The following is a 121,184-nucleotide window of genomic DNA, read 5'->3' as shown; positions in this document are numbered from 1 at the left end:
AACCCCGTCTCTATTAAAAACACACAAAAAATTAGCCGGGCAAGGTGGCGGGCGCCTGTAGTCCCAGCTACGCGGGAGGCTGAGGCAGGAGAATGGCGTGAACCCCGGGGGGCGGAGCCTGCAGTGAGCCTAGATCGCGCCACTGCACTCCAGCCTGGGTGACAGAGCGAGACTCCTCAAAAAAAAAAAAAAAAAAATAGAGAAAAGGCACACACATTTAGGAACATGCACGGCGTATGGGTGGGGCGAATCACATGGTAATTACCTAATATCCCAGTGGGGCCCAGATAGTTGTATAGCCTTATTTCAGAGAGGAGGGAAAGATCAGAAACACAGTGGTTCTGTTAAGGGGCAATAAGTGATTAAGAGGCAGAAGGAATGGAAAAGGGAACAGAGACTAACTTGTAAATGGTTCTCTTTGGAAACTGAATGAGCCTGAAAGACACACATTGTCTTGTAAAAGAATCTGTCCTGATGTGATTACATTCTTGGTCTTCCTTCCTGCAAAAGATCATAAGATAATAGACAGGGGGAGGAAAAACAATTGTTCTTGGGGGGTCCTTGGGTCTTTCTGTAGATTGAGGAAGTCTCTTCTAACCCTGTTGATCTCTAGGACATTTAATTCAAAACACTCATTATACCAAGGAGTCACATTTTGGGGTGAAGTTTCCTGTGTTCCTTCATTGGCCTTAACCCCCAGTCAGTGGAGATGGATGAGGCAAAGATCTTCTGCTCCTACTGGAGTCCTTCCCAGCATACAGGCACCCCCCTCTGGACTCTGGCATCTGAGAAGGCATTAGTAATCGGAGAAAGTTCTGGGTACCCTCACATCACACCAAGCCTTTACTCTGCCTACAATTAAGAACGTGGGCCAGGCATGGTGGCTCAAGGCTATAATCCCAGCACTTTGGGAGGCCAAGGCCTGGGGAGGGAAGGGGAGATAAGACCAGCCTGGTTTCTATTAAAAAAGCAAACAAACAACAACACGGGCGAGGCCCATGCCTGTAATCCCAGCACTTTGGGAGGCTGAGGTGGACCAATCACTTGAGGTCAGGAGTTCGAGACCATCTTTGCCAACGTGGTGAAACCCCATCTCTATTAAAAATACAAAAATTAGGCCGGGCGCGGTGGCTCACGCTTGTAATCCCAGCACTTTGGGAGGCCGAGGCGGGTGGATCAGGAGGTCAGGAGATCGAGACCACGGTGAAACCCCGTCTCTACTAAAAATACAAAAAATTAGCCGGGCGTGGTGGCGGGCGCCTGTAGTCCCAGCTACTCGGAGAGGCTGAGGCAGGAGAATGGCGTGAACCCGGGAGGCGGAGCTTGCAGTGAGCCGAGATTGCGCCACTGCACTCCAGCCTGGGTGACAGAGCGAGACTCCGTCTCAAAAAAAAAAAAAAAAAAAAATACAAAAATTAGCTGGGCACGGTGGTGGGCGCCTGTAGTCCCAGCTACTCGGGAGGCTGAGGCAGGAGAACCACTTGAACCCAGGAGGCAAAGATTGCAGTGAGCCGAGATCGCACCACTGCACCCCAGTCTGGGCGACAGAGCGAGATTCCATCCCACAAACACATACACATACACAACAACAACAGCAACAAAAAACACCTGGCTATGTAGTGCTGGCACAATAAACGAATTGCCCTTTTCGTGCATGTTTACCCCAGCACACTAAAGGAGAGATGGCTTTTGTTTCCTTTTAATAGGACATGTTGTTATTTTTGTTTGGTATGGATGGTGAGCCAAGGCATAGTATTGCTGGGTAATTTTGATAACATCAGAGATTGAGCACCTACTATATGCCAGACACTGTCCTAGGCACTTGGGATACATCTCTGCAAAGATCCCAGTCCTCCAAGAGCCTGTAATCCTAGCACTTTGGGAGGCCAAGGCAAGAGGATTGCTTGAGCCCAGGAGTTCGAGACCAGCTAGGACATCAGGCGAAACCCTGTCTCTCCCAAAATACAAAAATTGGCTGTACGTAAGGGTGTGTGCCTGTGGTCTCAGCTACACGGAAGACTGAGGAAGGAGGATCGCTTGAGCCCGAGAGGTGGGGATTGCAGTGAGCTGAGATTGCACCACTGCACTTAATCCTGCACAACAGAGCACGACGCTGTCTCAAAACAAACAAAACAAACAAAGAAACAAACAAAAACCCTGGCAGATTATTGATGAAAAGGCATACACATTTATTAATGTGCACAGGGAGAACAAGAGAGTGATGATCCCAACCCCTCAATGGGGAGGGGAAGCTTATATTCCATCTAGAGGTTACTGAAAGAATGGGGAACACACCCCATAACAGGAAATAAGAGTAAATCATATGGTTGCCAGCAGTTATGGGATGGACAGAAGCAGAAGCCTGGCTAGCCACAGTGGTCTTGTTAGGTCCTTGAAACCATGCAGATAGCAGCCTTCAGAGACACAATAGGTAGTAAATGTTTCTTTCAGGCTTCAAACATTGTCAGACTCTCAGCTAATGTTTACTAGATCTGGGGAAGGGAGGGCTCCAAAGAAAGCCTGGCTGCCTCAGTGTAGATTTTCTCTACAGATGCAAATCTTTCCCATGAAAGACAGCTTTCCTTCTATTCTTGTATTTCCAACCCTTCTGAAGAGGTATCTTATTTGTTTTTTCTTTTTTATTATGAAGAGGTATCTTAAAATGTCAAAGAAGTTTAATTAATTAATTTATTTTTGAGAGGGAGTCTCACTCTGTTGTCCAGGTTGGAGTGCAGTGGCTTGATCTCGGCTCACTGCAACCTCCACCTCCCAGGTTCAAGAGATTTTCCTACCTCAGCTAATTTTTGTATTTTTAGTAGAGACAGGCTTTCACCATGTGGCCAGGCTGGTCTAGATCTCTTGACTTCGTGATCCGCCAGCCTAGGCCTCTCAAAGTGCTGGAGTTACAGGCGTGAGCCACCGCGCCTGGCCTGGATTACTTCTAAAACTATGAAAAGTAAAGTGTAGTTAATTTTTAATTTTGTTTAGAGATAAGGTCTCACTATATTGGCCAGGCTGGGATTACAGATGCACGCCACCAAGCCCAGCTAATTTTTGTATTTTTAGTAGACACGGGGGTTTTTCTATGTTGCCCAGGCTGGTCTTGAACTCCTGACCTCACGCGATCTGCCCAACTCTGCCTCCCAAAGTGCTGGGATTACAGGCGTGAGCCACCGCGCCCGGCCATCTATTACTATCATTATTAGTTTGAGACGTAGTTTCACTCTGTCGTCCAAGCTGGAGGGCAGTGGCCCGATCTCGGCTCACTGCAACCTCCGTCTCCCGGGTTCAAGGAATTCTCCTGCCTCAGGCTCCTGAGTAACTGGGACTAGCCACTACACCCGGCTAATTTTTGTATTTTTAGTAAAGACGGGGTTTCGGGATCCAGCGGGTGCCTCAGTGTCCTTCCCCTCCCCTCGCCTGGCCTCGCCGTCCTCTCCCCGCAGCCGGACCGGAACTATGTGATCCCGGAAGTTCCGGGGCCTTTGCTGTGTGGGATAAACAGTAATGGCGGAGGCTGCGGCTCCCGGAACAACCGCCACAACCTCAGGAGCAGGAGCCGCAGCGGCGGCGGCGGCGGCGGCGGCAGGAGCCTCCCCCACCCCGATCCCCACAGTCACCGCCCCGTCCCTGGGGGCGGGCGGAGGGGGCGGCGGCAGCTACGGCAGCGGCGGCGGCTGGACTAAACAGGTCACTTGCAGGTAGGACGTTGCGCGGCGGAGCGCCGGGCGCGGGGAGGGGGCCGCGGGCCAAGCCTGCGGCGCGGGAAGGAGGAGGGCGGCCGGCTTGCGGCTAGAGGCGCGGGAGGGCGGTGACCGGCGTTGTCTCGATCTCTGCAGCCCTCGCGGCCCCCGCTGCCGCCGTCGCCGCCGCCGCGTTCCCCCAGTCACTGCGTCAACCCTCGCTGGGCTGCGGAGCCCTCAGCGCTGTCCGCGGAGGCCTGGCGGTGCGCGATTGCTGCGGAGCCGCGGGGCTGCACCGTCGCTTACCCTTCCCTAAGCGCTGCCTGAGCTGGCTGCGAGCGCATCCGGGAGAGGTGGGCTGGCTCCTCCTCTGCCGCTGGAAGGATGCCCCCGCCGCTGCCTCTGGCTCCCGGGGCTCGGGAGGTGGTCACTTCAGGCCGGTCTCGCAGAGATCCTCTCCGGGCCTCGACACCCCGCCGAGGGCCCGGGCGAGCTTTCCTGGCTCCCGGCCCTCTCCTCTCTCCGAGCCATCCGTTTGTAATGTCTTTTCATGTCCCTCCGTCCCTCCGCCCCCCATCCTCCGCCCAACTGTGAGAAGAAGCTTTTGTATTTCTTCTTTGTATGTTTGTCGAGGTTGGCGGTGCTGAGCTTTGTCTTAGAAGCAGGCGTTCGGGGGCCGGGGTCGTCTTCTCCACCCGCGGTTTTTTTGAGCTGCAGATTATTACCCTCCCGCAGCGCTGTGTTCCTCTTTTGAAATTTACGCATCTTCTGAAGGGAGGGAAAGGGCTGTTCGCTCCCGCAAGAGAGAGAGGTTTGGTTTTGGTTTGATGTGCGAGACGAAAATATTAGAAAAATTAAGGGATGGCGGTTGTATGGATGTGTATGCTTGTAAGAAACTACCTAGCTCTACGCAGAAGAGGGCGTTTAGTTGTACGTTTTTTATATTCCGGTTTTTAAATAGTGATCAGTAGCGACTGTAAGCTTTTTTCTGTCAGTTGAATAAATCAACTAAAATGCCGGTTTTCACCTGGGTGGCATAATTTATATGCAAGTATGTAAAAATGATTCCTAATTAGAACTTGTAGTATTAAGGGTGACATTTGAAACCTTCCCAGTCTTTGATGTGATACATTTATCCTGGCGACCTTCGAAGGTCTCTCAGCCTTTGATATGATACATTTAAGGTGTGAAGGATAAGCTTAGTTATTTTACATAATGGGATGTAGAAAGCATAAACGCAATTTCAGGTCACTTGTCTTATTCATCGGTGAATTGTAAAAGTGGAATATTGCCAGGAATGATGATTTTAAAGTTTCTACTCATGGAGCAAAGTATTGGAATATCTATTTCCCTTTTACAGTGCTACAGTTGATCTACATGTGCTAGTTACATCTTTTAAAAATTGAAACCGGCCTGTCAGGGTGGCTAGGCCGGCGTGGTGGCTCACGCCTGTAATCCCAGCATTTTGGGAGGCTGAGGCGGGCGGATCGCCTGAGGTCAGGAGTTCGAGACCAGCCTGGCCAACATGGTGAAACCCTGTCTCTACTAAGAATACAAAAATTAGGGCGGGCACGGTGGCTCACACCTGTAATCCCAGCACTTTGGGAGGCCAAGGCAGGTGAATCACGGTCAGGAGCTCAAGACCAGCCTGGCCAAGATGGTGAAACCCTGTCTGTACTAAAAATAGAGAAAACATTAGCCTGGCGTGGTGGCAGGCGCCTGTAATCTCAGCGACTCCGGAGGCTGAGGCAGGGAGTTGCTTGAACCCAGGAGGCAGAGGTTGCGGTGAGCCGATATCATCACACCACTTCACTACAGCCTGGGCGAAAGTGAAACTCTGTCAGAAGAAAAAAGAAAAGAAAAGAAAGAGCTTAGATTTACTAGTTTTTGGGGGCTTTTGTATAGCTTTTGCTTGAGACAGTTTTTTTTTGTTGTTGTGCAGATTCCTTGATAGGTCTGGGGTTTTAGTATTTGACATTGTTTTCGGTTCTAGGTACCAGCATGATCTCTTAAGACGATTTTCTCCTTTAGATAGAGGAATGTCAACTATTTTTTTTTTGTTTGTTTTGAGACAGAGTTTCCCTCTTGGTTCCCAGGTTGGAGTGCAATGGTGTGATCTCTACTCACCACAACCCTCGCCTCCCAGGTTTAATTGATTCTCCTGCCTCAGTCTCTGGCATTACAGATGCCTTAGTAGCTAGGATTACAGGCATGCACCACCATGCCCACCCGGCTAATTTTGTATTTTTAGTAGAGACGGGCTTTCTCCATGTTAGTCAGGCTGGTTTGAACTCCCGACCTCAGGTGATCTGCCGGCCTCGGCCTCCCAAAGTGCTGGCATTAGAGGCGTGAGCCACCACACCCGGTCTATGATCTTTATCGTACACTTTGAGCTCTCTGAGAAGAGTAGGGGCTCTATTTTATCTACAGGGCTTTCTTTCCTCAGTTCCTGGCATAGAGCAGATACTCAGTAAATGCTTGAGTGATGTTGATAAAGTCATATATCTAGAATTACCCATTTTAACAGGAACTGTGTGAGATTCCTCTGCTTTCATTAAAAAAAAAAAAACTTGTAAATTACCAAAGACAAAGTACTTAACAGAACACATGTGTATCTTCCGTTTTTTTGAGACGGAGTGTTCCTCTGTCGCCCAGGCTGGAGTGCAGTGGCGAGATCTCAGCCCACTGCAAGCTCCGCCTCCCGGGTTCAAGTGATTCTCCTGCCTCAGCCTCCTGAGTAGCTGGGATTACGCCCAGCCACATGTATATTTTTCTGAAACTACCTTATTGAATCATTCAGTAAGTAAACATTGCACGCCAGCAAGGGGAGACACAATATTAGGTGTTCAAGAGAGTGCAGATGTATGTATATACTGTATTATAAATAAACATTTTCAATATGTTTGCTAGGTAAACATCCCCTAAAGAATCAGGTAGAGGTGTGTTTTAGTGTTTGTGCTGATTTCTCCCTATGGCACATCACTCCTGTATCTAGGAATTTGACTAAAGCTATTTTCTTCACTTAGGGTGTAATTCTCTTAAGTTTTGATTAGAATGTTTTTAATTGCTTGGGATCACCTGTATTTTCTTACTGGTTACATTTTTTCTAATGTTTCTCCTGGGGTTTTCATTGTGTTTTATTTCTGCTGCTTAAGTAAAACCTAAGAATACTTTTCCTCAGAAACTGTGTTATGCTGCCACCACCAGGCTGTTTTTCATATCTTTTATTAGAGGAATACTAAGAAACAGAAATGCTCATCGCATCTGCTACCTTGAGTTACCTTGAGTGTGTGAGGTTAGAACAGTTAATACTTAAAGAGAAGTTGTAATTTGAATTTAGACCCCTCTTTATTAGAGTGCTTCTATAATGGTCGATGAGTGTTCTGGTAGTTGAAATAATACACAAAAACAAGCGTTTAATTTTTGATTTTTCAAAAAACTCTTTTCTTGATTTTTATTTTTATTTACTTTTATTTTTTGAGATAGGGTCTCGCTCTGTCTCCTAGGCTGGAGTGCAGTGGCAGTGTCTTGGCTCATTGCAGCCTCCACCTCCCAGGCTCAAGCAATCCTCCTGCTTGAACCTCCCCAGTAGCTGGAATTACAGGCACGTGTGCCACCATCCCAGGCTAATGTTTTTTGCATTTTTGGTAGAGACAGGGTTTCACCCTGTTGCGTAGGCTGGTCTTGAACTCCTAAGCTCAAGTGTTTCACCGGCCTCGGCTTCCCAAAGTGCTGGGATTACAGGTGTGAGCCACCATGCTTGGCCTTGAAAGTTGTGGTTTTGTTTGGTTTTGTTTTTTGAGACGGAGTCTCTCTATGTCGCCCAGGCTGGAGTGCAGTGGCACGATCTCGGCTCACTACAACCTCTGCCTCCTGGGTTCAAGCAGTTCTGGTGCCTCAGCCTCCCGAGGAGCTGGGATTACAGGCGTGTGCCATCACGCCCGGCTAATTATTTGTATGTTTAGTAGAGATTGGGTTTCACCATATTGCCCAGGCTGGTCTTGAACTCCTGACCTCAGGTGATCCACCCACCTCGGCCTTCCGAAGTCCTGGGATTACAGGCATGAGCCCCCGTTCCTGGCCTCAAAAGTTTTTAAAAATGTGGTGAATGTAACTTAAAAATCAGCTGGGCGTGGTGTCTCACGCATATAATTCCAGCACTTTGGGAGGCCAAGGCAGGTGGATCACTTGAGGTCAGGAGTTCGAGACCATCCTGGCCAACATGATGAAACCCCGTCTCTACTAAAAATACAAAAATTAGCTGGGCGCAGTGGCGGGCACCTGTAATCCCAGCCACTCTGGAGGCTGAGGTGGGAGAATCGCTTGATCCCAGGAGGCAGAGTTGCAGTGAGCCAAGATTGCACCACTGCACTCCAGCCTGGGTGACAGAGTGAGACTTCATCTCAAAAAAAAAAAGAAGGAAATTCTTCTAGAAATTCTTTATCTGAGTGCTGTGATGTCCATAGTGAAATTTATTACTTGGAAACTACATAGTGGTTGTGAGAGGAAATAAGTAATAAATATTTAGATGGTATTAAAAAGGTTATGCAGCTGGGAAAGAAAAAGTAATTTGCTATCGGTACCATGATTCACCATCACATCTAGCTGTCTTCTATAGCCTTTTATTTTATTTTTTTTGAGATGGAGTCTCAGTGGCGCAATCCTGGTTCACTGCAACCTCTGGGCCCCCCACCCACTGCAAGTTCAAGTAATTCTGCCTCAGCCTCCCGAGTAGCTGGGACTACAGGTGCGTGCCACCATGCCTGGCTAATTTTTTAGGTTTTTTTTTGTTTTTTTTTTTTGTATTTTTAGTAGAGACAGGGTTTCACCGTGTTAGCCAGGATGGTCTCGATCTCCTGACCTCGTGATCCACCTGCCTCAGCCTCCCAAAGTGCTGGGATTACAGGCGTGAGCCACCGCGCCCGGCCTAATTTTTGTATTTGTAGTAGATAGGAGGTTTCACCATGTTGGCCAGGCTGGTTTTGAACACCTGACCTCAGGTGATCCACCTGCCTCCGCCTCCCAAAGTGCTGGGATTGTAGGTGTGAGCCACTGGGCCCACCCTGCAGCCTTTTATTGTTTCTTTCTTTTTTTTTGAGATGGAGTTTTGCTGTTGTTGCCCAGGCTAGAGTACAGTGATGCAGTCTTGGCTCGGTGCAATCGCCACCTCCTGGGTTCCAGCGATTTTCCTCTCTCAGCCTCCGGAGTAGTTGGGATTACAGGCTTGTACCACCACACTCGGCTAATTTTGCATTTTTAGTACGTACGGCTTTCACCATGTTGGTCAGGCTGGTCTCGAACTCCCAACCTCAGCTGATCCACCGGCCTTGGCCTCCCAAAGTGCTGGGATTACTGGCGTGAGCCACCGCACCCGGCCTTCTACCTTTTTCTAACAAGTATATATTATGTGCACAGATAGTTGGAAATAAAAAGGGGAATAAACCAGTCTTTACCCATCAGGAATTTATAATCTAGTTTGATAAACGGTATATACTCACTCATTAAAAGTTAAATATCAAAGTAAGAAATGTCACTGCAGATGAATTGATTAAATGCCGTATCTATTCTATAATGTATAGAAATTCCTAAAGAGGTTAAGATGCCTAGAGATACTCTGAGGGTGCTGTTTGGTTCTCTTGTACCCCTTACAGGGTAACTTGGCAGTTTCTTGTTCTCTATGTTGGGGGCCACTATTAGGTTTCTAAGAGGCGCAGCAGTAGGGGGATTCTAGTAAATTTTGTCTTTATTACTGCACAGTGTCTGATGGAGACAGAGTCTGCACAGTGGAAGGAACTTTAGGAATAATATATGGCCCAGGTTTTCACCAAAGGCAAACTCAACTTGGGTAGTGACATTAAGGTGAATCTGGATGATTTTTTTTTTTTTTGGTAGTATCATTTAAAAACAAGACATATACTTATATTCATTGGTTCTTGTTTGGAGGATAAATTCTTTGACGTAGACTATCTCTATTTTTCTTTTTCTTTTTTTTTTTTTTTTTTTTGAGATGGAGTCTCTCTGTCGTCCATGCTGGAGTGCAGTGTCTCAGTGGCGCGATCTCGGCTCACTGCAGTCCCTGCCTCCCAGGTTCAAGCGATTCCCCTGCCTCAGCCTCCCGAGTAGTTGGGATTACAGGTGCCTGCCACCATGCCCGGCTAATTTTTTGTACTTTTAGTAGAGATGGGGTTTCACCATATTAGCCAGGATGGTCTTAATTTCCTGACCTCGTGAGCCACCACGCCCGGCCCTTTTTTTTCTTTTTGGTATGTAAGTTACACTGTTTTCATAATCTAAGGCTTATTATTATTATATATTTTTTGAGACAGAGTCGTAGTCGTACTCCATCACCCAGGCTGGAGTGTAAAAATAGTTCGTTGTAACAATGCAAAAACAAAGGCCAGGCGCGGTGGCTCACACTCGTAATCTCAGCACTTTTGAGGCCGAGGTGGGCGGATCACAAGGTCAGGAGATCGAGACCATCCTGGCTAACACGGTGAAGCCCCGTCTCTACTAAAAATACAAAAAATTAGCCAGGCATGGTGGCGGCGCCTGTAGTCCCAGCTACAATGCAAAAACACAATGCAAAAACGGACTAATACGCTTGCTTTACTCCTGTTTTCTTATCACCTTCTTTTTTTTTTGAAACGGAGTCTTGCACTGTCTCCTAGGCTGGAGTGCAATGGTGTGGTCTCGGCTTACTGAAACCTCAGCCTCCCAGGTGTAAGCAATTCTCCTGCCTCAGCCTCCTGAGTAGCTGGGATTAACACGTGTGCCACCACACCGGCCAATTTTTGTATTTTTAGTAGAGACGGGGTTTCACCATGTTGTCCAAGGTGGTCTCGAACCGCTGGTCTCGAACCCCTGACCTCAGATGAGCCACTCACCTCAACTTCCCAAAGGTACTGGGATTACAGGCATGAGCCACTGTGCCCGGCTCTTTCTTTGTGTTTATTTAATATGTTTATGTATTTGCTGGTTGAATATATTAGTCATGAATACTAATTGGTTTTAATATTTTCAAGGATTGGTTTTAATCTAGTTTTGTGGTCCTTTGTCTCACAGGTATTTTATGCGTGGGGTTTGTAAGGAAGGAGACAACTGTCGCTACTCGCATGACCTCTCTGACAGTCCGTATAGTGTAGTGTACAAGTGTTTTCAGCGAGGGTACTGTATTTATGGAGACCGCTGCAGGTAAGAATTTGTTTATAAATTTGTTCAGGGGTGGGTTGGAGGAAAAATGTAAAAGACATACTTCTGATAGCTTTATATGTCATTGATTAAAAATAATGCTTTGAAAATGACTCTTGGCTGGGCAGTGACTCATGCCTATAATCTCAGCACTTTGGGAGGCTGAGGTAGGAGGATTGCTTGAGCTTGGAAGTTTGAGACCAGCCTGGGTAACCTAGTGAGACCTCATGTCTACAAAATATAGAAAAATTAGCTGGGCATGGTGGTGTGCGTCTGTAATCCCAGTACTTCGGAGGCCGAAGCAGGAGAATTGCATGAACCCGGGAGGTGGAGGTTGCACTGAGCCAAGACCCTGCCACTGCACTCCATTCTGGGCAACAGAGCAAGACTCCACCTTAAAAAAAATTGGGTAGGACTTTTCTATCTTCCTAGTTCGGAAATGACTAGGTGTATTATCTACGGATGTTAAACAAGTAGCCCTCAAATTTATTTTTTATTAATTTTTCAGACAAGGTGTTACTGTGTTGCCCAGGCTGGAGTGCAGTGGTGTGGTCACTTCTCACTGCAGCCTCAACTTACCAGGCTGAAATGATCCCCTCGCCTCAGCCTCCCAAGTAGCTGGGACCACAGGGATGCACCACCTCATTTATTTAGTTTTTTGTAGAGATGGGGGTCTTAATGTGTTGCGTAGGCTGGTCTCAGATTCCTGGGCTCAAGCAATCTTCCTGCCTTGGCCTCCAAAAAATGTCGGGATTACAGGCATGAGCCACAGAACCTGGCCCATCCCCAAATTCAGTAGGTTAAAACAGTGAACATTTACTATCTCAGTTTCTGGGGTTCCGGATTCTATGAGTGCCTTAGCTGGATCTAGCTCAGAGACTCTTTTTTTTTTTTTTTTTTTTTTTTTTGAGACGGAGTCTTGCTCTGTCGCCCAGGCTGGAGTGCAGTGGCGCGATCTCGGCTCACTGCAAGCTCCGCCTCCCAGGTCCACGCCATTCTCCTGCCTCAGCCTCCCGAGTAGCTGGGACAACAGGCGCCCACCACGACGCCCGGCTGATTTTTTTGTATTTTTAGTAGAGATGGGGTTTCACCGTGTTAGCCAGGATGGTCTCAATCTCCTGACCTCTTGATCCGCCCGCCTCGGCCTCCTAAAGTGCTGGGATTACAGGCGGGAACCACCGCGCCCGGCGCTCAGAGACTCGTATGAGATGGCAGTCAAAATTTTAGCAAGTCATCTGAAGACTTGATGGGGACTCCAGGATATTTTTTGTGTGTGTGAGACGCAGTCTCGTCCCTCTGTCGCCCAGGCTGAAGTGCAGTGGCAAAATCTCGGCTCGCTGCAACCTCTGCCTCCCGGATTCAAGCAGTTCTCCTGCCTCAGTTTCCCAAGTAGATGGGATTACATCTGCGTGCCACTATGCCTGGCTAATTTTTTATATTTTTGGTAGAGACAGGGTTTCATCATGTTGGCCAGGCTGGTCTCGAACTCCTGACCTCAGGTGATCCACACGGTTCGGCTTCCCAAAGTGCTGGGATTACAGCCGTGAGCCATGGTGCCTGGCCCAGTATTGTTTCTAAGAGGTCTTACTCTCCTGACTGTTGGCAGGAGACTTTAGTCTCTTACTTTTTTTGAGACGGAGTCTCGCTCTGTCGCCCAGGCTGGAGTGCAGTGGCGCAATCTCGGCTCGCTGCAAGCTCCGCCTTCCGGGTTCACGCCATTCTCCTGCCTCAGCCTCTCCGAGTAGCTGGGACTACAGGCGCCCGCCACCACGCCCGGCTAATTTTTTTGTATTTTTAGTAGAGACGGGGTTTCACCGTGGTCTCGATCTCCTGACCTCGTGATCCGCCCGCCTCGGCTTCCCAAAGTGCTGGGATTACAAGCGTGAGCCACCGCGCCCGGCCAGGAGACGTTAGTTTCTCACCACGTGGCCTTTTCTTTTTTTTTTTTTTTTTTCGAGACGGAGTTTTGCTCGTCACCCAGGCTGGAGTGCAATAGTGTGATCTCAGCTCACTGCAACCTCTGCCTCCCGCATTCAAGAGATTGTCCTGCCTCGGCCTCCAGAGTAGCTAGGATTACAAGCATGCACCACCACACCCAGCTAATCTTTTTTTTTTTTTTTTTTGAGACAGAGCCTAGCTCTGTCACCAGGCTGGAGTGCAGTGGCACGGCATCAGCTCACTGCAACCTCCACCTCCCAGGTTCAAGCGATTCTCCTGCGTCAGCCTCCTGAGTAGCTGGGATTACAGGCATGCACCGCCACGCCCAGCTAATTTTTTAAATTTTTAGTAGAGTCGGGGTTTCACCTTGTTGAAAGGATGGTCTCCATCTCCTGACCAGCCCACACCAGCCTCCCAAAGTGCTGGGATTATAGGCATGAGCCACCACGCCCGGCCCACACCCCACTAACTTTTGTATTTTTAGTAGAGACAGGGTTTCACCATGTTGGTCAGGCTGGTCTTGAACTCCCAACCTCAGGTGATCCACCCGCCTCGGCCTCCCAAAGTGCTGGGATTACAGGCATGAGCCACCACTCCCAGCTAATTTTGTATTTTTTGGTAGAGACGGGTTTCTCCGTGTTGGTCAGGCTGATCTGGAAATCCCCACCTCAGGAGATCTGCCAGCCTTGGCCTCCCAAAGTGCTGGGATTACAGGCATGAGCCACCACGCCTTTTTTGTTGTTTTTGAAACAGGCTCTCACTCTGTCGCCCAGGCTGGAGTGCAGTGGAGCAATCTCCCCTCACCGCAGCCTCCTCCTCCTGGGTTCAAGGGATTCTCCCATCTCCTCCCAAGTAGCTGGGATTACAGGCTTGTGCCACCATGCCCAGCTAATTTTTTGTGGGCTCGCCCAGCCTAGATACACAATTTGAGTGAACTCCAAGGTCTAAGTCAAATTACCTATGATAACCCATTAGGTATCAGTGCTATGCACGTAAGCCTGTGATCCCAGCTACTCGGGAGGCTGAGGCTGGAGAATTGCTTGAACCTGGGAGGCAGAGGTTGCTTTGAGCAAGATTATACCACTGTGCTCCAGCCTGGGCAACAAGAATGAGACTCTGTCTCAAAAAAAGAAAAAAGGGATGATCAAACACAATGCATCAACCTCCGGGAGCCGTATAAACCCTAACCCTAACCCAGGAAGCAGGCAAGCCTGTGTGTGAGTTTCCACTCTATTGCTGGTACCACTCGGCTCTGGCAACCCCGAAGGCCACCTTCCCCTGCGTACTCCTTACGCAGTAAGGAGGAAGGAGCACTGGTTTGCAAGTCAGAATCCTGGGCTGAAGCCTCTGCTTGAGTTCCTGCTGGCTGTGGGAATGTGGGGTTACCTCTCCCGGCTGGCCTCCTTTCCTACATGTCCAATGCAGGGGTTCCAGTCACATGCATTGGGCACCATTACATGTCCAAGCTGTGGCAGGATCTAGAAAAATGGCTGGGCTCAGGCCAAAGGGGCCTTCCTGTCTGGCAGTGAAAATAAGAGGAGATACCAAGGGCCCTGAGCCTGAGTCTGGAGGAAAAGTCATGAGCACAGGGCAGTGCCAGGGCCCGGGAGCTGCCACAGAGGAGCCCACCTTGGTGACAGACACCTGTAGGCTCATCCGTGATGCCCAGTGCCCAACACAGGGAACTGGACAAACGTTTCTTGAATGACTCTTTTCTCTTCTTGGCTACCTTGAGGACCCTGATTATAATAGTTAGCCGTTTTTTTTTCTTTTTTCTTTTTTTGAGTCTTGCTCTGTCGCCCAGATTGGAATGCAGTGGCAAAATCTTGGCTCACTGCGGCCGGGCGCGGTGGCTCACGCTTGTAATCCCAGCACTTTGGGAGGCCGAGGCGGGCGAATCACGAGGTCAGGAGATCGAGACCACGGTGAAACTCCGTCTCTACTAAAAAAATACAAAAAATTAGCCGGGCGTGGTGGCGGGCGCCTGTAGTCCCAGCTACTCGGAGAGGCTGAGGCAGGAGAATGGCGTGAAACCGGGAGGCGGAGCTTACAGTGAGCCGAGATCGCGCCACTGCACTCCAGCCTTGGCGGCAGAGCCAGACTCCGTCTCAAAAAAAAAAAAAAATCTTGGCTCACTGCAATCTTCGCCTCTCAGGTTCAAGTGACTCTCCTTCCTCAGCCTCCCTAGTAGCTGGGGTTACAGGCGTGCACTACTATGGTCGGCTAATTTTTGTATTTTTACTACAGACGGTGTTTCACCATGTTGGCCAGGCTGATCTTGAACTGACCTAAGGTGACCTGCCCCCTGGGCCTCCCAAAATGTTGGGATTACAGCTGTGAGCCACTGAGCCCAGCCGGATTATAATAGCCTTTTCATGCACCAGGGGCTTTATACTCATTATCTCACTTCATTCATATGAGTTGAAGTCAGCTTATCCCCCATTTCACAGATGAGGAAACCAAGGCCCAGAGAGGTTAGGAATTTGTCCAAGGTCACACAGCTAGGAAGTAGGATTCAAACCCAGACAGCTAGGCTGTAACACCTAGGCTCTTCTCAGGCTAATGCCCTTCCCAGGGGTCTGGGAAGCCCTGACCTGTCAACTTTGTTTACCCCCCAGCATCCAGGACATTACATGTGCACCAGCGTGGAATCCTGGAACTGGCAGGAAGTGTGGGTTGTGTTGGTCCCCGAACCCCCATCGCCTATATGAAATATGGTTGCTTTTGTGGCTTGGGAGGCCATGGCCAGCCCCGCGATGCCATTGACTGGTGAGTGCATGCCTGGGACCAGGCTACAAAATCCCTCACACTCTGGGGTAGTCAAGGCTTATGAGGAAGTACCCAAAACCGAAGCTGGGGTTTGGTCCCAGGAGATCCCAGTGTGCAGTAGTACTTTGCAGGCAGGCAGAGGCCTCTTGGATAACATGGCCAATGAGGCCAGATCTTGGTACCAGCTGCCCCTTACTCTGGCCGTGGGCTGATTACGTTGCCTTAATAAATTGGCCAGGAGCGGTGGCTCACTTCTGTAATCCCAGCACTTTGGGAGGCCGAGGCGGGCAGATCACTTGAGGTCAGGAGTTCAACACCAGCCTGGCCAATATGTTGAAACCCCATCTTTACTAAAAATGCGAAAATTAGCTGTGTTGTGGCAGGCATCTGTAATCCCAGCTACTCAGGAGACCGAGGCAGGAGAATTGCTTGAACCCGTGAGGCAGGGTTTGCAGTGAGTTGAGATTGCACCACTGCATTCCAACCTGGGCGACAGTGCGAGACCCTGTCTCAAAAGAAAAAAATAATAATATAAAGTGACCAGGTGTGGTGACTCACACCTGTACTCTCACCACTTTGGGTCGAAGCAGGAGGATCACTGGAGCCCAGGAGTTTGAAACCAGCCTGGGCAACATAGTGAGACCCTGTGTCTATATTAAACACGCACGCACGCACACACGCACGCAGCCAGACTATGCACTAGGAGCTGCCCTGGGAATCCCTTTGCGTTCTCACAACAATCCCATTTCACAGATGAAGAAACCAAGGCACAGAAATATTAAGTAACGTGTCCCGGTGCGGTGGCTCACGCCTGTAATCCCAGTACTTTGGGAGGCTGAGGCAGGCAGATCATGAGGTCAGGAGTTCGAGACCATCCTGGCCAACATGGTGAAACCCTGTCTATACTAAAAATACAAAAATTAGCTGGGTGTGGTGGCAGGCGCCTGTAGTCCCAGCTACTCAGGAAGCTGAGGCAGGAGAATTGCTTGAACTTGGGAGGCGGAGGTTGCAGTGACCCGAAACCATGCCATTGCACTCTAGCCTGGGGTCTCGCTTTTGCCCAGGTTAGAGTGCAGTGGCACAATCATAGTGGCTCACTGCAGCCTCAAATTCATGGGCTGAAGGCAATCCTCCCACCTCAGCTTCCCAATTAGCTAGGACTATAGGCATGTGCCATCATGGCGAGATAATTTTTTGTGTGTTTTTATTTTCTGGAGACAGAGTCTTGCTCTGTTGCTCAGGCTGGAGTGCAATAGCGTGATCTTGGCTCACTGCAACCTCCACCTCCTGGGTTCAAGTGATTCTCCTGCCTCAGCCTCCCGAGTAGCTGGGATTACAGGCATGCACCACCACGCCTGGCTAATTTTGTATTTTTAGTAGAGACAGGGTTTTGCCGTGTTGGCCAGGCTGGTCTCGAACTCCTGACCTCGTGATCCACCTGCCTTGGCCTCTCAAAGTGTTGGGATTACAGGCATGAGCCACTGAGCCTGGCCTGGTGAGCTAGTTTTTAAATTTGTTATAGGGACAAGAGAGACAAGAGTCTCCTTATGTTGCCCAGGCTGGTCTCGACCCCCTGGCCTCAAGTGATCCTCCCACCTCAGCCTCCCAAAGTGCTGGGATTACAGATGGGTGCCACCGCACCTGCCCTCTAAGGAGGGTTTCATTATAAACCTACCCTGAAGGGAGGGAATCCGATTTTACGAGAGGGTGTAGCCTGGTGAGGCCTGGATGACCTCTGGAGGCAGGGGCTTGTGCCTGGTCTGAGACCTAAGGTACAAAGGGCAGACGTGAAGTTGCCCCACCCAGGCAGAGGGTACAGTGTGGGCAAAGTCAGGAAGTGGCAGGGCTTGGATCACTCCAGGAAGAGAGAGGAGTCGTGTCACAGGAGCTCGAGACCCAGAGAGTGAGGCAGGCAGGCAGGGACCAAGCTTGAGCACAGCCAGGGAGGCAGGACAGGGCATGGTGGGGCCAATGGAATCATTACCCAAGACGGGGATTTTCAGGGAAACAGCTTAGATACGGTCAGGCGTACAGTAGCTCCCACCTGTGATCCTAGCATTTGGGGAGGCTGAGGTGGGAGGACTGCTTGAGCCTGGGAGTTCGAGACCCAGCCTAGGCAACATAGACCCCATATCCACAAAAAATTTAAAAAAGGAGTTTGTATTCCTGTAGTAGCATACTTGGGAGGTTGAGGTGGCAGTATCATTTGAGCCCGGGAGTTCAAGACTAAAGTGAGCTGATTGAGCCATTGCACTCCAGCTGAGCAACAGAGAGATAAGCTGTCTCAAAGGAAATACAAATTAAAAATCCAGCCGGGCAGGCTGGCATGTGCCTGTAGTCTCAGCTATTTGGGACACTGAGGTGGGAGGATCGCTTGAGCCCAGGAGTTCAAGGCTGCCGTGAGCTATGATTGTGCCACTGCACTCCAGCCTGGGTGGCAGAGAAAGACTCTGTCTCTTAAAAAAAAAAAAAACAAAAAAAAAAACAAAAAACTTAGATAAGAGGATGTTGTGCCTCCCTGGGGGTCTTCAGTCACCCATGGTCCTGGCAAGAGAAGAGGGCCAGGAGAGAGCTTCACCCACCTGATGTCTTGCCCATGTGACATCTGCAGGTGCTAGCATCGCCACGACTGTTGTTACACTCGAGCTGAGGAGGCCGGCTGCAGCCCCAAGACAGAGCGCTACTCCTGGCAGTGCGTCAATCAGAGCGTCCTGTGCGGTGAGTCCCCAGCACCACCATGCCACCCACCCCGAGTATCCCCTGGGCATCCTGGCACAGCCAGATGACTTCCGTGCCCCTGTTGCAATAACCACTGCTTCCAACTCTCTGTAGACCACCCCTTGGTTATATCTAATGTAGTTGGTATTTATTTTATTTATTTTTTGAATCAGAGTCTCGCTCTGTCACCCAGGTTAGAGTGTGGTGGTGTGATCTTGGCTCACTACAACCTCTGCCTCCTGGGTTCAAGGGATTCTCATGCCTCAGCCTCCCAAGTGGCTGGGACTACAGGCGCGCACCACGACACCCAGCTAATTTTTGTATTATTTTCAGTTGAGGTGGGGTTTCACCAGGTTGGCCAGGCTGGTCTCAAACTCCCCACCTCAAGTGATCTGCCCGTCTCGGCCTCCCAAAGTGCTGGGATTATAGGCGTGAGGCATGGTGTCCAGCCCTAATGTGAGTGATCTTTTTTTTTTTTTTTGAGACAGAGTCTTTCTCTGTCCCTCAGGCTGGAGTGCAGTGGTGTGATCTCGGCTCACTGCAAGCTCCGCCTCCCGGGTTCATGCCATTCTCCTGCCTCAGCCTTCCAAGTAGCTGGGACTGCAGGCGCCCGCCAACACGCCCAGCTAATTTTTTGTATTTTTAGTAGAGACGGGGTTTCACTGTGTTAGCCAGGATGGTCTCGATCTCCTGACCTCGTGATCCGCCCGCCTCGGCCTCCCAAAGTGCTGGGATTACAGGTGTGAGCCACCACGACCGGCCATTTTTAAATTTTTTGTAGAGATAAGATCTCCCTATTTTGCCCACGCTGATCTCAAAATCTTGGCTTCAAGCAATCCTTCTGCCTCTCTGCCTCCGAAAGTGCTGGGATTACAGGCATGAATCACCATGCCCAGTTAAGAATTCTTTATATATTGTGGATACTGACTCTTAACCAGATATGTGATTTGCAAATATTTTCTCCCATTATGTAGGTTGTCTTTTCACTTCCTTGATAGTGTCTTTGCACAAAAGTGTTTAAGTTTGATGAAGTTGAATTAATCTGTTGTCTTTTGTTGCTCGTGTTTTTGGTGTCCTTAGAATCCACTGCCAAATTCAAAGTTATAAACATTTACCCTTAAGTTTTCTTCTAATAGGTTTATCATATTTAACTCTAATATTTAGGTCATTGATCCATTTTGAGTTAATTTTTGTCTACGGAGTGAGGTGGGGGGCTGAACTTTATTCTTTTGCATGTTGTTATCCACTTATCTCAGTCCTCTTGGTTGAAGAGACTCTTCCCCATGGAATCATCCTGCTACCTTTGCTGAAAATCACGGCTGGGAGTGGTGGCTCACACCTGTAATTCTAGCACTTTGGGAGGCCGAGGCAGATGGATTGCCTGAACTCAGGAGTTCGAGACCAGCTGGGGCAGCACGGTGAAACCCCCGTCACTACTTAAATACAAAAAAAAAAAATTAGCCGGGTGTGTCAGCGTGCACCTGTAGTCCCAGCTGCTCTGGAGGCTGAGGCAGGAGAATTGCTTGAACCTGGGAGGTAGAGATTGCAGTGAGAAGAGATTGCACCACTGCACTCCAGCCTGGGCAACAGAGGAAGACTCTACCTCAAAAAAAAAAAAAGAAAGAAAGAAAAAGAAAATCACTTGGCTCTAGATGGAGGAGGGTTTCATCACTTTGAGCTAATAACTTGACTTCTCTTAGCCTCAGCTTCCTTACCTGTAAGATACGTGTTGTGAAGATGAGAAAAGGTTTGTAAGATGAGAAACAGATTTTTTGTTTTTGTTTTTGTTTTGAGAGGGAGTCTTGCTCTGTCGCCCAGGCTGAAGTGCAGTGGTGCGATCTCTGCCCACTGCAAACTCTGCCTCCTGGGTTCAAGTGATTCTCTTGCCTCAGCCTCCCGAATAGGTGGGATTACAGGCCGCTGCCACCATACCCAGTTGATTTTTGTATTTTTAGTAGAGGTGGGGTTTCACCACGTTGGCCTGGCTGGTCTCAAACTCCTAACCTCAGGTGATCCGCCCACCTTGGCCTCCCAAAGTGCTGGGATTACAGGCATGAGCCACCATGCCCAGCTGAGAAACAGATTGGATGGGGATTTTTCTTCTATCTCCTCGTCCCATCCTTATCTGAACTTCTCTCTGACCCCTGCTAACTCCTAGAGAGAATCAAAGATCTGTTCTAACTCTTGATTAAAACTCCAGGTTCTGCTGACTTGGTCTGCTCTGGTGGCAAAGAGGCTATTGTAAGCATTATTAGAAGTATGTTTTTCTTTTTATTTATTTTTTGAGACAGAGTCTTACTCTGTAGCCCAGGCAGGAGTACAGTGGAGTGATCTCAACTCACTGCAACCTCTGCCTCCTGGGTTCAAGCGATTCTCATGCCTCAGTCTCCTGAGTAGCTGGGACTAGAGGTGCGCGCCACCATGCCTGGCTAATTTTTTTTGTATTTTTAGTAGAGACAGGGTTTCACCATGTCGGCCAGGCTGGTCTCGAACTCCTGATCCATCCGCCTCGGCCTCCCAAAGTTTTGGGATTACAGGCACGAGCCACCGCGCCCGGCCTACTTGAAGTATGTTTTTAGATCTTCAGCTATATCTTCTTACTATGGATTAGAACTTGGCATAAGAGGAAAGCGGAATGAATATGATGATGTAATCAATTTTTAGGCCTGAACATGCTCCAGGTATCATCTCATCCAATCCCCTCATTTAGAGTTGGGGAAACTGGCTGGGCATGGTAGCTTAGACCTATAATCCCAGCAGTTTCAGAGGCCAAGGCAGGAGGATAGCTTGAGCCCAGGAATTCGAGACCACCCTGGCAGCATAGAGAGACCCCCATCTCTACCAAAGACATAAATAAAGGGGAAACTGAGGCTCAGGGAGAGTAAGTGACTTATTCCCAAAACTGCCCCCTTCTGGTGTGGGTGATGAGGACGTGAAATGAGGCTTCCGTGGGAAATCTGTTGAAAATCTTTCCTTTATCCCTTCAACTTGCATATTCTGCTTGCTCCTACCCAGGTGGAAATGATATTTATAAAATATTGGTGTGTCTGTTGGTAGAGTCTGTGCCTGTTTACAGAACTGTCTGCTCTGAACCAAATGAAAGGAACTAAAATATCTATTATGCATTTTGGACTAAAAATATTATCTTATTCTGTTTGGAGATATTCTGAACACAGTTGTTTATTTAATTACAGGTTTGGCCCATTTTCCATTTATGGGCCTGACTTAAATATATTTAAAAGAATTTAAACCTGTAATAATATTTACTAGCAGGTCTTAATTTTAAACTTAACCCTCAGGAGCTATTTTTCCTTTCAAATTTTTATTCTTCTTTTTTTTTTTTTTTTTTTTTGAGACGGAGTCTCGCTCTGTCGCCCAGGCTGGAGTGCAGTGGCGCAATCTCGGCTCACTGCAAGCTCCGCCTCCCGGGTTCACGCCATTCTCCTGCCTCAGCCTCTCCGAGTAGCTGGGACTACAGGCGCCCGCCACCACGCCCGGCTAATTTTTTGTATTTTTAGTAGAGACGGGGTTTCACCGTGGTCTCGATCTCCTGACCTCGTGATCCGCCCGCCTCGGCCTCCCAAAGTGCTGGGATTACAAGCGTGAGCCACCGCGCCCGGCCCAAATTTTTATTCTTCTTCAAAACGTGATGCCATAGGGTTCCGGAGGTCATGGAGCAGTGGGGCCAGGTCTTGCTGTTGGAGGAATCTTTGTTGCTCAGGGAGAAGAGTAAGAGGACAACCAGAGGCGTTGGGTCAGGAGATCCTGGGCTGGAATCCTGGTCCATCCCTTCCTAGTTCTGTGACCTTGGATGAGTTACCGAATTCCTGTAAGCCTCACTTTCTTCATCTATAAAATGGAAATAACACACCAGAGTTGCTGGGGTTGTGTGAGCATTGGAGATTGTGTATGGCTTTGCTTTTCTTTTCCTTCCCCTTCCCTCCTCTCTCCCTCCCCACCTGCCTCTCCCCCTTCCCCTTTTCTTTTCTTTTCTTTTCTTTTCTCTTTCCTTTTCTTTGAGATAGAGTCTCACTCTGTTGCCCAGGCTGGAGTGCAGTGGCGCTATCTCAGCTCACTGCAACCTCCACCTCCCTGGTTCAAGCCATTCTCCTGCCTCAGCCTCCCAAGTAGCTGGGACTACAGGCGCACCACCACACCCAGCTAAATTTTTTTGTATTTTTAGTAGAGACGGGGTTTCATCATGTTGGCCAGGCTGGTCTTGAACTCCTGACCTCAAGGGATCTGCCCACCTCAGCCTCCCAAAGTGCTGAGATTACAGGCATGAGGATGAATGGCTTTTCTAAGGCTTTTCTATGGTCTGTCAACAAATATTACTGGGAGTCTACTCTGCCGGGCTCCATGCTAGGTTTTGGGCAAGGCAGAGCCATGAGGTATTGTATCCTAAAAGGAGGAGACAGGGACGTAGTGTGTGCGCCAAGTGCTTTGTAACTATTGTGTTGAGAGATAAAGCAGGTGAATTACTATACCTGCTACAACATGGATGAACCTTGAAAATATGATGGGCTGGGTACGATGGCTCCCACCTGTAATCCCAACTCTTTGGGAGGCCAAGGCAGACATGCCACTAGAGCCCAGAAATTCGAGACCAGCCTGGGCAACATAGCGGCACCCTGGCATAGTAGCGCATGCCTGTAGTTCCAGCTACTTGGGAGGCTGAGGTGGGAGGATCACTTGAGCTCAGGAGGTCCAGGCTGCAGTGAGCCGTGATCATGCCACTGCATTCCAGCCTGGGTGACAGAGTGAGACCCTGCCTCAACAAAAAGGGCCGGGCACAGTGGCTCACGCCTGTAATCCCAGCACTTTGGGAGGCTTAGGCTGGTGGATCACTTGAGGTCAGGAGTTCGAGATCAGCCTCACCAACATGGTGAAACCCCGTCTCTACTAGAAATACAAAATTAGCCGGTCATGGTGGCAGGTGCCTGTAATCCCAGCTATTTGGGAGGTTGAGGCAGGAGAATTGCTTGAACCTGGAAGACACAGAGGTTGCAATGAGTGGAGATCATGCCACTGCCCTCCAGCCTGGGTGACAAGAGCGAAACTCCGTGTCAAAAAAACCCAAAATGAACAAACCGAAAAAAAGTGCAAACAAAACAAAAAATTAGCCTGGCATGTGTCCCTGTAGTCCCAGCTACACGGGAGGCTGTGGCAGGAGGATCTCTTGAGCCTAGGAGGCCGAGGCTACAGTGAGCCACGACCTTGCCGCTGTATTCCAGCCTGGTGACAAGGGGAGACGCCTCTTCTGTCTCTTCCTTCCTGCCTTCCTTCCTTCCTTCCTTCCTTCCCTCCTCTCTCTCTCCTTCCTTCCTTCCGCCCTCCCTCCCTCTCTCTCTCTTTCCCTTTATCTCCTTCTTCCTTCCTTCATTCCCTCATTCCTTCTTTCTTTCTTTCTTTCTTTCTTTCTTTCTTTCTTTCTTTCTTTCTGTCTGTCTTTCTCTCTCTCTCTCTCTTTCTTTCTTTCCTCTTTCTCTCTTTTTATTGAGACTTAAAAAAAAGGCGGAGGCGGGCAGAGTATCTTGACCTAGATTCTAGGATAATGCTCTTTAAACTGGTGGTTAACCAAATAGTAGGTTTTGAAATCTATTTATTAGTAGATACCCATGAGTACGTTTTCAGTGAAATAGAATGTAACAAATAGAAAACATAGAAGTATGGTTTTCTAAAACTTTCCTTTGAGGTATACATCTGTGTTCCGGTACCTGTTGTATTTCTTTTTTTTTTTTGAGACGGAGTCTCGCTCTGTCGCCCAGGCTGGAGTGCAGTGGCACGATCTCGGCTCACTGCAAGCTCCGCCTCCTGGGTTCACGCCATTCTCCTGCCTCAGCCTCTCCGAGTAGCTGGGACTACAGGCGCCTGCCACCACGCCCGGCTAATTTTTTTTGTATTTTATTTTAGTAGGGACGGGGTTTCACCGTGGTCTCGATCTCCTGATCTCGTGATCCGCCCGCCTCGGCCTCCCAAAGTGCTGGGATTACAAGCGTGAGCCACCGCGCCCGGCCTGTTGTATTTTTTAAAGTGATCAGCCATCAAAAAAGTTTGAAGGTGATTGTAACCTAGAGGAATCTCTTCCTATTCCAAACTAGATTAATTTTTGACTGGATTAATTTTTGATTATGGGACACATATCTGTTCTGTAACCTTGAAAAGGTCCTATTTTGTTTCTCTACTCTGTGAAACCACAGTGACTGAATACCTGGCTAGCACTTCAAGAGATTTTTGGGGATTAACTAAATTCCATAGGTGGTATTTTTAAGTCCCTCAGAGAAAGCACTCCTGTGGTGTTATGATATAGCTTTGATTTTTGTCTCCACGATTCCTGGCATCTAACTCCCACTGTCCTCATTATAATGTTGAAGAACTTTAGGCCTCAGGAAACAGAATCTCCCTCTCTGATCTTGTCCTATCCACCTCTGACCTGCCCCAAGCAGGACTCTAATCTGACTGTGGGTCAAAAGACCCTCATTCCAGAGAGGGTTCTGCCCGCTACCCTCAAGGAAGAAATGCTGCACAGAGAGGCCAAGAAAAGTCTGAGCAGACAGGCTTTGCTGGGTTTAGATCATGCACTTTCTGTCCAATCAGATTTCTTTTTTTTTTCTGAGACAGAGTCTTGCTCTGTCGCCCAGGCTGGAGTGCAGTGGTACAATCTCTGTTCACTGCAACCTGTCCCTCCTGAGTTCAAGCGATTCTCCTGTCTCAACCACCCAAGTAGCTGGGATTACAGGTGTGCACCACCATGCCTGGCTAATATTTTTTTTCAGACAGAGTTTCGCTCTTATTGCCCAGGCTGGAGTGCAATGGCATGATCTCGGCTCACTGCAACCTCTGCTTCCTGGGCTCAAGCAATTCTCCTGCCTCAGCCTCCCGAGTAGCTGGGATTATAGTCATGTACAACCACACCCGGCTAATTTTGTATTTTTAGTAGAGATGGGGTTTCTCCATGTTGGTCAGCCTGGTCTCGAACTCCTGACCTCAGGTGATCCGCCCACCTCAGCCTCCGAAAGTGCTGGGAATAACAGGTGTGCGCCACTGTGCCTGGCCTGTCCAATCACATTTCTATACGGTGTTCAGTCACACCTGTGTAATAAAGTGTCCCATAAAACCCCAAGAGAACTGGGTTGGGAGAACTTCTGGATAACAGAACACGTGGAGGTTCTTGAAGGGTGTTGCATTCAGGGAAAGCATGGAAGCTCCACGCCCCTTCCCCTATACTTTGCCCTATGTGTCACTTCATCTGTATAAACAAAATTAAGTGTTTCCCTGAATTCTTCGAGCCACTCCCGCAAATTAATGGAACCCAAAACGGGGGTCATGGAAGCCCCAACTTGAAGGCAGTCCATCAGAAGTGTCAGAGGCCCAGACTTGTGACTGGTGTCTGAAGGAGGGCAGTTTTGGGGACTGAGCCCTCACCCTGTGGGAAATGACACTATTTTCAGGTCGAACATGTCAGACTTAAATTGAAGGACACCCAGCTGGTGTCAGCTGCAGAACTGATTGTTTGCTGGCCAGGCGCAATGGCTCAAGTCTGTAATCCCAGCATTTTGGGAGGCAGAGGTGGGTGGATCACTTGAGGTCAGGAGTTGCAGAGCAGCCTGGCGACATGGTGAAACCTTGCCTCCACTAAAAATACAAAAAATAGCTGGGTGTGGTGGCATGTACCTGTAATCCCAGCTACTCAGGAGGCTGAGCCAGGAGAATCGCTTGAATCTGGGAGGCAGAGGTTGCAGTGAGCAGAGATCATGCTATGGGCGACAGAGTTAGGCTTAACCTAAAAAATGTATGCTTGCTGGTGGGGGGATTTCTCCACACATTTTTGGGGTCCACAGAAGTATTCTGTGTTGATTATTGGTGTGTTGATGTGTGAGCAGAGAAAAAACACGGTTTGAGAAAGTTTATATCCAAACAACTCCTGAATGTGTTGATGAGAAACTCGGAGAGAGAGGCAAATCATAATGTGATTGACTGGCAGTGGTAATCATACAGTAACTAACATTCATTGTACTTTCTGTATGGCAAGGACTGCTCTAAAAGCTTTACATTAAGTGTTCACCAACAACCCTATGAGGTGGATACTTCCATGCAATTGTCTCAAGTAAAATTGTATTTAAAAACGTACTGGCCAAGTGTGGTGGCTCATGGCTGTCATCCCAGCACTTTGGGAGGCCGAGACAGGCGGATTGCTTGAGGCCAGGAGTTCAAGACCAGCTTGGTCAACATAGCGAAACCCTGTCTCTACTAAAAATACAAAAATTAGTTGGGTGTGGTGGCACACACCTGTAATCCCAGCTACTTGGGAGGCTGTGGCATGAGAATCACTTGAACCCCGGAGGCAGAGGTTTCAGTGAGCTGAGAATGCGCCACTGCACTCCATCCTGGGCGACAAAGACTCTGTCTCACCAACAAACAAAAAACATGTACTAATGGCCAGGCACAGCAGTTCATGCCTGTATTCCCAGCACTTTGAGAGGTTGAAGCAAGAGGATCAGTTGAAGCCAGGAGTTTGAGACTAGCCTAGCCAACAAATCAAGAACCCATGTCTTTGCAAAAAAAAAAAAAAAAAGTAGCTGGGCATGGGAGCACATGCCTGTAGCCCTAGCTGCTTAGGAGGCTGAGGCAGGCAGATTGCTTGAGCCCAGGAGTTCAAGGCTGTAGTGAGCTATGACTGCACCAGTGGACTCCAGCCTGGGCAGCAGAGCAAGACCCCATCTCTAAAAAAATAAATACCTATATACAGACATTAAAAACACGCACTGACATTGAGTAACACACTGAATTGCTGGGACTGTGTCGAAACAGGCACTGCCATACATAATTGGTAGGTAGGCAATTAACACCACCATCCAGAAGGCAGTTTGTCAATATCTAATCAGATTTTCACACCCCAACAGTATTATCAGTAGTCTTGTAAGTATAAGAATATTCATTCACTGTTGATAGTAGAAAAAACTACGCACACTTTTCAGAAAGGCTAAAATAAAGACTACTGATAATACTGTTGGCAAACACACCTATACTGCTGGTGGGAAGACACAGTGGTATAGTCACTTTGGAAAGCAGTTTGGCAATTGCTTAAGTCATAGGTACACTTGGCCCAGTGATCCCAAAACTAGGTGTTTGCCCAAGTGAAGTAAAAACTTGTAGGCCGGGCACGGTGGCTCACATCTGTGATCCCAGTACTTTGGGAGGCCGAGGCAGGTGGATCACTTGAGGTCAGGAGTTTGAGATCAGCCTGAGCAACATGGTGAAACCCCGTCTCTACTAAAAATACAAAAATTAGCCAAGCATGATGGCGCATGCCTATAATCCCAGCTACCTAGGAAAATTAGCCAGGTGTGGTGGCACATGCCTGTAATCCCAGCTACCCAGGAGGCTGAGGCAGGAGAATCGCTTGAACCTGGGCAGCGGAGGTTGCATTGAGCCGAGATTGTGTCATTGTACTCCAGCCTGGACAACAAGAGCTAAACTCCATCTCAAAAACAAAAACAAAATAAAAACAACAAAAAAAACTTGTAGCCAGGCACAGTGGCTTACGCCTATAATCCCCACAGTTTATGAGGCCAAAGCAGGATGATTGCTTGAACACAGAAGTTTGAGACTGGCCTGGGCAACATGGTAAAACCCCATCTCTACAAAAAAAAAATTTACAAAATTTAGAAAGGCGAAGTGGAGTGGACATGTAGTCCCAGCTACTCCAGAGGCTAAGTAAGGTGAGAGACCTCCAGAGCCTGGGAGGTCAAGGTTGCAGTGAGTCGTGATCACACCACTGCACTCCAGTCTGGGCAACATAGTAAAACTATGTTTCAAAAAAATAGAAAATGTCCTCTGGGGAGGACTCGGTGATTGAGGGTCAGTGTTCAATGGAGACTTACTTTTTTTTTTTCTTTTTGAGACAGAGTCTCTGTTGCCCAGGCTGGAATGCAATGGCACAGTCACAGCTCACTACAACCTCCACCTCCAGGCTCAAGTGATCCTTCAGCCTCCCAAGTAGGTGGGACCACAGGCACGTGCCACCACACCCAGCTATTTTTATTTTTTGTAGAGTTGGGGTCTCACCATGTTGCTCAAGCTGATCTTAAACTCTTGGGCTCAAGCAATCCTCCTGCCTCGAACTCCCAAAGGGCTGGGGTTGCAGGCATAAAACACCACAACCAGCCTTACTTTTGTCCATAGACTTATTTTAATTAATTTATTTATTTATTGATTTGAGACCGAGTCTTGCTCTGTTGCCCAGGCTGGAGTGTAGTGGCACGATCTCGGCTCACTGCAACCTCCACCTCCCAGGTTCAAGCAGTTCTCCTGCCTCAGCCTCCTGAGTAGCTGGGATTACAGGTGCCCACCACTACGCCTGGCTAATTTTTGTATTTTTAGTAGAGACAGGTTTCACCATGTTGGTCAGGCTGGTCTCGAACTCCTGGCCTCAAGTGATCCAGCACCTGGCCTCCTAAAGTGCTGGGGTTACAGGCGTTAGCCACCATGCCTGGTCAGTTTGGCAGGTTTAAGGGTTGACATATACCTGTGACTGTGGCTATCTTTCTTTCTATTCTCATGGCTTACCCCAGGCTGGCCACTAGTAATATATGGTCATCTTAACCAAATTAGAAAAAGGTATTCCAGCTGATGTGGTGGCTCACGCCTGTAGTCCCAGCACTTTGGGAGACCAAGGTGGGTAGGTCTCTTGAGCCCAGGAGTTTGAGATCAGCCTGGGCAACATAACAAGACCTCGTCTCTATGAAAAATACAAAAATTAACTGGGCATGATTGTGCATGGCTATAGTCACAGCTACTTGAGAGGCTGAGGTGGAGCCCAGAAGGCGGAGGTTGTAGTGAGCCAAGATGGGACCACTGCACCCCAGCCTGGGCAACAGAGCCAGCCTGTCTTAAAAAACAAAAAACAAAAAACCTGACATGGGACTTTGAATATTCTAGTATTGAAAGAATGAGGAATAAAGAGATGGATGGGTGGATGGATGGACAGATGAATGAACTGATAGATGGATGAGTGAACGGGTGATGGAAGGATGGATGGATGGACAGGTGGATGAATGGATGGATGGGTGGTGGATGAATGGATGGACAGCTGAATGAATGAATGAATGAAGAGTAGATTGACAAATGGATGGGTGATGGGTGGAAGGACAGATGGTCAGATGGATGGGCCATGGATGGATGAACGGACAGATGGATGAGAGAGAGAGATTCCTCTGGGCAGCAGACAATTTCCTTAAAAACAAAAAAAAATCTCCTTTTTCGGGAAGATACAACCACACACATAGGCTGAATGTCAGTCCCCAGTCATCTACTCAGCACTTCTATAGCACAGGGCACAATTTTGGGCAAGTGCCCATTTTGTGAGGAACACAGACAGGCACCATTTTTTAAGGGTTGGTAGGATGATCACCACTGTTTGAGGCATTGTATTCAAGCATTACAATGTTCAGAGGAGAAAATAGAACGACTTCCAGGATCTCTGCCAGAGCGCCAGGAACAACTTCCTCGGAAACATTTAACAAAACTCTCCTCCTATCTCATTAGCCTGATTTGAGTTACATTTCCTTTCTCTCCCTTTCTTTCTCTTTCTCTCTTTCTTTCTTTCTCTGTTTTTCTTTCTTTCTTTCTTTTTCTTTTTTTCTTTCTGTTCTTTCTTTCTCTTTCTCTTTCTTTCTTTCCCTTCCTTCTTACCTTTCTTTTTTTTTTTTCTTTTTTTTGAGACAGGGTCTAGCTTTGTCACCCAGGCTGGAGTGCAGTGGCACGATCTTGGCTCACTGCAACCTCCACCTCTGGGTTCAAGCAATTCTCTCTGCCTCAGCCTCCTAAGTAGCTGGGATTACAGGCACCCGCCACCACGCCTGGCTAATTTTTGTATTTTTTAGTAGAGACGGGGTTTTACCATGTTGGCCAGGCTGGCCTTGAACCCCTAACGTTAGGTGGTCCGCCTACCTCGGCCTCTGAAAGTATTGGGATTACAGGCGTGAGCCTCCACGCCCGTCCTTCCTTCTTTTTTTGAGGTGAGATTCACAAGACATTTTTAAAAATCACCCTTTGGGGCAGGCCTGGTGGTGTGTGCCTGTAGTTCCAGCCACTAGGGAGGCTGAGGCAGGGGGATCACTTGGGCCCAGGAGACTGAAGTGTGCTATGATCACTCCACTCCACTTCAGCGTGGGTGACAGAGTGAGACCCTGTCTCAAAAAAAAAAAAAAAAAAAAATCACCATTTCAAGTGAATAGTTCACTGTCTTTTGTCACATTCACAATGTTCCACAGCTATCATCACTATCTAGAACATTTTTACCACAGCAAAGCAAAAGACAAAAAACCATAACCATTAAGCAAACGTTCTCCATCACCCCCTCCTCCTAGGCCCTGAGAACCACAATCTACTTTCTGTCTCTCTGGCTTTGCTTATTCTGTGTGTTTCATCCTATATAAATACATTCTTACAATATGTGGTCTTTTGTGTCTGTTTCCTTCCTCTCCCTTTCTTTCTCTCTTTCTCTTTTCTTTTCTTTCTTCCTTTTTCTTTCTTCTTTTCTTTCATATCATGGCTCACTACAGCCTTGACCTCCCAGGTTGAAGCGATCCTTCCACCTCAGGCTCCCAAGTAGCTGGGACTATACGTGTGCACCAGCACCCCTGGCTAATTTTTGTATTTTTTTGTAGAGACATGCTGTTGCCATGGTGCCTGGGCTGGTCTGGAACTCCTGAGCTCAAGCAATCTGCCCAACTCGGCCTCCCAAAGCGCTAGGATTACAGGTATGAGCCACTGCGCCTGACCAGGGTTCTTTTTTGTAGCATGATGTTTTCAAGGTTCATCCCAGTTGTAGCATGCGTCAGTATTTTCTTCCTTTTCATGTCTGAATGACATTCCATTGCATAGATAGACTAAATATTATTTATCTAGTCGTTACTTGATGGGCATTTGATTTGTTTCCACTTTATGGACTGTTACCAATAGTGCTGCTATGAGCATTTGTGTGCCAGTTAATGTTTGAACACCTGTATACTAGTATACACCCAGGCATTAAATTGCTGGGTCATATTGTAATTCTATGTTCAACTTTTTGAGGAACTGCCAAACTGTTTTCCATAGAGGCTGTACCATTTTACATTCCTAGCAGCAATGTACAAGGTTTCCAGTTTCTCCACATCCCCATCGTGCTTGTAATTTTCCTTTTTTTTTTTTTTTTTTTTTGATACGGAGTCTCACTCTGTTGCCCAGGCTGGAGTGCAGTGGCGTGATCTCGGCTCATTGCAACCTCTGCCCCCCGGGTTCAAGCGATTGTCCTGCCTCAGCCTCCTGAGTAGTTGGGATTACAGGTGCCTGCCACTGTGCCCAGCTAATTTTTTTGTATTTGTAGTAGAGATGGGGTTTCACCATCTTGGCGAGGCTGGTCTTGAACTCCTGACCTCGTGAGCCATTGCGCCTGGCTATAATTTTCCATTTTTAAAAATTATAACCATTCTATTGAGTGTGAAGTGGCATCTCTTTGTGGTTTTATTTGCATTTCCCTAATGACGAATGATGTTGAGCATCTGTTCATGTGCTTGTTGGCCATTTGTATATCTTGTTTGGAGAAATGTCTATTCAAATCCAGGGCCCATTTTAAAAAGCTGGGTACCTTGTTTTTTTTGTTGTTAAGTTGTAAAGTTCTTTACATATTCTGGATAGTAGAGCCTTATCAAATATGTGATTTGCAAATATTTTCTCTCATTCTGTGGACTGCCTTTTCACTCCTTCGATACTGTTCTTTGATGCATAAAAGGTTTTAATTTTGATGAAGTCTAGTTTCTCAACCTTTGCTGTTGTTACTTGTGTTTTTGGTGTCATATTTAAGAAACCATTGCCAAGCTAAAGATAATGAAGATTTCCCTCTAGGCTCTCTTTTAAGTATTTTATAGTTTTAACTTTTATAATTTAGATGTTAACATTATGGCGTGAGTTCAAAGTCCAATTTCATTCTTTTGCATGTGGATATCTCATTGTCCCAAGGTCATTTATTGAAGAGACTGTTCTATGAAATCATGTCTTTTAGGCTGGGCACGGTGGCTCATGCCTGTAATCCTAGCACTTTGGGAGGCCGAGGCGGGTGGATCACTAGAAGTCAGGAGTTCAAGACCAGCCTGGCCAACATGGTGAAACCCCGTCTCTAATAAAAATACAAAAATTAGCTGGGCATGGTGGTGGATGCCTACTGTAGTCCCAGCTACTCGGGAGGCTGAGGCGAGAGAATCGCTTGAACCCAGGAGGCAATGGTTGCAGTGAGCCGAGATTGTGCCACTGCACTCCAGCCTGGCAACAGAGCAAGACTCCGTCTCAAAGAAAAAAAAAAAGCTAGACATGAAGTTAGGGAGAGGAAGACAAACCAGAACCCACATTCCTTTTTGACGTTGTTGTTTATTTTTCCATTATAGCCATTCTAGCACAATTAGAGTAATATCTTATTGTGGTCGCTTGAAAAACTTTAAAGGAAGTTACAGAGATCATGATAGATTACTTTAAATGCCATGCTATACATCTCTAAAAATACACGTTTATGTATTAGAAGACTCAATATTGTTAAGAGGGCAACACTACTCCAAAGTGATCCATAGACTTGATGTAATCCTTATGAAAATCCCAATGTCCTTGTTTGCAGACCTGGAAAATTCAAACCTAAAATTCACATGGTATTGCACCCAATAGCCAATCTTGAAAAATGAGCAGAGTTGGAAGACTCACACTTGGTGACTTCAGAATTTACTACAAAGCAACAATAATCAAAAGGTTTGGTATTGGTAGGTGGATAGGCATATAGATGAGTGGAATAGAATTGAGAGTCTGGAAATAACCCATACATCTGTGGTCAACTGTTTTTTGTTTGTTTGTTTGTTTGTTTGTTTGTTTTGACAGAGTCTCACTGTCACCCAAGCTGGAGTGCAAAATTACCATGCCTGTTACGTTCTGAAATTTTTTCTCTTATTATTTCATCTACAGTTTTCTTTTCCTGTGTTTTGTCAGTTTTATTTTTCTGAAATGCTTATTATTTAGATGTGGGACCTTTCTGTGTGACCTTCTAATGTTCTCCGTTTTCTCTGATCTCGGCAAGATTTCATCAATTTTTTCTTCTTCCCTTTTCTTTTTTTACTTCTTGCTTTCTTAATTTCTGAGGGCTCCTTTTTGTTGCCTGAATGTTTCTTTTAAAAGAGATACTGGTCGGGTGCAGTGGCTCACACCCGTAATACCAGCACTTTGGGAAGCCAACAGGAGGATCGTTTGAAGCCAGGAATGTCAGAGAAGAATTCTGCAATCTCCTCGTTGAAGGTTGTGGTAGTCCTACCTGACCCTGTGAATAATTCTAACCAAGGCTGGGCATGGTAGCTTACGCCTGTAACCTCAGCACTTTGGGATACTGAGGCGGGTGAATCACCTGAAGTCAGGAGTTTGAGACCAGCCTGGCCAACATGGCGAAACCCTGTCTCTACTAAAAATATAAAAATTATCTGGGCGTGGCAGTGCATGCCTGTAATCCCAGCTACTTGGGAGGCTGAGGGAGGAGAATCGCTTGAACCCAGAGCCTAGATCATGCCATTGCACTCCAGTCTGGGCAACAAGAGCGAAATTCCATCTCAAAAATAAAATAAAATAAAATAAAAATAAAAATAAAAATAAAAAAATTCTAACCAATGAGGTATGATTGAAAATGACACACATCTTTGTCAATCATACTTCATTGGTTAGAATTATTATTATTATTATCTGAGACAGAGTCTCGCTCTGTTGCCTATGCTAGAGTGCAGTGTTATGATCTCAGTTCACTGCAGCCTTTGCTTCCCTGGATCAAGTGATTCTTCTGTCTTGGCCTCCCAAGTAGCTGGGATTACAGGCCTGTACCACCATGCCCAGCTAATTTTTTGTACTTTTAGTAGAAATGGGGTTTCACTATGTTGGCCAGTCTTGTCTTGGACTCCTGACCTCAGGTTATCCACCTGCCTTGGCCTCCCAAGGTGCTGGGATTACAGGCGTGAGAGCCACCATGCCTGGCTGGTTAGAATTATTCAGAGAATAATTGAACAATTATTCTGTGAACAACCTGTAAAGAACAACCTGAAAATTAAACTAAGAAAAGAAAATTAAGACAATTCCACTTGCAATAGCACCAAAAAGAATAAAAATACTTAGTAATAAGTTTAACAAAAGATGTTTAAAATTTGTACACTGAAAGCCATGAAACATTGCTGAAAGACATTAAGGAAGACATAAACAAATAGAAAGACATCCCATGTTCATGGATTAGAAGACTCAATATTGTTAAGATGTCAGTACTACCCAAAGCAATCTACAGATTTAATGCTATTCTAATGGCCTTTTCTGCAGAAATGGAAAAGCTGATTCTCAAATTCATATAGAGTCGTAAAAGACTCCAAACAGCCAAAACATTCTTGAAAAAGAAGAACAAAGTTGGAGGACTCACATTTCTTGATTTTAAAGCTTACTACAAAGCTACAGTAATCAAAACAGTGTGGTATTAGCTTAAGAACAGACATATAAACCAATGAAATAGAATTGAGAATCCACAAATAAACCTATACAATTATGGCCAATTGATTTTTGAGAGGTGTGCGAAGACAATTCAATGGGAGAAAGCCTTTTAAAAAAATTGTCCTGGCCAGGCGCGGTGGCTCACGCTTGTAATCCCAGCACTTTAGGAGGCCGAGGCAGGCGGATCACGAGGTCAGGAGATGGAGACCACGGTGAAACCCTGTCTCTACTAAAAATACAAAAAAAATTAGCCGGGCGTGGTGGCGGGCGCCTGTAGTCCCAGCTACTCGGAGAGGCTGAGGCAGGAGAATGGCGTGAACCCAGGAGGCGGAGCTTGCAGTGAGCCGAGATTGCGCCACCGCACTCCAGCCTCGGCGACACACAAGACTCCGTCTCAAAAAAAAAAAAATTGTCCTAGGACCACTGGATAAACATGTACAAAAGGATGAAGTTGGATCTTAACCTTGCAATTACCTTAAAAATTATTATAAATATAAGAACTAAAACTATAAAACTCTTAGAAGAAAACATAAGGATGAATTTTCATGATCTTGGACTTGGCAACGAATTCTTAGATATGACACCAAAAGTACAAGCCAAAAAAGGAAAATAGACAAATTAGACTTTATCAAATTAAAAACTTTTGTGCATTGAAGGATATTATTAAGAAAATAAGACAATATACAGAATGGGAGGAAATATTTGCACACCATGTATCTGATAAAAGTCCATGTTTTAATGTAATTAAACAAAGTTAATTTGTGCAGCAACAATATAAAAGGGAAACAAATATGAACAAAGGACTTGAATGGACATTCCTAGAAGATACATAAATCACCAACAGGCACATAAAAAGATGTTCAACTTCATTAGTCTTTAGAGAAACACAGATAAAAACCACAATGACGTTTCAATTCACACACACTAGGATAGCTACAATTTTTTTAAAAAGTGTGTGTGTTGAGGGGTGCAGCTGGGAACACTGACTCATGCCAGCACTCTGGGATGCCAAGGCAGGAGGATCACTTAAGTCCAGGAGTTTGAGACCAGCCTGGGTGACATAGCAAGACTGCTATCTCTCCAGAAAATTAAAAAATTAGCTGGGAGTGGTGGCACACACCTGTGGTTCTAGCTACTTGGGAAACTGAGTTGGGAGGATTGAACCTAGGAGTTTGAGGCTGTAGTGAGCTATGATCATGCCACTGTATTCTAGCCAGAGCAATAGGGTGAGATCCTATCTCTAAATTACATAAATAAATAAGTAAATATGCAGAAAATAACAAGTGCAGGCAGGAATGTGGAGATATTGGAACCCTCGTTCATTGCTGGTGGAAATGCAAAATGGTTCAGCTGCTGAGAAAAACTGTTTAATGATTCATCGAAAAGTTAAACACAGAATTACCATATATCTCAGCAATTCTACTCCTAGAATATTCGCAAAATAAATGAAAACATGTACTCACATAGATACACATACACACATGTTGACAGAGGCACTATTCCCTACGCCAGGCCCGAAACATGTATTTTCTTAGGAACACCAGATAGCACTTCAGTGCTATGCTTGGGGGCCATTTCAAACAGCAAAATCAATAAATAGCACAGAAATGTGAAAACTATGGCACACAAATGCTGCAAAAAGGACATTTGTAGCCTGGCACAGTGGCTCACGCCTATAATCCCTGCACATTGGGAGGCCGAGGTGGGTGGATCACCTGAGGTCAAGAGTTTGAGACCAGCCTGACCAATATGGTGAAACTCTGTCGCTACAAAAATTACAAAAATTAGCCGGGTGTGATGGTGGACGTGTGTAATCCCAGCCACTCGGGAGGCTGAGACGGGAGGATTGCTTGAACGCAGGAGGCAGAGGTTGTGGTGAGCTGAGATCAAGCCACTGCACTCCAGCCTGGAAGACAGAGTGAGACTCCATCTAAAAAAAAAAAAAAAAAAAAGGACATTTACAATAGGACAGCTGAAACAAATCAGGATGTGGCTTCATTCAACCTCGGATAGGAACATGTGTGTTGAGCAACTCAAATCTTATTTATTTATTTTTTTTGAGATGGAGCCTCGCTTTGTCGCCCAGGCCCAGGCTGGAACCAGGCCCAGGCAGTGATGCGATCTTGGCTCACTGCAACCTCTGCCTCCTAGGTTCAAGTGATTCTCCTGCTTCAGCCTCCTGAGTAGCTGGGATTACAGGCACCCACCATTATGCCCGGCTAATTTTTGTATTTTTAGTAGAGATGGGGTTTCGCCATGTTGGCCAGGCTGGTCTCGAACTCCTATCTCAAGTGATCCGTCAGCCGCAGCCTCCCAAAGTGTTGGGGTTACAGGCGTGAGCCACCACGCCCAGCCCTTTTTGATTTTCATTTTCATTTTTTTGAGACAGGGTTTTGCTCTCAGACAGTCCAGACTGGAGTGCAGTGGCGCCATCGTGGCTCACTGCAGCATCAACTTCCCAGGCTCAAGTGATCCTCCCAGCCTCCAAAGTAGCTGGGACCAAAGGTGCACACCACCACAGCCAGCTAATTTTTTTGTATATTTTTGGTAGAGATGGAGTTTTGCTGTGTTGTTCAGGCTGGTCTCCAACTGCTGAGCTCAAGCAATCCACCCACTTCAGCCTCTCAAAGTGCTGGGATTCCAGGTGTGAGCCATCACGACCAGCCAGGGATCTCACCATTCTTAAGTGCCCTCTCACGGAATTCTGTTGATAGTTGCATTGATTACTCACTCCATCCTCTACTCTGTCTCTTGCTACATCTGGACTGTCTCTGATTTATTTTCTCAAAGACATTCATCTAGAATGTCTAATTTTTGTGGTTGGGATCAATACAGTTTACTTGCTTTATGGGGTAGGGGGAGTGTAACTTTTCTTTAAACTGAATTCCAAACAGTTTTCAGTTCTAACTCACTACAGTATCCGTGCTATATTCTGAATGTTTGTACCCCCGCAAAATTCATACCCTAAGGTGATGGTATTAGGAGGTGAGCCTTTGAGAGATGATTAGGTCTTGACAGTGGAGTTCTCATGACTGGGATTAGTGCCCTTATAAAAGGGACCCCAGGCTGGGTGTGGTGGCTCACGCCTGTAATGGTTCAGCTACCAAGGCCCCCAAAGTGTTGACATCGCTTGAGTCCAGTGGTTCGAGACCAGCCTGGGCAACACAGACGCCATCTCCATTTAAAATTAAAATAATAATAAATAAATAAAAAGGGACCCCAGAGAGATCCCCTGCCACTTACCATAGGAAGGCACAGTGAAAAGACAGCTATCTAGAAAAGCAGGTCCTCTCCAGACACTTGAATCTACCAGCACTTTGATCTTGGACTTCGGTACTGTATTACAACAGTCATACGTTGTGCTACTGATATTCTATATGTAATTGACATTTTCAGGGTGTATTTTTTTGAGACAAAGTTTCGCTCTATCACCCAGGCTGGAGTGCAGTGGCACGATCTTGGCTCACTGCAACCTCCGCCTCCCGGGTTCAAGTGATTATCCTGCCTCAGCCTGCTGAGTAGCTGGGACTACAGGCATACACCACCACGTGCAGCTAATTTTTGTATTTTTAGTAGAGATGAGGTTTTGACATTTTGGCCAGGCTGGTCTCGAACGCCTGACCTCAAGTGATCCGCCCACCTCGGCCTCCCAAAGTGTTGGGATTATAGGAGTGAGCCACCACTGCACCTGGTCTCCTTTCTATTCATTTTTTTTTTTTTTTTTTAAATAAAGACAGGGGTCTCCTTATGTTACCCAGGCTGGTCTGGAACTCCTGACCTCAAGTGATCTGCCTCCCTCACCCTCCCAAAGTGCTGGGATTACAGGCATGAGGCACTGAAACTGGCAGTATTTGAAGGTGAGGATTTGGGCTGGGCAGGGAAAGTCCGGGCAGAGCAAAGCTGTGAGGAAGACTGAAGCCCAAGCCCAAGGTCTCTCATGACAGTTAGGCCTTTTTTGGTAAAAGATCTGCAAGTCTGAATTTGGGGATCCTGTGAATAAAACGTTCATAGGTAGGGCTGAAACCAGGATGCAAATGAAGCCATCACGCGTCTGCTTCTCTCCCTTTCTTAGCTTCTGCTTGCCCTGTGTTGGCCCCAGCCTCAGGCTTCATGTAGCAGGGACACGATGGATGTCATTCAGATACCTGGGTCCCCTGAGACTTCCAGTGAGAGGAGTCAGAAGCAAGACTCTCTTTCCCCAAATTCTTTTTTTTTTTTTAGACGAAGTCTCACTCTGTTGCCCCAGGCTGGAGTGCATTGTGCATTAACACCATCTCGGCTCACTGCAACCTCTGCCTCCTGGGTTCAAGCGATTCTCATGCCTCAGCCTCCCGAGTAGCTGGGATTACAGGCAGGCATAGCATGTTCGGCTAATTTTTGTATTTTCAATAGAGACGGGGTTTCCTCATGTTGGCCAGGCTGGTCTGGAACTCCTGACCTCAGGTGATCTGCTCGCCTTGGCCTCCCAAAGCGCTTGGATTACAGGTGTGAGCCACCACACCTGGCTTCTTTCCCCAGATTCTTAGCCCAAATTGCATTGTGACACTTCAAAGAGTCACATGCTCTCTTTGAACCAATCACTGTGTCCAGATGAATGCAATGTACTTGTTGTCTAAGGCTAGGGACACATTCTGGGCACGGAGTGGCCTTTCAAAACTGTACATCAAATCATGTCCCTTTCCAGTCTGAGGTCCTCTCCAGCAGATTCTCAACCAGGTCGAGTCTGCCCTCCCAGGTTACATTTGGCAATGTAGAGAGACCTTTTTGGTTGTCACAATGCCAAGGTGTGTGTGCAGGTACATTCCTGGCATTTGGTGGGTAGGGGCCAGGAATGAGGCTAAAACATCCTGCAATGGGTCAGGTATGGTGACTCAAACCTGTAATTCCAGAGCTTTGGGAAGCCGAGGCAGGAGGATTGCTTGAGCCCAGGAATTTGACACCAGCCTGGGCCAAATGACAAAACACCATATCTACAAAAAAAAAAAAAAAAAAAAAAAATTAGCTAGGCATGGTGGTACGTGCCTGTGGTCCCAGCTACTAGGAAGGTTGAGGCAAGAGGATCCCTTGATCCCAGGAGTATGAGGCTGTCATGAGCTCTGATCATGCCATGCCACTCCAGCCTGGGTGACAGAGGGAGACCCTGTCACAAACAAACAAACAAATGAACAAAAAGGCCAAGCATGGTGGCTCACACCTGTAATCGCAGCACTTTGGGAGCCTGAGGCGGGCAGATCGCTTGAGCCAGGAGGACTGCTGGAGCCCAGGTATTCGAGGCTGCAGTGAGCTATGATCACACCACTGCACTCTGCAGTACAGCATGAGCAACAGAGCAAGACCTTCTCCAGAAAAAAATAAAACCCCTCAAAACCAGGTAAAGATACCTACAAAGATAACAGGAAATAATATTTCTCCCAAGGACACTGCAGCTGTAAAGTGCCATGGTGACTTCCTACTGTGAACCACTGCTTTCTGACTTGCTGAGAAACTTTGTTCCATGAAATCATGGACAGATAATCTGCAGTTTGAAAATACATCAGTACAGGCCGGGTGCGGTGGCTCATGCCTGTAATCCCAGAACTTTGGGAGGCCAAGGCAGGTGGATCACCTGATGTCAGGAGTTTGAGACCAGCCTGACCAACATCGTGAAACCCTGTCTCTACTAAAAACACAAAATTAGCCAGGCATGGTGGCGGGTGCCTGTAATTGCAGCTACTTGGGAGGCTGAGGCAGGAGAATCGCTATAACCTGGGCGGTAGAGGTTGCAGTGAGCTGAGATGGTGCCACTGTACTCCAGTCTGGGTGACAAGACTGAAACTCTTGTCTCAAAAAAAAAAGAAAAAGAAAAAATAAAATAAAATATGTCAGTACAAATGAAATTTTTTCCTCTTGCTTGGAGGATCTGGACAGTTGGATACCCAGGCACAGAAATTCAGATAAGGGTTCCCTGAACAAAACGGTCCACATTGACTAAACTTTAGAAGTTAATTTTTGCCTTTGTTTGGTGAAGCAACCCATAGTTGCTCAGTTCCTCTGGTGTCCCTCTCCCTCTTTTTTTTTTTTTTTTTTGAGACAGGGTCTCACTCTGTTGCCCAGGCTGCAGTGCAGTGGTGGAATCACAGCTCAGTAGAACCTCTACCTCTTGGGCTCAAGCAATCCTCCCACCTCAGCCTCCCGAGTAGCTGGGAACACAGGCATGTAGCACCATGCTTGGCTAATTTTTGTATTGTTTGTAGAGATGGGGTTTTGCCATGTTGCCCCGGCTGGTCTCAAACTCTTGGCTTCAAGTGATCCCCCTGCCTCGGCCTCCCAAAGTGCTGGGATTATAGGCCTGAGCTACCATCCAGCCTTTCCTTGTTTTCAATAAATGAATAAAGCTGACTTTCTCACTAAAGGTTAGTCCGTGGTGGCCAGGCTGGTCTTGAACTCCTGGGCTCAAGCAATCCTCCCACCTCGGCCTCTCAAAGCGCTGGGATTATATGTGTGAGCCATCACGCTCAGCCTCATTTATGTATTTGTTATGGCTGCCTTTGCACTCCCGTGATAGATGTGAGAAATGGTGGCAGAGACTGCAGGGCCTGCAAAGCCTAAAAAATTTACAATCTCACTCTTTACAGAAAAACTTTGCTGACCCCTGGTCTAAGTGTTCTGAGTACATAAGCGAGCAAAACATAGCTAAATCCCTCCATCGTGGAGCTGAAATTCTAGTGGGAAAAAGAAAAAGATTTGCATACTTACAAGACACCATAAATACATCTGGTATATGACTTGTATATAACTTAGGATAATTAAATGGTAAGAAAAGAAGAAGTGGCCGGGCATGGTGGCTCACACCTGTAATCCCAGTACTTTGGGTGGCCAAGGTGGGCGGATCACCTGAGGCCAGGAGTTCAAGACCAGCCTGGCCAACATGGCAAAACCCTATCTCTACTAAAAATACAAAAATTAGCTGGGCGTGGTGGTGCCAACCTGTAATCCCAGCTCCTTGAGAAGCTAAGGTGGGAGGAAGCACCATACCCAGCCTGTTTCCACTTTTTGGCTACTGTGAATAATGCTGCTGTGAACATGGGTGCACAAATACCTGTTCGAACCCCTGCTTTCATTACTTTTTTTTTTTTTTTGAGACGGAGTTCACTCTTGATGCCCAGGCTGGGGTGCAATGGCACAATCTCGGCTCACCACACCCTCTGCTTCCCGGGTTCAAGCTATTCTCCTGCCTCAGCCTCCCAAGTATCTGGGATTACAGGCATGCGCCACTGTGCCTGGCTAATTTTATATTTTTAGTAGAGACAGGGTTTCTCCTTGTTGGTCAGGCTGGTATTGAACTCATGTCTTCAGGTAATCCACCTGCTTCGGCCTCCCATAGTGCTGGGATTACAGACATGAACCACCGCGCCCGGCCTCACTTATTTTGGTTATATACCTAGAAGTAGAATTGTTGTATTTTTTTCCAGCAGGATTTTATACCAAGGACAAAGGGAGGCCATGGGAGGCTGCATGCAGGGTGCTTTACTAGGTCCCCTGGGGCTGCTGTGAGGGGTTCTGATTGTAGTGGGGAAAGAAAGGAAGTGGGGAAACCAAGGAGGAGGTAGGTACAGAAGTTCAGGTCAGAGGTAGCAGCAGCTTCAAGGTCCCAGTCTGGGACGGGCACTCACGCCTGTAATCCTAGCACTTTGGGAGGCCAAGGAGGGCAGATCACTTGAGGTCAGGAGTTCCAGACCAGCCTGGCCAACATGGTGAAACCCCGTCTCTGCTAAAAATACAAAAATTAGCTGGGCATGGTGGTGTGCGCCTGTAGTCCCAGCTATTTAAGAGGCTGAGGCAGGAGAATCGCTTGAACCTGGGAGACGGAGGTTGCAATGAGCCAGGATCCTGCCACTGCACTCCAGCCTGGGCGACAGAGCAAGACTCTGTCTTAAAAAATAATAATAATAATAAAAATGCTCCCAGTCTGGCTGGGGAGGCCATATGGAGCAAAGAAATAAACGAATGATTACAAATAGTGAAAAGTACTCCTAAATAAATGAACAAGAACAGAGTGCTGTGATTACAGGAAATAAAAAGAGGAACTCTGGCATTCTCTATGCCACCTACCAGTTTAGTGATGCTTGAAATCCAAAATCCAAATCTTGCATTTTAATCATGAATCACTTTGCTGCCAGTTGAGTGGGTTTGATGCAGGGCCCAGAGTCTCCTGGTCTAAGGGTTTGTTACATTGTGACAGCCCCTAATGGGGAGGAAGGGGCTTAGAAAGAAGGCAAAGGGGGTGGTTTGAGCCTGCGGCTAAAAGAGTTGCACAGAGAGGCTTGGTGGTTAGGAACAGAGCTGAGCCTTATCTCTGCCACATCCCAGCTGCTGGATCTGGAACAAATTACTTCGTCCCTCTAAACCCAGTTTCCGCTTTTGGAAAATGGTAGACTAATTTGTTTGGTCTATAATTACTTCCTTCTTTGTTTTGGTCACTCCTGTGTCTACAGCACTTAATACAGTATCCGGCACACAGGAGACTCGCAATAAATTTCTTTCTTGCTTTTCTTTCTTTCCTTTTCTTTCCCTCCTTCCCTCCCTCCCTCCCTTCTTTCTTTCTCTGTCCTTCTCTCTCGCTCTTTCTCTCTCTCTTTCTTTTTCTTTCCTTCTTTCTTTCTCTCTGTCCTTCTCTCTTGCTCCTTCCTTCCCTCCCTCCCTCCCTCCCTCCCTCCCTCCCTCCCTCCCTCCTTCCTTCCTTCCTCCCTCCCTCCCTCCCTCCCTTCCTTCCTTGATGGAGTCTCACTGTCTGTCAGACTGGAGTGCAGTGGTGGCATCTCGGCTCACCACAACCTCCGCCTCCTGGGTTCAAGTGATTCTCCTGCCTCCACCTCTTGAGTAGCTTGGATTACAGGCATGCGCCACCATGCCTGGCTAATTTTGGTATTTTTAGTTGAGACGGTGTTTCACCGTATTGGTCAGGCTGGTCTTGAACTCCTGACCTCAGGTAATCCACCTGCTTCAGCCTCCCAAAGTGTTGGGATTACAGGCGTGAGCCACCGTGCCCGGCTCACATTTATTTATTTTCTACTTTACAATTTTTAATTGAGGCTGCGCACAGTGGCTCATGCCTGTAATCCCAGTGCTTTGGGAGGCAAAGGCAGGAGGGTCGCCTGAGGCCAGGAGTTCGAGACCAACTCGGGTAACGTAGTGAGATCCCTTTTTACAAAAATATTACAAAAAATATTAGCCAGGCGTGGTGGTGTGTCCCATAGTTACAGCTACTTGGGAGGCTGAGGCAGGAGGATTGCTTGAGTCCAAGAGTTTGAGGCTGCAGTGAGCATATTGCTCTCTAGCCTGAGCAACAGAGCAAGAGCAAGATCATAGCTCAAAAAAAATTTTTTAATTGAGTTTAACTTTCATAGAGCAAAGTACAGCAGCTTTAAATGTCCTTTTGATGATTTTTTTTTTTTTTTTTTTTTTTGAGATGGAGTCTGGCTCTGTTGCCCAGGCTGGAGTGCAGTGGCTCGATCTTGGCTCACTGCAACCTCTGCCTCCTGGGTTCAAGTGATTCTCCTGCTGCAGCCTCCAGAGTAGCTGGCATTACAGGCGTGCACCAGGACACCCGACTAATTTATGTATTTTTAGTAGAGATGCAGTTCCACCATGTTGGCCAGGCTGGTCTTGAACTCCTGACCTCAAGTGATCCACCCACCTTGGCTTCCCAAAGTGATGGATGGGATTACAGGCATGGGCCACTGCACCCAGCCAAGCTCAATGAATTTTAAAATATAAATGTGTGTGTGTGTGTGTGTGTGTGTGTGTGTGTACTTTTGTGTGTATGTTTAAAACCACATAACTACCACCGAATCAAGTTACAGAACATTTCCATCTCCCTAGGACATTTCTTCCTATTTTGACTTTGATCAACATGTTATTATTATTATTATTCAGAGACAGGGTCTACCTCTGTTGCCCAGGGTGGAGTGCAGTGTTGCAATCGTACACAATTCACTGCAGTCTGGAACTCCAGGGCTCAAGCAATTCTCCTATCTCAGTTTCCTGAGTAGCTAGGACCAAAGGTATGTGCCAACATGCCCAGCTAATCTTTAAAATTGTTTTGTTGAGGCAGGCATGGTGGCTCACACCTGTAATCCCAGCACTTTGGGAGGCCGAGGCGGGCGGATCACAAGGTCAGGAGTTTGAGACCAGCCTGGCCAACATGGTGAAACCCCGTCTCTACTAAAGATACAAAAAATTAGCCAGGCATGGTGGCATGCACCTGTAATCCCAGCTACTCGGGAAACTGGGGCAGGAGAATCACTTGAACCCGGAAGGCAGAGGTTGCAGTGAGCCGAGATCATGCCTCCACACTCCAACCTGGGCAAAAGGGCGAGAGTCTGTCTCGAAAAATAAAAAAAAAAAAGAAATTTGTTTTGTAGAAATGAGGTCTCACTATGTTGCCCAGGCTGGTCTCAAACTTCTGGCCTGAAGCAATCCTCCTGCCTGGGCCTCCCAGATTGCTGGTATTATAGACATGAGCCACAGTGCCTGGCTCTTGAATAATGTATATTAGTTTTACCTATGATGAACATCGTGTAAATGAGATCATGGCAAATATGCTCTTTTGTGTCTGGCTTGTTTTGCTGTTTGTTATGTTTTGTGGGATTCGTACATATTGTTGCTAATTATGAACATTTTTTGTAGATGTGTTTTGGTGGATGTAAGCTCACCTTTCTTTTGGAGGTGAGTGGAATTTCTGTGTCACTATGTACTTGTATGTTTCACTTTAGCACAAATTGTTAGTTTTCTTTTTTTTTTGGAGATGGAGTCTCGCTCTGTCACCCAGGCTGGAGTGAAGTGGTTTGATCTTGGCTCAGAGCAAACTGTGCCTCCTGGGTTCAAGTGACTCCTGTGCCTCAGCTCCCCAAGTAGCTGGGACTACAGGCGTGTGCCACAATGCCCAGGTTATTTTATTTTATATTGTATTGTATTGTATTATTTTATTTTATTTTATTTATTTTTGAGACAGAGTCTCACTCTGTTGCCCAGGCTGGAGCACAGTGGTGCGATCTCAGCTCACTGCAACCTCCGCCTGCCGGGTTCAAGCAATTCTCCTGCCTTAGCCTCACGAGTAGCTTGGATTACAGGCATGTGCCACCATGCCTGCCTAATTTTCTGTATTTTTAATAGAGATGGGGTTTCCTCATGTCAGCCAGGCTGGTCTTGAACTCCTGAGCTCAGGCAATCCGCCCACCTTGGTGCCCACCTTTTTGTATTTTTTGTAGAGGTGGGGTTTCACCATGTTGCTCAGGCTGGTCTCAATCGCCTGAGCTCAAGAGATCCACCTGCCTTGGCCACCCAAAGTGCTGGGATTACAGGCATGAGCCACTGCACCCGGTCAAATTGTGAGTTTTGCAAAGCAGTTAAGCCACTTTATACACCTCCCAACAGAGCGTGCCTTTTCCAGTTAATCCACGTCTTCGCACTTGGAATTTTCAGTCTTTGTTTCCAGTCACTCTGGTGGGTGTATGATGGTATTTCACTGGGGTTTTATTTGCATTTCCCTGATGACTAATGATGTTGAGCATGTTTTCATGTGCTTGCTTAATAAATATTTGTTGAAAGGATGAATAAAGAGTGAATGAATAAAACATGGAAAGAAATCCAACTCTGTCTTGTGTCCTGCCTAAAACCCACCAGTGGTTCCCGCTGCCCCTCCCTTGGCCGACGGGTACCTGCCTGCCCTGGCTCCTTCTGACCCCTCCTGCTCCAGATGGATTTCTTTTGCTTCCTTCTCTGGGTTCCTGCCACCCAGGCTGTCTTCAGTTTCCTCCAAGGACCCTCCCTGCTTCATAACTTTGCTATAAACTGTTTTCTTCTGCCCAAAACACAACCCAGGCCCAAGGAACCCAGACGCGTTCCTTGTATCCCAGTTTGAAAGCCTGTTCCTCCAGGAAGCCTTCTCTGACTTCCACCCCCAGCAGGGGTGGTATAAATTGCTAACTTAGACCCACTTTTGCCCACTTATTTTTGTTTATGAGATGGAGTCACACTTTGTCGTCCAGGCTGGAGTGCAGTGGGGCCATCTCAGCTCACTGCAACCTCCGTCTCCTGGGTTCAAGTGATTCTCCTGCCTCAGCTTCCTAAATAGCTGGGATTACAAGCACCCACCACCACGTCCAGCTAATTTTTGTATTTTATTTATTTATTTATTTATTTATTTATTTATTTATTTATTTATTCGAGATAGAGTCTTGCTTTGTCGCCCAGGCTGGAGTGCAGTGGCATGATCTTGGCTTACTGGAACCTCTGCCTCCCAGGTTCAAGTGATTCTCCTGCCTCAGCCTCCCGAGTAGCTGAGCTTGCAGGTGCCTGCCACCAGAGCCAGCTAATTTTTGTATTTTTAGTAGAGATGGGGTTTTACCATTGGTCAGACTGGTCTCGAACTCCTGACCTTAAGTGATCTGCCTGCCTTGGACTCCCAAAGTGCAGGGATTACAGGTGTGAGCCACCATGTCCGGCTACCACTTTTTCTTTCTAGCTGTCACCATAGTTGTACATATCTTCCTTTCTCTGCCTTTTTTTTTTTTTCCTGAGACAGGATCTCTGTGTTACCCACGCTGCAGTGCAGTGGTGCGATCATAGCTCACTGCAGCCTTGAATTCCCACCTCGGGCCTCCCAAAGCACTGAGCCAAATGAACCTCCCACCTCGGCCTCCCAAAGCACTGAGATTACATGCGTGAGTCACTGCTTCAGGCCTGTAAATACCCTTTCAAAAATATAATATTTGATTAACATCTGCCATCTTACCATAGGAAACACTTAAAAAATCCCAATCCAAAAAAATCCCAATCCTTTAAGCTGTATAAGAGTAGCAATTTTATCTTGTTCCTAGCAAGACATCTGGCATATAGTAAATGCTCAATAAATCTTTGTTGACAGTATAAAGGTCAAGCAACAGCATAACTGGCATTATTACATGAAAGTATCCCTTAGAAACTCATTCACCCTTGGGGGACCTGGGCCAATAAAAAAATCACAGAAAACAATCCTATCTACCTTCCTCCTTCCCTGGCTAGGTCCTTTGCGGCGGGGGGGAGGGGGGTGTCTCAAATGGACACACTGTTTCTTTTTTTTTTTGTGCAGCTGTTGTGTGCACGTGTTGCGGAAACCCACATTAGGCAGGAGATTAAGGAGAGGGGAAAACGAAGGCATCGCTGGTATCACAGTGAAATTTACACTCTGCGGCCTCGCCCTAGCTCCTCTGTCTGTGCCTGTCTGCCTATGAAACAGTTCAAAAGCAATATGGCGCAATGGATGGTATTATAGACTTCCCACCTCCCTGGCCAGACTTCTTGGGTTCAAAGTTTGGCTTAATCACTCACCATCTAAATAATCCCTGACGATTTACTCTGTCTTTCTGGGCCTTAGTCTCCTGATCTGCAAAATGGGGATAATACTACTACTTACCTCATGGGGTTGTGAGGATTGCACAAGTTAATTTGTGTAAATTGCTAAGAACACAGCCTTAGGAAGCCTTGTCACTGTGAATGCATATTAATTATTATTTGAGACGGAGTCTTGCTCTGTTTCCCAGGCTGGAGTGCAGTGGTGTGATCTAAGCTCATTTCAACCTCTGCCTCCCAGGTTCAAGTGATTCTCCTGTTTCAGCTTCTCAAGTAGATGGGACTACAGGTGCCCGCCACCACGCCCAGCTAATTTTTGTGTTTTTAGTAGAGACAGGGTTTTGCTATGTTGGCTAGGCTGGTCTTGAACTCCTGACCTCAAGTGATGGGCCCGCCTTGGCTTCCCAAAGTGCTGGGATTACAAGCATGAGCCACCATGCCTGGCCTATGATTATCATGCCTCCAGGCTTCAGTTTCCTTACCTCTGAGGTGAGGATCAATAACCTGGTTATTTCTAAGTGATGCTTAAAGAGGTTGAGAAGAAGCAAAGGCGCTCTGCACACAGGTGAGGTCAACAGCTGTTAGTGATGGAGACTGGCGCCCTCTGGGTCATCAGTGCTCTGGAATCTGGCTGCTCATGGGTTTGAATCTCACTTCCACTTTCACTCCTTGCTAACTGTGTGACCTCGGGCAAGTCACTTCGCCTCTCCGAACCTGTTTCCCCATGTGTAAAAGGTAGGTGAGTAACAGTATCCACCTCCTTTGTGTGAGTCAGCTTTGGAGTCAGCGGACCAGGTTCAAATCTCAGCCCTGCAAGTGACTAGCCAGGTGACCCTGGGCAGAGGGAATCGCTCAACCTCTCTGCACCTGGGTTTCTTCCTTCATGAAAGTGGAGACTTTACAGGATGAAATAAGGGCGCGGTTAAGGTGACCGGCACACTCCAGGCAGGCAGGGGACTCCGTTCACGTTATTTTCCCCTGGTGACGGATACTGTCCTTAAACAGGATTTGAAAAGTGGTCGCAGGGTGTGTGGCTCCAAAGATCCCAGGCGCTTCCGGAAGGCGAGCCAACGCTCCCCAGGCCCGTCCGCGAGTGGGTGGGCCTAGGCCTTGGAGGATCTGGGGTGGGGGTGGTGCGGGGTCCAGGCCCGCGGCGCCGAGAGGTGGCGGGTCAGGCTGTCCACGCCGAGAAGCGCGAGGTGAGCGGGCGCCGGGGCGGGGCGGGGCCGCCGCTTCCCCGTGACGCGCGGGCCAACCAGGCGGCGTTGCGGCCCGGGCCCCGGCTCCCTGTGGGGCGGCCGCCGCAGCCAGCAGCCGGGCCGGATCACCCGCCGCCGCCCGCGCCACCCGCATGGCGCTCCGGGGCTTCTGCAGCGCCAATGGCTCCGACCCGCTCTGGGTACGTGCGGGAGGCTGCGTGAGGCCGGCGGGACGGAGGAAAGGAGGGAGGCCGGCGGGGAGGGAAAGCACCGGGCCCGCAGCCGCCCGGGGCACCCCGCTCCCCGCTGTGCTGCCGGCCTGGGGGGCCCGGGACCCACACGTCGCCGGCGGCCCAGCCCCTTTCGGGGGTGCAAGGCATGGGGGAAAACTTGGGTGACTCAGTTCCTGCGGAGCAGAGCGTGGGGGTGCCGTGTGCCCAGCCCTGGGGTTTTGGAGGGGAGGGTCGGGTCAGAGCCTCCATGAGGAGGCCTGCCTGTTTTGGGGTTCCCGTCTCTAAAAACCTTTCAGGGAAGGAGACGTTAGAGATGGGGGGGCGGGAAGAGGGGTGTCTCTCTTTCTGTTTTCCCATCTTTTTTGTGGTTAGGGTCACCCCTTTCACGAAAAATACTCCATGACCAACGGGGTGAGCTGGGGAGGGGCTTAGATTGTAGAAAGGGACTTTCGTTGTCTCCCCAAAGTTGTTGTATAAGCCGCATTACTCTTTTGTGGTTACCTAGCTTTGTCTTTTTTGTTCTTTCTGCTTAAATACTGCGGGGGAAGTTTGGGGGAACCAGGGAAGAAGTGGGATGTTCACCCTTGACGTGCCCCACCTGACCCTTGGCTCGGGTCAGACTTGGGGTGCAGCTGAGGACGCCCAGGACCCTGGTAGCTGTGGTCCTGCCCTCCCTTCCCTGAAACACGTGGAGCTCCTCTCTGGGGATGCCCCTTAGATTTAACCGTGGCAAGTTTTCTTCTGTAACGGGGCCTGCGGAGCCTGACTGGGTGTCCGGAGTCCACTTTCTGTGGTTTAAACCCCAGTCTTTTGGGCTTCACCTTCTCCGTGATGTGATTTGCCTCTTTGTTCTAGGAAGGCACTTGTGTGTGGTGCTGTCTTGATTGTTGGTGAAAGCAGTAGGCAAATCTGGACAAGACTGTTTGTCTTCTCTTTTGTTTAGGAATCAGGAGAAACAGCCTTGGTTCTTAGGAGCTGGTGATTAGCATCCAAAAATACTTTCTTGTCCTGTTTTGCCGGCCTTTCCTTGAGGGCTGCATTTGGAGTGTTGAAAAGTCATCCTCCAGGGCCCCATTGGAGGGTTTGGTTTTGTTTGTTTTCTTAGTAGGGTATCATTGTGTTTAATAACCTACCACACTTTGATATGTTTCCCATTTTAAGCCAGTGGGGTTGGAGAGTGACCCCAGGGGTGGAAATAGAACACGGACTTTGCCTTGAGGGTCCGGGAGCCTCCTTGCAGTTGGACTTTGCTTAGAAGAGAGAGGAAAATCTGTGGATCCCTTGGCACCAGGTGTAGTAACAGCAAGATTTTTTTTTTTTTTTTGCAAAGATTCACATGGTGATCTGGGTTCATGTTGCTGTGAATTCCAGAATATTTTCTTATTTTCTTCTCCTGAATTGAGGAGGGGGCAAAACAGGGTGAACATCCATGAGGTTTTGTATCAGGACGTATTTTATTGATGGCAACTGGTAGTTGATGGCTAATGAGTATGTTTGGGGTGCGCTTTGTTTATGTTAAGAAACTCATTCACGACGTCCAGTTGTAATTTTTTTTTAATTTTTGTTTTGTTTTTTATTTTTATTTTTTCCTTCGTTAAGGACTTTTTGCCACAGAAATTGCCAGGTGGTTGGGTTTTGCTTGGGGGTAATTGTAGCTGATTCTGCCTCTGGTAGGTACCCCATCCCCGTGTTTGACCTTGCATATTTCCTGCTGTCTGGATTCCAAGACTTGCTGGAGGTGCCCTGGAACCAGAAGTCGAGAGGAGGCAACTGGGGCCTGAGTGGGAAAATTGAAATATAATTAACTGAAAGCTAGAAAGTAGGTAGTTGTTGCGTTTTTCTTTCTTATTTTTTTTTTCTTTTTTGAGTCAGAGTCTCATTCTGTCATCCAGGCTGGAGTGCAGTGGAGCGATCTCAGCTTACTGCAATCTCTGCCTCCCCAGCTCAAGTGATCCTCCTAACTCAGCCTCCCGAGTACCTGGGACTATAGGCGTATGCCACCACGCCCAGCTAATTTTTGTATTTTTCGTAGAGACACGGTCGCACTATATTGCCCAGGCTGGTCTCATACTCCTGAGCTCAAGCAGTCCTCCTGCCTCGGCCTCTGAAAGTGTTGAGATTACAGGGATGAGCCACTGTGCCTGGCTGTTTTTGTGTTTTTCAGGGTAGTGTGTGCCAGGCCAGGAGCGACTGGCCTCCCAGGCAGTCAGATAACTGTGTGACCTTGAGTAAGCCACTTTCTCTCTGTGTGCCTCACTTTCCTCATCTATAAAATGGGACAGGAGCCAAAAATGTGGCAGCCTTCTTGGGTTGTTGTGAAGAGTCAGTGAGTTAATCTTGTAAATGGCTCAGCTTGTGCCCTGCACGGAGATAAACAATGGTTAGTATTAAATATTATTTTTTCCAAAGATGAAGTTGTGTGTTTCAAGCTCCTTGTTCTTCCTTTGGATTCCCCTTTTCTTCAGCTGGTGGGGATGGGATTGGGCTGTGGAAAGGCAGTGAGGCACTGGTGCCTGGCTCCTGTTGTGACCAAGGTCATGTGCTTAGAAGTCAAGGTTAGTGGGCCTCGCGTGACCCTGTCAGAGCTTTGTTCCTGGGCCACTGTCTGCCTCTGAGCCACAGGAAACGTCCAGGAAACCCAGAAGGTGAAAATGGCCCATGATAAGGGTTCTGTTGACCTTTACTCAGACAGATGCTCTGCGAAGAGAAAAGGAGAACTTTGCTATCAAAATGGAAAATAGGGCCTGAGGACAGGGCACAGCAGCCCTTGGCTTTCTTTTCTCATGGGGGCGGGTCTCTGGAGATGGGGGTGGGACTGGTAGGAGGTGCCGCTTTGTGGTTGATGTTGGAATGATGGTTGGAAAAATGGGCCTGGGCCGTTTTGTGAGTTCATTTAAAAAAAAAAAAAAACAGGCCGGGTGCAGTGGCTCACGCCTGTAATCCCAGCACTTTGGGAGACTGAGGCAGGCGGATCGCTTGAGGTCAGGGGTTCGAGACCAGCCTGGGCAACATGGATTGACCCCGTTTCTACTAATAATACAAAAAAAAAAAAAGCCAGGCATGGTGGTGCAGCACCTGTGGTCCCATCTACTAGGGAGGCTGAGGCACGAGAATCACTTGAAGGCTGTGAGGGGGTGGAGGTTGCAATGAGCTGAGATCACGGTCACTGCACTCCAGTCTGGGCCACAGACTGAGACCCTGTCTCAAAAAAAAAAAAGAGGGCCAGGTGTAGTAGCTCATGCCTGTAATCCCAGCACTTTGGGAGGCCAAGGCAGGCGGATCACCTGAGGTCAGGGGTTGGAGACCAGCCTGACCAACATGGTGAAACCCCATCTCTACTAAAAATACAAAAATTAATTGGGCCTGGTGATTCATGCCTGTAATTCCAACTACTTGGGAGGCTGAGGCAGGAGAATTGCTTGAACCTGGGAAGAGATTGCAGTGAGCTGAGATTGCACCACTGCACTCCAACCTGGGCGACAGAGAGACTGTCTCAAAAGAAAAAAAAAAAATTGTGTTTCAGGCCCTGTGTAGAAAAATTGGAAATTATGGAAAAGCAGAGAAAACAACTTGGTATTAAGCAGTATAGTGTGGTGGCTCAGAGCAAATTCGCCTCTGCTGTTGAGGCAGGTTACTTCTCTCCGTGCCTCAGTTTCCCTATGTGGGATAACACAGTACCTAGTGAATAGCGGTGACTTGAGGAATAAGAGTGAATCCTTAGCAAGGACTTAAAATGTTGCTGGTTGGCACACAGCGCTCAGTAAAGATCAGCGGTTGTTACCACCTGGAATTCTCCAGTTAATTTTTGCTGTTGCACCAACTGCCACTGGAGAAGACCAGAAGGAAGCTGCAGGTGTGTATCACCGTCGATGGAGTGAGCTGGTCCCAGGGTTGATGTGCACCTCCGAGATGCTCTGTGGCATCCACCAACTCAGTAACCCCCTGAATATCTGACTTAGCCGCCAAGGAAGAATATCTTAGAAGCTATTAGAAATTCCTCTCGGGGCTAGGTCTGGGCCTTGGAGTCAGTCTGATCCCTGGTTTAATTCTTCCCCTTGGCTCAACCACAGTCTACAAAGAGCCAATTTTTTCCCCTCCTCCAAGTGTGGCTTTGGTTTTCAAATCCATCCCTTAGCCTTCTCCTACTTCCTCTGTTTTCCCCTCCCCACCCTTTTTTTTTTTTAATTTTGAGATGGTGTCTGGTGTCTTGCTGTGTCACCCAGGCTAGGGTGCAGTGGTGTGATCTCGGTTCACTACAACCTCTGCCTGGCGTTCACGTGATTCCCTTGCCTCAGGCTCCTGAGTAGCTGGGATTACAGGTGCCCACCACCACGCCTGGCTAATTTTTGTATTTTTAGTAGAGACGGGGTTTCCTCATGTTGGCCAGGCTGGTCTTGAACTCCTGACCTCAAGTGGTCAACCTGCTTCAGCCTCCCAAAGCGTTGGGATTACAGGCGTGAGCCACCATGCTCAGCCTGTTTTCCCCCTTTTTGGCTGCCCCTCCTTCCAGACCGTTCCTCTCTCCCTTCCTTATGGAGTGTCAGAGTGGAAAGAGATGTCAGATCTTGGGGGGCCATCCCCTCCACCCACCCCATTTCATGGATGTGGACACTGAGGTCCAGGATGGTGACATGACAGGGTGCAAGGCAGCAAGGTGAATGGCTTTGGGAGGAGATGAGGGTGACCCGGGAGAGGCCTGGGTAGGAGTGGACTCAGGGTTCCTGGTCCAAATGGGTTTGTGATTCAGGCCAATCAGGAGCAGATTCAGGGTTCCTTGGCCAAATGGAGCCACTGCAGCCACCGGGTGCCTTGCAGAAGACAGCTGCAGCCAGTCCCTTTGGCCAAGACTCTCCTGAAGGGTCGTGTTCTCTTTCTTTGAGGACAAGCTCTATTTGTGATAGCCTGGAGGGGGTGCGTTGCCTTTGGGACCTGGTGGTAGATGGGGGAAAAAAAAAAAACGTTTTCTGTTTGTGGACACAACTTTTAGGAACTGATCTCTCTATGTAGGTGTCTCCCACTGACCATGTTCCTAAAGAATGTGAGCTTCCTCTTCCCATCTCAGTCTCCAGCTTTGACTTCTCGTTTTCTTCTCCCATTCCTATCACATCTGTCAGCAAATCGTGTTGCCCGTTGCCTCAAACGGCCTGCTTCTCATGGCTTCCCCGACTTCCACTCTGGCTCAAGCCATTGTTGGCCAATTTCTGGATTTGAACAGTCACCTCAGTCCAGGTGCCGTGGCTCATGACTGTAATCCTGGCACTTTGGGAGGCCAAGGCAGACGGATCATTTGAGGCCAGGAGTTTGAGACCAGTCTGGGCAAAATGGCGAAAACCTGTCTCAACTAAAAATACAAAAATTAGCCGAGCCTGGTGGTGGGCGCCTGTAATTCCAGCTACTTGGGAGGCTGCGGCAGGAGAATCGCTTGAGCCCAGTGGGGTTGGAGATTGCAGTGAGCCGAGAGTTCGCCACCACGCTCCAGCCTGGGTGACAGTGAGACTCTGTCTCAAAAAAAAAAAAGAAAAAAAGAAAACAGTCACCTCTTCGCTGCTGTGCCTACTCTGCCCTTGACCCCTACAGTCTAGTCTTAGCCCAGCTGTCCCTCTTCTACTAAAACCCTGCAGTAGTTTCCCATGTCCTTGAGGGTAGAAGCCAAAGGGCTTACAGTGGCCTCGAAGGCTGGGCAGCATCTGTCCCCTTGGCCTCTCTGACCTGTTCTCTGGCTGCTTTCTGTCTCACTCTCCTCCAGCCACACTTGTGGCCAGGCCTGCCTCTGCCTCAGGGCCTTTGCACTTGCTGGTTCTCCTACCTGCTGTGTCCCTCACCTTCAAACTTTGTTCAGGTGTCACCTCAGGCATCCTGTTCTTTCCCTCCACTAGCAAATCTCTGTCCCCCATCTACACCCCCAGTAGCACTTACTGCCTTCTAATACATGTAATATTTTGCTTAAGTATTGTGCCTACTCTGTAAACTCTCACCAAAAGATCAGCTCCATAGGGGCAGGGATTTTGGCCTGTGTTTGTTTATGGCTGTAATCCCAGCACCTAGAACTGTGCCTGGGGCTTAGTAAATAACAGTTCACCTTGGAACAATTCAGGGGTTAGGAGTGCTGATGCCCCATGTAGTTGAAAATTGAGGATGCAGCGCAGTGGCTTACACCTGTAATCTCAGCACTTTGGGAGGTCGAGGCAGATGGATCACCTGAGGTCAGGAGTTGGAGACTAGTCTGGCCAAGATGGTGAAAGCCCATCTCTACAAAAATTAGCCAGGTGTGGTGGCTCATGCCTGTAATCTCAGCACTTTGGGAGGCCAAGGCAGGCAGATCACTTGAGGTCAGGAGTTTGAGACCAGCCTGGCCAACATGGTAAAACCCTGTCTCTACAGAAATTAGCTGGGTGTGGTGGCGGGTGCCTGTAATCCCAGCTACTTGAGAAGCTGAGGCATGAGAATTGCTTGAACCTGGTAGGCGGACACTGCAGTGAGCCGAGATCGCGCCATTGCACTCCAGCTTGTGTGACAGAGCAAGACTCAAAAAAAAAAAAAAAAAAAAAAAAGAAAAGAAAATTCAGGTCTAACTTTCAACTCCTTAAAAATTTAACTACTATCAGCTTACTGTTGACTGGAAGCCTTACCAAGAACATAAGCAGGTGATAACACTAATTCTGTTGTTATTTTTTTGATAGAAATGGGGATCTTGCTGTGTTTTCCAGGCTGGTCTCAAACTCCTGGCCTCAAGCTATTCACCTGCCTCAGCCTCCTAAAGTGCTGGGATTATAGGTGTGAGCCACTGCACTTGGCCTAACTCATATCTTGTGTATATATTTTATACTGCATTCTTACAGTGAAGCAAGGTGGAGAAAAGAAAATGTTAAGTTAATTCATAAGAGAGATTTTTTACTATTTATTAAGTGAAAGTGGATCATCATAAAGGTCTTCATCTTCATTGTCTTCACGTTGAGGAGGCTAAGGAGGAGGAGGAAGGGGAGGGGTTGGTCTTGCTGTCTCAGGAATGGCAGAGGCAGAAGCATAATCTGAGTATAAGTGGAACCGTGCAGTTTAAATGTGTCTTGTTCAAGGGTCAGCTGTTTGTTGAATGAATGAATGACATGAAGCATTACAGTGGCTTTTGGACGTTGTCGAAACTTCTTCGTAAGGATTTTAAGGATGAAATAATCACTTAACTGTCTGGAATGGATACTCAGATAAACTGAGTCCTCCAGCTTTCTCATCAGATGGCTTTTTTAAATTTTTATTTTATTTTTTTGAGACAGGGTCTTGCTCTGTCACCCAGGCTGGAGTGCAGTGGCACGATCTCAGCTCCCTGCAGCCTCAACCTCCTGGGCTCAAGCAATTCTCCCACTTCAGCTCCCCAGGTAGCTGGGACTACAGGCACACACCACCACACTCAGCTAATTTTTGTGTTTTTTGTAGAGATAGGGTTTCGCCATGTTGCCCAGGTTGGTTGTGAACTCCTGAACTCAGGTGATCCGCCTGCCTTGGCCTCCCAAATTGCTGGGATTATAGGTGTGAGCCACCGGGCCTGGCAAAACAGCTTCTGTTTCATCTTGGAAAGGTCGGAACAGGGTTTTGTCCACCCCTCTTTTCCCAGGACTCAGTGTCTCACACACAGTGGGGGCTCAGTCTACATTAGAATTTGAGTGAGGTATGAGTTCCAAGCTAGGGGTGAGATATTGTTCACCACTGTGCTGGTTTGGCTTGATTTTAATTATAGGAATGACCGTGATTTCCAATTTTATTTGTTTGTTTATTTATTTGAGATGGAGTCTTGCTCTGTTGCCAGGCTGGAGTGCAGTGGCACGACCTTGGCTCACTGCAACCTCTGCCTCCTAAGTTCAAGCGATTCTCCTGCCTCAGCCTCCCCAGTAGCTGGGACTACAGGGGCACGCCACCACACCCAGCTAATTTTTGTGTTTTGGGTAGAAACGGGGTTTCCACCATGTTGGCCAGCATGGTCTCGATCTCTTGACCTCCTGATCTGCCTGCCTCAGCCTCCTGAAGTCCTGGGATTACAGGCATGAGCCACTGTGGCCCACCCTCCAATATTTATTGATTGGCAGATTTCACAGAAACATCTGGATTTCTGGCTTCCCTTGAAAAATCAGAAGTTCTGCTAGCCCCAGGCCCACATTTATACATGGTAGTAGTCTGCTGAGGCTGTCCACTTCTGAGTTGCTCCAGTTTGCTGCAGTCCCCACCCCTCCCTATTGTTGCTTTAAGGCCAAATATTTGTTGCCTTTATTTTATTTTATTTTTTTGAAACGAAGTCTCGCTCGTCACCCAGGCTGGAGTGCAATAGTGGAATCTCAGCTCACTGCAACCTCTGCCTCCCAGGTTCCAGTGATTCTCCTGCCTCAGCTTCCCGAGTAGCTGGGATTACAGGCCCGCACCACCACACTCGGCTTATTTTTGTATTTTTAGTAGAGATGGGGTTTCACCATATTGGCCAGGCTGGTCTGGAATTCCTGACCTCAAGTGATCCACCCACCTCAGCCTCCCAAAGTGCTGGGATTACAGGCATGAGCCACCGTTCCTGGCCTGTTGCCTTTTTAAAATTGTGCTTCCTCACACCTGGCATGCTTCTCTCATGGATGGAACCCACTTGGCACCTATTGGTATCTTAATTGGCATCTCCTGCTTTGCAGGCCAACCTTGAAGTAAGCATCTAATTGGTACGTTGGCTTCAGATTTTCACGGCAAAGTAAGGCCTAGCTTTGATGATCAGATCTTAGTGTGGTCAGTACAACTCCAGCTTGTGAAAACTTGCCCAAACATTTTGCCAAAATTAATGGCCAGACATCCTGAGGCAGGCTTCCCCCAGCTTAGCAAGAAAACTGGGATAGGGTAGCATCCCTGCGGGTAGAGTGGTGCTGTGGACCTGCCCTTACCTCTTAGAGGCTGAATGGTTGAACGGGGCCTTTGAGGAAGCTGTATTTTGTGGGTGGGGACATGGAGCACAGTTGCTCAGTGTGGGCCCTATTGACACCTAGGCCACATCATTCTTTGTGGCCTGGTTGCCGTTCTGTGCAGCGTAGTCTTAACCCCAAACCTGGCCTCTACCCCCTAGTAGATGCTGGTAGCACCTCACCTTGTTGTGACAACCGAAAATGTCTTTAGATGTTTCCATATGTCCCCTGGGGTGTGAACTCACATAGCCACTGGTGTGGAGGAATATGGGGGAGAAACGTGGAGCAAGACCTTCCTCCTTATCCTGCATTTCCCTAAGAGGTTGTGGGCTGTTGAGATTCTAGTGTAATTGGCTTACTGGGGTTGCCTTGGAGAAGCTTAATGAGACGTTAAGGAGGTTAAACTCCAATTAGCTAGAGAAGAAACTTGCCGCAGTTTCTTTTTTACTGAGGGCTGTGTCTTTTTACCTTTTTCCATTTTCCCAGTTGGAGTTGTGACAGTTCATTCTCTGCTGGGAAAACGAAAATGGCTTTCTTTTTCTTTTTTCTTTTGAGACAGGGTCTCCCTCTGTCACCCAGGCTGGAGTGCAGTGGCACAATCATAGCTCACTGCAGCCTCGACCTCCTGGGCTGAAGCTATCTTCTTCCCACCTTAGCCTCCCAGGTAGCTGGGACCAGAGGTGCACACCACCATACCCGGCTAATTTTTGTATTTTTTGTAGAGGCAGGGTCTCGCGATGTTGCCCAGGCTTGTCTCAAACTTCCAGGCTCAAGCGATGCTCCCGCCTCGGCCTCCCAAAGTGCTGGGATTACAGGCGTGAGCCACCATGCCCAGCTGAAAATGGCTTTCTTGAGAGATCAGCTTTGAAGTTCTACTCTTTCATTTTAAAGTGCACCAGGAGAAGTGGACAATTACAAAGTTGAGATTCCACTTAAGTGTCCCCTTGGTTTAACTGTGGGATTCATCTCCTGGGGAGGTTGCCAGGTTCTGGAAAGTAGGTGTTAATGACCGGGGAGGGTGGCCCTAGGCTAGCATCCTGTAACCCTCAGGTAGGAATTGAGATTTTTATGGAGGTTTTCTCTTACTCTGAGTTTTCTCTCTGAGAAACCTCGTTTTAGGGAGGGAGGATCTAGGCTAGCATCCTGTAACCCTCAAGTAGTAATTGAGATTTTTATGGAGCTTTTATCTTCCTCTCTGTGAGTTTATTCTCTGAGGAACCTCAGTCTACCTTTTACTGGCCTCCTAGGTAATACTTGCTTGGAGAATATGTATGATGCCTAAGTCTTCCCAGTACGAGAAATTTGTGCAGTATTTGATTGATTGATTGGTGGCTGGGGTCTTGTTCTGTCACCCTAGCTGATTGCACCACTGCACTGCAGTCTCGACCTCCCAGGCCAAGTGACTCTCCCAACTCACCCCCCCAAGTAGCTGGGACTACAGGCATGTACCAGCACACCCAGCTAATTTTTGTATTTTTTTTGTAGAGATGGAGTTTCACTGTGTTGCCCAGTTTGGTCTTGAACTCCTGAGCTCAAGCGGCCTCCCAGAGTGCTGGGATTACAGGTGTGAGCCACCACGCCCAGCCTTGTGTGGTCTTTGATACCCCTGGGTTCATTGTATTGTTCTTCCCACACTGGTTTTCATTTATTCATTTATTCAGTCATTATTAATTGGGCAGCTACTATGTGCTGCTGCTGCTCTAGACACTGAGGATACAACAGTGAACAGGACAGACCAGGCCCACGTTGTCATGGGGTTTACACTGAGGGTGATGGAAATGATTTCAGATGCTGGGAAGTGCTGCAAAGACTTGAACCGGGAAGAACTGGGTGAGGTGCAAACTACTACGGAGGGATGTCCACAGAAGGCCTTTCGGAGGTGGTGAGGTTTGACCCCAGAGCTCAGTGGCAAAGGTGGCCATGCAAGGATGTGGGGGAAGGGAGTCCCAGAGTAGGAAGAGAATGTGCATAGGCCTTGAGGAGGATCATGGTGTGGTTAAAGTATTGAGGAGTTTAACTCAAAGGAACTGCAGAGCCCATCTCATAAAAATCTCGCTTGGAGCATTCAGCAAAATGCATAAAGCACTAACATAATGGCTTGTGGTCCTGGAATTTCCAGGGAAGGCACTTACCAGCTCAGCAAGGAAGTAGAGCAATGCATGGACCCTGGCAGAAGCAAGAACCTTCTGATCTGTTTATGTTTGAATGAATCTCAGGTTTTTTTTTTTTTTTTTTTTTTTTTAAATACACAGGGTCTTGCTATGCTGCTCAGGCTGGTCTCGAACTCCTGGGCTCAAGCGGTCCACCCACCTTGGCCCTTCCAAGTGAAGGGATTACAGGCATGAGGTGCTACGCCCTGCTGAATCTCAGGACTTAAAAATTCAGTTTATATTGTTTTATGGGTCTTTTCTCTTTCTCAGAACCTTAATGGAAATGTTTGCGATCAAGACCAACTTGGGTTTCCCCACTCCCCAGTTGCCTCTGATTCTCCGCCAAAGGCTTGTTAGTAAGATGATGAGGTACTCTTTTCCTGTGGTTAAGAGGACTTTCTATAGGTTGCTAGAAAACTCTTCTTTTAAAACAAGATGTTGTTGAATTGATCTGGCCGATTGCAGGAGGAAGATCTTGTACTGCAACTTTGTTGATGATGCTAATACTTTAAGGTGAATATTCTAGAAGAATATAAAGGGAAAAGGAAAAGTTTTAGTATGTTCCCACCCTGCCCTTTGTTCCCAGAAGTAGCCGTTGTTGATGATGGTTTCGTTGATGATAGTTTCTTGGGTGTTTTTCGAGAAAAGTTTCAAGTATATGCAAATGTATATGCAAGAGTGTGTTCCTTTGCGTGTATGTGTTTACATATTCATTTTTTCCCTCCCTAGTTGGATATTTTAAATACTGTTTTGTCACTTGTTCTCTTCACTTAACCAGTGTTGATTTTCTTACCATTTTAAGCCCATGCAAATTGAAAGTAAAAGCCAATCCAATCAACTTTTTTTTTTTTTTTTCCAGAAGCCACCCATTTGCCTGTTAAATGGCTGAGCCATGTATTCACCCAGTCCCCTGTTGGTGGCTATCAAGGTCATTTCCAGTTCCTGGTTTCTTGCTGTGATAAGCAGTGCTGCATTGAAGGCACATGTATGCAAATATATGTAAATGATTCAGCAGAATATATTTTCCCACAGGAAATTGCTAGGTTGAGAGTATGTGCATTTTGAAATTTGATAGTTAATTGTCAAGTTACTGCAGCAGTTTATACTCCGGCTAATGGGCCCACCAGCACTTATTAAGCACCTGTTGTTTTCCTGCCATATCAGAAAAATTGAGCAAGCTGGGAAGTGACCAGGCCCATGTTGCTTGGCTGTGTGTGAGAGGGCTTTGCCCAGTTAAGTTAAACCTTACATTCCAGAGGTCAGGAGATCAAAGCAGAAGTGTGCTTTGGTTTTGTTCAGTTTTTTTAAAAGATGTGTTTAAATTTTAAACATTTTTGGACTTATTTTAAAAATTGCTTTTAAATCAACAATTTAACAATGTGTAAAAACATTACTGATAACGTCACCATGCTAATGTCACTCTGATTTTTACACCTAAACTAATTTAATTGCAGAGTTTTCTGATCAGAAGTGACGTGTTCGTATGACAGAACAAACAGTACAAAGATATTTAAAAAAAGCCTGAACATGGTACTGGTATTAGTTTGTTCATGCTGCTATGAAAAAATACCGGAGACTGGGTATTTTATAAAGGAAAGAGGTTTAATTGACTCACAGTTCTGCATGGCTGGGGAGGCCTCAGGAAACTTACAATGATGGTGGAAAGGAAAGCAAACATGTCCTCCCTCACATGGTGGCAGGAGACAGAAGTGCAGAGTAAAGAGGAGAAAAGCCCATATAAAACCATCAGATCTTCTGAGGACTCACTATCAGGAGAACAGCATGGGGTAATCCCTCCCATGATCTAATCACCTCCCATGACGTCCCTCCCCCAATACGTGGGGATTACAATTAAGATTACAATTCAAGATGAGATTTGTGTGGGGACACAGAGCTGTACCATATCATTCTGCCCCTGGCCCCTCCCAAATCTCATCTTTCCCGTATTTCAAAACACAATTATGCCTTCCCAACAGTTCCCCAAAGTCTTAACTCATTTCAGCATTAACTCAAAAGTCTATGTCCAAAATCTCATCTGAGACAAAATCTAGTCTCTTCCACCTATGAGCCTGTAAAATCAAAAGAAGTTAGTTACTTCCCAGATACAATGGGGGTACAGGCATTGGGTAAATACACCCGTTTGAAATGGGAGAAATTGGCCAAAACCAAGGGGCTGCAGGCCCCATGCAAGTCTGAAATCCAATAGGCCAGTCATAAAACTTTCAAGTTCCATAATTATCTCCTTTGACTCCGTGTCTCACATCCAGGTCACACTGATGTAAGAGGTGGGCTTCCACGGCCTTGGGCAGCTCTGCCCCTGTGGCTTTGCAGGGTATATCCCCCCTCCTGGCTGCTTTCACAGGTTGGCGTTGAGTGTCTGCATCTTTTCCAGGCACACGATGTAGCTGCAGGAGGATCTGCCATTCTGGATTCTGGATGGTGGCCCTCTTCTCACAGCTCCATTAGGCAGTACCACAGTGGGGACTCTGTGTGGGGCTCCGACCCCATATTTCCCTTCTTAATGCATTAGTAGAGGTTCTCCATAAAGGCTCCACCCCTGCAGCAAACTTCTGGCTGGCCATCCAGGCATTTGCATACCTCCTCTGAAATCTAGGTGGAGGTTTCCAAACCTCAATTCTTTACTTCTATGCACCCACAGGCTCAATACCACATGGAAGCTGCCAAGGCTTGGGGCTTGCACCCTCTGAAGGCACAGCCTGAGCTGTGTACCTTGGCCTCTCTTAGCCATGGCTGGAGTGGCTGGGCACCAAGTCCTAAGGCTGCACACATCGGGGGCCCTGGATCCAGCCCAGGACCATTTTTCCCTCTTAGGCCTGTGATGGGAGGGCCTGCTGTGAAGGTTTCTGATATGCCCTGGAGACATTTTCCCCATTGTCTTGGAATTGGGCTCCTTGTTACTTTTGCAAATTTCTGCAGCCAGCTTGAATTTCTCTTCAGAAAATGGGTTTTTCTTTTCACATTGTCAGACTGCAAATTTCCACACTTTTTTTTTTTTTTGAGATGGAATCTCGCTCTGTTGCCCAGGCTAGAGTGCAGTGGCATGATTTCAGCTCATTGCAACCTCTGCCTCCTGGGTTCAAGCAATTCTCCTGCCTCAGCCTCCCGAGTAGCTGGGATTACAGGCACCCGGCATCATGCCTGGCTAATGTTTGTATTTTTGTAGAGACAGGATTTCACCATGTTGGCTAGACTGGTCTCGACTTACCTCAAGTGATCTGCCCACCTCGGCCTCCCAAAGTGCTGAGATTACAGGCGTGAGCCACTGCGCCCGGCCATTTTCCACACTTTTATGCTCTGCTTCCTCTTGAATGCTTTGCTGCTTAGTAATTTCTTCCCCTAGATGCCCTAAATCATCTCTCTCAAGTTCAAAGTTCCACAGATCTCTAGGGCAGGGTCAAAACGCTGCCAGTCTCTTTGCTAAAGCATAGCAAGGATCAGGAGAACAGCATGGGGGACCCGTCCCCATGATCTAATCACCTCCCTTCCCTAATATGTGGGGATTCCAATTTGGATTACAATTCAAGATGGGATTTAGGTGGGGACACAGAGCCAGACCATATCAGTAATCTCTTGGGCTAACCAATAACCAATGTATTCTTGTATTCTTTCTTTGAAATTATATAAATATTTATAAATTTAACATTTAAATCAAAGTGGATTACGCTGTAATCATTACTCTGCCAGTTTTTTTTTTTTTAATTTTTAAATTTATTTTTTGTAGAGACATGATCTCCCTATGTTACCCAGGCCGGTTTTGAACCCCTGGCCTGAATCGATCCTCTGGCTTTGGCCTCCCAAAGTGCTGGGATCAAAGTTTGTTAATTTGATAGCTAAAAAATATTTTCACCTCCATTTCAATTACAATTAGAAGCTATGCATCCTGCAACATATTTTCCAGCAATTTGTGGATTTTCAGTGTGTCTTTCTGTGTCCTTTTTGGGTATGCCTGGACTAGTTTGTTTTTTTCCTGTTAGTTTGTAGGGGCTCTTGTTATCGTGGGACCTTTCCTCTTTGTCCATCATGTGTATTGTATAAATATTTTGTTACAGGCTATTGTTTTCCTATTGGCATGTTAACATTTGAGTCTTGTTCTTACTAGTATGTGGTTTTGCAAGGTTGCATTTGTAGCTTGCATACTATTTTGTCTCCTATGTTTTTATTTACTGCAATAGGAGTTTCCCATGTACCCACATCACCTTTTTAATTAAACCTATAAATGTTCAATCAATAGTTCCCTGTGTTGGTGGGCTATAATCACATAATTATTATCTGTGGTTTGACATTTGAGTTGCTGTGTTTTCTTTCTCCCTTTTTATTATTATTATTATTTTTGAGACGGAGTCTCGTTCTGTCGCCCAGGCTGGAGTGCAGTGGTGCGAACTCAGCTCACTGCAAGCTCTGCCTCCCGGGTTCACACCGCTCTCCTGCCTCAGCCTCCCAAGTAGCTGGGACTACAGGTGTCTGCCACCACGCCTGGCTAATTTTTTTGTGTTTTTAGTAGAGACAGGGTTTCACCGTGTTAGCCAGGATGGTCTCGATCTCCTGACCTTGTGATCTGCCCACTTTGGCCTCCCAGAGTGCTGGGATTACAGGCATGAGCCACCGCGCCCAGCCTCTTGCTCCCTTTTTTATTTTTTTGAGATAGCGTCTTGTACCATCACCCAGGCTGGAGTACATTGTGCAATCTTGGCTCCCTGCGACCTCTGCCTCCTGGGTTCAGGTGATTCTCCTGCCTCAGCCACTGGAGTAGCTGGGATTACACACGTGTACCATGATGCCTGATTAATTTTTGTATTTTCGGTAGAGATGGGGTTTCACCATGTTGGCCAGGCTGGTCTCGAACTCCTGACCTCAGGTGATCTGCCCGTCTCCTTGGCCTCCCAAAGTGCTGGGATTACAGGCGAGAGCCACCATACCCGGTCTTTTTTATTTTTCTTTTAAAGAAAACACTGTCCTGAATACCACATGGGTAGAGTGCGTATTGGCTTATTTCCTTAGATGATGTTCTCAGGAGTGGAATGAATAACATGGGAAAAGGCTTCACTCTAGCCATTGTCTTCTTTTCTGAAAGTGGGCTGGCCCAGCTCACCATTCTAGCAGGGTCTAAGGTTACTCACTGCTGTGGTTATTATTCAGAGTGGACGATGGTGCATGTTAATGTCAGGCACAGCAGGGCACGGTGGTTCACAACTGTCATCCTAGCACTTTGGGAGGCCGAGGTGGGCAGATCTCGAGGTCAGGAGTTGGAGACCAGCATGACCAACATGGTGAAACGCCGTCTCTACTACAAATACAAAAATTAGCTGGGTATGGTGGCAGGCGCCTGTAATCCCAGCTATTCGGGAGGCTGAGGCAGGAGAATGGCTTGAACCCAGGAGGCGGAGGTTGCAGTGAACCGAGATTGCGCAACTGCACTCCAGCCTGGGTGACAGAGAGAGACTTTATCTCAAAAAAAAAAAAAAAAAAAAAAAAAGTTAGGCTTTTCTAGGGTTCCTCCATCAGCCTAGTAGGGCTGGAGACCCATGGCCAGGAGGAAAGTTGGAGCTGTCTGGCATTGGGAAGGGTAACCCAGTAGTTATAATTAGGTTGGCTTATCTGCGAGCCCTTTGATAAGGCTTCACTAATTTACTAACCCAGGATCGCATGTTAGATCAGGATCTCTCTGAGTGCTGCAATTGTAGTTTGCTTTTTTCTCTCTCTCTTTTTTTTTTTAAAGAGACAGATACACTCTGTTGCCCAGGCTGGAGTGCAGTGGTATGATCATGGCTCACTGCAGCCTTGAACTCCTGGCCTCAAGCGATCTTCCTGCCTTAGCCTCCTGAGTGTCTTGGATTATAGATGCTTGTCAACATGCTCAGCTAATTTTTTTTTTTTTTTTTTTTTTTTGAGATGGAGTCTCACTTTCGCCCATGCTGGAGTGCAGTGGCGCGATCTCGGCTCACTGCAAGCTCCGCCTCCCGGGTTTATGCCATTCTCCTGCCTCAGCCTCCCGAGTAGCTGGGACTACAGGCGCCCGCCATCATGCCCGGCTAATTTTTTGTATTTTTAGTAGAGACGGGGTTTCACCGTGTTAGCCAGGATGGTCTCGATCTCCTGACCTCTTGATCCGCCCGCCTCGGCCTCCCAAAGTGCTGGGATTACAGGCGTGAGCCACCGTGCCCGGCCATCTCAGCTAATTTTTAATTTTTAAATTTTATTTTTTATTTATTTATTTATTTTTTTTGAGACGGAGTCTCGCTCTGTCACCCCAGGCTGGAGTGCAGTGGCGCAATCTCGGCTCACTGCAAGCTCTGCCTCCCGGGTTCACGCCATTCTCCTGCCTCAGCCTTTCCGAGTAGCTGGGACTACAGGCGCCCGCCACCACGCCCGGCTAATTTTTTGTATTTTTAGTAGAGACGGGGTTTCACCATGGTCTCGATCTCCTGACCTCGTGATCCGCCCGCCTCGGCCTCCCAAAGTGCTGGGATTACAAGCGTGAGCCACCGCGCCCAGCCAATTTTTAATTTTTTTAGAGATGAGGTCTTGCCGTGTCACCCAGGCTGGAGTGCAGTGGCATGAACATAACTCACTGCAGCCTTAAACTTCTGGCCTCAAGCAATTCTCCTGCCTCAGCCTTCCAAAGTGCTGGGATTACAGGTGGGCACAACTGTGCCTGGCCTGCAGTGGTTTAATAGGGCTCTTTCATCTTTCACTTTGGTCCCCCGCCCCCTGAGATCTGTGGAGTGAGCCACTTGACGCTTGGTACTTGGGACAAAGCTGGCCTGTGTCCAGTTCCCTGCATACTTGGTAGGGGAGTGTTTGGAGAAAAGGCTCACCTCTGAGTCACATCCTCTGTATTCTCCAAAGGGCCATGGGGATGGGTGGAGGAGGCTGGGGTGAAGAGATGGTGTAGCTCCAAAGAAAGCCAGGGAGGTGTATGCCGGGTGAAGAGGCCAAGTTCAGGAGCCTAGGTTTGAAAATCAGTATAGACGATTCAGGTTAATTCACCCTGTTGTTATAGAGCATCTGTCTGTAGGGTGCCCAGGTCTGGGTGAGTCTCTTGGACAAGCTGGATATCAGGTTTCAGCTCTGAAATTGGACTGATGTGTGGGGAGATTCATTCTGCAGTTTTATTTGTAGTTTAGGATTAAGAAAATTTGGACTGGGCACTGTTGCTGTCATCTGATCCCAGCACTTTGTGATGCTGAAGTGGGAGGATCACTTGAGCCCAGGAGTTTGAGACCAGCCTGGGCAACAGAAAGACCCCATCTCTACAAAATAATAATAATAATTATTATTATTAGCTGGGCATGATGGCACATGCCTGTAGTCTCAGCTACTCAGGAGGCTGAGGCGGGAGGATTGCTTGATCCTAGGAGGTTGAGCTGCAGTGAGCTATGATTGCACCACTGCACTCCAGCCTGGACAACAGCATGACACTGTCTCCAAAAAAAAAAAAAAGAAAACTTGTGTAACTACCTAAATCATAGCATTTGTGTGAAGCCAGACTATCACAACTCTGAGAACTGCTGACATACACATATTTTGGAAGTTTTAGGTTTTCTGTTACTATAAACATGGTAGAGATTGAATTACTTAAAGGGACTTCTTTTCTCCTAGTCTTCTCTTTTTCTGATGTTATAAGGGGTACAGTATAGAATGAAAACAGTGCAGAAATGAGTGAAACATGAAAATCCCTTCTAGAGATAATTTTTTTTTTGAGACGGAGTCTTGCTCTGTCACCCAGTCTGGAGTGCAGTGGCACGATCTTGGCTCACTGCAACCTCCACCTCCCAAGTTCAAGTGATTCTCCTGCCTCAGCTTCCCGAGTAGCTGGGATTACAGTTGTGTACCGTGCACCACCATGCCCGGCTAATTTCTGTATTTTTAGTAGAGACAGGGTTTGCCGTGTTAACCAGGTTGGACTTGAATTCCTGACCTTAGGTGATCTGCCCACCTCGGCCTCCCAAAGTGCTGGGATTACCGGGGTGAGCCACCATGCCCGGCCTCTTCTAGAGACAATCTTATTGGCAGGTTGATGTTTTTAATTTTCAGCCTCTCTTCTCCACAGGTCCTAAAGATATAGTAATTTTTTTTTTTTTTTTTTTTTGTGACAGAGACTTGCTCTGTTACCCAGGCTGGAGTGCAGTGGCATGATCTCTGCTCACTGCAGCCTCCACCTGCTGAGTGGCTAGGACTACAGGCATGCACCACTATGTCCAGCTAATTTTTGTATTTTCAGTAGAGATGGGGTTTTACCATTTTGGCCAGGCTGGTCTCAAACTCATGACCTCAAGTGATCCACCTGCCTCAGCCTCCCAAAGTGCTGGGATTACAGGTCTGAGCCCTTGTGCCCAGCCGTAAATATAGGGTATTTTTTTAAAAACAAGAACGGGATTCTACAAAAACATATATATATATATATATATTTTTTTTTTTTTTTTTTTTTTTTTTTTTTTGAGACAGTATCTCCTCTGTTGCTCAGGCTGGACTGCAGGGGCACGATCGTGGCCCACTGCAGCCATGACATCTCGGGCTCAAGCAATCCTTCCACCTTAGCCTCTGGAGTAGCTGGGACCGTAGGTGCTCACCACCATGCTCAGCTAATATTTTTTCTTTTTTTTTTTTTTTTGCATTGAAAACAGTCATCCAGGTGTGGTGGCTCACACCTGTAATCTCAGTACTTTCAGAGGTCGAGGTGGGCAGATCACTTGAGGTCAGTAGTTCAAGGCCAGGCTGCCCAACATGGTGAAACTCCGTCTCTACTAAAAATACAAAAATTAACTGTGGTGGTGCTTCCCTATAATCCCAGCTACTGGGAAGGGAGGCATGAGGATCACTTGAACCTGGGAGGAGGAGGTTGTAGTGAGCCAAGATGATGCCACTGCACTCCAGCGTGGGCAACAGAGCAAGACTCTGTCTCAGAAAAACGAAACAAAACATATAGTCTTATTTTTTTGTTTGCATGGACTGGTGCATCTTGATTATGATGCATTTTTGTTAATTGATACTTAATTGCAGATGAAATGTAACATGGATTTGAGTATTTGCTGATAATTGTTTCCTCTTTAGGCAGCTGGTCATACCCTTTTTTTTTTTTTTTTTAAAGAGAGTTTTTCTCTCCTGCTGTCCAGACTGGATTGCAGTGGCGTGATCTTGGCTTACTGCAACCTCCTTCACCCAGGTTCAAGCGATTCTTCTGCCTCAGTCTCCCGAGTAGCTGGGATTACAGGCATGTGCCACCATGCCTGGCTACTTTTTGTATTTTTAGTAGAGACTGGTTTTGCCATGTTGGGCAGGCTGGTCTCAAACTCCTGACCTCAGGTGATCTACCTGCCTCGGCCTCCCAAAGTGCTGGGATTACAGGCGTGAGCCACTGTTCCCAGCCCATAGTCTTTTTTTTTTTTTAACCTCTGTGTACAGGTGGGTCCTGGGGAAATTTGAGGCAAGACTTGGGTGAGTGGGTGTCTTAGACTCTCTTAGGAGCTCTTTGCAAGAGGTAGAATCTCCAAGGGTTAATGCCTGTGAATGGGTCCCATGGCCTGGCTGGTCCCATTCAGGTGACAGTCTCTGAGGGTCCTGCATAGCCCTTACCTGGGCTCCATGCTGGGAATCCAGCGGTGTACAGAGCATGGTTCCCTGCCTTCCTTGAGCCCCAGTCTTGTTGGGGAAATGGCCAAATAAGTGAACAATCATCAGGAAGTGCTATGAAGAGGAGCTGCGTGGTGCCCGGTGAGTGCAATAGTGGGGTTTCATCTGGTTGGAGAGAAAAAAGGAGACTCCTTAAGTGGGGAACCCATTTGATGATACAGGTTTGGCTATATGTGTTGAAGACCCCAAATATAGTGGCTTAAGATAAAAGCCCATTTCTCTGTCATGTAAAAATCCCAGCTGGTGTGGCAGCTCTGTCCCCAAAATAATCAGGGCCGCAGGCCCCTCCCATCTTGTTGCTCTGCTGTCCTCATCTGCATGGATCAAGATGGTGCATCTTCATGTCCACATGGCAGCCAGTAGGAAAGCAGAGTAAGGGCACAACCTGGAGGTTGCCCAAGTCTCTTCTTGTCACATCCCATTGGCTTGTACCTAGTCATGTGGTGCTTCTAGCTGCAAAGGAGGCTGGGAAATGTAGTTTCCTTTCTAAGCAGGATGTACCCAGCTAGATGTTACTCAGGGATGAGGGAGAGTTGATACTGGAGCACAGCTAGCAGTTTCTGCTATATAGGCAAAAGCAGAAGGTAAGAATGTTCTGGGCAGTGGGAAATGCATGTGCAGAAGCACTGGCTTAATGAGGAAGGCCACTGTGGCTGGAGCTCAAAGAGTAGGGAGGAGAAAAAGAACCAGAAGTTAGCTGAGAACTGGGGCTGTAGGACTTGGATCCTGCAGGAAGCCTTGGTGGCTTCCTTTCCCCCCTCCTTGCTTAGGCATTAGCTCTAAGACAGGGATATTTACAACACAACTATTTCTTTAAAATTATATATATATTTTAATTTGTACCGATGAGATCTACCTGTGTTGTCCAGGTTGGTTTCAAACCCCTGGGCTCAAGCCATCCTCTTGCCTCAGCCTCCCACAGTGTTGGGATTACAGGTGTGAGCCATTATACCTGGCCTTCAACTCAATCCCTAAAGACAACTTCCTTCTCAAGCATTGGAAAGAACCAATGACTAAATCACTTGTAGTCTGCCTTATCCCCATCTTGCTTGTGTGACTTTGGTAAGACTTTATTTATTTATTTAAAGGAGCAGAGAGTTTAATAGGCAGGAAGGGGCAAGAAAGAAGGGAGAAGAAGCTCCCCTCTATAGAGATAGAGGGAGGGGAGTTCCAAAGCTGACAGAGGGCACCCCAGCTGCCACAGATAGCAGCTAGGTATACAGAGGCTGGAAGAGGCAGTGTCTGATTTGCATAGGCCTTAGGGGATTGGTTTGACTAGGCATGTCTTTCATGTAGCGCATGAAAAAGCTGGCCCTCCCACCCTAGCCTTTTAATATGCAAATGCAGGGTACCATGATGTTCTGCACACTTGGGGATGCGTGGTGGTGGCCATGCTGCCAGGAACATGTGGGGAAAGGGCAAGAAGGCTGTGGGAATCGCCATGTTTGGGTGGACCCAGTTTCTGAAGGCTTGTATTTGCATATCAAAGGTTGCTGGCCTGGCTCTAAGAGCCGGGACTTTACAAGAAACTTTTCCGGAGTTGCTTTAAAAACCAAACATTTCCCAAGGACCCCTTTTCCGCTCTGTTTGCCTAAAATAATTTCTTAACTCCTACAACATTACCCCCTGTGGAGATGCCACACTAACTGTAGGGGGTTTTGGGCAACACCTTCTTCTGGCTACCTCCTGTTGAAAAGGGGCATCGAATGGGGAACTGCAGCTAGGGCTCCTCCTGGGGTGGATCTAAGGGTCCTCAGAAGAATGGTGTGTCCATGTGTGGTTCAGTTTACAGCACCATTTAGAGTTTGATTGCTTCAGTCTGATGAAATAATTTCCGTTCCTGGCCAGCTCTCCAAAATGACACGGCTCCGATGAGTGGAGGAACACCAGGGTTCTTGGTCCTCATGCTGGTTTAGATAAAATGATACAGACACACGTGGAGTGGTTTTAAGGAGTGGAGAGTTTAATAGGCAAGAAGGAAAGGAGAAGGAAGAAGATCCTCTGTACAGAGACAGAGGGTGGGGGGGCTCCAAAGCTGAGAGAGGGAACCTCCAAGAGTTGATTTTATAAATAAAATAACGTGCATCGAGGTTACTCTGTGTTGTGTGGTATGCCCAGCCCTCTCCGCACATACCTTGTTTCAGGCCCACAGTCATGCTAGGTGGTTGCTGTAATGACTTTTTATTTTACTTTATTTTATTTTTTATTTTTATTTTATTTTATTTTATTTTTGAGATGGAGTCTCGCTCTGTCGCCCAGGCTAGAGTGCAGTGGCGCAATCTTGGCTCACTGCAAGCTCCGCCTCCGAGGCTCACGCCATTCTCCTGCCTCAGCCTCTCCGAGTAGCTGGGACTACAGGCGCCCGCCACCACGCCCGGCTAATTTTTTGTATTTTTAGTAGAGACGGGGTTTCACCGTGGTCTCTATCTCCTGACCTCGTGATCCGCCTGCCTCGGCCTCCCAAAGTGCTGGGATTACAAGTGTGAGCCAACGCGCCCGGCCGACTTTTTATTTAAAATGGGGAATCTGCGACACAGTTAAACATGCCCAGGATCATATCACTAGCAAGGGGTGGACACAGTATTCAAACCCAGCAGGTTGACTCAAAGCCTGCCCTTTCCCCAGCTGTTTTGCCCCTTAGTCATTTGAGTCTAGTCTTCAGGATTTTGACATCTATCTCTTACCTTGTATCTGTTAGGATTGCATTTGGCTTCAAGAAACAGCCCTACTGCAGCAGCCTAAGCAGAAAGGTATTTATTTGTTTATTTTTTACATGTCAGGAATTCCAGTACCTCTTGGAGTTGCTGGATTAGTGATGCAGGGTTGTTAGGACTGACATCTCTGCTGTTTTCATTGTCTTTTCCTCAAGGCCCCTAAATGGCTGCTACAGCCCTAGCCAATATATCTGGGTTCAAGGTAGGAAGAGGGAAGGGTCGCACCAGCCTCATGGGTTCCTTTCTATTCCGGAAAGTCCAAGCCTTCTTCAGAGGCTCTTCTGTCCACATTGCAGACTTCTGGTCATGTCTCCTTGGCTGGAACTGGATTACATGACCACCTCTGGCTGCAAGGGAGGCAGGAAAAATGAGCATTTGGTTTTATGCTTCTCTAGGAGGAAACGGCAAGGGAGAAACTTTTGAGTAAGCCAGCCAATATTGTCCAACGTGTACTTATTTTTTAACTTTTTTCTTTTTTTTTTTTTTTTTCGAGACAAGGTCTGGCTGGCTCTGTTGCCCAGGCTAGAGTGTGGTGGCATGATATCAGCTCACTACAACCTCTACTCCTAGGCTGAAGCCATCCTCCCACCTTAGCCTCCAGAGTAGCTGGAACTACCACATGCACCACTATACCCAGCTAATTTTTGTATTTGTAGAGATGGGGTCTCACCATGTTGCCTAGGCTGCTCTTGAACGCGTGAGCTGAAGCCATCTGCCCACCTCAGCCTCCCAAAGTGCTGGGATGACAGGCATGAGCCACCGCAGTCAGCTAATGTTTTTCTTTCAATCAATTCACATTTTAAGCCTCGACAAAGTTATCGCAAAAGGAAGTTTCATATCACTGTAGAATGTCTTTGAAGTCACAGGTTGGTTATATTTATGTGCTTACTTAATAGCTATTAAATATAGCACTACTAAGAAAAAAAGATATTCTTTAAATTGCCTATTATCAGTGGTTCTTAACTCTGGATGATTTTGTCTCCAGGGGACTTTTGGCAATGTTTGGAAACATTTTTGGCTGCCACGATGGAGCAGGGAGTGCATGCCTAGAGTCAAATGGGTAGAGGCCAGGGGATGTGCTAAATATCCTACAATACAGGATGGGCTCCATGATGAAAAATCCTCTGGTCCCAGATGTCAGTAGTACTGCAGTTGAGAAACCCTGGCGTGGACGCAATCCACCTGCTGCCAGGAGTTATATACAAGCCATGTTAGGGTAATGCTGCAATATGTCCATTGTGATTGTGTTTTCTCCTGGGTGACTGTCAGCAACACTGTAGCCTGCTTGTTGGTTTTCAAGGTCCATTGTCAAGATACTGTCAGATCTCCAGCAATCCTGTGATGCAGTTTAAAATGTTCATGTGAGCCGGGTGTGGTGACTCATGCCTGTAATCCCAGCACTTTGGGAGGCCAAGGCTGGAGAATGGCTTGAGCCCAGGAGTTTGAAACCAGCCTGGGCAACATAGTGAGACCCAGTCTCTCCACAAAATTAAAAAAAAAAAAAATTAGCCAGGTATGATGGTGCATGGCTGTGGTCACAGCTACTCTGGAGGCAGAGGTGGGATGATCACCTGGGCCTGGGAGGTTGAGGCTGCAGCGAGCCATGATTGCACCACTGTATTCCAGCTTGGGCGACAGAGCGAGACCCCGTCTCAAAAAAAAAAAAAAAAAAAAAAAGAATGTGCCTGTGAATTCACGATATGTCCCTTATAGAGACTGGTGAGGACACAGCTCATTGACCCTGAAGCTGAAGTGGTTGAAATGATAGCCCTCTTGCCAGGCAAATCCTATGTGAGTGCTTCTAAAAGAACACCGTGCCTTGCAGAGAGTATTCCTGGGACCTGGCAGAAATCAGGGCCTCTTGGTGACCACGTGCTTTGGAAAGGGCTGTGCTTTGGCAAGTGGGAGATTTTATTATTTATTTTCTCCTGTCTGCCTCGGTTTGGCAAAAACAAACCTGGCCTGGGCATGGGCCTTCTGGAGACAAGAAGGCAGCTGGTAGGTAGAGATTATCAGAGATCGGGCTGCTGGCGGGTTTGGCTGAGCTGGCCTGGTCAGGTAGCTTGACAGTGATGCTCACCTCCCATTAAAGTTAATTGAGCTGTTACAGAGTGGGAGTGGGGAGCGGGGGATGTGATGGCTGCCTGTCTCCTTGAGTTGGTATGGCTAAGAAGTAAGGGAATTTTAAAATTTTTCCTTCTTAATTCTGGAAACTTAGAAAAAAGTCTCTCACCATCCCTTAATCATTCAGTTAGAGAGACCAGGCTGTTGATATGGACGTGCTGCGTTTCATGGAATCCTAGAGGCCAGCATTTGTGACATGCATCCCAATTTCAGAGATGTTAGGATGTAAACACGTAGCCAGCAGTGTTTATAGGATGGGCTAATCGAGAGACACAGACAAATACCAAAGATAGCAAAATAGGAAGAAACAGAATCTTAGAATCAATGCAGTATAATAATAGCTTCTAGTTTTTCTTTTTTTCCTTTTTTTTTTTTTTGATACAGAGTCTTACTCTGTCGCCCAGGCTGGAGTGCAGTGGCATGATCTCGGCTCAGTGCAGCCTCTGTCTCCCGGGTTCAAGTGATCCTCCCACCCCAGCCTCCAAGTCACTGGGATTACAAGTTGTTTACCGCCATGCCCAGCTAATTTTTGTATTTTTAATAGAGACAGGGTTTCACCATGTTGGCCAGGTTGGTCTCGAACTCCTGACCTCAAGTGATCCCCTCCCCCGCCTTGGTTTCCCAAAGTCCTGGGATGACAGGTGTGAGCCACCATGCCCAGCCTCCCCCTCACTCTCAAGCACAGCTCTTAGGCAGTCAGAGATGTTGCCTGCTGTATTTCTTGTTCTGCTTTTACGCATGGTTTTAAAATCCTCACCCAAGAATGTAAGCCCCATGGCCAGTGCTACCTACCACCTTTAGGGGTGGCCTCTCCTGGGGTGCAGGAGGTTGCACAGTTCGTTTTGTGACAGCTGGGTCATTTTTTAATCGGATCACCTGCCCCACTTTGCTTGGCTCTCAGGTGCTTGGGAGTTCTCCTGGTTTTTTTGCTGTTGTGAAATGGCCCAACTTGTACACGTTGTTCCTTTTCTTGCTGGAGTTATTTCCTTTGGACTCCTGTCTGTAAAATAGGATTGTTGGGTGAAAGTGGGGTATGCGTGGTTAGGCTTTTCTCTGCCTGCTTTCTGGGTTGCTCCTCAGATAGATTTAATCACCTTTTATTTGTGTTTTGTGGTGTTTTTGTTTTTCGTTTTTTTTGTGTGTTTTTTTTTGTTTTTTGGAGACTGAGTTTTGGTCTTGTTGCCCAGGCTGGAGTGCAATGGTGGAATCTCGGCTCACAGCAACCTCTGCCTCCCGGGTTCAAGCAATTCTCCTTCCTCAGCCTCCCAAGTAGCTGGGATTACAGGCATGTGCCACCACCCCTGGCTAATTTTGTATTTTTATTACAGACGGGGTTTCTCCATGTTGGTCAAGCTGGTCTGGAACTCCCAACCTCAGGTGATCCGCCCGCCTCAGCCTCCCAAGATGCTGGGATTACAGGCGTGACCCACTACACCTGGCCACCTTTTATTTGTTGAATGCATATTTAATAAGCATGTCCTATATGCATCAGGAGAATTAAATGGACATGGTCTTGCTTTGGGGAAAATGACAGGTAGGAGAGAGACACTTGGGATTCAACAGAGGCCAGGCGCGGTGGCTTACGTCTGTTATCCCAGCACTTTGGGAGGCCGAGGTGGGCAGATCACCTGAGATCAGGAGTTCGAGACCAGCCTGGCCAACATGCTGAAATCCCGTCTCTACTAAAATATAAAATCAATCGGGCATGGTGGTGGCACATGCCTGTGATCCCAGCTACTCGGGAGACTGAGACAAAAGAATTGCTTGAACCCAGGAGGCGGAGGTTGCAGTGAGCTGAGATTGCACTACTGTGCTCCAGCCTGGGCAACAAGAGCAAAACTCTGTCTCCAAAAAAAAAAAAAGAACTCAACAGAGAAAAGGTGGATCATTAAGGCTTCCTTGGCACTTCCTAAGTGGTGCCAGGGACTGTTGTTAATGCCTTTTAAGTGCTAATAATGATTTAATCGTGACAAGTTCCCTGTGAAGCAGGGACTGTGATTGTTTCCACCTTATGGGTGGGGAAAGGAGGCAGAGAGAGGTGAAGTCACCCAGCTAGTAAATGACAGGACTAGACAAACCCAGGCCATCTGGCTCCAGGGCCTGGCCGGTACCCCATGCTCCATCTTGCCCCATAAACACCCTGGGGTGGGCCAGAGAGGAGTCTTTTCCAACAGGCCGTGCCAGATGACTTTGGCTAATCTTGGAGGCTGGAGGATTAGTCAGTCTACTAAGGGGGCTTCAGCATTTTGGCACGCGGCTTTATGAGCTGTTTACTCCAACGGTGATAATGACAATAGTTATAGTAGTGATAATGCTATGGTAGAAGTAACTGCAGCAAAGTCAACCCCTGATGAGTGCTCTGTCTTCCCAACATTGTGTGCAATAGCCATGAGAGATGGGTGTTATTCTTTTAATTTGACACACGGGAACTGAAAGCCAGAGAGGTTGGGTGGCTTCCCCCAGGCAACACAGCCTGGAAGTAGTAGGACCAGGACTCGAGCCCAGATCTGCTGCCCCAGAGCCCGTGCCCTTGACCACCAAGTCGTGGTCACTCCCTTCGACCCTGCCTGCCCCTGGGCCATCTGTGTTGTGATGCTGGCTGGCCAGGATGGGGAGTGAGGATTTCAGTTTGGCATAGGGCAGGGAGATGGGTGAGGCAGGACACTCCTTGAGATGGAAGTCTCTGGGGTGGGGGAAGAGGGAGTGGTGGAGACTGGGGTGTCTCTGGGGGAGTGTTTGAAGATGACAGTGGTTTTTCCAGTTTCCTGTTCTTAGCTATATTCAAGAGAAGGGTAAGCCAGAAAATTTCTCCCTTGAGTTTCACAACTTCTGGGAGCTTTTGCAACATCTGGGTGATGCAGCATTTTCCTGGTTGGAATCCTAAGTGAAGTTTCATTTTCCTTCACTTAACTCATTCTGGCTCTGGCCTGTCTTCCCAGCTGTATTGGCCATCTGGTCCTCTTCTGGCTCTTTGTCCCATTTATTGATTGATTGATTGGAGATGGAGTTTCACTCTTGTTGTCCATGCTGGAGTGCAGTGGCACAGTCTCAGCTCACTGCAACCTCCACTTCCTGGGTTCAAGGGATTCTCCTGCCTAGCCTCCTGAGTAGCTGGGATTACAGCCGTGTGCCACCACACCTGGCTAATTTTTGTGTTTTTAGTAGAGTCGGGGTTTCACCATGTTGGCCAAGCTCATCTCGAACTCCTCACCTCATGATCCGCCCACCTCGGCCTCCCAAAGTGCTGGGATTACAGACGTGATCCCACCGCGCCCAGCTCTTTTTCCCATTTATTATTATTTATTTTTATTTTTAATAGATAATGTTGTCTCACTATGTTGCCCAGTCTGTTCTGGAACTCCTGGACCCAAGTGATCCTCCTGCCTCGGTCTACCAAAATACTGGGATTATAGGCATGAGCCACCATGGCCAGCTTATACCCCCTAAGCTTGTCACTGTCTTCTGTGTGTGTCCCTCTTGGAGTGAGGTTCCCTCCTGTTGGCAAATCTTAGCATCTTGGCCCTTTGAGATGGAGGTCTGTGTTGCCTAGGCTGGCCCTCAACTGCTGGTCTCAAGTGATCCTCCCATCTTGGCCTTCCAAAGTACTGGGATTACAGGTGTAAGCCACTGTGCCCCGCCAACCCTTCTTAGATTTTACTCACTTCAAGAAGCCTGCTTTGACCTCTTAAGTGGAAATAACAACTTCCAGGAATAGAGTGGTCACTGGGCACCCATCTGTTGTCACGTGAATGATTTTATCCATATTAAGGAGGCAGCACCTGCAGCAGCGAGCTAGCCTACCTGTGTTGAAGTTTTCTTCTTTTACCAGGTTGTACAACCTTGGACAAGTTGCTTTACTTCTCTGTGCCTTAGTCTCTTCCTCAGCAAATTGGAAAAAATACTACCCATTTCAAATGGGGTGAAAATGAAATAATATATAAGTCTCGTCTTAACAATGTCTATGATGAAAAGCAGGTATTGGTTGCACATGGTGCACATGCCTGTAATCCCAGCACTTTGGGAGGCTGAGCGGGGAGGATTGCTTGAGGCCAAGAGCTTGAGACCAGCCTGGGGAACAGGGCCAGACCACATCTCTTAAAAAAAAATTTAGCTGGGTTTGGTGGCCTGCACTTGTGGTTCTAACTGCTTTGGAGGGCGAGGTGGGAGGATCTCTGGAGCTCAGGAGATCGAGGCTGCAGTGAGCTATGATTGCACAGCACTGCTGTCCAGCCTGGGCAACAGAGTGAAACCCCATCTCAAAACAAACAAACAAACAAACAAAAAACAGGTATTGTCCTTGCTGTATGAATGAGGAAACTGAGTTTTCCTTTTTGCTTTTTGAAACTCTTTTCTGGATATTTCTTGCCTTTTATGTGTATCTGTCTGATGGTACTCTGTGCTTTTAAAGTCTTTTGTAATGGCCATTTATGGACACGTCCTACCTTATATTCAAGATTCTAAGCTTTTTGAGGGCAGGATATAAATGTGGTTGTTTCTGGTTCAAGTACTGATACGAGCAAAGCTCAGTAATTTTTTTAAATGAATGGGTGGGCTGGTGGTTGGGTCTTCAGAGTCACTAAATATTGGTGGCAGGAGTGGGACCACATAGAAAAAAAAATTAAGGCAGTGGATCTCAATGAGGAGCGATTTTTCTCTCAGAGGACATTCAGTGATGTCTAGAGACATTTTTGTTGTCACAGTTTGGGATGGGGGTGCAGTTGGTGTCTGTTGGGTTGGGATCAGGAATGCTATAAACATCCTATGATACATGGGACAGACTTACCCAGCCTAAAATGTCAGTAGTGTTGAGGGTGAGAAACCCTGGGTTTATTAAGGCAACAAGCAACATATTAATAGCAACAGGAAAAGACACGCATTTAAATTTTTTTTGGCCAGGCGTGATGGCTCACACCCGTAGTCCCAGAACTTTGGGAGGCCAAGGCAGGCGGATCATGAGGTCAAGACATCGAGACCATCCTGGTGAACATGGTGAAACCCCATCTCAACTAAAAATACAAAAGTTAGTCGGGCGTGGTGGTGCGTGCCTGTAGTCCCAGCTACTTGGGAGGCTGAGGCAGAAGAATCACTTGAACCTGGGAAATGAAGGTTGCAGTGAGCTGGGATTGCACCACTGCACTCCAGCCTGGAGACAGAGCAAGACTCTGTCTCAAAAAAAAAAAAAAAAAAAATTTTTTTTTTCCACAAATGCAAAGTAGTCTAGATGAGGTTCGCTCTTCCTCAGATGATAAAGTGAGGTCTAAGTGTATTTATTAATTCTTTTGAGGAGGGTGGTAGGTGCTAAAGGCAGCATGTGCAAGGTGAAAATTGCATATAGCCAAAATGACCCCGGGGATTATTCTCTCTCTTTCTTAATAAACAGCTTTATTGAGATATAATTCACATACCATATGATGCACCTATAAAGTGTGCAACTCAGTACATTCAGAATTGTGCATGCCTCCTGTCTCCAGGTAGGCAAATCTTAGCACCTTGGCCCTTCTTAGATTTTATTTTTTAGAGATGGGGGGTCTCACTATGTTGCCCAGGGTGGTCTTGAACTTCTTGGCCTTCCTCCCATCTTGGCCTTCCAGAGTGACTATGTTCAATATTCAAAGTGACTATAGTCAACATTAGATATTTTTATCACCCTACTTATTTGTTTTTATTTAAGACCTGGTGTGGTGTGTGCCTGGACTCGTGATCACAAATGCTAGCTACACTGAATTGACATTTTGCTGAGACTTTTTCTGATGTCCATTCATAGATGCCCTGGGTACTTCCTGAGTGCTTGCCACACCCCAGGAATTCTGCACAGTGAGTGGGGAGTGACATTTTGAGGGACAGCACCAGTACATTCACTGCGCTAAAGAAACAGTCTGGGGAGAGTGAGACATCGAAAAAATAACATACAAAATAAACATCTGATGGAGACATAGGAAGATGCCAACCTTCAACAATGTTTGACTTGCAGCAGAGGTTGGCATGCTTTTTCTGTGAAGGGTTAGGTTAGTACGTATTTTAGGTCTCGCAGGCCCAGGGGCAAATAGTCTTTCTTATAATATGTATTTAAAAATTGGCCAGGCATGGCGGCTTCTGTCTGTAATCTCAGCACTTTGAGAGGCCAAGGTGGGAAGATTGCTTGAGCCCAGGAGTTTGAGACCAGCCTCAGCAACAAAGTGAAACTCTGTTTGTATTAGTCTGTTCTCACACTGCTATAAAGAACTGCAGGACACTAGGTAGTTTATAAAGGAAAGAGGTTTAATTGACTCACAATTCCAAAGGGCTGGGGAGACCTCAGGAAACTTACACTCACAGCAGAAAGGGAAGCAAACATGTCCTACTTCACATGGTGGCAGGAAGGAGAAGTGCTGAGCAAAAGGGGAAAAGCCCTTTATCAAACCATTCAGATCTCGTGAGAACTCACTATCATCAGAACAGCATGGAGGTAACTGCCCCCATGATTGAATTCTCTCTCACGAGTTTCCTCCCACAACACGTGGGGATTCTGAGAACTACAATTCAAGATGAGATTTGGGTGGGGATACAACTGAACCATATAATTCCACAGCCAAACCATATCATTCTGCCCCTCCCAAATCTCATGTCCTCACATTTCAAAATACAGTCATGCCTTTCCAACTGTCCCCCAGAGTCTTAGCTCATTCCAACATTAACCCCAAAGTCCAATTCCAAAGTCTCATCTGAGACAAAGCAAGTCCCTTCTGCCTATTAGCCCGTAAAATTGAAAGCAAGTTAGTTACTTCCTAGATACAATAGGAGTACAAGCATTGGGTAACTACACCCATTCCAAATGGGAAAATTTGGCCAAAATGAAGGGGCTACAGGCCCCATGCAAGTCTGAAATCCAGTGGGGCAGTCAAGTCTTTTTTTTTTTTCTTTTTTTTTTTTAGACGGAGTCTCGCTCTGTCGCCCAGGCTGGAGTGCAGTGGTGCGATCTCGGCTCACTGCAAGCTCCGCCTCCCGGGTTCATGCCATCCTCCTGCCTCAGCCTCCCGAGTAGCTGGGACTACAGGTGCACGCCGCCACGCCCGGCTAATTTTTTGTATTTTTAGTCGAGATGGGGATTCACCATGTTGGACAGGCTGGTCTTGAACTCCTGACCCCAGGTGATCTACCTGCCTCAGCCTCCCAAAGTGGTGGGATTATAGGCATGAGCCACCATGCCCTGCCTCAGATCTGCTTTTCTGACTCATATTCCCACTGTCCTCTTGTCCCTTATAATTCCCTGTGATTACATTGGGCCCACCTGGATCATCTAGGACAGGGGTCCCCAAGTCCTGGGCCATGAACTAGTAGTGAGCAGTCCGTGGCCTGTTAGTAACTGAGCCATGCAACAGGAGCTGAGTGGCGGGCAAGCCAGCATTACCACCTGAATTGCACCTCCTGTCAGATCAGTGGCTGCATTGGATTCTCATAGGAGCGTGAACCCTGACATGAACTGTGCATGCAAGAGACCTAGGCTGTGTGCTCCTTATGAGAATCTAATGCCTGATGATCTGAGGTGGAACAGTTTCATCCTGAAAGCCACACCCCTCCATCCCTGGCAAAACTGTCTTCTGTGAAATCCATCCCTGGTGCCAAACAGCGTGGGGACCTCTGATCTGGGACATTCTCCCCATTCCAAAGTCCTAATGATAGCTGCAGAGTCCCTTTTGCCATGAAAGGTAAGGGACTCACAGGTTCTGGGGACGGGGATGTAGGCATCTTTACGGGCTGTTCTGTGTACTGCACTTGTTCAGCTTAGTTCCAGGCACATAGTAGGGGCTCAATACATTTTTGTTGAATGACACAATCAATCATTTGGTTAGGCTAGAGAATGTGGAAGGAGGCCGGGTGCAGTGGCTTACGCCTGTAATCCTAAGGCTGAGGCAGGTGGATCACTTGAGCTCAGGAGTTTGAGACCAGCCTGGACAACATGGTGAAACCACGTCTCTCCTAAAAACACAAAAATTAGCTGCGTGTGATAGTGTGTGTCTGTAGTCCCAGCTACTCTGGAGGCTGAGGCGGGAGGATCACTTGAGCCCAGAAGGTGGAGGTTGCAGTGAGCTGAGATCATGGCACTGCAGTCCAGTCTGGGCAACAAAACGAGACCCTGTCTCAGAAAAAGAGAGAATGTGGAGGGATATAGCAAGAAGTGGATCTGGAATTTTTAATAGTAGTGGTATTTATTGAGCACCTACTGTGTGCTCTGGCTCATGTTTAACAAAGTGCGTATTTGCATAATGTTAGTATTCCCATTTTACAGATACGGAAACTGAGGTTTAGTTGCTGGCCTAGTATTACAGGGTGAGGAGCTGAAGCCCCATCTGCCTGACGAGGGGTGTGTTGGGGATGTGGACTAGAAGCTTGGTCAGGGAGGGATTCTGTTCAAACAGGGCTGCTTAGCTTTGGCACTGTTGACATTTGGGGCCAGATATTTCCCGTCGTGGTGGCTGTCCTGTGCATTGTGGCTGTTAAGCAGTATCCCTGGCCTCTGTCCACAAAGTGCCAACAGCACTACCCTCTTCCCAAGTTGTGACAACCCAGGATGTTTCCAAATGTTGTCACATGTCCCCTGAGTGACAAACTTGCCCCCACATGAGCACCATGGTGTTAAAACATAGATCATGGCACATCAACTCCATGCTCCTCGGGTCACCCTGTGTGAAAGTCAAAATCCCTGCGGTGGCCTGTGCGTCCCGCACTGACTGTCTCTTCCCTGCCTTCTGCCTTCCTCCCTGTCTTCACTGCTTGTTACTCTTGAGACCTGTTGGCCTTTCTGTGGTTTCTCAGAAATGCCAGTCCTGGTCCGACCTCAGGACCTTTGCACTGGCTGTTGTCTCTGCTTGGTGTGCCCTTCTTCCGGATGGCCATTTGGTTTACTCCTTCTTTCCTTCCATCCTGTATTTGTTTGTTTATTTTTAATTGAAACGGAGTCTCTCTCTGTCACCCAGGCTGGAGTGCAGTGGTGTGATCTCAGCTCACTGCAACCTCCACCACCCGGGTTCAAGGGATTCTTGTGCCTCAGCCTCCTGAGTAGCTGGGATTACAGGCATGCACTACCATGCCTGGCTAATTTTTTGTATTTTTGGTAGAGACGGGGTTTCGCTATGTTGGCAGGCTGGTCTTGAACTCCTGGCCTCAAGTGATCCACTTGTCTTGGCCTCCCAAAGTGCTGGGATTACAGGTGTGAGCCACTGTGCTCAGCTCAATCCTGTATTTAAATATCTGTCCTCAGCAAGGTCTGCCCTCTTCTCTGAGTCCTTTTCATCACACGTCTTCATATCCTCCCCCTTCTAAACCATGTGTGTCTTCTCTTTAGGCTGTCAGCTCCAGGAGGGCCGGCCCTTGGTCCCCATTGTTCACTGCTGGGCCCTCAGCCCTAGGAACCGTGCTCCGTAAATGAATGGATGCTGTCTGTCCTGTTACTGCAATGTCCCCAGACATATCCCTATGCCCAGCACATGCCTGACCCCTCACAAGACCCTGGAACATGACTAAGGGATTTATTTGGTGAAGCATGACAGTCTGATAAGAGGAGAGGAAGTGGCTGGGACGCAACCTTGCAAAGATAGCCAGGGTTGGATGGAAAAAACAAGGATGAGTGTCAGCTTCATAGGACGGGCCTTCCACGAGAGGCCTCGTGGTGCTTGGGAGAGTTGGGGTGAAAGCAGGTTGGAACAAGATGCTTGCTGCTGACATTTGGGCACTGTGATGTGCAGCCTGACCTCTGCTTTCTTTTCAGTGCTTAACAGCCCTGAAGCCCTGTTAAGACAGGATTCTTAGGACTGGGCACAGTGGCTCATCCAGCACTTTGGGAGCCCTAGGTGAGAGAATCATTTGAGCCCCAGACGTTCGAGGCCAGACTGGGCAACATAGCAAGACCCCATCTCTGGAAAGAAATACAAAAATTAACCAGGCTTGGTGGTGTGCACCTCTAGTCCCAGCTACTTGAGAGGCTGAGGTGGGAGGATCACTTGAGCCTGGGAGTTCAAAGCTGTGTAATGAGCTATAATCACGCCATTGCACTCCAGCCGAGGAGACAGAGCGAGACTCTGTCTCAAAAAGAAAAAAAAACAAAAACAGAAGACTTAGTTTTTTGCATGTAACTGTGTTCAGTTCTGTGTCTTGGATGTGAGGATTTGTGGTACCCGGCTGGATACAGCAAGGATGGCCATGCCCTTGCCTTCCTGAATGTTGGGGATAAGTATGGAAATTGCCCCCGTGATGTTACTGGGCTTTATTCTTAGCTCTGCTGAGTTAAGGGGCAGGGTGGGGTGCAGCCCAGCCAGCAGCATGCCAGGGCGCGTCACCGCCCATGCGATGCTGGCTCTGGCCGCCTTGCTCTCACCCCATGCCCTTGCCAGCTATGCTTGCCTCCTGCTGCGTTGGGGCTGGGAGACTTTAGCCTTTCTCCAGATCTTTTCAGGACCGCGGTGGGGAAATGAACGCCACATGCTGTCTCTCTAAACAGGATTAATGTTCAGAGGCCCAGCGGGTGCCCTGACCTAACCACGGGCCTCTTGCACTCCTTTTCTCAGCTTCCCTTGGCTTGTGAGCTACCCCTTTGCAGCATTGTTTCTGAGTGTGGTGTTTAGGAGCAACCTGTCGCCTTGCCTTTCGCCCCTCCAAGCCCCGTCTGTTCCTTGGTGGGTTGTGCAGAAGAGTTGCTGGGGTTTGAATCCAGGACCCTCAGGGTCCTGCCCCTGTGACTCGTGGGCCATCTTCTCATCTGTTTGTCTCTGCGTTCCTCTCTGTAAAGTGGGAATCATTATAGTACCTTCCTCATAGACTGCTAGGGTGATAAAATGGAGCGATGTACATGAAACCTGAACGCAGTGCCTGGTATGCAGTCTGTGCTTAGAAAGGGCTCTGGTTTGGGCCGGGCGCGGTGGCTCACGTTTGTAATCCCAGCACTTTGGGAGGCCGAGGCGGGCGGATCACGAGGTCAGGAGATCGAGACCACGGTGAAACCCCGTCTCTACTAAAAATACAAAAAATTAGCCGGGCGTGGTGGCAGGCGCCTGTAGTCCCAGCTACTCGGAGAGGCTGAGGCAGGAGAATGGCGTGAACCCGGGAGGCGGAGCTTGCAGTGAGCCGAGATTGCGCCACTGCACTCCAGCCTGGGCGACAGAGCGAGACTCCGTCTCAAAAAAAAAAAAAAACAAAAAAAAAAAAAAAAAAGAAAGGGCTCTGGTTTTATTTTTATTTCTCTTTCTTTGAGACTTGGTCTCACTCTCTCACCCAGGCTGGAGTGCATTAGCATAATCGCGTCTCACTGCAGCTTCCCACTCCTGGGCTCAAGCGATCCTCCCACCTTCGCCTCCCAAGTAGGTGGGTTTACAGGTGTGAGCCACTGAGCCTGGCACCATTCAGCAATTTTTGTTTGTTTGTTTTGTTTTTGAGACAGAGCCTGGCTCTGTCACCCAGGCTGGAGTACAGTGGTGAGATCTCAGCTTACTGCAACCTCTGTCTTCCAGGTTCAAGTGATTCTCCTGCGTCAGCCTCCCAAGCAGCTGGGATTACAGGCACCTGCCACCACACCCAGCTAATTTTTAGTAGAGACAGGGTTTCACCATAGTGGCCAGGCTGGTCTTGAACTCCTGACTTCAAGTGATCCACCCTCCTCGGCCTCCCAAAGTGCTGAGATTGCAGGCGTGAGCCATCACACCCGGCCATCAGCAAATTTTTAAGTATACAATATAGTATTGTGAGCTATAGACACTATTCTGTACAGTAGACCCTAGGACTGACCGACTCATCTTGCATGACCAAAACTTTGTATGCTTTGACCATCACCTCCCTGTTTCCCCCACCACCAGCTCCTTGCAACTACCATTCTGTTCTCTGCTTCTATGAGTTTGTCTTTTTTAAATGTCACATGTGAGTGAGATCTTGCCATGTTCGTCTTCCTGTGCCTGGCTTATTTCATTTAGCATAATGTTCTCCAGGCGCATCCATGTTGTTGCAAATGGCAGGATTTCTTTTTTTTTTTTAATCTTATCATACTTTAAGTTTTAGGGTACATGTGTACAATGTGCAGATTTATTACATATGTATACATGTGCCATGTTGGTGTGCTGCACCCATTAACTCGTCATTTAGCATTAGGTATATCCCCTAATGCTATCCCTCCCCCCTTACCCCATCCCACAACAGTCCCTGGAGTGTGATGTTCCCCTTCCTGTGTCCACGTGTTCTCATTGTTCAATTCCCACCTGTGAGTGAGAACATGTGGTATTTGGTTTTTTGTCCTTGCGATAGTTTGCTGAGAATGGTGGTTTCCAGTTTCATCCATGGTCCCTACAAAGGACATGAACTCATCATTTTTTATGGCTGTATAGTATTCCATGGTGTATATGTGCCACATTTTCTTAATCTGGTCTATCATTGTTGGACACTTGGGTTGGTTCCAAATGGCAGGATTTCTTTCCTCTTTTTTTTTAGACAGAGTCTTGCTCTGTCTCCTAGGCTGGAGTGCAGTGGCACGATCTCGGCTCACTGCAAGCTCCGCCTCCTGGGTTCATGCCATCCTCCTGCCTCAGCCTCTCAAGTAGCTGGGACCACAGGTGCCCGCCACCACGCCTGGCTAATTTTTTTTTTTTTTTTTTTGTATTTTTAGTAGAGACAGGGTTTCACCATGTTAGCCAGGATGGTCTCGATCTCCTGACCTTGTGATCCGCCTGCCTTGACCTCCCAAAGCGCTGGGATTACAGGCGTGAGCCACCGCGCCCAGCCAGGATTTCTTTCCTTTTTAAGGCTGAGTGATATTCCGTGGCATGTATAGATCACGTTTCCTTTGTCCACTTGACCACGGATAGACATTTAGTTGTCTCCATCTTGGTTGTTGTGAATGACGCTCCAGTGAACACGGGAGTGCACATACCTCTTCACAGCCCATGTGTGGCTGAGATTAGGAGATCACTGCTGTCTTCTCTAGTTCAGCAGTGCTAGTGCCTCCTGGCATTTAGCGTCCAGCTCAAGGGAGTGGAATTTGGGTGTCTCAGGGTCAGGGCCACCTGTGCCTCGAAATCACAGGGAAACTTTGTGTGTGGGGGGAGGGTGCAGGGGACTATGGGTATGTGTTGGGGTGAATCTTATTTCTCTTCTTTCCCTTTTCTTAATTTTCTATTGGCAAAACAGAGCGCCACTCCAGACCCCTTTCAGTCTTGCAATATACATGAAAAGTACAGGGCTTGTTTTGCAAAAGAAGAGTAGCCCCAGCGAGCTCAGGGTTGAGTGAAGTTTCATGAGGAAGGCACCTCTCGGCTCTTCTGGGGGCTTCAGGGCAGAGCTCGGTGTCGCCAAGCAGGACCCCCACTGCGGGCGGAGCTGCAGGGCCATCAACATTCATTAGGTGGATCAGCGAATGTAGACTCTCCGGTGCCACGAAGCAGCATCTGGTACTCACTGTGCTCGTCTCGGGATGGAATCTAAGTCAGGCATCCTTGCATCCCCACTTACGGGCTGTTCCTTCACCTTGCTGGTCCTCACCTTTCTCCTAGGGTTACAGGAAGAAGTAAATGTGCTAACGCCATACACGCAACTCAGCAGTCGCCTTGAACCACGCTTCTCTGTCACCCCTTTTGTTGCCTTGACAATGGTTGCAGCCTCCTTGCCCATCTCCCCTAGGATGTTCTCCTAGGGTCTCTTAATACAGGGCTCCCCAATCCCCAGAGCACAGACTGCCACCAGTTCATGCATGCCCTGTTAGGAACTGGGCCACAGGCCACACAGCAAGAGGTGGGCGGCAGGCGAGCATGCGAGACTTCATCTGTATTTACAGCTGCTCCCCATCTTTTGCATCACCGCCTGAACTCTGCCTCCTGTCAGATCACTGTGGCATTAGGTTCTCATAGGAGCACGAACCCTAATGTGAACTGTGCGTGCGAGGGATTGAGGCTGTGTGCTTCTTATGAGAATCCAATGCCTGATGATCTGTCACTGTCTCCCATCGCCCCCTAGATGGGACCATCTAGTTGCAGGAAAACAAACTCAGGGCTCCCACTGATTCTACGTGATGGTGAGTTGTATAATTATTTCATTATATATTACAATGTAATCATAGAAATAAAGCGCACAATAAATGTAATGCACTGGAATCATCCCCTACTCTGTCTGTGAAAAATCGTCTTCCACAAAACCCATCCTTGCTGCCAAAAAGGGGACAGCTGTCTTTTTTTCTTTTGAGATGGAGTCTTGCTCTGTTGCCCAGGCTGGAGTGCAGTGGCACAATCTCGGGTCACTGCAGCCTCCGCCTCCCGGGTTCCAGCAATTCTCCTGCCTCAGCCTCCTGGGTAGCTGGGATTATAAGCACATGGCACCATGCCTGGCTAATTTTTGTATTTTTAGTAGAGATGGGGTTTTACCATGTTGGCCAGGCTGCTCTCAAACTCCTAACCTCAGGTGATCCACCCGCCTCGGCCTCCCAAAGTGCTGGGATTACAGGCATGAGCCACTGCACCTGGCTGGGGAGCACAGTCTTAATATGTGAATTAGGCGATGCTATGCCCCTGCTTAATGCCCTCCCAGGGCCTCCTGTGAGAAGTAGAACAAAAAATCCATGCTCTGTACCATGGCTCCAAGTTTGGCTATGTGGTGGCCTTTGGTGACTTCTCCCGCTCCATCTTGGGTCCTGGCTCGTTGCCGCAGCCATATCCTCCCCCCCCGCCCCCACTGTGGCCTTTGCCTATGCCATCTTTCTGCCTGGTATGTGCTTCCCAAGATCTTTGCACAGCCAGCTCTTCCTGACCCTTCCAGTCTGCTGGCATGTCATCTGCCCAGACCGCCACTCTGGTGCTTCCTGTCCTGACACCCCGGCTCTTTCCTTCACAGCAGGTACTGCTCTTTGTCATTATGTTCTTATCTGTGAGCTTTCATCTTTGATGGACTATGAGTCTTAAGATGACAGAGATATCGTTTCTAATTTCCCCCCATGCCTGTGACTAGCCCAGGTCTAGGCACATAGTAGGTGCTCAATAAACAGTCATCAAATGATAGATTGAATGAATGAATGCATGATAGGAACCCTGCACTTGTATGTGTTAATCCGTCTCTTGGCTGCTGGGAACACCAGCTCCTGCAACCTGGCACTTGGGTCACCTGATTGAACCCTCCTGATAACTCTGTAATAGGTGGGTTCTAGAATTAGTCCCATTTCACAGATGAAGAAATCAAGGCCTGGTGAGGTGAACTGACTTGTTTTAGGGCAGCAGGGATGATTTTTGCCTCTCTGGAGATATTTGGCAATGTCTAGAGACAGTTTTGATTGTCACAACTTGAGGAGGTGGGGAGTGCTACTATCATCTAGTGGCAGAGGCCAGCGACGCCACTCAGTATCTTACAATGCACAGGATGGCCCCCCACAACCAAGAATTATTTGGGCTCAAATATCAGCGGTTCTGAGGTTGAAGAAGCCCTGCTTGAGGGCACACATATGTAAGTGGCAGAGACGGGAACCTAGACCCTGAATCTTGTGTTGTTAACCACTACCCTGCACTGCTCACATGCCGGGGTGGGTGGGTGGGAGTAGTTGTAGAATGTTTCCATGTCTGAGTCAAAATCTTGCTTCTCTGCTCTGGAGAGATGAATTTGGAATCTGTGAGGCCTGAGGCTATTCACTTGGTCTCCGGCCCTGGAGATCTTGCCTCCCAGTGACCTCAGGCTCCATCTGTCTGCCATGTACCTTGCAAACGCCTTAGAATTCTGGCCGGGCATGGTGGCTCACACCTCTAATCCCAGCACTCTGGGAGGCCGAGGCGGGCAGACTGAGTTCAAGACCAGCCTGGGCAACATAGTAAAACCCTGAATCTACAAAAGATACAAAAATTAGCCAGGCATGGTGGTGCGTGCCAGGTAGTCCCAGCTACTTGGGAGGCTGAGGCAGGAGGATTGCTGGAGCCCAGGAGATCGAGGCTGCGGTGAGCTGTGATGGTGCCACTGTACTCAAGCCTGGGCAACAGAGTGAGACCCTGTCTCAAAAAACAAAACCAGCCAACCAAACAAACCAAAAGGCCTTAGAGTTCAAGCACGTGGTTTAGAGGTGGTGGATCTCAGTGTCAGATTCTCCGTGGGTTCAAGTCCTGGCCCTGTTTCTTCTAGGTTGACGAGCCCAAGCAATTTACATAAACTCTGTGGACCTCAGAGCCCTTGCCAGGAAAGGAGAGAGTTTTAATAGTCCTGACTTTGTAGGGCTGTTGGAAAGCTTAAATGGACTGTGCTTGGGAAGCACTTAATCACTGTGCCTGGCGCAGTCACTCTGGCTGTTATTATTGGCACCCAAGAAATACATGCTTTCTCTTTGTTTCCAACTCAGCATTTAGAAATGTGCTACCGTTCAATTCCTGCTGCTATTTATTGATTTGAAGTGCGAACTAGCTTTCTTATTATTATTTTAGAAATCATGCAGAGGAGAAAATTCAAACAGTACAAAAGATAATAAAACAAAAAATAATAGTTGCCTTCCTCTCTCGGGTTTCAGGTCTACCCCCTGCAGATTAATTAGCTTTTTTTCTTTCTTTTTTTCTTTTCTTTTTTTTTGCAATATGAAGTCTTGCTCTGTTGCCCAGGCTGGAGTGCAATGGTGTGATTTTGGCTCGCTGCAACCTCCGCCTCCTGGGTTCAAGCAATTCTCCTGCCTCAGCCTCCCAAGTAGCTGGGATTAGGGCAGATCATGAGGTCAGGAATGTGACAGCAGCCTGGCCAACATGGTGAAACCCCGTCTCCACTAAAAATGCAAAAATTAGCCAGGCGTGGTAGCAGACGCCTGTAATCCCAGCTACTTGCGAGGCTGAGTCAGGAGAATGGCTTGAACTCGGGAGGTGGAGGTTGCAGTGAGCCGAGACCACACCATTGCACTCCAGCCTGGGCAACAAGAGCGAAACTCCGTCTCAAAAAACAAACAAAACATCAAATTCCTGACTGTGTATGCTGCTTGCAGGTTTTATATATGACCAGGCCTGGTTCTGTATCTGTAAAATGGGTTACGTTATAGTACCTGAGTCCTAGAGTTGTGTGTGAGGATGAAATGTAATGTGAAACACTTAGAGTGGTGCTTGGCTGATGCAACTAATGAGTCTTCCCTCTTACTCTTTCCATAGACAGAAGAAGGTGGCACAGGTTTCTTCATTGCTTTTCGCCCTTTGCTGAAATGTCATCTTGGCCCAGAGGCCCTTTCTGTCTCCCTGATAAAGAACTAGCACCTGCCCACCCACCATTATGCTTCACCCACTTTGTTCAAGCCATTTGCTCCCGTTGGGCATACATAAGAGTTGTTTTTTTAGCTGTTGGTAGTTTTGGCCTCTTTCCATACAGTGAAACTGTGTGAGAGTGGAGACTTTATTTTACTTCCACATGACCTTGGCCCATGGTAGTAGTCCCTGGTAAATGTCCACTGAGCAACAGGAACCCGACTGTTGCAAGTTACTTATTTATTTATTTTTGAGACAGGGTCTCCATCTTTCACCTAGGCTGGAGTTGGGTGGTGCAGTCATAGCTCACTGCAGCCTCGAACTCCAGGGCTCAAGGGATCCTCCTTCGTCAGCCTCTTGAGCAGCTGGGACTAAAGGCAAACGTCATCACATCTGGCTACTTTTAAATTTTTTTTATTTGTAGAAGGTGGGGAGTCTCACTCCATTGCCACCTCTGGTCTCGAACTCCTGGGCTCAAGCGATCCTCCTGCCTGGGTCCCCCAAAGTGTTGGTATTACAGGTGTGCACCACCACATCTAGCTAAGTTTTTTTTTTTTTTTTTGAGATGCAGTCTCACTGTGTTGTCCAGGCTGGAGTGCAGTGGCGTGATATCTCGGCTTACCACAACCTCCACCTCCTGGGTTCAAGCGATTCTCCTGCCTCAGCCTCCCAAATAGCTGGGTTTACAGGTGTGCGTCACCGCGCCTGGCTAATTTTTGTATTTTTAGTAGCGACTGATGGGGTTTCGCCATGTTGGCCAGGCTGGTCTCAAACCCCTGACCTCAGGTGATCTGCCCACCTCAGCCTGCCATGATTCATACTTGTTAAAAATAATTTGTTTCCTGTTATCTCAGTGGAAAAAAAAAAAAAGAAAAAGGAAAGTAAAGTATGCCTGCTCGCTCTAGAAATGTCACGTGACTCTTCCACTCACAGGTCACCACGTATTTGAACTGGCTGGTTCGGATGTCATCTGAGATGGAAACCAACATCATGGCCGTGGAGAGACTCAAGGCGTATTCAGAGACTGAGAAGCAGGTAGGCAAGGGCCCCTGTCTGGACCTCTTGGTCTTTGGTGTAGCTTTACCCCAAGGAGATCTGTGGACCCTATCCTGTGCACCTCTGTCTCTGAGCAGGAGAGTGAGCTGGATACCTCACCAGGTAGAAGTGCATCTTATGCTTGTCCAGTCTTTTTGCAGCACTTATTTAGAGCCCGGTTTTAGGGTGAAAATAGTTTACCGGCTTTCCCCAAGATCTGGGGTATCCATATACGAGACTGTGGGATGCTGTCAGGGCATTCAGAAGGTATTCACATTGTGAAGAAGTTTCCCCCTCTAATTCTCTTTCATAATTTTTGACGGTATCACAGAGAAAGTCTTTAACTAGCAGGTCTTTAACACCTTATCAATTGAGATGATCTCCCTTCAACAGACATAAACAGCAGCCCTTACACTTGGAGTCTTCAACAGGACGGCTTCTATTCAGAAATAACCTTCTGTTATTTATTATGAATTTGGTTTTTTTGTGTGTGAGATGGAGTCTCACTGTCACCCAGGCTGGAGTGCAGTGGCACAATCTCGGCTCACTGCAACCTCCTCCTCCCAGGTTCAAGTAATTCTCCTGCCTCAGTCTCCCAAATAGTTGGGATTACAGGTCCCTGTCTTCATGCCTGGCTAATTTTTGTATTTTTAGTAGAGATGAAGGTTTCACTAAGTTGGCCAGTCTGGTCTCGAACTCTTGACCTCAGGTGATCCGCCTGCCTCAGCCTCCCAAAGTGCTGGGATTACAGGCATGAGCCACTGCGCCTGGCCTGTTACGTATTTGTATAGGGGACTCCTGTTACGGAAAATAATACTACTTTTCCATTAGTGATTGTAATAAATTTTCCTCTTAAGTTGAGAAATTAAGTCTAAGTGACTTGATTAAGCATATTAAAACAACAAGAGAATGAGTACATGCATACTACACGAATGATGTAGCTGGGAAGTGACCAAAGTTTGGGAAACCCTGCAGTTATTGAACCCCAGTCCCCTTTTTATAGATGGAGAAAAAGGGAACCTGGGGAGGGATGACGGCTGATCCAAGGTCCCACGTGGCTTGGTAGAACAGCTGGGACTAGGACCCATGCCTCCAGTCTTTGATGTTGCGTTGCCCTTAATAACTGCCTTCTTAGGCCCTGAACACCAGCACGAGTAGGAACGCAGTGATAATAGATAATCACAATAATGCCTGGCGGCACCTCCACCCCACCATTAATGATAACAGGGACACACGTAGTGCCTTTTAGAATGTCAGGCCCATAGTTAAACGTTTAACACAGAGTAATGCACTCAGCCTTTACCCCGCCCTATGAGTGATTTTTGAGACACGGTCTTACTCTTGCCCGGGCTGGAGTGTAGTGCAATCTCACTCACTGCCTCCCAGGCTCAAGTGATTCTCCTGCCTCAGCCTCCTGAGTGTCTGGGACCACGGGCGTACGCCATCACGCCCGACTGATTTTTGTATTTTTAGTAGAGATGGGATTTTGCCATGTTGCCCAGACTCGTCTCGATCTCCTGAGCTCAAGTCATCTGCCTGCCTTGGCATCCCAAAGTGCTGGGATTATAAGCGGGAGCCACCGTGCCCAGCCCAGCCCTATGATTTAGATGCTACTATTACCCCCATTTTACAGGTGAGGAAACTGAGACAAAAAGATGAAGTTACTTGCCCAAGATCACATGGCTGGTAAATGGCAGACCTAGGCATTGAGCCTGGGCCTCCTCAGAGACCCTATCCAGTGCCATGGGAGTCATGCTGCCTGGCCTCCTGAGGAGAGATGCCCCTTGGGAGTGAGACCAAGGCCTCCATAAGGTCTGTCCTCCTGAGGAATTCACAGAGGTGACCTCTGCCCACTCCTTTAACATTCTGACTGGGTGAACCAGGTCCCATGTCACGGGTGAGCATTATAAGAATGGCGTGAGTGCCCCCGTGAGGAACCAAGGGTGTATTACACCGGCAGCTTCCAACTTGACACTGAATTTATTTAATTCATTCACAGGGTATTTCGTTAGTTTTTTGTTTTTTTTAGATGGAATTTGGCTTTTTTTTTTTTTTTTTTGCCCAGGCTGGAATGCAGTGCCATGATCTCAGCTCACTGCAACCTCCACCTCCTGGGTTCAAGTGATTCTCCTGCCTCAGCCTCCCAATTAGCTGGGATTACAAGCACCTGCCACCCTGCCCAGCTAACTTATTTCATTAGTTTTTATAATAGCCTCATTGACATGTGAATTTCACATGCCATGCAATTCACCCAGTTAAAGCATTCAGTTTGATTGAATTCAGTTTTGTTTTTTTGTTTGTTTGAGACTTAAGTCTCGCTCCAGGCTGGAGTGCAGTGGCATGATCTCAGCTCACTGCAACCTCCACCTCCTGGGTTCAAGTGATTCTCAGCCTCCTGAGTAGCTGGGATTACAGGCGATTTTTGTATTTTCAAGAGACGGGATTTCACCATGTTGGCCTGGCTGGTCTCGAACTCCTGACCTTGTGATCCACCCACCTCAGCCTCCCAAAGTGCTGGGATCACAGGTAGGAGCCACCACCCCCGCCGGCCTGAGTTCAGTTTTTAAAAGCATTTTACTTTTGACTGAGTTTTATATTTTTAGAAGAATTGTGTTTAGCAAACCCAAGAGAAAGTAATTGTCCTCATTAGTCTTACCACTATTCTGTATTTGCATGTATTTTTATATATAAAGTTCCACATACTTCTCTCCATTCTGCTCACTGTTGTTATAGCATCTCCCCTTCAATTATGTACATAAATTATAAAACAGAGATATGCTTGTTGTTTTAAAAAAGAAAAAATCAGTACAGGGCTGGACACAGTGGCCCACGCCTGCAATCCCATCACTTTGAGAGGCCAAGGTGGGTGGATCACTTGAAGCCAGGAGTTCGAGACCAGCCTGGCCAACATGGTGAATCCCATCTCTACTAAAAAAAAAACAAAAATTAGCCGGGCATGGTGGCAGGTGCCTGTAATCCCAGCTACTTGGCAGGCTGAGGTGGGAGGATCGCTGGAACCCGGGAGGTGGACATTGCAGTGAGCTGAGGTCACATCACTGCACTCCAGCCTGGGCGAGAGTGAGACTCTCAAAAAACAAACAAAAAAAGAAGTCTATGGTGGAGAAAGACAGTTTGTTCCTGTTCGCCCCATTCCTCTCCTCTCCAGGGAGAGGCTCCATTGGTATTCAGGTGCATTTCCCCCAGAACTTTCCTGTGCGGATTCCCACGTACCCCCACACGTTTGTTTGCTTGTTTCTTTTTCTTTTAACGTAAGTGGGATCTACCTGTTATCCTGTGACACCTTTTCTTTAACCATGAGACACCTTTGCATCCGTGTATAGTAACAGTCACTGCCTCTAAGGGCTGCTGTGAGGCTCAGATGAAATCATGGGTCTCAAGTGCTGAGCAGAGCAACTTGCATTAGTTGCATTGTAAGCGCTCAATAGTAACACATTTTTTGGCCGGTGCGGTGGCTCACGCCTGTAATCCCAGCACTTTGGGAGGCCAAGGCAGATGGATCACTTGAGCCCAGGAGCTCGAGACGATCCTGGGCAACATGGTGAGACATCGTCTCTACAAAATAAAAAATAACACTTTTTGTTGTTGGCGGTGGTGGTGTGTGTGTGTGTGTGTGTGTGTGTGTGTGTCAGAGGAGTCTTGCTGTGTGTCACCCAGGCTGGAGTGTAGTGGTTTTATGTTGGCTCAGTGCAACCTCTGCCTCCCAGATTCTAGTGATTCTCCTGTCTCAGCCTCCCAAGTAGCTGAGATTACAGGCTCCCACCATCAGGCCCAGCTAATTTTTGTATTTTTAGTAGAGCCAGGGTTTCAGCATGTTGGTCAGGCTGGTCTCAAACCCCTGACCTCAAGTGATCTGCCCGCCTCGGCCTCCCTAAGTGCTGAGATTACACGTGTGAGCCACCGTGCCTGGCAACACTGTTATTTTATAGCACATCCACAAAAGGGCTGCATGTCTTTCCTAAAAGGTGCCCAGCGTTTTCTTATGTGCCCTCTGCAGTGCCCCTGAGCTTGGTCATGTGCTCTGCAGCCTGGTTTAGCACCTGTGTGTGCCCTGGAGGGGGATGTGCACTCCCCAAGGCTAAAACCAGTGAACCTGGCCCAGGCCACATCCAGCTGTGGGCCTCAGGAAATGCTGAACTGAACTACTTTTCAAAAGGAGGGTTGTGGGTCCCTGGGCAAGTTACCGCCCCTCTCTGTGTGTCTCAGTCTCCTTGTGTGTAAACTGGGGATAATGAAAGGACCCCCCACATGGGATTGCTGTGAGGATGAGATACTGCGATACAGCTGCTGCTTTTATCCTTGCCTTCCTGCCGGGGTGGGCAGCCAGGGTAACTCACTTTTATTCTTGTGTCTGTCCAGAGAAGACCACTCATTTCATTGACTCCATTTATAAATATTTATTTAAAAAGATTTTATCAAAAAGTAAGTTTTATTGGCATCTAAAAACAAAACTCACCCAACATTGAAACATACTTCAGTATTTATGATATTGTTTTTTTTTTTTTTTTTTTTTTTTGAGACGGAGTCTCGCTCTGTCGCCCAGCTGGAGTGCAGTGGCGCAATCTCGGCTCACTGCAAGCTCCGCCTCCCGGGCTCACGCCATTCTCCTGCCTCAGCCTCTCCTAGTAGTTTTCTTGTTTCTTTTCTACTCACTGCAGTGAGTAGAAAGTAAATCACATTTACTTTAGAGAAACAGAGGCCATAGTGTAGATTTTGCAAAATCACTTTTTAAACTCTCTGTATTGTGCTTCTCAAATACCCAGAGCTAGTCTGTGCATAAAATGTCACACTGTTGTCTAAACCTTAAAATTCTGCATCAGCCTAAAGATACGGATAAGATATACCTCCACTTGCTCTTTTGAAATATATCTATTACCTTATCCAGCCTAATGATAGTTACCTAAAAAATTCTTTGTTCCATAGGAAGTCTCTGACAAGCTGTTATTCATTTCCTTGACGTTAAAAGAATCTGGAGGCAACATTTACATATTATCAGAAAAACTTTTTAAAAGTTTACCTATCATGTTCATATTAAGAACAATGTCTGTGGCCGGGCATGGTGGCTCATGCCTGTAATCCCAGCACTTTGGGAGGTAGAGGTGGGCGGATCATGAGGTCAGGAGTTAGAGATCAGCCTGGCCAACATGGTGAAACCACATCTCTACTAAAAATACAAAAATTAGCTGGGTGTGGTGGCGGGTGTCTGTAATCCCAGCTACCCAGGAGGCTGAGGCAGGAGAATCGCTTGAACCTGGGAGGCAGAGGTTGCAGTGAGCTGAGATCACGCCATTGCACTCCAGCCTGGGTGACAGAGCGAGACTCCATCTCAAAAAAAAAGAAAAAAAAAAAAGAACAATGTCTATACAAATCAGTTGTACAAGTATTTTAAAAAAAAGGTGAACATGAACATCACGTTAATTCTGGCAGACAAAAATGAACAACTGTGGTCCAGTCAGCCATTATCTATTACACTGAGATGACAGCTTTACAGGAGGTATCTCTAACCTACTGAGTGATGATTATGTCCCTTCAGTTCCTGTGCCTTCTACCACTGGTTCACTTTCTGTATCAGCAGCTGTGTCACTCTTCTTGTTCATGTTCATAAATATGTATTGAACACCTGCTATGTGCTCTGAGCCCTGGGATACAGCAGTGAACAATTAGAGCCTGTCCTCATTGAGTGGATGGTGCAGTGGGCGTGAGAGACAGAATACACTCAAGCATATGAGCCCCGAGAGGGCTGGGGACAGGCAGTGCCCTGAAGAAGGCAGCACGGGAGGGGACAGAGGGACAGAGGGCTGGGAGGGCGCTCTGCATCGGCCAGAGATCTACAGGATGCGAGGGGGTCATTTGGGGAAGAGCTTTCCAGGAAGGACAACCCCCTAGTGCTGAGGCCTGGGAGGCCACCTTGGGCAGGAGAGTGAGAGGGGAGGTCGGGGGAGTCACAGCTTTACTGGATGGACTGGGAATTCCTTACTCTCTCCCTTTGCTGCGATGGAAGGCGCCCTGGCAAATCCAGGAGACAGCTCCGCCCAGCAGCTGGCCCCAGGTGGGCCGAGTGGAATTCCGGAACTACTGCCTGCGCTACCCAGAGGACCTGGACTTCGTTCTCAGGCACATCAATGTCACCATCAATGGGGGAGAAAAGGTGGGTACACATCGCCCCATTCCCCCACCCATCCTCAGTCGGGCACAGGGTGCCATCGGGCAGGTGAACCTAGCTGTGGCATCTCCCCAGTCACTCACGGCTCCACCCTCTACTTGAATGGCTTTTCCGGGGGCTGGGAGTGGACTGTGGCAGTAAAAGCTGTTCAGAGCACATCCAACTTGCAGAAGTGAAGGCTTTTAGGTGAACTGACAGCCCGAAGACCAAATGAGCCCACAGATATGTTTTGGAAGATTTTTTTTTTTTTTTTTTTTCTTTTTTGAGACAGGGTCTTGCTCTGTCACCCAGGCTAGAGTGCAGTGGTGTGATCTCAGCCCACTGCAACGGCAGCCTCCCAAGTGGGGTGACTACACATGGTTGGGACTACAGGTCTGTGCCACTGCACCTGGCTAATTTTTGTATTTTTTGTAGAGATAGGGGTCCTACTATGTTGCCCAAGCTGATCTGGAACTCTTGAGCTCAACCGATCTGCCTGCCTCAGCTTCCCAAAGTGCTGGGATTACAGGAATCAGCCACCATTCCTGGCCCCTGGAAGTTTTTTTTTGTTTTGTTTTGTTTTTTGAAATGGAGTCTTACTCTGTTGCCCAGGCCAGAGTGCAGGGGCCCAATCTCAGCTCACTGCAACTTCTGCCTCCCAGGTTCAAGTGATTCTCCTGCCTTAGCCTCCCGAGTAGCTGGGACTACAGGCATGCGCCACCACGCCTAGCTGATTTTTATATTACTAGTAGAGATGGGGTTTTGCCATGTTGGCCAGGCTGGTCGTGAACTCCTGACCTCAACTGATCCACCCGCCTCAGCCTCCCCAAGTGCTGGGATTACAGGTGTGAGCTACTGCACCTGGCCTGGAAGAAATTTGAATAAGTTGCAAATACTGAAAAATCTGGAAGACTTAATATAAAAATTTATTTTCTGCTTTTTTTGGAAGATCAGAACATCTGGCAACATCAGGTCAATCCTCCCCCGCCTGGCTCTTTCTAGTCAACCTGTGAGCCTCCTGGTTCACCCCAGTCCCTCCCTGTCCCATTCAGTGCCTAGTTGGCCCCTCCAAGACATTAGAATTTGTGATCTCTAGAATAAGGTGTCACCATCCCTTCTAGGGGATGGCTCACGGGAAGTGAGAAATTGTCAGAATTGTGGAACCTTCTCTTGGTTCCGAGCTGTTCTTGGGAAGAGGTTCCTTGACCTGAGTGATGCCCTTAGACTGTCCTCTGGAATCGGTCTGAGAGCCTTCCTGGCTATTTGCTGGGGGACAAGGCTGCTTTCACCTCTGAACATACGGACTTAGTGAACTGTTCCTACGTCCCTCTCACAAAGCTCAGAACATTCTGTTTCCAGCAGATAATTTCTCTCTGAGTTACAGAGAAGAGCAGAGTGGGTGATGTTCTTGCTATCTTTGTTTTTTTGTTTTTGCTTTTGTTTTGTTTTGAGACAGGGTCTTTCTCTGCCGCCCAGGCTGGAGTGCAGTGGCACAATCATAGCTCACGGCAGCCTTGAACTCCTGGGCTCAAGCGATCCTCCCACCTCAGTGTCCCAAGTAGCTGAGACTAGAGGCACACGCCAGCATGCCCGGCTGGAGTTTTAATTTGTATTTCCTTTGAGACAGCGTATCTCTCTGTCGCTCAGGCTGGAGTGCAATGGCTCAGTCAGCTCACTCTAGTCTTGAACTCCCGGGCTCAAATGATACTGCCACCTCAACCTCCCAAGTATGCTACTACAGGAACACAAACTCCTTTTTTAAATTTTTTGTGGATATGGGGGCTCACTATGTTACCTAGGCTGGGTCTCGAACTCCCAGGCTCAAGCAGTCCTCCCTCCTACACCTCAGTCTCCCCAAATGCTGGGATTACAGGTGGGAGCTACTGTATGCCTGGCCTTATCTAAGCTGTTTCCCTGAAAATCCCCGTCTTGGGTAATGATTCCATTGGCCCCACCATGCCCTGTCCTGCCTCCCTGGCTGTGCCCAAGCTTGGTCCCTGCCTGCCTGCCTCACTGTCTGGGTCTCAAGCTCCTGTGACACGACTCCTCTCTCTTCCTGGAGTGATCCAAGCCCTGCCACTTCCTGACTTTGCCCACACTGTACCCTCTGCCTGGGTGGGGCAACTTCATGTCTGCCCTTTGTCCCTTAGGTCTCAGCCCAGGCACAAGTCCCTGCCTCCGGAAGTCATCCAGGCCGCACCAGGCTACATCCTCTCGTAAAACCGGATTCCCTCCCTTCAGGGCAGGTTTATAATGAAACCCTCCTTAGAGGCCAGGTGCGGTGACACCCATCTGTAATCCCAGCACTTTGGGAGGCTGAGGTGGGAGGATCACTTGAGGCCAGGGGGTCAAGACCAGCCTGGGCAACATAAGGAGGCTCGTCTCTGTCTCTATAACAAATTTAAAAATTAGCTCACCAGGCCAGGCTCAGTGGCTCATGCCTGTAATCCCAACACTTTGAGAGGCCGAGGCAGGTGGATCACGAGGTCAGGAGTTCGAGACCAGCCTGACCAACATGGCAAAACTCTGTCTCTACTAAAATTACAAAATTAGCCAGGCGTGGTGGCACGTACCTGTAATCCCAGCTACTCGGGAGGCTGAGGCAGGAGAATTCGCTTGAACCCAGGAGGTGGAGGTTGCAGTGAGCCAAGATCATGCCATTGCACTCTAGCCTGAGCAACAGAGCAAGACTCTGTCTCGAGAAAATAAAAACACAGAAAAAACTAACTCACCATGATGGCACATGCCTATAGTCCTAGCTACTTGGGAGGCTGAGGTGGGAGGATTCCCTTCAGCCCAGGAGTTTGAGGCTGCAGGGAGCTACTATGATTTTGCCACTGCACTCTAACCTGGGCAAAAGCGAGACCCCAGGCTAGAGTGCACGATTTTGGGTCACTGCAACCTCTGCCTCCCAGGTTCAAGCGATTCTCCTGCCTCAGCCTCCTGAGTAGCTGGACTACAGGCATGTGCCACCACGCCTGGGCAATTTTTGTATTTTCAGTAGAGACAGGGTTTAGTAGAGACCATGGTGAAACCCCAACTCTATTAAACAAATCTCTACTAACCCCATCTCTGCAAAAAACAGCTGGGCATGATAGTGCACACCTGTAATTCCAGCTACTTGGGAGGCTGAGGCACGAGAATCATTTGCATCTTGGAGGCAGAGTTTGCAGTGAACTGAGATCGCACCACTGCACTCCAGCCGGGATGACAGAGCAAGACCCTGTCTCAAAAGAAAGAAAAAGAAACAAACAACAGCAACAACAAGAAAAAAACCTCTGTGTCAATCACAGCCTTCGAGCTAGGGGAGAGGCGGCCGAATTCTGCCCTCTGCTAACTAGCTATAGCTTTGTGGAAATGGGTGAGTGGCGTGCCCTTGTGAGCCTCAGGGCCCCATGTGTAAAATGGGCATAACTGTCATGCCCGTCTTTAAGAACAGCCCTGGGGGTAAATGAGTGGAAGATGGAAAGATCTCAGCCCACAACCTTCCACAGAACAGGCGCTTCTCACACAGTAAGTAGCAGGAGTGCAGAGGCTGCAGGCATGAATCCAGCCAGACTGCCTGGGTTCAAGTCCCAGCTCCCACATCTTGGTAACTATGTGGCCTCAGACAAGTTACTTAATATTTCTTTCTTTCTTTTTTTTTTTTTTTCAGACGGAGTTTTGCTCTGTCACCCAGGTTGGAGTACAGTGGTGTGATCTAGGCTCACTGCAACCTCCTCCTCCTGGGTTCAAGCAATTCTCCTGCCTCAGCTTGCTGAGTACCTGGAATTACAGGCGCCTGCCACCACACCCAGCTAATTTTTGTATTTTTAGTAGAGACAGGGTTTCACCATGTTGGCCAGGATGGTCTCGAACTCCTGACCTCGTGATCTGCCTGCCTCAGCCTCCCAAAGTACTGGGATTACAGCCGTGAGCCACCGCACGTGGACACGTTACTTAGTATTTCTGTGCTTCGGTTTCTTCATCTGTGAAATGGGATTGTTGTGAGAACGCAAACGGATTCCCAGGGCAGCTCCTAGTGCATAGTCTGGCTTCGTGTGTTCCTAGTGCATAGTCTGGCTGCGTGTGTGTGTGTGTGTGTGTGTGTGTGTGTGTGTGTGTGTGTGTAACATAGAGACAGGGTCTCACTATGTTGTCTAGGCTGGTTTCAAACTCCTGGGCTCCAGTGATCCTCCTGCCTCGACCCAAACTGGTGGGATTACAGGTAAGTCAACACACCTGGTCACTTTATATTATTTTTTTCTTTTGAGACAGGGTCTGGCGCTGTCACCCAGGTTGGAATACAGCAGTGCAATCTCGACTCACTGCAAACTCTGCCTCGCGGGCTCAAGCAATTCTCCTGCCTCAGTCTCCCGAGTAGCTGGGGTTACAGACGCCTGCCACCACACACAGCTAATTTTTGCATTTTTAGTAGAGATGGGGTTTTACCATATTGGCCAGGCTGGTCTTGAACTCCTGACCTCAAGTGATCTGCCCGCCTTGGCCTCCCAAAGTGCTGGGATTACAGGAGTGAGCCACCGCTCCTGGCCAATTTTTTAAGGCAACACAATCAGCCCATGGCCGGGGTAAGGGGCAGCTGGTACCAAGATCTGGCCTCATTGGCCATGTTATCCAAGAGGCCTCTGCCTGCCTGCAAAGTACTACTGCACACTGGGATCTCCTGGGACCAAACCCCAGCTTTGGTTTTGGGTACTTCCTCATAAGCCTTGACTACCCCAGAGTGTGAGGGGTTTTGTAGCCTGGTCCCAGGCATGCACTCACCAGTCAATGGCATTGCGGGGCTGGCCATGACCTCCCAAGCCACAAAAGCAACCATATTTCATATAGGCGATGGGGGTTCGGGGACCAACACAACCCACAGTTCCTGCCAGTTCCAGGATCCCACGCCGGTGCACATGTAATGTCCTGGAAGCTGGGGGGTAAACAAAGGTGACAGGCTGCAAGTCAGGGCTTCCCAGACCCCTGGGAAGGGCATTAGGCTGAGAAGAGCCTCGGTGTTACAGCCTGGCTGTCTGGGTTTGAATCCTACTTCCTAGCTGTGTGACCTTGGACAAATTCCTAACCTCTCTGGGCCTTGGTTTCCTCATCTGTGAAATGGAAGACAAGCTGACTTCAACTCATATGAATGAAATGAGATAATGAATATAAAGCCCCTGGTGCATGAAAAGGCTGTTATAATCCAGCTGGGCTCAGTGGCTCACACCTGTAATCCCAACATTTTGGGAGGCCCAGGCGGGCAGATAACCTGAGGTCAGGAGTTCAAGATCAGCCTGGCCAACACGGTGAAACCCCACCTGTAGTAAAAATACAAAAATTAGCCGAGCATAGTGGTGCACGCCTGTAACCCCAGCTACTAGGGAGGCTGAGGAAGGAGAGTCACTTGAACCTGAGAGGCAAAGATTGCAGTGAGCCAAGATTTTGCCACTGCATTCCAATCTGGGCGACAGAGCAAGACTCAAAAAAAGAAAAAAAAAAAAACCGGCTAACTATTATAATCAGGGTCCTCAAGGTAGCCAAGAAGGGAAAAGAGTCATTCAAGAAACGTTTGTCCAGTTCCCTGTGTTGGGCACTGGGCATCACGGATGAGCCTACAGGTGTCTGTCACCAAGGTGGGCTCCTCTGTGGCAGCTCCCGGGCCCTGGCACTGCCCTGTGCTCATGACTTTTCCTCCAGACTCAGGCTCAGGGCCCTTGGTATCTCCTCTTATTTTCACTGCCAGACAGGAAGGCCCCTTGGCCTGAGCCCAGCCATTTTTCTAGATCCTGCCACAGCTTGGACATGTAATGGTGCCCAATGCATGTGACTGGAACCCCTGCATTGGACATGTAGGAAAGGAGGCCAGCCGGGAAAGGTAACCCCACATTCCCACAGCCAGCAGGAACTCAAGCAGAGGCTTCAACCCAGGCTTCTGACTTGCAAACCAGTGCTCCTTCCTCCTTACGCAGTAACCACAGGGGAAGGTGGCCTTCAGGGTTTCCAGAGCCGAGTGGTACCAGCAATAGAGTGGAAACAGACACAGGCTTGCCTGCTTCCTGGGTTAGGGTTAGGGTTTATAGGGCTCCCGGAGGTTGATGCATTGTGTTTGATCATCCCTTTTTTCCTTTTTTGAGACAGAGTCTCATTCTTGTTGCCCAGGCTGGAGCACAGTGATATAATCTTGCTCAAAGCAACCTCTGCCTCCCAGGTTCAAGCAATTCTCCAGCCTCAGCCTCCCAAGTAGCTGGGATCACAGGCTTACGTGCATAGCACTGATACCTAATGGGTTATCATAGGTAATTTGACTTAGACCTTGGAGTTCACTCAAATTGTGTATCTAGGCTGGGCGAGCCCACAAAAAATTAGCTGGGCATGGTGGCACAAGCCTGTAATCCCAGCTACTTGGGAGGAGATGGGAGAATCCCTTGAACCCAGGAGGAGGAGGTTGCGGTGAGGGGAGATTGCTCCACTGCACTCCAGCCTGGGCAACAGAGTGACAGCCTCTTTCAAAAACAACAAAAAAGGCGTGGTGGCTCATGCCTGTAATCCCAGCACTTTGGGAGGCCGAGGCTGGCAGATCACCTGAGGTGGGGATTTCCAGATCAGCCTGACCAACATGGAGAAACCCTGTCTCTACTAAAAAATACAAAATTAGCTGGGAGTGGTGGCTCATGCCTGTAATCCCAGCACTTTGGGAGGGCGAGGCGGGTGGATCACCTGAGGTTGGGAGTTCAAGACCAGCCTGACCAACATGGTGAAACCCCGTCTCTACTAAAAATACAAAAGTTAGTGGGGTGTGGGCTGGGCATGGTGGCTCATGCCTATAATCCCATCACTTTGGGAGGCTGGTGTGGGCTGGTCAGGAGATGGAGACCATCCTTTCAACAAGGTGAAACCCCGTCTCTACTAAAAATACAAAAAATTAGCTGGGCGTGGCGGTGCATGCCTGTAATCCCAGCTACTCAGGAGGCTGAGGCAGGAAAATCGCTTGAAGCTGGGAGGTGGAGGTTGCAGTGAGCTGAGGCTGTGCCACTGTACTCCAGCCTGGTGACAGAGCTAGGCTCTGTCTCAAAAAAAAAAAAAAAAAAAAAAGATCAGCTGGGTGTGGTGGTGCATGCTTGTAATCCTAGCTACTCTGGAGGCCGAGGCAGGACAATCTCTTGAATGCGGGAGGCAGAGGTTGCAGTGAGCTGAGATCATGCCATTGCACTCCAGCCTGGGTGACGAGCAAAACTCTGTCTCGAAAAAAAAAAAGAAAGAAAAGGCCACGTGGTGAGAAACTAAAGTCTCCTGGCCGGGCGCGGTGGCTCACGCTTGTAATCCCAGCACTTTGGGAGGCCGAGGCGGGCAGATCACAAGATCAGGAGATCGAGACCACAGTGAAACCCCATCTCTACTAAAAATACAAAAAAATTAGCCGGGCGTGGTGGCGGGCGCCTGTAGTCCCAGCTACTCGGAGAGGCTGAGGCAGGAGAATGGCGTGAACCCGGGAGGCGGAGCTTGCAGCGAGCGGAGATTGCGCCACTGCACTCCAGCCTGGGCGACAGAGCGAGACTCCGTCTCAAAAAAAAATAAGAAACTAAAGTCTCCTGCCAACAGTCAGGAGAGTAAGACCTCTTAAAAACAATACTGGGCCAGGCACCATGGCTCACGGCTGTAATCCCAGCACTTTGGGAAGGCAAACCACGTGGATCACCTGAGGTCAGGAGTTTGAGACCAGCCTGGCCAACATGGTGAAACTCCGTCTGTACTAAAAATACAAAAATTAGCTAGGCGTGGTGGCAGGTGCCTGTAATCCCAGCTACTCCAGAAGATGAGGCAGGAGAATGGCTTGAACCCAGGAGGCGGAGGTTGCAGTGAGCCGAAATTGCACCACTGCACTCTAGCCTGGGCGACAAGAGCAAGACTCCATCTTAAACAAAACAAACAAAAAACCCAAACAAACAACCAAAAAACAATCCTGGCTGGGCATTGTGGCTCACACCTGTAATCCCAGCACTTTGGGAGGCCGAGGTGGGCAGATCACTTGAAGTCAGGAGTTCGAGACTAGCCTGGCCAACATGATGAAACCCTGTATCTACCAAAAATGTAAAAAATTAGCCAGGCATAGTGGCACACAGATATAATCCCATCTACTTGGGAAACTGAGTCAGGAGAACTGCTTGAATCCGGGAGGCAGAGGTTGCAGCAAGCCGAGATTTTGCCACTGCACTTCAGCCTGGGCGACGGAGGGACGAGACTCCGTCTCACACACACACAAAAATATCCTGGAGTCCCCATCAAGTCTTCAGATGACTTGCTAAAATTTTGACTGCCATCTCATAAGAGTCTCTGAACGCTGGGCGCGGTGGCTCCCGCCTGTAATCCTAGCACTTTGGGAGGCCGAGGTGGGCGGATCAAGAGGTCAGGAGATCGAGACCATCCTGGCTAACACAGTGAAACCTCGTCTCTAGTAAAAATACAAAAAAATTAGCCGGGCGTCGTGGCGGGCACCTGTTGTCCCAGCTACTCAGGAGGCTGAGGCAGGAGAATGGCGTGAACCTGGGAGGCGGAGCTTGCAGTGAGCCGAGATCACGCCACTGCACTCCAGCCTGGGCGACAGAGCGAGACTCCATCTCAAAAAAAAAAAAAGAGTCTCTGAGCTAGATCCAGCTAAGGCACTCATAGAATCCAGAACCCCAGAAACTGAGATAGTAAATGTTCACTGTTTTAACCTACTGAATTTGGGGATGGGCCAGGTTCTGTGGCTCATGCCTGTAATCCCAACATTTTTTGGAGACCAAGGCAGGAAGATTGCTTGAGCCCAGGAATCTGAGACCAGCCTACGCAACATATTAAGACCCCCATCTCTCTACAAAAAACTAAATAAATGAGGTGGTGCATCCCTGTGGTCCCAGCTACTTCGGAGGCTGAGGCGAGAGGATCATTTCAGCCTGGTAAGTTGAGGCTGCAGTGAGAAGTGACCACACCACTGCACTCCAGCCTGGGCAACACAGTAAGACCCTGTCTCAAAAAATAAATAAAAAATAAATTTGAGGGTTACTTGTTTAACATCCGTAGATAATACACCTAGTCATTTCTGAACTAGGAAGATAGAAAAGTCCTACCCAATTTTTTTTAAGGTAGAGTCTCGCTCTGTTGCCCAGACTGGAGTGCAGTGGCAAGGTCTTGGCTCAGTGCAACCTCCACCTCCCGGGTTCATGCAATTCCCCTGCTTCGGCCTCCGAAGTACTGGGATTACAGACGCACACCACCATGCCCAGCTAATTTTTCTATATTTTGTAGACATGAGGTCTCACTAGATTACCCAGGCTGGTCTCAAACTTCCAAGCTCAAGCAATCCTCCTACCTCAGCCTCCCAAAGTGCTGAGATTATAGGCATGAGCCACTGCCCAGCCAAGAGTCATTTTCAAAGCATTATTTTTAACCAGTGACATATAAAGCTATCAGAAGTATGTCTTTTACATTTTTCCTCCAACCCACCCCTGAACAAATTTATAAACAAATTCTTACCTGCAGCGGTCTCCATAAATACAGTACCCTCGCTGAAAACACTTGCACACTACACTATACGGACTGTCAGAGAGGTCATGCGAGTAGCGACAGTTGTCTCCTTCCTTACAAACCCCATGCATAAAATACCTGTGAGACAAGGACCACAAAACTAGATTAAAACCAATTCTTGAAAATATTAAAACCAATTAGTATTCATGACTAATATATTCAACCAGCAAATACATAAACATACGAAATAAATACAAAGAAAGGGCCGGGCACGGTGGCTCATGCCTGCAATCCCAGTACCTTTGGGAAGTTGAGGTGAGTGGCTCATCTGAGGTCAGGGGTTCGAGACCAGCGGTTCGAGACCACCCTGGACAACATGGTGAAACCCCGTCTCTACTAAAAATACAAAAATTGGCCGGTGTGGTGGCACATGTGTTAATCCCAGCTACTCAGGAGGCTGAGGCAGGAGAATTGCTTACACCTGGGGAGGCTGAGGTTTCGGTGAGCCGAGACCGCGCCATTGCACTCCAGCCTAGGAGACAGTGCAAGACTCCGTTTCAAAAAAAAAAAAAAAACAAGGTGATAAGAAAACAGGAGTAAAGCAAGCGTATTAGTCCGTTTTTGCACTGTGTTTTTGCATTGTAGCTGGGACTACAGGCGCCGCCACCATGCCCGGCTAATTTTTTGTATTTTTAGTAGAGACGGGGCTTCACCGTGTTAGCCAGGATGGTCTCGATCTCCTGACCTTGTGATCCGCCCACCTCGGCCTCCCAAAGTGCTGAGATTACAAGCGTGAGCCACCGCGCCTGGCCCTTGTTTTTGCATTGTTACAACGAACTATTTTTACACTCCAGCCTAGGTGATGGAGTACGACTACGACTGTCTCAAAAAATATATAATAATAATAAGCCTTAGATTATGAAAACAGTGTAACTTACATACCAAAAAGAAAAAAAAGGGCCGGGCGTGGTGGCTCACGAGGTCAGGAAATTAAGACCATCCTGGCTAATATGGTGAAACCCCATCTCTACTAAAAGTACAAAAAATTAGCCGGGCATGGTGGCAGGCACCTGTAATCCCAACTACTCGGGAGGCTGAGGCAGGGGAATCGCTTGAACCTGGGAGGCAGGGACTGCAGTGAGCCGAGATCGCGCCACTGAGACACTGCACTCCAGCATGGACGACAGAGAGACTCCATCTCAAAAAAAAAAAAAAAAGAAAAAGAAAAATAGAGATAGTCTACGTCAAAGAATTTATCCTCCAAACAAGAACCAATGAATATAAGTATATGTCTTGTTTTTAAATGATACTACCAAAAAAAAAAAAAATCATCCAGATTCACCTTAATGTCACTACCCAAGTTGAGTTTGCCTTTGGTGAAAACCTGGGCCATATATTATTCCTAAAGTTCCTTCCACTGTGCAGACTCTGTCTCCATCAGACACTGTGCAGTAATAAAGACAAAATTTACTAGAATCCCCCTACTGCTGCGCCTCTTAGAAACCTAATAGTGGCCCCCAACATAGAGAACAAGAAACTGCCAAGTTACCCTGTAAGGGGTACAAGAGAACCAAACAGCACCCTCAGAGTATCTCTAGGCATCTTAACCTCTTTAGGAGTTTCTATACATTATAGAATAGATACGGCATTTAATCAATTCATCTGCAGTGACACTTCTTACTTTGATATTTAACTTTTAACGAGTGAGTATATACCGTTTATCAAACTAGATTATAAATTCCTGATGGGTAAAGACTGGTTTATTCCCCTTTTTATTTCCAACTATCTGTGCACATAATATATACTTGTTAGAAAAAGGTAGAAGGCCGGGTGCGGTGGCTCACGCCAGTAATCCCAGCACTTTGGGAGGCCAAGGCCGGTGGATCAGCTGAGGTTGGGAGTTCGAGACCAGCCTGACCAACATGGTGAAAGCCGTCCGTACTAAAAATGCAAAATTAGCTGAGTGTGGTGGTACAAGCCTGGAATCCCAACTACTCCGGAGGCTGAGGGAGGAAAATCGCTGGAACCCAGGAGGCGGCGATTGCACCGAGCCAAGATTGCATCACTGTACTCTAGCCTGGGCAACAACAGCAAAACTCCATCTCAAAAAAAAAAGAAAGAAACAATAAAAGGCTGTAGGGTGGGCCCGGTGGCTCACACCTACAATCCCAGCATTTTGGGAGGTGGAGGCAGGTGGATCACCTGAGGTCAGGTGTTCAAAACCAGCCTGGCCAACATGGTGAAACCTCCTATCTACTACAAATACAAAAATTAGGCCGGGCGCGGTGGCTCACGCCTGTAATCACAGCACTTTGGGAGGCTGAGGCAGGTGGATCACGAGGTCAGGAGATCAAGACCATCCTGGCTAACACGGTGAAACCCTGTCTCTACTAAAAATACAAAAAAAAAAAAAAAAAAAAAAACCTAAAAAATTAGCCAGGCATGGTGGCACGCACCTGTAGTCCCAGCTACTTGGGAGGCTGAGGCAGAATTACTTGAACTTGCAGTGGGTGGGGGGCCCAGAGGTTGCAGTGAACCAGGATTGTGCCACTGAGACTCCATCTCAAAAAAAATAAAAGGCTATAGAAGACAGCTAGATGTGATGGTGAATCATGGTACCGATAGCAAATTAATTTTTCTTTCCCAGCTGTATAACCTTTTCAATACCATCTAAATATTTATTACTTATTTCCTCTCACAACCACTATGTAGTTTCCAAGTAATAAATTTCACTATGGACATCACAGCACTCAGATAAAGAATTTCTAGAAGAATTTCCTTCTTTTTTTTTTGAGATGAAGTCTCACTCTGTCACCCAGGCTGGAGTGCAGTGGTGCAATCTTGGCTCACTGCAACTCTGCCTCCTGGGATCAAGCGATTCTCCCACCTCAGCCTCCAGAGTGGCTGGGATTAGAGGTGCCCACCACTGCGCCCAGCTAATTTTTGTATTTTTAGTAGAGACGGGGTTTCATCATGTTGGCCAGGATGGTCTCGAACTCCTGACCTCAAGTGACCCACCTGCCTTGGCCTCCCAAAGTGCTGGAATTATAGGCATGAGACACCACGCCCAGCTGATTTTTAAGTTCCATTAACCACATTTTTAAAAACTTTTGAGGCCAGGAACGGGGGCTCATGCCTGTAATCCCAGGACTTCGGAAGGCCGAGGTGGGTGGATCACCTGAGGTCAGGAGTTCAAGACCAGCCTGGGCAACATGGTGAAACCCAATCTCTACTAAACATACAAATAATTAGCCGGGCGTGATGGCACACGCCTGTAATCCCAGCTCCTCGGGAGGCTGAGGTACCAGAACTGCTTGAACCCAGGAGGCAGAGGTTGTAGTGAGCCGAGATCGTGCCACTGCACTCCAGCCTGGGCGACATAGAGAGACTCCATCTCAAAAAACAAAACAAAACCACAACTTTCAAGGCCAAGCATGGTGGCTCACACCTGTAATCCCAGCACTTTGGGAAGCCGAGGCAGGTGAAACACTTGAGCTTAGGAGTTCAAGACCAGCCTACGCAACAGGGTGAAACCCTGTCTCTACCAAAAATGCAAAAAACATTAGCCTGGGATGGTGGCACACGTGCCTGTAATTCCAGCTACTGGGGAGGTTCAAGCAGGAGGATTGCTTGAGCCTGGGAGGTGGAGGCTGCAATGAGCCAAGACACTGCCACTGCACTCCAGCCTAGGAGACAGAGCGAGACCCTATCTCAAAAAACAAAAGTAAATAAAAATAAAAATCAAGAAAAGAGTTTTTTGAAAAATCAAAAATTAAACGCTTGTTTTTGTGTATTATTTCAACTACCAGAACACTCATCGACCATTATAGAAGCACTCTAATAAAGAGGGGTCTAAATTCAAATTACAACTTCTCTTTAAGTATTAACTGTTCTAACCTCACACACTCAAGGTAACTCAAGGTAGCAGATGCGATGAGCATTTCTGTTTCTTAGTATTCCTCTAATAAAAGATATGAAAAACAGCCTGGTGGTGGCAGCATAACACAGTTTCTGAGGAAAAGTATTCTTAGGTTTTACTTAAGCAGCAGAAATAAAACACAATGAAAACCCCAGGAGAAACATTAGAAAAAATGTAACCAGTAAGAAAATACAGGTGATCCCAAGCAATTAAAAACATTCTAATCAAAACTTAAGAGGATTACACCCTAAGTGAAGAAAATAGCTTTAGTCAAATTCCTAGATACAGGAGTGATGTGCCATAGGGAGAAATCAGCACAAACACTAAAACACACCTCTACCTGATTCTTTAGGGGACGTTTACCTAGCAAACATATTGAAAATGTTTATTTATAATACAGTATATACATACATCTGCACTCTCTTGAACACCTAATATTGTGTCTCCCCTTGCTGGCGTGCAATGTTTACTTACTGAATGATTCAATAAGGTAGTTTCAGAAAAATATACATGTGGCTGGGCGTAATCCCAGCTACTCAGGATGCTGAGGCAGGAGAATCGCTTGAACCCGGGAGGCGGAGCTTGCAGTGGGCTGAGATCTCGCCACTGCACTCCAGCCTGGGCGACAGAGGAACACTCCGTCTCAAAAAAACGGAAGATACACATGTGTTCTGTTAAGTACTTTGTCTTTGGTAATTTACAAGTTTTTTTTTTTTTAATGAAAGCAGAGGAATCTTACACAGTTCCTGTTAAAATGGGTAATTCTAGATACATGACTTTATCAACATCACTCAAGCATTTACTGAGTATCTGCTCTATGCCAGGAACTGAGGAAAGAAAGCCCTGTAGATAAAATAGAGCCCCTACTCTTCTCAGAGAGCTCAAAGTGTACGATAAAGATCATAGACCGGGTGTGGTGGCTCACGCCTCTAATGCCAGCACTTTGGGAGGCCGAGGCCGGCAGATCACCTGAGGTCGGGAGTTCAAACCAGCCTGACTAACATGGAGAAAGCCCGTCTCTACTAAAAATACAAAATTAGCCGGGTGGGCATGGTGGTGCATGCCTGTAATCCCAGCTACTAAGGCATCTGTAATGCCAGAGACTGAGGCAGGAGAATCAATTAAACCTGGGAGGCGAGGGTTGTGGTGAGTAGAGATCACACCATTGCACTCCAACCTGGGAAACAAGAGGGAAACTGTCTCAAAAAAAAAAAAAAAAAAAATAGTTGACATTCCTCTATCTAAAGGAGAAAATCGTTGTTAAGAGATCATGCTGGTACCTAGAACAACCGAAAACAATGTCAAATACTAAAACCCCAGACCTATGAAGGAATCTGCACAACAACAACAAAAAAAACTGTCTCAAGCAAAAGCTATACAAAAAACCCCCCAAAACTAGTAAATCTAAGCTCTTTCTTTTCTTTTCTTTTTTCTTCTGACAGAGTTTCACTTTCGCCCAGGCTGTAGTGAAGTGGTGTGATGATATCGGCTCACCGCAACCTCTGCCTCCTGGGTTCAAGCAACTCCCTGCCTCAGCCTCCGGAGTCGCTGAGATTACAGGCGCCTGCTACCACGCCAGGCTAATGTTTTTTCTATTTTTAGTACAGACGGGGTTTCACCATCTTGGCCAGGCTGGTCTTGAGCTCCTGACCGTGATTCACCTGGCTTGGCCTCCCAAAGTGCTGGGATTACAGGTGTGAGCCACCGTGCCCGCCCTAATTTTTGTATTCTTAGTAGAGACAGGGTTTCACCATGTTGGCCAGGCTGGTCTCGAACTCCTGACCTCAGGCGATCCGCCCGCCTCAGCCTCCCAAAATGCTGGGATTACAGGCGTGAGCCACCACGCCGGCCTAGCCACCCTGACAGGCCGGTTTCAATTTTTAAAAGAAAGATGTAACTAGCACATGTAGATCAACTGTAGCACTGTAAAAGGGAAATAGATATTCCAATACTTTGCTCCATGAGTAGAAACTTTAAAATCATCATTCCTGGCAATATTCCACTTTTATAATCCACCGACGAATAAGACAAGTGACCTGAAATTGCGTTTATGCTTTCTACATCCCATTATGTAAAATAACTAAGCTTATCCTTCACACCTTAAATGTATCATATCAAAGGCTGAGAGACCTTCGAAGGTCGCCAGGATAAATGTATCACATCAAAGACTGGGAAGGTTTCAAATGTCACCCTTAATACTACAAGTTCTAATTAGGAATCATTTTTACATACTTGCATATAAATTATGCCACCCAGGTGAAAACCGGCATTTCAGTTGATTTATTCAACTGACAGAAAAAAGCTTACAGTCGCTACTGATCACTATTTAAAAACCGGAATATAAGAAACATACAACTAAACGCCCTCTTCTGCGTAGAGCTAGGTAGTTTCTTACAAGCATACACATCCATACAACCGCCATCCCTTAATTTTTCTAATATTTTCGTCTCGCACATCAAACCAAAACCAAACCTCTCTCTCTTGCGGGAGCGAACAGCCCTTTCCCTCCCTTCAGAAGATGCGTAAATTTCAAAAGAGGAACACAGCGCTGCGGGAGGGTAATAATCTGCAGCTCAAAAAAACCGCGGGTGGAGAAGACGACCCCGGCCCCCGAACGCCTGCTTCTAAGACAAAGCTCAGCACCGCCAACCTCGACAAACATACAAAGAAGAAATACAAAAGCTTCTTCTCACAGTTGGGCGGAGGATGGGGGGCGGAGGGACGGAGGGACATGAAAAGACGTTACAAACGGATGGCACGGAGAGAGGAGAGGGCCGGGAGCCAGGAAAGCTCGCCCGGGCCCTCGGCGGGGTGTCGAGGCCCGGAGAGGATCTCTGCGAGACCGGCCTGAAGTGACCACCTCCCGAGCCCCGGGAGCCAGAGGCAGCGGCGGGGGCATCCTTCCAGCGGCAGAGGAGGAGCCAGCCCACCTCTCCCCGATGCGCTCGCAGCCAGCTCAGGCAGCACTTAGGGAAGGGTAAGCGACGGTGCAGCCCCGCGGCTCCGCAGCAATCGCGCACCGCCAGGCCTCCGCGGACAGCGCTGAGAGCTCCGCAGCCCAGCGAGGGTTGACGCAGTGACTGGGGGAACGCGGCGGCGGCGACGGCGGCAGCGGGGGCCGCGAGGGCTGCAGAGGTCGAGACAACGCCGGTCACCGCCCTCCCGTGCCTCTAGCCGCAAGCCGGCCGCCCTCCTCCTTCCCGCGCCGCAGGCTTGGCCCGCGGCCCCCTCCCCGCGCCCGGCGCTCCGCCGCGCAACGTCCTACCTGCAAGTGACCTGTTTAGTCCAGCCGCCGCCGCTGCCGTAGCTGCCGCCGCCCCCTCCGCCTGCCCCCAGGGACGGGGCGGTGACTGTGGGGATCGGGGTGGGGGAGGCTCCTGCCGCTGCCGCCGCCGCCGCCGCCGCCGCCGCTCCTGCTCCTGAGGTTGTGGCGGTTGTCCCGGGAGCCGCAGCCTCCGCCATTACTGTTTATCCCACACAGCAAAGGCCCCGGAACTTCCGGGATCACATAGTTCCGGTCCGGCTGCGGGGAGAGGACGGCGCGGCCAGGCGAGGGGAGGGGAAGGACACTGAGGCACCCGCTGGATCCCGAAACCCCGTCTTTACTAAAAATACAAAAATTAGCCGGGTATAGTGGCTAGTCCCAGTTACTCAGGAGCCTGAGGCAGGAGAATTCCTTGAACCCGGGAGACGGAGGTTGCAGTGAGCCGAGATCGGGCCACTGCACTCCAGCTTGGACGACAGAGTGAAACTACGTCTCAAACTAATAATGATAGTAATAGATGGCCGGGCGCGGTGGCTCACGCCTGTAATCCCAGCACTTTGGGAGGCAGAGTTGGGCAGATCGCGTGAGGTCAGGAGTTCAAGACCAGCCTGGGCAACATAGAAAAACCCCCGTGTCTACTAAAAATACAAAAATTAGCTGGGCTTGGTGGCGTGCATCTGTAATCCCAGCCTGGCCAATATAGTGAGACCTTATCTCTAAACAAAATTAAAAATTAACTACACTTTACTTTTCATAGTTTTAGAAGTAATCCAGGCCAGGCGCGGTGGCTCACGCCTGTAACTCCAGCACTTTGAGAGGCCTAGGCTGGCGGATCACGAAGTCAAGAGATCTAGACCAGCCTGGCCACATGGTGAAAGCCTGTCTCTACTAAAAATACAAAAATTAGCTGAGGTAGGAAAATCTCTTGAACCTGGGAGGTGGAGGTTGCAGTGAGCCGAGATCAAGCCACTGCACTCCAACCTGGACAACAGAGTGAGACTCCCTCTCAAAAATAAATTAATTAATTAAACTTCTTTGACATTTTAAGATACCTCTTCATAATAAAAAAGAAAAAACAAATAAGATACCTCTTCAGAAGGGTTGGAAATACAAGAATAGAAGGAAAGCTGTCTTTCATGGGAAAGATTTGCATCTGTAGAGAAAATCTACACTGAGGCAGCCAGGCTTTCTTTGGAGCCCTCCCTTCCCCAGATCTAGGAAACATTAGCTGAGAGTCTGACAATGTTTGAAACCTGAAAGAAACATTTACTACCTATTGTGTCTCTGAAGGCTGCTATCTGCATGGTTTCAAGGACCTAACAAGACCACTGTGGCTAGCCAGGCTTCTGCTTCTGTCCATCCCATAACTGCTGGCAACCATATGATTTACTCTTATTTCCTGTTATGGGGTGTGTTCCCCATTCTTTCAGTAACCTCTAGATGGAATATAAGCTTCCCCTCCCCATTGAGGGGTTGGGATCATCACTCTCTCGTTCTCCCTGTGCACATTAATAAATGTGTATGCCTTTTCATCAATAGTCTGCCAGGGTTTTTGTTTGTTTCTTTGTTTTGTTTTGAGACAGCGTCGTGCTCTGTTGTGCAGGATTAAGTGCAGTGGTGCAATCTCAGCTCACTGCAATCCCCACCTCTCGGGCTCAAGCGATCCTCCTTCCTCAGTCTTCCGTGTAGCTGAGACCACAGGCACACACCCTTACGTACAGCCAATTTTTGTATTTTGGGAGAGACAGGGTTTTGCCTGATGTCCTAGCTGGTCTCGAACTCCTGGGCTCAAGCAATCCTCTTGCCTTGGCCTCCCAAAGTGCTAGGATTACAGGCTCTTGGAGGACTGGGATCTTTGCAGAGATGTATCCCAAGTGCCTAGGATAGTGTCTGGTATATAGTAGGTGCTCAATCTCTGATGTTATCAAAATTACCCAGCAATACTATGCCTTGGCTCACCATCCCTACCAAACAAAAATAACAACATGTCCTATTAAAAGGAAACAAAAGCCATCTCTCCTTTAGTGTGCTGGGGTAAACATGCACCAAAAGGGCAATTCGTTTATTGTGCCAGCACTACATAGCCAGGTGTTTTTTGTTGCTGTTGTTGTTGTGTATGTGTATGTGTTTGTGGGATGGAATCTCGCTCTGTCGCCCAGACTGGGGTGCAGTGGTGCGATCTCGGCTCACTGCAATCTTTGCCTCCTGGGTTCAAGTGGTTCTCCTGCCTCAGCCTCCCGAGTAGCTGGGACTACAGGCGCCCACCACCGTGCCCAGCTAATTTTGTATTTTTAGTAGAGATGGGGTTTCACCACGTTGGCAAAGATGGTCTCGAACTCCTGACCTCAAGTGATTGGTCCACCTCAGCCTCCCAAAGTCCTGGGATTACAGGCATGGGCCTCGCCCGTGTTGTTGTTTGTTTGCTTTTTTAATAGAAACCAGGCTGGTCTTATCTCCCCTTCCCTCCCCAGGCCTTGGCCTCCCAAAGTGCTGGGATTATAGCCTTGAGCCACCATGCCTGGCCCACGTTCTTAATTGTAGGCAGAGTAAAGGCTTGGTGTGATGTGAGGGTACCCAGAACTTTCTCCGATTACTAATGCCTTCTCAGATGCCAGAGTCCAGAGGGGGGTGCCTGTATGCTGGGAAGGACTCCAGTAGGAGCAGAAGATCTTTGCCTCATCCATCTCCACTGACTGGGGGTTAAGGCCAATGAAGGAACACAGGAAACTTCACCCCAAAATGTGACTCCCTGGTATAATGAGTGTTTTGAATTAAATGTCCTAGAGAGCAACAGGGTTAGAAGAGACTTCCTCAATCTACAGAAAGACCCAAGGACCCCCCAAGAACAATTGTTTTTCCTCCCCCTGTCTATTTTTTTTTTGTTTTTTTGAGACGGAGTCTTGCTCTGTCACCCAGCCTGGAGTGCAATGGCTCGATCTCGGCTCACTGCAAGCTCCGCCTTGCTGGTTCATGCCATTCTCCTGCCTCAGCCTCCCGAGTAGCTGGGACTACAGGCGTCCACCACCATGCCCGGCTAATTTTTTTTTGTATTTTTAGTAGAGACGGGGTTTCACCATGTTAGCCAGAATGGTCTCAATCTCCTGACCTCGTGATCCGCCCGCCTCGGCCTCCCAAAGTGCTGGGATTACAGGCGTGAGCCACTGCGCCCAGCCTCCCCCTGTCTATTATCTTATGATCTTTTGCAGGAAGGAAGACCTGGAGGCAGAGGTTGCAGTGAGCTCAGATCATGCCACTGCACTCCAGCCTGGGCAACAAAGTGAGACTCTGTCTCCAAAAAAAAAAAAAAAAAGTAGTCAGGAAGAGATATCAACAAAAATTTCTGATGAATGGGGTAGCAGTGGCACTGGGGACCAAAAGGGAACAGATACTTTGCACTGCAATTGTCATCTCGTTTCTTTTCTTTTTCTTTTTTGAGATGGAGTCTCCCTCGGTTGCCAGGCATGAGTGCAGTGGTGCGATCTCGGCTCACTGCAACCTCTGCCTCCCGGGTTCAAGCAATTCTCCTGTCTCAGCCTCCTGAATAGCTGAGACTACAGGCACATGCCACCATGCCCAGCTTATTTTTTTATTTTTAGTAGAGACAGGGTTTCACCATTTTGGTTAGGATTGTCTTGATCTCTTGACCTTCTGATCTGCCCACCTCGTCCTCCTAAAGTGCTGGGATTACAGGTGTGAGCCACCACGCCTGGCCAATTGTCATCTCTTTTTAATTTTGAGCACATATGGGTACGCTGTAAAGGAAATTTTAAAATCTCAGAATCCCAGCCCCCCATCTTCTTATGCAAAAGAGAAGGTCATTGCAACACCCTTTTCCAAATGAATAGCTGTTCCTAAGATCATATAACAGCCAGATAGATGTCTACTCAGCAAGAAAAGGCCTCAGGCATCTGGGAAGGGCTGCGCCCCGTAGATCATTCATAAATAAATTATTTTCTGGCCTCCTATAATCAAGGACATGCCAATGTTAACTTTAGGTCTGCAATCTTTTTTTTTTTCTTTGAGATGGAGTCTCCCTCTGTCACCCAGGCTGGAGTGTAGTTGCGCAGTCTGGGCTCACTGCAAACTCCGTCTCTCAGGCTCAAGCAATTCTCTTGCCTCAGCCAACCAAGTAGCTGGGATTACAGGCACATGCCTCCACACCGGGCTAATTTTTGTATTTTTAGTAGAGTTGGGGTTTCGCCATGTTGGCCAGGCTGTTTTCGAACTCCTGACCTCAGGTGATCCACCCGCCTTGGCCTCCCAAAGTGCTGGAATTACAGGTGTGAGCCACTGTGCCCAGCTGAGTAAATTTCTTGATTGCACAGAATGTATGGTGATATTGGTGGACTTAAGGACATTGAATTGTTTATCAGGAATAAAGTGTGTGTTTTCTGGGGTCCTGGATAATGCTGTAGCATTCAGGGTCGATTGAGTAAAAGAAATGTAGAGATGGTTTCCTATTTACTTGTTTTTGCTTCTAATTTTCATTCATTTGCTATTTATTCTCTTCTGGCTTTGCTTGTGTATGCATATATATAAAGCCATTATTATTATGATTATTTTTAGTTTCTAGTGGAAGGCTTTTATTTGGTTCTCTGAATAGTCATTTTGTTTCCTATGTAGTTCTAGCAAGTTGTATTCATTCCATTGATCTAGAATTCCTAGGCTGTCTTTGTCGGGCCTGCAGGTATTAATGGAGCATACCAGCTTTTTTTTTTATATTTATTTTTTGAGACAGAGTCTCACTCTGTCGCCCAGGCTGGAGCACAATGGCGTGATCTCAGCTCACTTCAACCTCTGCCTCAGAGGTTCAAGTGATTCTCCTGCCTCAGCCTTGGGAATAGCTGGGACTACAGGCACCTGCCACCACACCCAGCTAACTTTTTGTATTTTTAGAGAAGATGGAGTTTCATCATGTTGGCCAAGCTGGACTGAAACTCCAGA

The 121,184-nt window shown here is 47.8% G+C and overlaps 2 protein-coding genes across 7 annotated transcripts; one reads left to right on the top strand and one right to left on the bottom strand.

Annotated features, from left to right (window-relative positions):
• Positions 1-1,723: 1,723 nt before the first annotated feature.
• Positions 1,724-115,221, top strand: LOC129468200 (multidrug resistance-associated protein 1-like). 3 transcript variants are annotated; one of them, XM_063623814.1, is made up of 8 exons: positions 1,724-3,701; positions 8,325-8,430; positions 10,746-10,874; positions 15,428-15,578; positions 18,190-18,296; positions 93,312-93,413; positions 99,433-99,579; positions 114,418-115,221. In XM_063623814.1, the coding sequence occupies exons 4-8, from the start codon at positions 15,524-15,526 to the stop codon at positions 114,673-114,675; spliced, it is 669 nt and encodes a 222-aa protein (XP_063479884.1). In that variant the 5' UTR covers positions 1,724-3,701; positions 8,325-8,430; positions 10,746-10,874; positions 15,428-15,523; the 3' UTR covers positions 114,676-115,221. The 3 variants fall into 3 exon arrangements, with proteins under 3 accessions (XP_063479884.1, XP_055109410.2, XP_063479886.1); XM_055253435.2 differs by lacking the exons at positions 8,325-8,430; positions 15,428-15,578; XM_063623816.1 differs by lacking the exons at positions 1,724-3,701; positions 8,325-8,430; positions 10,746-10,874; positions 15,428-15,578; positions 18,190-18,296 and adding an exon at positions 49,429-49,596.
• On the bottom strand, positions 72,294-116,496 carry LOC134733584 (E3 ubiquitin-protein ligase makorin-1-like). 4 transcript variants are annotated; one of them, XM_063623821.1, is made up of 4 exons: positions 116,241-116,493; positions 109,066-109,194; positions 104,338-104,488; positions 72,294-73,412 (listed from the first exon to the last, which is right to left on the bottom strand). In XM_063623821.1, exons 1-3 carry the CDS (start codon positions 116,435-116,437, stop codon positions 104,341-104,343), a joined length of 474 nt encoding a protein of 157 aa, XP_063479891.1. In that variant the 5' UTR covers positions 116,438-116,493; the 3' UTR covers positions 72,294-73,412; positions 104,338-104,340. The 4 variants fall into 4 exon arrangements, with proteins under 4 accessions (XP_063479891.1, XP_063479893.1, XP_063479890.1 ...); XM_063623820.1 differs by lacking the exon at positions 72,294-73,412 and adding an exon at positions 88,287-88,690; XM_063623823.1 differs by lacking the exon at positions 104,338-104,488 and having other exon boundaries at positions 116,241-116,496.
• Positions 116,497-121,184: the final 4,688 nt, after the last annotated feature.

The sequence above is a fragment of the Symphalangus syndactylus genome, chromosome 18 (genome assembly GCF_028878055.3).
Source record: "Symphalangus syndactylus isolate Jambi chromosome 18, NHGRI_mSymSyn1-v2.1_pri, whole genome shotgun sequence".
Classification (NCBI taxonomy): domain Eukaryota; kingdom Metazoa; phylum Chordata; class Mammalia; order Primates; family Hylobatidae; genus Symphalangus; species Symphalangus syndactylus.
Note: the sequence above shows the minus strand (reverse complement) of the source record. Positions and strands in the feature narration are given on the sequence as shown.

What these genes read in the sequence shown, in the direction of transcription:
- LOC129468200 (XM_063623814.1), top strand. Translation starts at nt 15,524, where the DNA reads ATGGTTGCTTTTGTGGCTTGGGAGGCCATGGCCAGCCCCGCGATGCCA. An exon ending in CCCCGCGATGCCATTGACTG is followed by an intron (nt 15,579 to 18,189) that starts GTGAGTGCATGC and finishes TGACATCTGCAG; the next exon opens with GTGCTAGCATCGCCACGACT. An exon ending in ATTCAGAGACTGAGAAGCAG is followed by an intron (nt 93,414 to 99,432) that starts GTAGGCAAGGGC and finishes CTGCGATGGAAG; the next exon opens with GCGCCCTGGCAAATCCAGGA.
- LOC134733584 (XM_063623821.1), bottom strand. Translation starts at nt 116,437, where the DNA reads ATGGCGGAGGCTGCGGCTCCCGGGACAACCGCCACAACCTCAGGAGCA. An exon ending in ACTAAACAGGTCACTTGCAG is followed by an intron (nt 109,195 to 116,240) that starts GTAGGACGTTGC and finishes CTTGTCTCACAG; the next exon opens with GTATTTTATGCATGGGGTTT. An exon ending in ATTTATGGAGACCGCTGCAG is followed by an intron (nt 104,489 to 109,065) that starts GTAAGAATTTGT and finishes TTTACCCCCCAG; the next exon opens with CTTCCAGGACATTACATGTG.